At 36.1% G+C, this 133,183-nt stretch overlaps 1 protein-coding gene across 1 annotated transcript; it reads left to right on the forward strand.

The window, feature by feature from the left end:
• The first annotated feature begins 6,096 nt into the window (after window positions 1-6,096).
• Window positions 6,097-108,189, forward strand: LOC123561400 (serine/threonine-protein kinase SIK3-like). The gene is made up of 16 exons (XM_045353747.2): window positions 6,097-6,237; window positions 10,908-11,024; window positions 11,437-11,500; window positions 31,289-31,450; window positions 33,641-33,765; window positions 34,918-35,041; window positions 38,697-38,932; window positions 46,070-46,247; window positions 53,165-53,274; window positions 63,160-63,490; window positions 64,707-64,819; window positions 71,217-71,302; window positions 76,546-76,685; window positions 80,348-80,568; window positions 91,676-103,951; window positions 103,983-108,189. Exons 1-15 carry the CDS (start codon window positions 6,166-6,168, stop codon window positions 92,975-92,977), a joined length of 3,381 nt encoding a protein of 1,126 aa, XP_045209682.2. The 5' UTR covers window positions 6,097-6,165; the 3' UTR covers window positions 92,978-103,951; window positions 103,983-108,189.
• The last annotated feature ends 24,994 nt before the right edge of the window (window positions 108,190-133,183 follow it).

The following is a 133,183-nucleotide window of genomic DNA, read 5'->3' on the forward strand; positions in this document are numbered from 1 at the left end:
CATTCAATCAATCAATCAATAATATCAATCAATCAGTCAGTCAGTCAAATGAAAACATTGCAGAATTCTTATGGATCAATGATAAGGTTACCTTTTTCTAATAATAAGTAGTATCCTTATATTCAGTGGAAAATAGATTTACTGAGATGCAAATAGATTTATTGAAGATCTTATACCCCCTTTCATGAAGCACATGTTAGACATAGATGATATCTATTAGGCCCATAGACACTTGTTAACACAAGTAATTGACCAGCATGCCCCTTTAACAGTTAAAAGAAAATCTCTCCCACTTACATGAATTCTTAGTACCGAAAACTAATCTTTAAAACAAGGCAAGCTAAAGATAATTTTTGAATCAGAAAGTGAATCCCTTTGGTTCGATGTAAACCAAATGCAAGTCAATCCTGAAAAATTCCAGTCCATCTGCTTAGGACCCAAAACAACAAAGAGGTCAAATCTTTTCATATTGGAAGTAGTGAAATTATATGCGAAAATGAGGCGTTTTTAGAACGTGACTTACCCTGTTGGATATTCTGTTTCTATGTTTGTCGGAAAATAGCTCATGAGCTAATGTTAACTTGTTATATTTTAGGTATCAACAATCCTGATGAGACAGAAATCAACAACAATTTCTCTGCAAAGAAACTTTATAATTTAATTAAAAATTCTAAACAGGACTCACAGGGAGTTTCTCCATTACAAGATAGCATCACAGGGACTTTTTAATCTGGAAATCTTGACAAAGCAAATATACTAAACAGGTTGTTCAAATCCGTTTCAGTTACCCCATATGTCCTTTAACCTTATCTCAATAATGTTACTCTTTTATCCAAAATCTAGGTACTGATATTCACCGGACACATCTAGAAAATTTCACACTATGCCAGACATAACCATTGACCAGAAGGAGCTGTTGAAACTGATATCAAATCTGAAACCAGACAAAGCTGCGGGACCGGATAAAGTAAACTACTTGTGCTAAATGAACTTCGAAATGAGATCGCTCCAATTATGAAACTATCTCTCAAAAATCTTTAATTTCAGGTATATTGCCGAATGTATGGACATCAGCAAATGTTTTACCCTTTCTATAAAAGTTGATAGGACAATCCCAGGAAATTAACGCCCCATTTCCCTTACTTGTATTTCATGTAAAGTTTTCGAGCTCATTTTAGCATCTCATATCTCTTCAAATTTTACTAAATATAATATTCTTTATGATTTACAGCATGGTTTCAAGTAACCAAAAGCTACAGTTTGTTGGTGTCACTGGGAAAATCACACGAAAGGTCATCAAACTGATTAAGTTCTTTTAGATATCAACATGACGTTTGACAAAGTCAGTCAGTCATCTAAAACTACTAAATATAAGTTAATTTATATCTGAAAATTATATTTTTGTTAAGCATATACTTTATTCCATTCTAGTCCAAACAAAAATCCGCCATTTAGTTTAATCTAACATTAATTTGACAGCCAGGGACGGAACGATTTCTAATGTTGGCAAATATGGCAAAACTTGTGGTCCAACCCTTTTGTATTATCGCACCTTTGCAAAGTCACCGAATATTTCTTAATGTAAAGTAGTATTATATATGTCTTGATGTAATGATAGTTTGCTGTTGTATATATATGTACATATGTATCTGTATATTATTGTTTTAATGTACATTTACCATAATGTCTTGTGTGATAAATACAATAAAATATGATTAAACTAAAGTCGTCAGTTATTATGAACTGAAGTAGCTGTTACATCTGGAATACCACATGGGTCCGTACTTGGGTCATTATACTATTTTTCAGATTATATATAATTGGCCTTCCCGAAACCCTCAAATTTTTGCAGATGACACTGCTGTTTACCTATCTATTTGTAGCCCTCAAGATTCCCACATTCTACAAGAAGACCTAATAAGGTTGGAAAATGGGAAGAAAAGTGGGAATTGGAGTTTAATCTAAATAAATGTACTGCCTTAAACATACTAGAAACAGGTCAGGATGCAAAATATCTGAGTCTTGACATCTCTGATGACCTCTCCTGTAATAAACACATAAATAGAATAACATCTAACTCTATAACAAAGCTATTGGCTTTCTCCGTAGGAACATCATCAAGCAACTTGCCTATAAAACTCTTGTAAGACTACAGTTTGAACAGTCTTCATCTGTCTGGTCCCCTTACACCCAGTAAAAGTCCAACGTAGAGACATCCGCTAGATTAAAAATAATTATCCGTATCAGGACAATGTACCTCTATGAGAAACGAACTTGGTTGGCAGACCTTAAAAGATAGACAAACTGAGACAAGATTAATTACTTTTTTACAAAATTGTTAACCATTTAGTTGAAGTCCCACTGCCGTCATACCTTGAGCGCCCCATGGTAATGACTCGCCATATGCATCCCCTATCGTATAGACAGGTCCATACCTGTATGCCAATAAGTTTTCTTTTCCCCTCATACGGTGGTGATATGGAACAGTCTTCCTTCACGTCGCCTGATAGATTCAAGCAGGTCCTGTACTCCTACCACAAATCCTAGCTAGCTAAAGCAGTGCTTTAATATAACTTCTATCACTTTTGACAAATGTTGTCAGTTATCTTTCAATTTTTTTTTCTCGCACTGGCGCGCAGCTGCTAGTAATTAATACCCGAAAGGGGAGTTGCAGAATCAATATATAGATATATATTGTGTCATGCGTAAAATAAAGCTGCTGGTATCTTGTACCAGTGTAGCCTTGGAATCCAGTCTGACAATATCTAACTTTTTTCTACCAGCAAATGGACAAGTTGATAATATCATAGACTAGCTCCTAGACTATGATATATCTTTTTACATTTTTATGATTAAATGTAGTGATCTGAGCCAGTCTATATCCTATGTCCAATAATTTCAACAGGTTATAACACACTAAATAGTTATTGTTATTTATTCTATATAAAATTGACATATTTTCAATGGCCGCAGCACACACCAGGACCCATTTTAAATGTCTGTAACCTACATTTTCTTGAAGAGTTTTGTCAATGCTAAATAAAAATCAAAAGAAAAGTGGGGGTCATGTTTGATGCAAGAAAAATAATTTCAGTCAAACACACAAACTGCAAAATCAGCTACGGTCAAAACACTTATCCGAAACCGAAGAACAAGTAGTTCCATGTCCTCCATAAATTTTACGTAACTCAAGTCTGTTTAACTTTCAGAAAGCTTCTGAGATTCAACTTTATCAAAAAATGTACTGCTTAAGTACAAATTTGTCTTAATCTATATTTTATAACAAAAACAACGCGTATGAAAATGAGCATGCTTGCTTTGATCACATGACCAAAACTATTCTTCATCATGTGACCAACATAAACTATAAATAACCTACAAAAAAAGTTTAGTACTATATAGTACTTCAGCACCATCCGCGTAGATCTATAATCGGTATTAAAACCAAGTTGCTTCTTTTGTAAACGTTTTAAATTAAAACTCAGTTCCTGCTAGAAAAGTTAATCGAAATTTTATTATAACAAATAAGCTTGTTTAGGTCACATGATCAGAAAACATCTAACTAGCACGGCGTGCGTTCTATATTCGGATAAAATTGCACCCGTGTATCCGTTGAACTTTGTTGCATAGAAATTGATTTATGGAACGATATATTACATGAAATCAACAGAAAAGGTGTAATCCTATTTATTTTTCATAGTGAAAGATACGATCCTTTCATAATATTTACGTAAATAATTTTATTTGCACGACTTAGGAAAATAGCCGTAGCAGAGGGGGCGAAAAATTCGTCCTGTTTCCCGAAAATACGAACGTATGCACATCAATTTGATTTAATATTACATTCCAGTTGTTTTTTGTGAATGACATATCATTAAAGGGTATAATTTAATTCGAAAGAAACATTATTTTTAATAAATTCGCCTTTTAATCGCCGGTAGATTTGCGGTGTTTTCGTCCCCAAATATTCACGTTCTGGCGTACGATTTCTTCTCAGATAATTATACAATAGCAGGATTCGGAAGACTGCAGTGAAATCATTTGAGATCATTCAAACTAAGTTAGAAAAATTTCGATTTTCAATATTTGAATTTGAAAATAAAATTTGTAAAAAGATCCTTTGGAAGCATAGAATGCAACCAAGAAGAATAATAATAGCAGACTCGGTTTGATTGAGTCTGTTCATGAGAGGTAATGAAATGTGCAACACCTCTTACGCCCCCTAGCACCGGCTTAAGCAGAACTCTATTACACATATGTTGAATGGACTCAATGATCCCAAAGGACCAGAAAATATAACAACACTAAAACATGCATATTGTGATGATTATGAGGCATATTATATTAATGTACACCTGAAAAATGATTGAATGCGATCTCATTTGAAAAAAAAAATAAATAAAAAAATCACCTGTCAATGTCACACCCGTTTCTGATCAATAACTTGAGGACCACTTGACCCAGAATGTTGAAACTTCATAGGATGATTGGACATGTAGAGTAGATGACCCCTATTGATTTTTGAATCACTTGATTAAAAGTTAAGGTCACAGGAACCAGAACTTTGAAAACAGTTTCCAACCAATAACTTTAGAATCATTTGACCCAGAACCTTTAATCACGATGATAGGAATTACAAAGCCGATGACCCTTAATGTTCTGGGGTCACTTGACTTAAGGGAAAGGTCACAGAGGCAAGATGGAAAACTCTTTCTGGATCAATAACTTTAGAATCACTTGATCCAAAATGTTGAAACTTTATAGGATAATTGGACATGCAGAGTAGATGACCCCTGTTGATTTTGGACTCACTCGATCAAAGATCAGGGTCACAGGGGCCTGAACATGGAAAACGGTTTACTTGAGGACCATTTGACCCCAAATTTTGTATCTTCATAGGGTGATTGTGCATGCCAAGTAGATGATCTCTATTGCAGCCAAACATAAGAGTCTCTTTGTCTTTCGCTCCTATCCTCTTTTGACTTCTTGCCTATTACGACTATGCATTGGGGGACTAGGGAGACATGGGCATCTTCTAATTTGAAATTTAATTGCCCTCATTGGAAGGAAGAGGGTATATTGTAAATTTTAATGTTTGATGATGGATGTTGGTCGGTCTGTAGACAAATCAGTTTCCAGGTGATAACTGGAGAACGCTTGGGCCTAGGATCATGAGATCGGGAGATTTGTCATGACCAGCAAATGACCCCCAAATGAGTTCAGTAGGTCAAAGGTCAATATCACATTGACAATAGAACTTTTTTGCCAGAAAACTAGATTATGCTTTGGTCTAAGATCACATTTGATACGGAGCTCATTTAAGACTGGTAAATGACCCATGATTATTTATTTAAGGTCAATAAGTTAAATTTCCAGTAGGCAGTGACCAAATAATTTCTGTTCCTTGTCAGTTAATTCATGCAAGTGTTCTACAAGCTCTTGTTATAACTAGAATCTCCAAGCATCATATAATTAACAATTAGTCCACGACCTTTGCTCACATTTACTGTTATTTCCCTTGTTCCAGTAAAAGCAGGGTGTTTCCCATTGATTTGTTAAAAAATGCTATAAATTCAAAAAAGATTTTGAGCAAAATTAACCAAACCTCACAAAATTTTCAAAAAGCGCATGAGCTTTGCTCATATATTATTTTATCCCCTTTGACAGAGTAAAAGCAGAGTTTTACCCCTTGATTTGGTAAAAGAAAGGTTGAAAATGCTTATTAATCAGAAGTAGTTTAACTAGAATCACCAAACTTAAGCTAACTGTTCATGCCCATTACCGGAAGCTGTCAACCGCTGCCCACATCAGTCCTCTCAGTGCTTTGATTATCCTATTCATCATTAATGGCCACAAATGCGCCGAATGCCTATGTTTGTGAGTGGTGGATTCTGTAATAACTTTGATAATTGCCTGATAAACGGCTGATTTGTGATCAGCCGTTTGGTGCACGGTATATCCGGTTATTTGTTACGCACGGTGCAATGTTTGTTTACATTAACGTGACCTGACCTACTTACCTCGACGTCTGACCTAATTTACAAAGGTTAGCAAATGTGTAACTGCGCATGCGTCATTCAGTAGGTAAACAAAATGGCGGCGGAGAAGACTGGAGGCAAGGGTCCTCCTAGTAGTTCGGGCATTGTAAGGGTTGGATATTATGAAATGGAACGAACAATCGGCAAAGGAAATTTTGCGGTTGTTAAGCTAGCTACACACATTGTCACAAAAACAAAGGTGAGTCCGATTTTCCTGAAAATCACATATTTTCAAGGCAACTTTTGTTCCAAATGAAAACGATGCTTGTTAGAAAAAATATTGACGATGTTAAGCCAAGGAATAATTGTCTGTTGCTCTGTGAAGTAGGCCAATAACATAACTTTGATAATAATTACTGGTCTTTTAATTTAGACTTCTTAATCAGAGATAAGTGGAGGTCGTTTATTATTTTCAAAATCATGAGTGCAACTCAAATTGTGCCATAATTTGTCATTGACAAAAGTTTGAGCCAGTTTCTTTCAGCTTGGTGGTGTGTGGGCAAGGCATTCCCTTCCCAGCACTGCCTAGAATTATTCCGCATACCCCTGTGTGTGTCAAACACAGGTAAAAAGAATGTTGTGTACTGTATCTTATTTTATGAAGTGTCTTGTCATTCGGTATACGGACGTCTAGTTCTTGCTAATGTAACATAACTTAACTGACATTATTTTTATATTCTGATGGTCACGACCATCTCACGTCGATTAAGTTGTTATTTAACCCTTTTGTTTAGCTAACCAGGTCGAACCGCAACATTTTCCCACTGACTCTCATTCATAAAGACCTAAAGAAAGTTTAAAGCCTCATTATTTTCCATAAATAATTATTTACCGCTAGATTTGTTTTCCAAATTAAAAGAGTACCTCCATCAAGCAAAAACTGCAATGGTGGCCAAAATATTGCAGATAGCGATACCCATTTAAAACTTTTGTGTATAACCTGTTTTCAGATGGTGTTAGTTACTGTTACATGGTTCATTTTATGTCAGATCAAAAGAAAAATGGATTGAAATTAAGAATATATATCAATGTAAAAGATGAGTCTGTGGCATTTGGCTTGATGAAATTACAGTGTGACAGATTTCTGGCATGATTTAGGTTAAGTTTCAATATGTTTTTTTTTTAAGCTTAGAGATCCAAAGCAGCATAACGCGAACGAAAAAAGAAAAAGACAAAGCAGCATAACATTGAATTGGTTTAGCTACCTGATACCTAGTCTATGTTCTAGTTGTCCAGTGACTGGATGCTTAGCTTATCCTGTAGGGTTTTTCTAGCTGTCCAGTATGACTGTAATCATTTTATTTAAGAATAATATAGTAAATTAATTAGATTGATCATTTTTTGGCCTAAATTGGTTATATTTACCTGTAAATAATTGCTAGGCTGGGTTCAAAACTTATATCGCAACGTAATTTGTCAACGAGAAAAATGGAAATATGACAAATTTGATAATGGAGAAGTTTAAAACTTTTTCTTCAAAGTGACACTACATTTATAAAAAGTTAAACAAACAGTTATAGACACTGCGTGTACACAATTTTTGAATGATATATGTTTTGTTGAAGAATGATGGTTTAAGACATTTTAATTAAATAAAAAGAAACAATCTTTTTTTATGAGGACATTAACTATAAATTTAAGCATGTTAAAAGATTGAATTTCTAACATTTCTTATTACTTCCTGTGCAACATATCCTCTAACGTAACAGTTCATCTTTGAAACTTCTGTTTGTCACAACTACATGTACCACGCACAATAACAAAAGAAATGGAACATTTTAAAACAGCAACAGCATTTTCAACAGAAAAAATGATCAAGTGTAGTTAGGCAAGTTACAATCGAAAGTATAGTAAAATATTTTCATTAAAATATTTAATTGATAGCTAGCACAAGTTATATCCAGTCATAGCTTTTTTGTTCCTGAAGTACATTTTATATATAGTGGTCTCTTCATTTACATTTGCTGCTACTGTAAGTGTCATGGCCAGAAGTATTATTTTTGCACTTTTGTCACAGGATAAATTCAGTGGGGAAAGTCATTGAATAGGACTTGATCATTAAAACGGGAAGAAAATGTATAGGTGGCCAGGTAGTTATGCGGGTAGAGCATCAAAACAGTATTCAAGGGCCTGAGTTTTTGTCCCAGATTAATTACACATTTTCCTATCCTTTGACATTGAGAACTCAGCATGGGACCATGGCTGTATAAAGTTCAAGATCATATTCACCAAGTTCTCTTTATTTTGAAAATATAGGATGAATTTTATGTTAGTAACTTGATTATTGTAAAGGGCAGAATTGGTGACGGCAGCCATTTAACTTGGCTGATAGAGCAGTTGTCCTGTAAATGAGGGTTCCCGCATTGGACGCCAGTTGTGGCAGTTGAGAAAATGTGTACCAGACCAGGATTTGAACCCTGGGCCTTGGAATACTATTCTGTTGCTCTGACTGTGCTGCCTGGTCACCTACACATTTTCTCACAGTTTAAATAATGAAGTGCTATGATACAGTATCTCCGGGGAGCTCATGCTCTGTGTAAGGGTGATCCATGTACATTCTAATTGTGACACTATAATAGGAATTTGTAATACAGGTTACTGTGATTATTTAGTATTTTCATTTTTTTAAAAAGCTTTGAATACATTAATTAAATGTTGTCAAGTCATTTGTTAGCTTTTATGATGTGTCACTTCCTTTGATTATTGTAAGGACGTCCAAATTTGATTTTGTTTTTGCCACGGATATTACTTTGGTATGGTGAGACATTCATTTGTTCAAAGCTGGTGTAAAAAATTTTCTTTCCTCTTATTTTACATGCATGTGTGGGACTAGGTGAAATCAACTGGTTCAGTTATTACCAGTTTGCAAGTTGGGCAACTGTGCTTGGATGAATGTCTGTGTGTAATAACCCAGAGACAAGTTCAAAAATTATTGGAATTGACAACTGAATTGTTCCTGTTAACAAAAGACTGTGTGTCGTTTTGATACTTGTTAAAGACTCATCCACGCCATTTTGTTCCCTACTGGTGAAACACTGGAAGAGACTATAGGAATGCCCTTCCCCCATCTGTCCGCAAATCTGGATCCTGCGATAACATAAAAAGTATTCAAGCTAGGTTGATAAAACTTGGTATGTGTATAGAGGGCAATAAGTCGATTATGCACAATCATGACTTATGCTTTTAGGTCAAAAGCAAGGTCACTATAGAAGGTCAAGTAAAAATTGTTTGTGCTCCATAGCTTTTGTATGCATTGATGGTTTATTTTGGTGTTACACACAAACGGTCTCCATGATGAGACATTCTGTCAATGCATGATCTATGCTTGTTGGTTAAAGGTTAAGGTCACTGTTCAATGTCAATTAAAAATTTGTTTCTGCTCCGTTACTTTTAATTGCATGGAACGATGACCCATGGTTGTAGGTCAGAGGTCAAGGTCACTATTGAAAGTCAAGTAAAATGTTTTTTTACCGGGGACTTCTGTGTTGCCACTCTAATACTCTGTCACTTGTTTTCATTATTTTTGGAATGTCACCAACACCAGTAGCATTGGGAAAATGCTGTTGGAAATTCTCTTAATTGGGAGAATTTGCAAATTACCAAAATCTGTATAAAGATATTTTTTGTATAAGATGATAATGGATTGCATTTCAGTGTAAGTTACTAACTGTTGTTATAATAACCAAAATATACCGGTACATACAAAAATTTTAAAGTAGCAAAACTATTTTAAAACAACACTCATTTGGGAATTTTAAATTCAGAATCAGGGAAAAAACATACATTTTTGCTATGGGATGACCTCCTTTTTACTGAAAGGAGATAGGAGGGAAATCCTGTCATTCAAATGTTCTGCTGACAGTTCTAAGTCATTATCACAGAGATGATGTTATAAAATAACTAAATCTTATTGTAGTAAAATAACTTGTATTCAGAAATTGTATTTTTACTGCTTTCACTTATCATGCCTATTAAATAAAAGATACATGTTTTATACATGTATTTTGACATTTAGTCAAGTAATACTTATACAAAGTCAGAATTAAGGCATATTCTAACACGTTCCGCTTCATTTTCCTATTAAACAAAGAAGGCTGAAAACAGTGAATTATTATACAACAAATCACTGTTCTGACGTCACAATTATTACGTCATAGCGTCAAACGGCATAGCGGCGCGCTGGAAAAGAAACCAATTGAAAACTGGCAAATATTTAATGAATGACAAGGATGTACTTAAAAATCCTTGGTAACGTGTTAGAATCGAAATAATATCTCATTTAGTGATTTGCTCTTGAATAAATCATTGTTTGTCGTTCAGATTCGTATTCTTAAATCACTCGGGCTGCACCCTCGTGATATAATTCCTGCGCATCTGAACTCCAAACAATGATTTATTCAACGACAAATCTCTGGATGAGATATATTATTTCTTAAAGTTTGTGAAAGTTAAACAATAGCATAAACTCTAGAGCTTTTTACATTGACTTACTGGACTTCGCCATAATCATTTTGTTTTATGCAAAAATGCTTCCACTTCAACAGAGGACCTAAAATTTATGCAAGAAAATATATATTCGAAAACATTCTTTGCACTTGCAGTCATGATTCTAAAGATATGTCATGTTTATGTTAAAGCACTGAAAATCCCAAACTTATGGTCTAAAAAAATATCAGTCAGACCTGTTCCTACCAGACATAGTACTGACCATTTTGTATATTTTTAAGTGGTCCACAAATAATGAAACAAGCACTAAACAGTGACACTTCCTCGGAGATTTGGCCATTGACAAGTCAGAGTTTGGGTACTAAAAACTGACCCTACACTTTTCTGAATTTTTCTCTATTTTATTTTTTTGTTTAAATGCAGGTTGCCATAAAGATTATTGACAAGACCCAGCTGGATGAGGAGAATATACAGAAAATATTCAGGGAAATTCAGATTATGAAATTACTTCGGCATCCTCACATTATCCGACTTTACCAGGTCTGTAATGTTATTATACTATTGACTTTCCATCTTGCTTTTTTTGTCACTTCATTTTCTACAAGTTTACTATAATTTAAATTATTCAGATTACATGTAACCAAATATTTAGTATTGTCTTAGCACAAATTGACATTTGTGGGAAATTGACAGACAGTATTAGTTGACACAGATACAAGTAAATAATATTCCTATGATATTTTGGCGTCGTTGAAATACATTGTTATGATATTTTGAAGTTTGTGTCTTTTTGCTTTATGAATATCATTAAGTTTTGTTGTCATTTAATTAAAACATATTTTACAAAATCTTGATCGTTGATGAGCTAGGACTCCTAGTAGGAGGAGCTTTTCTGATTTCAATCCAATACAGTTTCTGAGACACAATCATTGAATGTTTTACATGTTTCTAGGTCATGGAAAGTGAGAGAATGTTATATCTAGTCACAGAATATGCCAGTGGAGGTGAAATATTTGGTAAGTCATAGATTATATCTCAACATCCTGTTGCTCACTAAATTTTGATTTGAAAAGGTATGAGTGAAGGATGAATGCAGCGCAGTATTAGCTCTATCCCCTGTTGCATACTATTCCATGCCTAGCAACAGAAATGCATGGAAGTTTTTCCATTAGACACCTTTTGTCAGGCATTTAACATATAAAGGCTAATTTCCTAAAGAATATGAAAACTAAAATGGCTTGAAAGGCAAAATATGGTGATTGTTTTTAAGATCGCATGTGATTTATCATGGCAAATTCTTAAATGTTTAGCAAGATTGTCCAGTATGTAATTATGCCCCCCTTCGAAGAAGGAGGCATATATTGTTTTGCTGATGTTGGTTGGTCCATAGACCAATCGGTTTCCGGATGATAGCTCAAGAACTCTTGGGCCTAGGATCAAATTTGATATGTAGATTGGTCATGACCAGCAGATGATCCCTATTGATTTTGAGATCAGTGGGTCAAAGGTCAAGGTCACAGTGACCCGGAACAGTTAAACTGTTTCCGGACGATAACTTGAGAACGCTTTGACCTAGGATCACGAAACTTAATAGGAAGGTTGACCTTGACAAGCAGATGATCCCTATTGATTATGACTTCAGCAGGTCAACGTCAAGGTCACATTGACCCAGAAAAGTAGAACTTCTTTTGCCAATTAATTAGAGAATGCTTTGGTCTAAGATCACATTTGATATGGAGGCCACCTATGAAACTGAAACTGCTTTATTTGATTAAACGCCTAATTTTACACATAGTATATTCACCGGCGTTGTACATTAAATTATACCAGATTTATATAGCGCCCAAGGAATGACCTATGACTAGTAAGTGACCCATAATTATTAGCTCATCTGATTTTTTGAAAAAAAATGATGAGTTATTGTCATCACTTGAGCGGTTGTCGGCGTCGGTGTCGGCGTCGGCGTCTGCGTCGGCGTTGCCTGGTTAAGTTTTATGTTTAGGTCACCTTTTCTCCTAAACTATCAAAGCTATTGCTTTGAAACTTGGAATACTTGTTCACCATCATAAGCTGACCCTGTATAGCAAGAAACATAACTCCATCTTGCTTTTTGCAAGATTTATTGCCCCTTTTGGACTTAGAAAATCAGTTTTCTTGGTTAAGTTTTATGTTTAGGTCAGCTTTTATCCTAAACTATCAAAGCTATTGCTTTAAAACTTGCAACACTTGTTCACCATCATAAGTTGACCCTGTACAGCAAGAAACATAACTCCATCCTGCTTTTTGCAAGATTTATGGCCCCTTTTGTACTTAGAAAATATCAGATTTCTTGGTTAAGTTTTATGTTTAGGTCAACTTTTCTCCTAAACTATCAAAGCTATTGCTTTGAAACTTGGAATACTTGTTCACCATCATAAGCAGACCCTGTACATCAAGAAACATAACTCCATCTTGCTTTTTGCAAGATTTATTGCCCCTTTTGGACTTAGAAAATCAGTTTTCTTGGTAAGTTTTATGTTTAGGTCAGCTTTTATCCTAAACTATCAAAGCTATTGCTTTAAAACTTGCAACACTTGTTCACCATCATAAGTTGACCCTGTACAGCAAGAAACATAACTCCATCCTGCTTTTTGCAAGATTTATGGCCCCTTTTGGACTTAGAAAATATCAGATTTCTTGGTTAAGTTTTATGTTTAGGTCAACTCTTTCTCTTAAACTATCAAAGCTATTGCTTTGAAACTTGGAATACTTGTTGACCATCATAAGCTGACCCTGTACAGCAAGCAACATAACTCCATCCTGCTTTTTGCAATAATTATTGCCCCTTTTGGACTTAGAAAATAATTTTCTTGGTTGAGTATTATGTTTAAGTCAACTTTTCTCATAAACTATCAAAGCTATTGCTTTAAAACTTGCAACAGTTTTTCACCATCATAAGTGGACACTGAACATCAAGAAACATAACTCTAACCTGCTTTTTGCAAGAATGATGGCCCTTTTTAGACTTAGAAAATCATGGGTAGGACAATATTTCTATTACACAAAAAAAATCAGATGAGCGTCAGCACCCGCAAGGCGGTGCTCTTGTTGATTAGGCCTTCAAGGCCTAGCCTTGTTGCATTGTGTATTTTGTGCTCGAATTTTAGTCCAATTCTGAACAACTTGGGAAATATACTTTCTTCCCAATGGAGCCAATACAGTTAATACTGAAGTGGTATTTCAGGAAATGTAACTCTTTGATACAAAATCAAGTAAAACTATTCTGTCAGGGTGATAGCTTTTTACTCCATGGTTAAATTTTCTGGAATCAGATCATGCTGTGTACCTCCAAGGGTTTAAGTCTTCCTCGAGGTTGTCAAAGTTTTTCATGTGAAAAAGTTGTCCAGCTCTTTTGCTGAAGAGTGAGAGCACATAGGGTCTTCTCCATCGCTTTGTTGGGGCAAGGCTTCTTATTACGTAGTGAAAAAAACCTCAATTTTTAAGGTTCGTAATGTCAGTGACATGCGATGAACATTGTTAGCATGCTTTCTGTGCATGTCGATAAATACCAGTTAAGCAATAAGGATTTATGATATTTTCAAAAATTACTGCAAATAGATCAAGGATTTTTATGCCCCCAGCATCTACTGATGCGGGAGGCATATAGTGATTGTCCTGCCCTGTCTGTCCGTCCGTCCGTGGTTAACCAAATGGGACCGTTTTGTCTAGCATCCCTACTAGAATGTCTTGATACTAATGCAGATGTAACCTGTGACCATTCCTCATCTTCAGACATCACCTGGCCTCAGTTTGACCTCGACCTTGACCTCATTTTGGACTTAGGTTGCCTATTATGGGCCATCTCTTGGTTAACCAAATGGGACTGTTTTGTCTAGCATCAGTACCCCTTACAAGAATGAATTGATACTAATACAGATGGAAACTTTGACCATTCCTCATCTTCAAACATCACCTGACCTCAGTTTGACCTTGATCTCATTTTGGTGCAAAATCTATCGACAAGGATGCCACTGGGGGCATCAAGCGTTTATTGAACGCAGATCCTTGTTGTTGTATTATTTTAATGTACATTTTTATGGCTCCAATGACATCACTTTTGAATAATCTCTCTTATATAATTTTTTTGCCATGAGAAAGGCTGAAACCTTTCATGAGTATAGATGGAGAGCTGTTATATGGTTTGTGCTAAATTATTACCGCTTCTGGTCAGCATTAATACGTACATATTTTTTAAGCAAAACCATGAAAATAACACATGTAGTCATGTTAGGAATCTTATGTGAGTAAAAGGTAGTGTCTCACTGAAATTTAAGAAAAGGTATTTCTCAAATATTTGTAAGGAATTGTTGTTCCTTTTTCTGTCTGGTACAAATAATATAGCCTTCCAACAAAAGTTGTTATATTTGCATCAATTGGTCATCACTTTTTCAAAGGTTTTGATGCTAGACATGCTAGTTGTGTGAAGTAATTATACAATGTATGGTTTGTTGACAGTTCAATGAGTTGGTGTTTTAGGCTAGAGATAAAAATATATTTTTGTCATCAAGTCCATGGTCAAATAACAAGTCATATCAAAATGAAAGAAAAAACGGAAATGTTCAGCAAAGTTCAAACACTTTTATCCATTTTCTGTTATTCCCTCATTCTCTAGGTTAAAAGTTGTGAATAATTATGCTGTAATGGTGAATCTTGGTCTACTGACTAACTGTTAAGTTCATCATAGTTCAGAGACTATTCCATGAACCGAGAGGTTGTGAGACTTTATTAGACCTGTTTGATTGAGAACTGCATCATTTTGTTTAAAAAAAAAAAGCTATTTTGAAGATATGAATTATCTACTGTTACTCCTGAAATTGATGTAGATCTAATGTGATATTGGTTCCCCTTAAATACGACTTTGCAAGTCTTCCAAAATGCTTCTTTTAAGTTGCCTGTCAGTTTGGTGCAACACATACAGATGCTGTAAAAAATAATTTTGCCCTTTTGTCAGATTGAAAAATAACCTGAACTGAGATGGACTTGTTTTTTCTCTTTGAAGAAGTTGATATGGTTTGACAGATATTAGAATAACATGAATATTAATGAGAATCGATTAAGCTGAAAGTTATTCAGTCTTTTGTATGTTGAGTGTTGAAGTTAACTGATGTGCATATATTAAAAGTTGACATGCATTATAATCTATTGGTTTAAATAACTAATAATAATGTGTTTTATGTTGCTATAATCATTAAGGTCATGTTTAGAGCTGTTTTCGCTTGATATAAATTTGTACTAAATAGCAATTGCCTTAATATTTGGAAGTGCTATTCATGATCTGTCATGCAGGGGTATCTTTCAGGGCTGAGGATGGGAATTTCCCTCTTCTATGTTGGTCTGAACCCTGTCTACTTCTGCTGTAGCAGAGAGTTATAAATAGGAGGACCCCTGAAAAAACCCTTTCTACATGCCATCTTCCACCTTCTACTTCAGTGATTGATAAAACCCCTATCATGTTGTTACAATCAGTATTAAAAAATTTGTCTTCAAACTAGGGATCACAGGTAAATTACCTTATGAATATAAGGAGTCATTGAAAGATAAAGGAGTCTTGTACTGGGTAAATTATTATTAAATAGGTCAAGGACTTGAGCTTGGTATAGGCGTCAAAGACTGGATAGATAAAAAAATGTCTTGATTATTGAAATTAGGGATGCCATCATCATGGCAATGTATATTTGTTCATTACACGAATATACAGTGTACTATTTGAATATTCAGAAAAAATATCAGATCATGAAAAATAAATAAAAGCCAGATGAAAGAACAAAAAATGTGTCCGTTTATCTAATTTGCCAAAATCTGCTTTCATTATAAATTTGCAAAAATGGCTTCTTTGTCAGATGTGTCATATTGCATATTAGCGTACCGAGATTGTATATTGCTAAGGTGATGACAGTGTACCCTGTAGTTAATACCGCTAATTGCTTACCTTTAGAAAATTTTAATGGTCACAAATTGAACCAAATCCATCAGAACTCGCCTTGTTTTTCGGTACGACAGTTAGAACCATGTGTAATTAAAAATGATAGACACCACTTGAACTAATTACTAGGATTTCAATCAAAGCCGATGAAAGAGGTATTACAGTAAAAAAAAGGCGAAAAGTGTAGATAACAAGTCAAATGGGATGCATATCATTTTTTTTTACATAAATAGGATTATCTGAATGAAATGACGAATTTATGATATAAATGCATTTCTCGTTGTTAACTCTTTTTTTTTTAATCAATACTCAGTTTTCAGACAAAGAGACGTAAAGTTAAGCCAAGTATTTCTTTTTCTTTATATTACCCTTTTCCGACCAGCAGTGAATCTTTTGTCAAAATGCAAGCAATGCCCTCCGTTTTGAAGTATTTCACGCGATCATCCGATAAGAAGTCGGTTGCGTGTAATATGTGTGGAGAGGCCTCACTTACGCGAGGGCTTCATTCCTGTAAGAAATAAATAAATTCTGTGTTTAAAAAGGCAAATAACGAATATTTTATACTCCAAAAGATGAACAAGCGATGAGAATGATTTGTTAGTTTTAATTCGTCAATGTCTGAATTACTTTTGGTGTAAATGAAAGTAGAATGCATGTGGCTGAACAGGGTATAAAAGCATGTAGGATTTTGAGTTGATTTGTTGATCAGTTGATGACTAAATATTCGAATATTCGTTCGGATAATTGACAGAACATTCGAATACCAAAAATGCTATTCATTGCTATCCCTAACTGAAATCAAGGATAGTATATTGGAATCGAGGAATTAATTTTTAGCTTGACTATACAAAGTTTAGAGAGCTGTCCTACTCGACTCGGTGTCGGTGGCGTCTCCCGTCCACACCTAATTTGTTTAAGTTTTGATGCACTTTCTCTTTATCTCTGTAATTACTTGATTGATTTGTTTCAAAGTTAAAATAGTTATTCCTCATCATCACCCACATCATATGGTACAAGGGCCATAACTCTCACCAATATTCATGAATTATTCCCCCGTTTTTTCTTAGAACTTCAGGTTAAAGTTTTGATGCACTTTCACTCTATCTTAGTTATTATGTCTCCCACCACACAGTGGTGTGGGAGACATATTGATTTACTCCAGTCTGTGTGTGTGTCTGTCACAAAGCTTGTCCACACTCTAAGTCGAACATTTCTCATCTGATCTTGACCAAACTTGAACAAAATGTGTTTGACCATGAGACCTCAGCCAAGTTCGATAACTAGCCAAATCCGCCCAGGCACTTTTGAATTACGGCCCTTGAATTACTGATTGGATCCATTTATCACAGCCATCGAGAGAAACTAGACATTTTTCAAGCTTGTCCGCACTCTAAGTCGAACATTTCTCATCTGATCTTCACCAAACTTGAACAAAATGTGTTTGACCATGAGACCTCGGCCAAGTTCGATAACTAGCCAAATCCGCCCAGGCACTTTTAAATTATGGCCCTTGAATTACTGATTGGAACCATTCATCACAGCCATTGAGAGAAACTAGACATTTTTCAATAGGGTCCATTCATCAAAGCCATCGAGAGAAACTAGACATTTTTCAATGTTGCAGTTGTGGGAGACATGCGCTTTTCTCAAAAGCATCTCTAGTTACTAAATGGATTTGATTCAAACTTAAAGACTTTATAATGGAGACAATGGTATGGTTCAATGAGATGGAATGGTTTCAAACCATAACCCTTTTAAAAGTAAGATTTGGTATGGTATTTCCATATTATTTGGAGTTATTGATCTTAAGATATTATTCCTTTGATAAATGTATACATGTGGTCTGATAAATTGATTGATTTCATGGGCATGCAATTTTGTGGTTTGGGTTAACAATTTAAGCAGCTATTTTGTGGGTCATGAATTTGAAGTCTTTAACAGTTACTGTTAAACATAAAACTCACTGAAAGGTGATTTTTTCCTTTTTGGTTGTGACAAAATTTCAGGGATCAACTTAGCAACCAAATCAACGGAAATTAGTCCGTCACATATATTAATGATTTCACGAGTATGCACAGTATTACTGAGTTATATTTTTCTGTTTATTACTGTTAACTGAATGAAGGCAGCATTGCTCCTTATTTTTATGGCAAGATGAAAAAATGACTATAGTGCTGCTCTGTAAGGCAAAAAAACCATGAATAGAAAAACAGTAGTTTGTCACGATAAATACTGTGAACATGAATCCCCAGCTGACATTTTCTAACAATTTCTAGGGAAGACACATCACAGTAATTGCTTTGCTAAGAGATCCCCCTCTGAATTCACATATTCATTAAGTCGTTCTTACCCACATATAACCATAGCAACATATTGCAAGGCAATGTAACTTTTTTGGATCTAGTTGAAGGCTTTTCTGCATTTCTTTGCTGCACTGTGTGGGTGTAAAAGAGACTGACAGTATTATGCCAGGTTAGTTAAAGCAGTTTCAGTTCTAGAAGTGAAACAAATTTTTTAGCAGTTTCCTTAAAATGTCCTTGGTGTGTTTCAATATGGGAAAATTTACTCTTAACATGTTACAGTGTTGAAATGTAATTTGGGCTTTTCCAGTACACTGTGTGTTTGATGAACATATTTGTCAGATCAGATATTAGCTGGCTGGCTAGCAAGCTGGAATGTTAAGCTTATGTGAATTTTTGAAATTTTAAATTTGAACATCATGAAATCATAGAAAAGAGGAGTTGTTTTACATCAAAATTGAACAGGCTGTTCCATGAGAAAACCTCTTCAGGATAAAACATTTATATGTCTGTGTAACATCCGTCCCCTTACTCGACTGCTTGATTGAAAACTAAAAAAAAAATATATTAAACTAAAAAGTTATCTTTTCTTTACTAGAATGACAATAAACATAGACATACTAACATATCTGACTGTCCTAAATGACCAGATATCTGAAACTTTATTTTTGACCTCAGATGCTGTTACACAATTGGCTCATTTTCTGTGCAGCAGGCAACAATAACTTAACCTATAAATTCATGATGCATGGGTGCTTTGTAATTTCTGTTGCCATGACAACACAGAGGACATGTTTTTGTAAAATACTGCAGAATTTGATTTCCCTTAGATAACTGTATACTTGTTTCTAGTTTCTATATAAACATTTTCCAGTATATTAAACTACTGGCACTCAGTAATTTTCGCCAATATTTTCGGGCGTTTTCGTTACTTTATGCGATATTCAATTGTTTCCTGAAAATATTTTCATTAATGAAAACAACTGATAAAGTCAACCAGTAAAGGAACCGCCTCGGTAGCCTAGTGGTAGAGCGTCCGCTTCGAGTGCGGGAGATTGTGGGTTCGATCCCCGGCCGCGTCATACCAAAGACATAAAAAATGGTACTAGCAGCTTCCTGGCTTGGGGCTCAGCATTAAGGGGATAGTGCTAGGACTGGTCAGTCCAGTGTCAGTATAATGTGACTGGGTGGGGTATCATGCTACGTGTCTACTGCGTGATATTCCAGTGAGGCAGCACTATAAAGTTGGGCATTGTGCTCACTGCTACAAGTAGACACCGTCGTTTATATGACTAAAAAATTGTTGAAAAAGACGTTAAACCCGAACACACACACACACACATCCAGTAAATGGGGTGTAGTGGTAAGCTCTCCATCTACTATGCACATTACATGGGTTCTAATTAAGTTCAGACCATTTTTAGCTCATCTTATTTTGTTTATTGTCATCACTTGATTGGCGTTGGCATTGGCGTTGGCATTGCCTGGTTAAGTTTTGTGTTAAGGTCAGCTTTTCTCCTAAAGTATCAAAGCTATTTCTTTAAAACTTGCAACACTTGTTCACCATCAGTAGCTGACTGTACAGCAAGAAATATAAATCCATCCTGCTTTTTGCAAGAATTATGGCCCCTTTTGGACTTAGAAAATATCCAATTTCTTGGTTAAGTTTTATGTTTAGGTCAACTTTTCTCCTTAACGATCAAAGCTGTTGCTTTAAAACTTGGGAGCAGTTATTTGCCATTAAAAGTTGACTCTGCACAGCAAGTACTGTAACTCTACATTGCTTTTTGCAAGAATTATGACCCCTTTTGGACTTAGATAATCATGGGTAGGACAATATTTCTATTATACAGAGACAAAAAAAATCAGATGAGCATTTGCACCTGCAAGGTGGTGCTCTTGTTTATTCATTGTGATGTAACTGTGTCAATATTACTTTTATTCTTACTTTATATTGTTACACATATCATTTTTTGTATACAGATGCCAGTATCCTTTATTGTCTGTTAATTGTCCATGTGACAATTTTCCAGTCTATATTACATTCACAGATGACATAAAAAAGACATGGTCAGACAGAGTAATTGAACCCTCGACCCTGAGACTGATAGCTGAATGTTTTGTCTGCACAGCTATATCTGCATAATTATGTGACATAGTGATGTTAGGAAATATATCAATCTGACTAAAGTACTTAATCTTCTAAACGAAGATCTGAGAACGACCCATTCACATTCGTCTTCTGTATATTTTGGATTTCCAATATTGCTATTTTTATTTTCGCAAATCTATTTTTATTGAACCAATCAGACAACTTGTTTGAATGTCAGAGTAAGAAAAATTTGCAGTCACTCCAGGGCTCGAACCCGGGACCTCTCGCTTACAGAGCAAGTGCCCTACCGACTGAGCTAACCGGCTATCTGACATCTTTCAACATAAAAATTGTAGATATCAAAAACCAAGGCTTTTTAAAGCTTGCAGAATGTTCTAAGTTATCATTTGATTGGCCAGCGGAAGGGTCGTCAGAACGAGGCTATCAATAGCTGGTTGTCAGATCCTATGCGTAGCGTAATAGGATATGTACTTTAGTCAGATTGGGAAATATATATTTTTGTAGTTTTTAATACATGTAGTTAATTAGGTTCAGATACCACTTATTAATTTATGGAAACACACAGAATCTTCATGAGTGCCAGGTCAGTACTTACTGACAATATAAACCATTGTTGTTTTGTATTAAAAATGAGTAGTTGACATGATATTTTCGGTCAGTCACCTTAGGTCAGTCACCTTAGGTCAGTGTACACTGTAAATAGATCATGTTTGTCATTGTCCACTGGTCATTGTACACTATAAAAACCAGTTTGACCTGAGGCAAGCTATATATAGCTTGTAATAAATTAAAAAAAGTCATATGTAACATGTAAATATGTATCATGTTGTTTTAATAGTAACAATGTCCTAAGTGAAAATCTTGAGTTGATTACCAAATGAAAGTCAGCGGAATACCTGTAACCATTACAGTGGTTTTCAGTAGTAAATTTCCATTGGATTCCACTGCAATACGAAATTTGCCAGTGGTGTTCTGTATAGTAAACTCAGCAAGAATATTAAGTCTCAAGATTAGGCTAAGTTCAAAACTAGGTCATTGTGAGTTTGAAACTGGGTCACCTGCATTTTCTACATACATCAATTACATGAAAGCATGACGTTCAGAATGGTGGCTTGTATAGAATGTAGGTCATGAGCAGAATCTATTCATTTGTGTCAAAAACAGTTACCAACGAGGTCACATTTTCTAACTAATAAACATGAATTTTTCATTTAAAACTGTTTCATCTTTGGTCTAAAACTAAGTTACCAGGTCAGATGATAGAAAAGTCTTGAGGCTTAGAAGTACGCTTTGAGAAACAAAAATCAAACAACAAGAAATCATAGAAAGAAAGAGTTGTTTAACATGAAAATTGAACAGCATGTAAAACATGTAAATTACTTTATGAAACAAGTGTCAGTATACTGATATAAACATTGAATTTTGGAAAAGGACTGCCTAAAGGGGCCTAAAGGGGCCCCACTTCTGGACAGTAAAATGCATTTAAAAACTCACCATTTTCAAAGAACTATTACACATGTTTGTTTTGATGTATTTGCAATAGCGTGCCAGTGATGAAATTTCACATAACAAGGTGGAAAACAGTTTTCACCAATTGTTTATCTTTATTCTTTTACAAATGGCATTCATTATCAAAGGGAGACAACTTTTTTCAAATATTTTAAGTACAAATGGCATTCATTTTCAAAGGGAGACAACTGTTTCTGAAAATGCCATTTGTACTTAAAATATTTGGAAAAAGTTGTCTCCCTTAGCACTCTGATTACAAAGATATTGTTCACATTTGATTTGAATTGTTAAAAAGTGTAGACTCTAGTGGGTGAGGCTGAATTCTTTAAGTACATGTTACAGCGTTCTTAGGTAATTGTAGATGCATTCCAAATACAGGTTTGTAATTGAGCATTTTACTTTCCACAGATGTTCCTTGTATGCATCTGTATAATAGAAATTGTTATATATATTCCTGAAATATTTTCCTTCCAGGTAATAAAATAATATCATTCCAGGGTTGACTTTGAGGGAAAAGAAAGAATACCTATAGATGCCTACTATGGAATCGGTTTTATTTGTGCGGGGCTTATTTTCATGGATCAATCCACAATATTGTACCCCAGCAAAAAATGTATTTAAGTTACTTTTCGATTATGATGCCGAAGAAATGAAAGATTGTTGTATATGTCACTGACCAGAGTGACCAAGATAGTTCTCTCTTGCACAAGTCTGTTAGTTTAGTGATGACAATGATGATGTTTTTGATGATGAGTCCAATATCCAGTACATATATCTATACTGTAAAAGTCATGCTGCAAGGATTAATATTTTGTGTCTGCCAATGCAAGTGCACTATGTTGGTTTTCTCATGGTGTGGCTCATTAATGTTTTTGGCTATTTAAGCTAGAGCTTTGTTTCCTGGCCAATCACGGAGATGAGCCTCAGACAGATTGGTTATTGACCATCATGTATAGCGTGTTTTATTTGACCTGGTGAGGCAGAGTTAATCTCTGGCCTATGCAAATAATGGTTATCACAAAAAAACAAGCAAAATAGGTAGAGCTGCAGTGGTTAGAATGTAAGGCAGATGGCCAGTGAATAAGAAATCAGGTTGCCGAATATACTACATATCCTGCACAATAATACAGTGGACCGTCGCGAAACCCCGCCCAGCCATGTCGATTAAAATGGACTATATCATGGTAAACTTAAATGTATGGACTAATAATAAATAAAAACATTTAAGTATTGCAGTGTGCGACATTAACGTTTTAACACTGTAGCCAATGGGGCTACGGACTTCCAATTTTGGTGCCCAACAGAATTTTTCATAGACCAATTTTCGCACAAGAGTCAACAAGACTTTCATTCCAATATGTTTTATTTAATTTCTTTTAATATACTGCTGTAGGTTGGTGAATGGTGATATATTTCAGATTATTTGGAATTTTGTATGAGTTTTTCAGAATTGATTTTGTAATTTGAAACAGTGTTCACAAAATTGTGCAGAAAGTGAGACACGAGTCATGAAATGAGATCAAAAGCAGCTTTGTAGACTAGAAATAGCTTGGCAAAAATATATATTGGATTTGATTTTTTAGCTCACCTGAGCACAAAGTGCTCAAGGTGTGCTTTTGTGATCGCCCTGTGTCAGTCGTCAAAGGTGAGCTTTTGTGATCGCCCTATGTCCTTCGTCCGTCGTCAACAATTTGACTGTTAACACTCTAGAGGTCGCAATTTTGGCCCAATCTTAATGAAACTTGGTCAGAATGTTACCCTCATAAAAATCTTGGACGAGTTTGATATTGGGTCATCTGGGGTCAAAAACTAGGTCACCAGGTCAAATCAAAGGAAAAGCTTGTTAACACTCTAGAGGTCACAATTTTTGCTCAATCTTAATGAAACTTGGTCAGAATGTTACCCTCAATAAAATCTTGGATGAATTTGATATTGGGTCATCTAGGGTCAAAAACTAGGTCACCAGGTCAAATCAAAGGAAAAGCTTGTTAACACTCTAGAGGTCACAATTTTGGCCCAGTCTTAATGAAACTTGGTCAGAATGTTACCCTTAATAAAATCTTGGACAAGTTCGATATTGGGTCATCTTGGGTCAAAAACTAGGTCACCAGGTCAAATCAAAGGAAAAGCTTGTTAACACTGTAGAGGCCACATTGATAAATATATCTTCATGAAACTTGGTCAGAATGTTACTCATGATGATCTTAAAGTCCAGTTTGAATCTGGGTCATGTAGGGTCAAAAACTAGATCACCAGGTCAAATCAAAGGAAAAGCTAGTTAACACTCTAGAGGCCACATTTATGACCATATCTTAATGAAAATTTGGGCAGATTGTTAATCTTGGTGATCTATAGGCAGGGGTTCCACTAGACCTGAAAACCCAAGAGTTCCAGGACCCTTGGGCCCAAATTTTGAAGGGTCCTTTTCCAAAATACAGGAGTCCTGTCCCAACACGTCCATATAATTCACTATATTTTTTATTTAGTAATACGTAGATCTTTACCTAAGAAAACAATAAACCCAAGATCATGTTATAGCATAATAAAAATGTCAGTTCCAGGTCACATAGTCTCATATTGTAAACTAATATTTATCAAAATTCATGTTATTTTGATTAGGTTTTTCTTCAATATTTCATTTAATTTTTAATAACAGTACAGTGCTATAACACTCTATAAAAATGTATCCAAAATGTACTATCCGGATACTGGTACACTTTCGAAATGTCATCGGAAAGTAGTTTTTGCTCAGTTTACTTGGTCAACTAAGCTAAATCAGAGATAGTTCCTCAAATAATGATGCTACTTATCATTAAAAACTGCACTGAAAGTCAGTTTTTTTAAGGAATTTTGGAAATATGCATATGCCATCAGGTGTAATTAGACTCGTGAACAGACATTCTAAACTTATTTTTGCTTTCGAAATTGATCAAAATTTGTGAAGTTTCTTGTTGAAATTACGATATGATAACTAAACAATGTTCTAATTTAAAGTTGGCATGAAAAAATCCCGCAGGGCACTTTTCACATGCTCGGTAATCAGCTGCTTACGATAATTTAATAATTGGCGCCTTTTTTGACAGTACACAGGATCCAATACGCTTTATCAATTAATTTCAACACTTCATTGATTCTTGTTACCTATGTGCACTAGCTGTGACGTAACTTGCTGATAAAAAAATCAGCGAGGCATATTTACATGAGAAAGGGCGGGATTTAGCAGAAGATCAAAGGCAGGAGGGCATGACCGTGAGTGCTTATTTTGAATACACGAGTCTATCGTGGAAATAGTTTTACTGAAGGAAATGAATGATAAGAGAAAGGATTATCAAAGGAAAATGCCCCCGGGTCCCGAAGGACGCACAGGCAAGTATCGTGCCGGGTCCTTTGAGCGTCTTTTGAAAATCTCCCGGATCCGGACCCGGGGTCCCGGGTCAAATGGAACCCCTGCTATAGGTCATGTTCAAATCTGGGTCAGGTGGGATCAAAAATTAGGTCACCGGGTCAAATCAAAGGAAAAGCTTGTTAACACTTTAGAGGCCACATTTATGACCATATCTTAATGAAACTATCTTGATGATCTTTAGGTCAATAGGTCAGGTGAGCGATACAGGGCCTTCATGGCCCTCTTTTTTATACACAGTAGACCGGGAAATAAAATGGATTCAATCTGTACAAATTTGCAGAAACAAAAGTTATCTGAATTTGAATTTCGTTTGAGTACTATCGTTTCCGATAAATAGGGCAATGGTGACCGAAAGAAGAACTATTCCCAAAAAACAGACCTCTTTCCCATATTTTTTAGCCGCTCAGGTGAGTTTTTCTGATCGCATCTGTAGTCTGTCGTCTGTCAACATTTAGCTTGTTTATGCAATAGAGGCTGTATTTTTCAACTGATCTTCATGAAATTTGGTCAGAATGATAGCCTTGATGAAATCTAGGCCGAGTTCGAAAATGCGTCATCTGGGGTCAAAAACTAGGTCACTAGGTCAAATCAAAGAAAAACCTTGTGTATGCGATAGAGGCTGTATTTTTCAATTAATCTTTATGAATATTGGTCAGAATGATAGCCTTGATGAATTCTAGGCCGAGTTCGAAAATGGATCATCTCGGGTCAAAAACTAGGTCACTAGGTCAAATCAAAGAAAAACCTTGTGTATGCGATAGAGGCTGTATTTTTCATTTAATCGTCATGAATATTGGCCAGAATGATAACCTTGATGAAATCTAGGCCGAGTTCGAAAATGGATCATCTCGGGTCAAAAAATAGTTCAGTAGGTCAAATCAAAGAAAAACATTGTGTATGCGATAGAGGCTGTATTTTTCAATTAATCTTCATGAATATTGGTCAGAATGATTGCCTTGATAAAATCTAGGCCGAGTTTGAAAATGGGTCATCTTAGATCAGAAACTAGGTCACTAGGTCAAATCAAAGAAAAACCTTGTGTATGCGATAGAGGCTGTATTTTTCAATTGATCTTCATCAATATTGGTCAGAATGATTGCCTTGATGAAATCTAGGCCGAGTTCGAAAATGGGTCATCTGGGGTCAAAAACTAGGTCACTAGGTCAAATCAAAGAAAAACCTTGTGTATGCAATAGAGGCTGTATTTTTCAATTGATCTTCATGAATATTGGTCAGAATGATTGCCTTGATAAAATCTAGGCTGATTGCGAAAATGGGTCATCTGGGTTCAAAAACTAGGTCACTAGGTCAAATCAAAGAAAAACCTTGTGTATGCGATAGAGGCTGTATTTTTCAATTTATCTTCATGACATTTGGTCAGAATGATTGCATTGATGAAATCTAGGTTGAGTTTGAATATGGGTCATCTGGGATCAAAAAGTAGGTCACTAGGTCAAATCTAAGAAAAACTTTGTGTATGTGATAGAGGCTGTATTTTTCAATTGATCTTCCTGAAATTAAGTCAGAATGATTGCCTTGATGAAATCTAGGTTGAAATTGAATATGGGTCATCTGAGGTCAAAAACTAGGTCAAATTAAAGAAAAACCTTATGTATGCGATAGAGGCTGTATTTTTCAATTGATATTCATGAAATTTCCTCAGAATGATTGCCTTGATAAAATCTACGTTGAGTTTGATTATCGGTCATTGGACTCAAAAAGTAGGTCACTAAATCAAATCAAAGAAAACCTTTCTGTATGCGATAGAGACTGTATTTTTCAATTAATCTTCATGAAATTTGGTCAGAATGATTGCCTTGATGTAATCTAGGTCAAGTTCAATTATGGGTCATCTGGGTCAAAAAGTAGGTCACTAGGTTAAATCAAAGAAAAACCTTGTGTATGCGATAGAGGCTGTATTTTTCAACTGATCTTCATGAAATTTTGTCAAAATGATAGCCTTGATGAAATCTAGGTCAAGTTCGAATATGGGTCATCTGGGTTTAAAAACTAGGTCACTAAGTCAAATCAAGGTAAAACCTTGTGTTTGCAATAGGGACTGCATTTTACACTGGATTTCATAAAATTTGGTCAAAATGGTTGGCTTGGTGAAATCTAGGTCAAGTTCGAATATGGGTAGTCTGGGGTCAAAAACCAGGTCACTAGGTCAAATCAAAGAAAATACTTATTTATACTCAAGATTTTTTGCTCCAATTTTAATACCAATTGGTTAGAATATTTTTTTTCCATGAAATCATTAGGTCAAACATGTTTACACTGTTATGGTGTGTTTCTCAGGTGAGCCACCTAGGGCCATCTTGGCCCTCTTGTTTTTCTTTTTTCTGCTGTTAGTATCAATGCTGTTGGCCTTTTGAATGCCCTTCCTGGCTGTGCCCCACCGAAATACTTCAACTGATTCATTCTCGGCGCACATGTCGTCATCTCTTGGGTACCCCAGTTAACTCCATTGCAGCTGAGGTAGATTTTACGAAAGTGTAAAACGCACGGAACCTGTGTAAATGTAAACACGATCTGCCGACGAGGGAACTTAGCAAAATGCATGCATTTGCAATGATCGTTTTCGGTAAATTAATTCCTCAGAATTATTCATAGCCCTACGGTCTGCTGATTTTCTGTCGCCCGAGCCGATTTTTCTTAGCCACGGGTATGGGCTACCATTAATGTTGTACACTGGTATTATCTGTAGTATTTAGACTGAAAATATAAATAATAACTTATATTCTAATACGACCCAGTTTGTTTGCCAATTAAACAAAGAAGGCTGAAAACTGTGTGTTATAATTCAACAATTCATTTGTCTGACATCACAATAATTACCTCATAGCATTAAACATCATAACGGTGTGCTGGAAAAGAAAACAACAGAAATCAGATACAAATTTGATAGATATAGTCAAGGATGTACATAATAATCCTTGATAACATGTTAGAATTGAAATAATTAATCTCAAACAGTGATTTGCTTATGAATAAAATCATTTTTGTCGTTCAGATGAGCATATTGTTATATTGCTCGGGCTGCGCTCTCATGATATAATTCCTTCGCATCTATACTCCAAACAATGATTTTATTCAATGACAAATCACTGTTTGGGATATATTATTTCTTAAATGATAACTGCCTTAACTCACTGAAATATAACTTTAAAGATCAAGTAGTGACAGTTTTCTAGGATTCTATAACCCTTATATCTCACAGAGGGACTCCATCCAGGGTTACCTACCAATTTAAATAAAAAACACAATAATGTCTTTTTTATTTAGAGTAAATAAAAGATAACATATGTAAGGAAAAAGGTTTCAAGGTTATTGTTGTTTATGTTACTTTGTCATATCTGTTTTTTGACATAATTTCCAGTTGTTTTTGACTTTGCTCTGCACCAGCTGATGCAGATATGATACCAGTCAAGTTCACATTACAGGCTGGTGACAAGTGATGGATATCTGTTCATAAGGAAATGTCATTAAATATTAATCCTACCATAATGTTTATGAAACATATTTAGTTTTTATTTTCCAGCTAACAGTTATTGTGATATAAAATCATTAAGTGTGTTTTATTACAAAAAAAATCTTATTAATTTTAGGAAAATGCTACAGGAAATATCATAAAATATTAATAATACGACATAGTCCTGTACTGGAACGCTAGTTTTCTCCGGTTGTTAAATTATATAACTATATTAAATCATTATGGTTTTGAACTGACATTTTTAGTAAATTTTATATTAGCTATCATAATCCAGACTGTCTGGTATTTCTGGAGTACAGTTTGACTTTGCCGTTTGAGAGTCGTTTTATACTGATTAGGGAAATCATTCGAATCAGCATGATTTACCTTGCATTATTTAGGTAAGAACCACTATCCTACTGAATAACACTACCTAAATAATGGACTATTCCATTATAAAAAGTACAAAAACATAGCTGACATTAAAATGGAACTATAAATTAAATGAGTTTATAGTTTGGCAGTAGATATTGGTGGTCACGGCTATACCGGTAGTTCTGACAAAGATTTGTCGGTCAGCATAATATACATGTTTTTGATAAGTGATTGGTTCATGGAAATTAAATAATAAATGTTAATATTAATCTGTTCAGCTGACTCATTGTCCTAAATGATGAGTACTGTCTCATGCATATACATGTAGCATAATTATGTCATCTTATCTCTGGGGGAGACATATTGTTTTTGCCCCATCTGTCTGTCTGTCACACTTCATTTCCAATCAATAACTGTAGAACCATTTTACTTAGAACCTTCAAACTTCATAGGGTGATAATGCTTATGGAGTAGATGACCTTATTGTTTTTGGGGTCACTTGATCAAAGGTCAAGGTCACAGGGGCATGAATATGAAAGAAGCATTTTCTATCAATAACTTGAGAACTATTTGATCCAGAAAATTGAAAATTCATAGAATGAGTGGACATGCAGAGTAGATGACCCTTTCTGATTTTTGGGGTCACTGGATCAAAGGTCAAGGTCACAGGGGAACCACTTGACCCAGAACATTGAAACTTCATGGGATGATTGGACATGTCAAGTCAATGATCCCTATTGCATTTCAGTCACTAAGCTAACCATGATGTCTGTAGGAATTTTGCGCATAATTATCACTTTTTGACTTCTTGCCTATTACTACTATGCTTTTTGGGAGGCCTGTCCTTTTCTACAAAAGCATCTTCTGTATCATGTTGGCAAAACATATCTACTAATAGTATGATTCTTTAGAGCAAGGCTTTCTTAAAAAATACAGTTTTCTTAACTGTTGACTATTCTGTATAATTATACCATTTTGGATGTTAATTCTGCAGATGGTCAAGAAGCACGGAATAATATTATTGCTGGGAAAATGTTAAAAAAGGTCAAAGTGTTTTAAACAGATGTTTAATTGTTTGATTAGGAAGACATTAAATCATAAATAGTAGCAATTACTCTTTTGGAAAGAAAGTACCACTGACTACAATAGTGCACTTTCAGCCAGCCTTCTTAGTAATGGTTACCCAATGCAGATGTACCAAGCAGAAAGTGAGGATTGGCATAACAAGATGATATGTCAAATGCAAGAACCATATTGACAGCTCAAAAGTCATTGTGCAAGGTTGAACTTAAGTACAATGTAAATGATCAGTTGTCAAAGTGCCACACATTTCTATGTCTTATATCACAAAGTGGCAGCATTCATGTCCTTTAGATAAGCCGCGCCGTGAGAAAACCAACATAGTGGCTTTGCGACTAGCATGGATGCAGACCAGCCTGCGCTTCCGTGCAGTCTGGTCAGGAACCATGATGTTCGCTAACAGTTTCTTTAATTGCAATAGGCTTCGAAAGTGAACAGCATGGATCCTGATCAGACTGCGCAAATGTGCAGGCTGGTCTGGATCCATACTGGTCACAAAGCCACTATGTTGGTTTTCTCATGGTGCGGCTCAGATACATTTCCCATTTGATAACTGAATATATTTAATATGTCTTGTGTGTTTTCAGATCACCTTGTGGCTCATGGGAGAATGAATGAAAAAGAGGCTAGAAAAAAATTTAAACAAATAGTAGCTGCGGTATCATATTGCCATAGTCGGCATGTTGTACATAGGGACTTAAAAGCCGAAAATTTGCTTCTAGATGCTGGTCTCAATATAAAAATAGCAGGTATAGTAATGCTATTTAAATTCTACTTTTTAGCCCACCATCTGATGATGGTGGGCTATTCAAATCACTCTGCGTCCGTGGTCCGTCGTCCTTCCGTCCGTCCTTCCGTCAGTCCTTCCGTCCGTTAACAATTTCTCGTTATCGCATCTCCTCAGAAATTACCAGGGGGATTTTGACCAAACTTTGTCAGAATGATGTATTGGTACCCTAGTTGTGTCCCCCTGAAAATCAGACTGGTTCAACAATTTTTTATTGAGTTATGGCCCTTTGTTTATTTCTATAATTTACATAGATTTATATAGGGAAAAACTTTGAAAATCTTCTTGTCCAAAACCACAGAGCCTAGGGCTTTGATATTTGGTATGAAGCATCATCTAGTGGTCCTTTAGCAAGATGACTCAAATTACTTCCCTGGGGTCTAATATGGTCCCGCCCCGGGGGCACTTGGTTTATATAGACTTATATAGGGAAACACTTTGAAAAACCTCTTGTTCAAAACCACAGGGCCTAGGGCTTTGATATTTAGTATGTGACATCATCTAGTGGTCCTCTACTAAGATTGTTCAAATTATCCCCCTAGGGTCAAATATGGCCCCGCCCCGGGGGTCACATGGTTTACATAGACTTATATAGGGAAAAACTTTGAAAATCTTCTTGTCCAAACCACAAAGCACTGAAAAAAACTTTGACCTCGACATTGACCTAGTGACCTACTTTCACATTTTTGAAGTTACAGGCTTCAAATTTGGACCACATGCATAGTTCTGTGTTCCGAAATAAAATTTGCCCTTGATTTTGACCTAGTGACCTACTTTCACATTTCTCGAGCTACAGCTTTCAAATTTGGACCACTTGCATAGTTTTGTGTACCAAAATGAACTTTGACCTTAAGATTGACCTAGTGACCTACTTTCACATTTTTGTAGCTACAGGCTTCAAATTTAGACCACATGCATAGGATTGTGTACCGAAACAAACTTTGACCTTGACATTGACCTACTTTCACATTTTTGAAGGTACAGGCTTTAAATTTGGACCACATGCATAGATTTGTGTTCTGAAGTGTAATTTGACCTTGATTTTGACCTAGTGACCTACTTTCACATTTCTCAAGCTACAGCTTTCAAATTTGGCTCACATGCATAGTTTTGTGTACCGAAATAAACTTTGACCTTAAAATTGACCTAGTGAGCTACTTTCAAATTTCTCAAACTACAGCCTTCAAACTTGATGCACATGCATAGTTTTGTGTACAAAGAACTTTGTCCATGAAATTGATCTAGTGACCTTCTTTCACATTTCTCAAGCTACAGCTTTCGAATTTGGACCACATGCACAGTGTTGTGTACGGAAATGAAATTTGACCTTGAGCTAGTCAATAAGTCTTGAAAATTGGAACACTCAAAAATGGCACATTGGTGGGCGCCAAGATCACTCTGTGATCTCTTGTTAAAGTCTGAATTGGTGTCTCTCTGTCAGCTGAAGTAACAACATGAGAGTAAATGCTGAAGAAAAATATTTGTTATAATATCTTATGTTGCTAAAAAAATGTTTTTAAATCTCTGAAAAAGTTGTATTATGTAATGCGACATAAAAAAGAAGGGAGATGTATTAAATGCTATTATAAATCATTTAATGAAAGATTAATTGGTATGAACGAATGCACTGCAGTAGTTAATGTCAGTTATTTTTATATGATTCACATTAACTCTTCTATAAACTTTAACAAAATTGTTTCTCTTCTTAGATTGAGGTTTGCACACAAGTTGCTCTTTATTGAATTAAAACATTACACAAGTTATTGAGGTGGCTTAAACATGGTGAATAGTGAATATATCCTATAATTTGGCAAAGTTATTCCTCTTTTCAGACTTGGAAAATGCAGGTTTAAGTTTTTCATAGAAACATCTTTCTAGTACTTGGTTGAAACTTCACACAGATGCTCGGTGCAATTGTAAAAGATCACAGCATCGAGTCCCATACTTTTATATAAATTTGGACAATATATGTATACATATTCCTTAATAGAAAATCCATGTTACTGACAAGCCTTTGAAGAGTCAAGTCTGCTATTTTTTTCTATTACTTGAAGCATACACTAGACAAGAAAAAATATCTAGCACAGGTTGCAGTTTTGGATAGAAGATCAGACTTGTCGGTAACTTGATTTTGCTTTCTTTTCCACTTCAGATTTTGGGTTTAGCAATTTATTTGATACAGACACAAAATTGAAGACGTGGTGTGGCAGTCCACCTTACGCAGCTCCTGAATTATTTGAAGGCAAAGAATACGATGCTCCTAAAGTTGATATATGGGTCAGTTTAATATACATATAGCTAAAAAATAAATATTTTACTGAAAGTTATGCCCTTCAGTCATGCAAGCCGTTAAAGGAAAACAAGTGTTTGTACTTGTCAGAGTTGAACTTATATAGGAATTCGACTTGTGCATCTCTTTTACTGTGAAACTGTTTTGTTGGTTTTTAGCTGAAGGTAGACCTATTGCACTCACTTATTTATCGCTTTCTGTGGCCATGTCCAGATTTTGCTAAACTTTTTATGTATAGGTGTGTCTCAGTAGCCACAGGGAACAGATTGAAACTTCACACACATGCTCTTTGTTATAATCTGACGTGCAGTGCATTGGTTCCTTACTTTGTTCTGTGTTTTAACAACGTTATGCCCTATTGGAAAAAAGATAAATTGTTTTACAATTACATTTGTGACTGAAAATGGATTTAATTTGCCTTCATTCTTAAAATTCATCTACAAAAAGAATAAATGATGTTTCCAATCATATAACAAGTGTGTTCTTCTATGGAGTTCAGTATTAATGGGTGGGTTAACCGACTGTCATTATAGCACTTAATTATTGATGAAGAATGGTGTTAAATGCTTCTCAAACAACATAATAAATTATGGATAAATCCTGGGTTGTTTTCTGCTGGAGAAAAGGTTGAGAAAAACAAGGAAGCATTTACCTTGTCAGTTAATAATGATTTAATACTGATAAGTTTGTACCGTCAATTAAATAACACCTTTGATCTTATATTTGAAAATGTGCCTAGCAGTGTAACTTAAGAAGACTATGTATTGAACAGCACTTCCCTTATACACCTTTGTGGTTTAGTGTTAACATGCTTGACAGACAATCCAAAGGTCTGAGGTTTGAATCTCGGACTAGGAATTAGGTTGTCTGTTGTATTTAGGACCTACATCTCTGGTTATGAGGTCAAGTTCAAATTGACCATTTCCACATTAGCATTTTATAACTTTTCTCCAAACCTTGAGCCAGAATATAAATTTGAGACCAGTCTCGAAATTCAACCATTTGATTGGCTGAAATTATGTTCAGTTTTGAGAATGACCAATGGCAGGTTTCATTCTGAGAATAAACATGTTTTATAGATTGTAATTCAATACTCACACATACCCTTACCCTGTTGTTGCTGTTTTTTCTTTTTACAGAGTCTAGGTGTAGTATTATATGTTCTGGTTTGTGGTGCTCTTCCTTTTGATGGCAGTTCATTACAGAGTTTACGGACTCGGGTGCTAAGTGGCAAATTCAGAGTCCCCTTTTTTATGACCACAGGTAAGAAATATTTTCATTACAGACAATAAATTTGTTACTGCAAGATTGCAGTATTTTGTTCAAAGAAAGAATTCATAGATACAGCGTTATAGATAATTGGAATGTTTAGTTTGAATGTATTTCCATTTGTTGCTTGTGTAAAGTCCATAATAAAAGCACCTTAAACAATCAACAAATGTGAGGCATGTGGGCCAAATGGTTAAGATTGCTGATGTCAAATCACAGAGGTAGGTTGGAGCCTTACTGAGGTCATCTTGTGAGGAAGGTACCCGGCAGGCTTTCTAAAGTATGCTGGTTCTTCCTAGATGCCTGCCCATGCTGATACCATGTCCATCAGGGCTCCTATACCTTTCTCCACAATTGTACATGTAAGCAAGAAAGTCACCATAATTATGTCTTGAACTGTGCTAGTGTTACTTGAAAAATCTGTTCTTAAATTCCCTATGTATTCAGTGAACACCCCTCTGATAAACAAGTGGTACCACCCAAAATGAATGATGGACCAATCCATTATAGAAATTTAGCAGGCTTAAGGTTAATAAGAGGAGTCATAACTTTATCTTTCAATATACATTTTAGATGATTGATTAACAATAGAAAACAAAAACAAAGTAACATAAACAATAAGAGGATGATGTATTTTCCTAGCTGTGTGACTGTACATCAAGTCATAATTGATGTAGATAATGCACTTGCAGAGGTAACCTGCATTTGATTAGTGCAAGGTTATGAAAATAAGTGTCTAATTATCTAGTAATGAATTCAAATGCATGATTGTTTGTATGTGCCAAGTTACAGGGCCAGTTAGTGTATGCTGCGAAATCATTTACTTTTGTTGGCACAAACTTTTGGGGTTTTGTTTGTGGGGTCATGAAGAGCTTTTCATTCGGTTTTGGTGTATTGAAATAAAGTTCAGTGTAAAGGTAGCTTATGGTTTGACCAATTTTTGATAGCATGCACGGGCAAGGTAAAGATAACCATACTAAAGTAGAAAGAGTCCACTTGAGTCGGAATAAGCAATTTCAAGGTCCCTATTACTGAAAATTGTGCTCAATTACTCAAGTCAATGTAGAAAGAGTAATGGAGCTACAGCAAAAAACAGCTTATATAATAGGGTGGCATTACATATTTAACCATCTGCAAGTGTCATTTGTTTCTGAATATTGAAAAAAAGGTATTTTCTAAATTCATTTGAAAAGGGCATTTTATGCACAAATTTATTGCTTTAAAATGTTTTTTTTTTTTTTGTTTAGGGTTCTTTTGGTAATTATGTCTCCCCCCCCCCCCCCACCCTCTGGGAGAGACATATTGTTTTTGCCCTGTCCTTCCGTCCGAGCTTCTGTACGACACACTTCATTTCCGATCAATAAATGGAGAACCATTTGACCTAGAACCTTCAAATTTCATAGGACGGCAGGGCTTATGGAGTAGACGATCCCTATAGTTTTTGGGGTCACTCCGTCAAAGGTCAAGGTCACAGGGGCCTGAACATGGAAAAACCATTTCCGATCAATAACTTCAGAACCACCTGACCCAGAATGTTGAAACTTCATAGGATGATTGGACATGCAGAGTAGATGACTCCTATTGTTTTTTGGGTCACTCCGTCAAAGGTCAAGGTCACAGGGGCCTGAACATGAAAAAACATTTCTGATCAATACCTTGTCAATGAGAACCACTTGACTCAGAATGTTGAAACTTCATAAGATGATTGGTCATGCAGAATAGATGACCCCTATTGATTTTTGGGTCACTCTATTAAAGGTCAAGGTCACAGGGGCCTGAACATGGAAAACCATTTCTGATCAATGACTTGAGAACCACTTGACCCAGAATGTAGAAACTTCATAGGATGATTGGACATGCAAAGTAGATGACCCCTATTAATTTTGGGGTCACTCTATTAAAGGTCAAGGTCGCAATAAACAGAACACAGAAATCCATTTCCGGTCAGTAACTAAAGAACCACTTGACCCAGAATATTGAAACTTCATAGGGTGATAAGACTTACAGAGTAGATGACCCCTATTGTTTTTGGGGTTACTCTATAAAAGTTCAAGCTCACAAAGAACAGAACATGGAAATCCATTTCCAGTCAATAACTTGAGAACCATTTGACCTAGAACCTTTAAATTTCATAGGATGATAGGAGTTACAGAGTAAATGAACCTCACAGTTTTTGGGGTCACACCATCAAAATCCAAGGTCACAGGGGGCTGAACATAGAAAACTCTTTTCAATCAATAACTTGAGAACCACTTGACCCAGAATGTTGAAACTATATAGGTTGATTGGACATGCAGAGTAGATGACCCCTACTGACTTTGGGGTCACTTGATCAAAGGTCAAGGTCACAGGGGGCTGAACATGGAAAACAGTTTCCAATTCATAACTTGAGAACCACTAAACTCAGAATGTTGAAACTTTGTGAAATGATTGGACATGCCAAGTAGATGATTCCAATTGCAGCCAACCATCAGTGTTGCTTTGACTTTTGCTTCTGTCTCCTATTGACTTCCTGCCTATATGACTATGCATTGGGGGAGACATGCTCTTTTCTACAAAAGCATCTTCTAGTTTCAACATCTTTTAAAAAAAAAAAGGAATGCATGGCACTCCATTTTTCTTTTGATATTATTTTTATGCCCCCGAAGGGAGGCATATTAGTTTTCAACTGTCCGTCCCTTCGTTCGTTAGTTCGTCACAACGTTAACTTTTTGCATGAAGGCACTTTACTTGCGAACCACTGCACCCAAGACCTTCAAACTTCATATGCTGATAGTACTTATTGATTACACGACCCCTACTGACTTTGGGGTCAAAGGTCAAGGTCAACCAGGTCAAAGGTCAAGGCGCTGCGGGGGCATTTGTCACCATTAGTGACAGCTTTTGTTTGTAAATTATTTTTTGGGTGTGTGTAGGGGGAGGGGGTATATTTGTTATAGATCTGTAACCATTGACTTACATCCAGCCTAACAACTCATCAACCCAGTCACTGAAGCAAAGTAAGAAAAATCAAGTTCCATATTTGTTGTTTTAAAGTAGAGGAAAATGTTAAATTTCTTTGTAATAAGGCAGATCCAGAATATTAGGTTTGTAGAGGTGGGTTTGACTTTTTTACTCTGAATATATGGAGGTACACATGAAATGGTGACTGGATATTTTTACAGCTCAAATGTTTTGTTTCACAACTGCCAAAGTGTTTGCTTGATATCTTGTAATTTTCAAAATACATTGCAATTGAAATTATTTAAGGTAGCAAACCCATAAATACAGTCAGTAAATTATCCATAATGCAATTTCACCATTCTCCGGGTTTTAAACAGAAAACCCTGTTGAGCTATATTAACATCCATAGAATACGGAATTGCCCAAAGAGAACATGATTGAGCTGCGCCTTGAGAAAACCAACATAGTGCATTTGTGACCAGCATTGATCCAGACCAGTTACACATCCGCGCAGTCTGGTCAGGATCTGCAATAGGCTTTTAAAGCGAACAGCATTGATCCTGACCAGACTGATCAGGATGCATGCTGGTCGCAAACACACTGTGTTGGTTTTCTAATGGTGCGGCACATGTAATCACACAGAAATTGCAGAGTGTCATTTTTTTTCCGGATCTGGAAAATTAATATCTCTCTTTTCATTTTTCAGATTGTGAAGATCTAATAAAACAAATGTTAACTGTTGACTGTAAAAAACGTATTACTATGGAACAAATAATAAATCATCGGTGGATGCAGTTAGGCGACGATGATACAGAATTCTTACAAATGATTCGGGAGTTTAATATTAATTGTGACTCGGAATCTGAGACTGAGGATCTTAATGAAAATGTGTTAGAACAAATGGTGAATATTCATAGACTGGATAGAGAAAAGACTTTAGAAGTAAGTAAACTTTTAGGGTCATGTGATTGGTCATGTGATTGGTGACTGGTCAAACAATAGAGTTTTTTTGTTGTAACTGGTTTTGTTGTTAATGCATCATATTGGAATTTGGAGTGAGAGGAACTTCAAGCCCGTTTACTGTTACTGTTGATCATTGTATATTATTATGTCACAATTACTGTGTCTATTACTGGATAATGTTACAGTTCCTCGGCAATCTCAATGTTACTTTTGATAAATAAGTGACAGACATTGGAAACTTTTATGTTACTTTGATAAACGAGGTCATTGTCCTTAAGAAAGATATATGTAGTGGAAGAGACAACATACTTCATATGTCTTTATTTCTATTATATAAGTAGTAAGAAGCCTTACAGTTCAATTTGTATTAGGATGATTTGTGAATTTCAGCTGTATTTATTTCAAAATCTGTCTAAAAACTCTACAGTCTACTAATAATATGTCCCAATTTTTTTGCCTATAAAGAAAGGGCAAAACTAAAGTTTTGCAACAAATGACTGTTGGTATGTCATAGTGTCAAACTTATAGCAGCATGCTGAAAATGAATATGTCACAAAACAGGGAATATTTGGTGGACGTGGTCAAAGATATAGATAGTAATCTTTCATACTGTGTTTGAATTGAAATGATATAAATTGAAACAGTGATTTTCTGGTGAATGAAATCATTGTTTATCATTCAGATGCATATTACGATTCCTTTACATCTGAACTTCAGACAGTGGTTTCATCCTACAACAAAATCACTCTTTGGAATATATTATTTCTTAATTCTAAAGGCCTCAGATCTTATGAATTTCTTAAAATAACTTTAAAAGTCAATTTTGTGGCCAAAAATGTATTATGTCCATTCAAAAAATGGACAAAATTGCAATTTCGAAAGTTTTACAGGTTCAATGTTGCTCTTTTACTACCTAAAATAAGCAGATATTGATCCACAAATAAAATAACATTTCAGAAATATTTTGGTGTCTAAAATGGCTGATACTTACAGTTGAATATATACTATCAGAATTGTTTCTTGACTCTAAATTCAACTCTAATAAAATTATTTTGAAAATTTATAAAATTGCTGTTACCACCCTGAGAGTTCTATAAATTGATATAATGTCAAATATCAATACTTCATATAACAGAATCAGCCACATCTCTGACATTATTTCAGTCATAGCTACTGAATCTTAAATAAGAGGGGCCTCCATGGCCGAGTGGTTAAGGTCGCTGACTTCAAATCACTTGCCCCTCATCAATGTGGGTTCGAGCCTCACTCAGGGCATTGAATTCTTAATGTCAGCTGGTTTCAGAAGGTCGGTGGTTCTACTCAGGTGCCCGCTCAAGATGAAATAATGCACGGAGGAGCACCTGGGGTCTTCATCCACCATCAAAGCTGGAAAGTTGCTGTATGGCCTATAATTGTGTTGGTGCGACATTAAACCCAACAAAATAAATAAATGAACTTAAATAAGATACAGATATGACAAGATTGTAAGTTTTGAAAAGATGAGCATCAAATTACAGTTGAAGTCTTTAGATTACACAGAATTTGACCCATTTTGCAGTATTGCATGCAGCAAAACGCTCGGCAAAAATCTAAAAGTAAGGTTTATAAAGAGCCATCTCAAAAGGCTTTACAGGTTGTGCGGATTAATTAAAAAAAAATTGTATGATATTCACATATTATATACCGGTAAGTTAATTGATTTTCTTGAATCAAACAGTGAGATATCAACATACTAAAAAAGGATTTATATCACATTCACATTCAGATTTATTGGCCTTGTCAAATAAAATAATATGGTGTTTGCCAGAGGCTTGCAACATATCTTTTTTATTTAATGAGGTCAATAGATTCGGTCAGTATATTTGTCAAGCCCGCTTGCGGTGAGCTCGATATAGTCACCACTTCCAGTGTATGTGCGTGTGTGCATCCGTCCGATTTTGTCCGGACCATAACTTTGACATGCATTGACCAATCTTGTTTATATTTAGCATGAATGTTTACCTCAATGAGAAGGCATGTCATGTGCAAACCCCATGTTCCTATCTCAAAGGTCAAGGTCACAGTTGGAGGTCAAAGGTCAAATTGAAGTTTGTCCGGAGCATTTCTTCATGCATGATGGGATTTTGATGTAACTTGGCATGAATGTTCACCATTATGAGATGGAGTGTCATGCGCAAGAACCAGGTCCCTAGGTCCATGGTCAAGGTCACACTTGACAGCTGGCAGGCTCAACATTCTGCCCGTGGGCATACTTGTAAGTGCAAAAACCTATAACTCTTTTGAATATTCCGTTTGTTAAGCAGTGAAATTTGTTGTCAAGGCAAATAAAATTAAGGTATAAACCTTAAAAACAGTTGGTGAAGTTTGTGTTGTACAGTCAAACTTGTATTAAGCAGCCAGCTTGCGGCAAGAGGTTTTCTGTTTGCTAATCAGTCAGTTTTTCTATTCAGTCAGTAAATTTTCATTGCACAACCCTTGAAATGAGAAGTGGTTCTGCCCAAATTGAATGTTGGACCAGTCCATTTTAGAAATTCAGCTCAAATCAATTCAAATATCTTTTTTATCCAATCCAGGGAAAGATTTTCAAGAAAATGACCAACTTATTTTCATATTATTTTTTTCATAACTGGAAAAAATGATTCACTGAATTATTGTCAATATTGAGTAGTACAAAATTAATGGGAATTCATGTTCCACAAATACAGATATCAAGTTACGTTTTTCCTCCTTTTAACGAAATTGTTATATATTTTTCATTTTTTTGCACCTTTGTATTATCTCCACGATTTTAATATTTTCCAGAACAACAGTTTTGTGAAGTCCACTAATGACACTTATTATGCCCCCCTTCGGAGAAGGAGGGGTATATTGTTTTGCAGATGTGTGTCGGTAGGTCGGTAGGTCTATCGGTCGGTCGATATGTAGACCAATCGTGTCTGGATGATAACTCAAGAACGCTTAGGCCTAGGATCATGGAAGTTGATAGGGGGTTGGTCATAACCAGCAGATGACCCCTATTGATTTTGAGATCAGTAGGTCAAAGGTCAAGGTCACAGTGACCCGGAACAGTTAAATGATTTCCAGATGATAACTCAAGAACACTTTGGCCTAGGATCATGAAAGTTGATAGGGAGGTTTATCATGACCAGCAGATGACCCCTAATGATTTTGAGGTCAGTAGGTCAAAGTTCAAGGTCACAGTGACCAGAAACAGTTAAACCGTTTCTTGACAATAACTTCAGAACGCTTGGGCCTAGGATCACAAAACTTGATAGGGAAGTTGATCATGATCAGCAGATGACCCCTATTGATTTTGAGTTCAGTAGGTCAAAGTTCAAGATCACGGTGACCTGGAACAGTTAAATGATTTCCAGAGGATACCTCAAGAACGCTTGGGCCTTGGATCAAGAAAGTTGATAGGGAGGTTGGTCATGACCAGCAAATGATCCCTATTGATTTTGAGACCAGAGGTCAAGGTCACGTTGGCCCAAAACAGTTAAACCGTTTCCGGACGATAGCTTGAAAATGCTTGAGCCTATGATCGTGAAAGTTGATAGGAAGTTAATCATGACTAGCAGATGACCCCTATTGATTTTGAGGTCAATAGGTCAAAGGTCAAGGTCACATTGGCCCAGAACAGTAGAACTTTTGTGTACAGTGACTAAATAATTTCTGTTCCTTGTGTAATTACTGAATGTATCAAGGGGGACATTTTGTGTTCTACAAGCTCTTGTTTTAATGTTGTTATTTATAACCAAATTTGCCTTTAAATATTTGCCTCACTCTCGAGTTTGTTAAAGTTGAATCATCTGTTTCATCAAAATACTGAAAAATGGCATCGACTGCCATTTTTAGCTCACCTGTCACAAAGTGACAAGGTGAGCTTTTGTGATCGCGCGGTGTCCGTCGTCCGTCCGTGCGTCCGTCCGTCCGTAAACTTTTGCTTGTGACCACTCTAGAGGTCACATTTTTCATGGGATCTTTATGAAAGTTGGTCAGAATGTTCATCTTGATGATATCTAGGTCAGGTTCGAAACTGGGTCACGTGCCGTCAAAAACTAGGTCAGTAGGTCTAAAAATAGAAAAACCTTGTGACCTCTCTAGAGGCCATAATTTTCAATGGATCTTCATGAAAATTGGTCAGAATGTTCATTTTGATGATATCTAGGTCAAGTTCGAAACTGGGTCACGTGCGGTCAAAAACTAGGTCAGTAGGTCTAAAAATAGAAAAACCTTGTGACCTCTCTAGAGGCCATATATTTCACAAGATCTTCATGAAAGTTGGTCAGAACGTTCACCTTGATGATATCTAGGTCAAGTTCGAAACTGGGTCACATGCCTTCAAAAACTAGGTCAGTAGGTCAAATAATAGAAAAACCTTGTGACCTCTCTAGAGGCCATATTTTTCATGGGATCTGTATGAAAGTTGGTCTGAATGTTCATCTTGATGATTTCTAGGTCAAGTTCGAAACTGGGTCACGTGCCATCAAAAACTAGGTCAGTAGGTCTAAAAATAGAAAAACCTTGTGACCTTTCTAGAGGCCATATATTTCACAAGATCTTCATGAAAATTGGTCAGAACGTTCACCTTGATGATATCTAGGTCAAGTTCGAAACTGGGTCACGTGCCATCAAAAACTAGGTCAATAGGTCTAAAAATAGAAAAACCTTGTGACCTTTCTAGAGCCATATATTTCAAAAGATCTTCATGAAAATTGGTCAGAACGTTCACCTTGATGATATCTAGGTCAAGTTCGAAACTGGGTCACGTGCCATCAAAAACTAGGTCAGTAGGTCAAATAATAGAAAAACCTTGTGACCTCTCTTAAGGCCATATTTTTCATGGGATCTGTGTGAAAGTTGGTCTGAATGGTCATCTTGATGATATCTAGGTCGAGTTCGAAACTGGGTCACGTGCGGTCAAAAACTAGGTCAGTAGGTCTAAAAATAGAAAAACCTTGTGACCTCTCTAGAGGCCATATATTTCATGAAATCTTCATGAAAATTTGTCATTATGTTCACCTTGATGATATCTAAGTCAAGTTCGAAAGTGGGTCACGTGCCATCAAAAACTAGGTCAGTAGGTCAAATAATAGAGAAACCTTGTGACCTAACTAGAGGCCATATTTTCCATGGGATCTGTATGAAAGTTGGTCTGAATGTTCATCTTGATGATATCTAGGTCAAATTTGAAAGTGGGTCATGTGCCGTCAAAAACTAGGTCAGTAGGTCAAATAATAGAAAAACCTTGTGACCTCTCTAAAGGCCATATTTTTCAATGGATCTTCATGAAAGTTGGTCTGAATGTTCATCTTGATGATATCTAGGTCAGATTCGAAACAGGGTTATGTGCGGTCAAAAACTATGTCAGTAGGTCTAAAAATAGAAAAACCTTGTGACCTCTCTAGAGGCGATACTTGTGAATGGATATTCATAAAAATTGGTCAGAATGTTCACCTTGATGATATCTAAGTCAAGTTCGAAAGTGGGTCACGTGCCTTCAAAAAGTAGGTCAGTAGGTCAAATAATGAAAAAATGTTGTGACCTCTCTGAAGGCCATATTTTTCATGGGATCTGTATGAAAGTTGGTCTGAATGTTTATCTTGATGATATCTAGGTCAAGTTTGAAACTGGGTCAACTGCGATCAAAAACTAGGTCAGTAGGTCTTGAAATAGAAAAACCTTGTGACCTCTCTAGAGGCCATACCCTTGAATGGATCTTCATGAAAATTGGTCAGAATGTTCACCTTGATGATATCTAGGTCAAGTTTGAAACTGGGTCACGTGCCTTAAAAAACTAGGTCAGTAGGTCAAATAATAGAAAAACCTTGTGACCTCTCTAGAGACCATATTTTTCAATGGATCTTCATGAAAATTGGTCAGAATTTTTATCTTTATAATATCTAGGTCAAGTTCAAAACTGGGTCACATGAGCTCAAAAACTAGGTCACTATGTCAAATAATAGAAAAAACGACGTCATACTCAAAACTGGATCATGTGGGAAGAGGTTAGCGATTCAGGACCATCATGGTCCTCTTGTTTTAAACTTTGGCTCTGTAGTGACTTTGAAGCTCCGAATATATATGCACACTCAAAGAACATGAGTGCAGGTAATAGTAGCTGATGAAATGGGAAACACTATCCAAGAAATTAAAGAAGGCATGGTTTAGTTTAACTTGAGACAAAGATGTTGACAATTTAACTGTCTGTAAAATGGGACAGGACGCTGTAACATCAGTCAGAGATCACTTACTGATATGCTAATGAATTAAGTTTTGCCTTCACTACCCTAAACTTGTTTATAGCAAACTTAATTTCATTAAAATGTCAATAAGTGATATATAACCTATACAAAAAGCTCTTACTATTACGCTTTGAGACCTCTGAATGTATGTGCCTATGATGATAAAGTGTTTAGCAACCAAATCCTGACACTTTGTATGCATTGACTAAAATGTGGTGCAAGAAGAAACAAAATATCTAAGAAGAAATAGAATAAACATAGATATTGGGCAGTAAGTTAAAATATGACCATGAAGACATTTAGGAAACTACTGTTTTTGTCAGTGTAAAGGTATGCTGACTTATAACTGATCCTTTCAAATGTCAGTAGATATTCAAGGCAGAAACTTGACATTTTGATAATAATTGCAGTTTCAGTGTACTTAGAGCAAACTAGGTGCTGTTACTGACATACTCTTCTTTATGAAGCTCACTGGAACAAAAGATTCAAGGTGAGCTATGAGTATAGGAGGATGGCAGGCGTCTGTGGTCCATCATCAGTTGTCTACATTTTTATATGCCTGTTTTGAAAAAATGGACGTATTTTGTTATGGCATGTGCATCTGTTTGAATTTGTCATATATCATATCCGGAGCATAACTCAAAGAACCATTCAAGGTTGGCATATAGATATATTACAATAAGATGATGTGCAGAGCACATGAACTTGGTAAATCAAGGTCCAAATGAGTTCAAATGTCAAACCTATCCTTATTTTGTGTCTGGAACACACTTAAAACTGTTCAAGGTATTGACTTTAAACTTGTACAGAGATAATCCACAAAATACGATGCTGATGAAAAGAAACAAGAAATTTTTATCTTATTTTTCAGTCTGTGAAAAATTCTGCTTACGATCATCATAGTGCTATATATCATCTAATGCTGGATAAAATAAAAAAACATCCAAAGACATTATTGAACAAAATCCATCCAGATCTCATCGCTGCTTCTCAAAACTTGCCAATGGTAACACGGACGGAACGAAGATCTAGTATTACAACTGGAGTCGGTAAGCTTTGTTTTGAGTTTCTACTTTGGATGTCCATTGCTTTGATTGGTTTACAGATAGACCAAGACTTCACTAAAATCTATAATGAGATCCTTTGGACATGTAATATACAAGCAAGCGGTATAACAGCACTCAACAGTCACGAAGGACCATCAAGAACACCAAACACATTAAAAAATTCACATTTAGGTTTGACAAGTGTATTATTTCATTATGCTCCCCCCCTTCGAAGAAGGAGGTGGGTATTTTTTTGCAGATGTCGTGTGGTCTTTATGTAGACCAATCCGTTTCCAAATGATAACTCAAGAATGCCTGGGCCTAGGATCATGAAAGTTGATAGGGAGGTTGGACATGAGCAGCAAATGACCCCTATTGATTTTGAGGTCAGTAGATTAAAGATCAAGGTCATAGTGACCCGGAACAGTTAAACGGTTTCTGGATGATAACTCGAGAATGCTTAGGCTTAGGATCATGGAAGTTGATAGGGAGGTTGATCATGACCAGCAGATGACCCCTATTGATTTTGAGATCAGTAGGTCAAAGGTCAAGGGCACAGTGACCCGGAACAGTTAAACCGTTTCCGGATGATAACTCAAGAATGCTTGGGCCTAGGATCATGAAAATTGATAGGGAGGTTGGACATGGGCAGTGGATGATCCCAATTGATTTTGAGGTCAGTAGGTCAAAGGTCAAGGTCATAGTGACCTGGAACAGCTAAACAGTTTCCAGATGATAACTCAAGAATGCTTGGGCCTAGGGTCATGAAAGTTGATAGAATGGCTGATCATGAGCAGCAGATGACCCCTATTGACTTTAAGGTTAGTAGGTCAAAGATCAAGAGCACAGTGACCCAGAACAGTTATACTGGTACGGACAATAACTTGAGAACGCTTGAGCCTAGAATCGTGAGACTTGATAGGGAAGTTGATCATGATCAGCAGATGACCCCTATCGATTTTGAGGTCAGTAGGTCAAAGTTCAAGGTCACAGTGACCTGGAACAGTTAAAAGGTTTCTGGATGATAACTCATGAATGCATGGGCCTAGGATCATGGGAGTTTATAGGGAGGTTAATCATGACCAGCAGATGACCCCTATTGATTCTGAGATTAGTGGACCAAAGGTCAAGGTCACAGTTACCCGAACAGTTAAATCGTTTATGGACAATAACTTGAGAACGCTTGGGTTTAAGATCACAAAACTTATTAGGGAGGTTGATCATGACCAGCAGATGACCTGTATTGATTTTGAGGATAATAGGTCAAACGTAAAGGACACATTGACCCAGAACACTAGAACTTTTGTGTACACCGACCAAAAATTTTTTGTTCCTTGTGCAATTACTGAATGCATCAAGGGGGGGGGGGGAGAGCATTTTGTGTTCTACGAGTTCTTGTTATGTATGATGGTTGGCCTATAACTGGACCCACTGTCCAAGTGTAAGAACTGTCAGTATTTGCTATGTAGTAAGTTGACTGGGAGGCCATTCAGGCAAACTATAAACTAGTGTGCCTGCTTCACCTTTGGTATGTTAAATGTCAAATCAATACCTATCTTTCTAATTATTAACACAGTTAGATAAAGGTGTTGATTTACCAGTAACAACTATACTAAACATGATAATTGTATCTACAGACATACCATAATGAACAGCAAGTCCATATCAAGCTGATAACTTGTTTCAGACTGTTTGGAACTGAATGCTGTAATAGTCATTTTTGCCCCGCTTTGAAGAAGAGTGGTATATTGTTTTGATCAATGCCGGTTGGTCAGTTTGTCAGTTTCTGATCAATATTTAAAGAATGCTTAGTCTCAGAATGGTAAACTTTATATAATGATTACCTGTGGTAAGTATATTGCCACTATTGCTCAATGGTCAAGGTCATAATTACTTCTAGACTGAAAACTGTTTGAGTTGAATAACTGAAGAATACTTCAGTTTACAGTTGTCAGACTGAGCAAGGATGATTGCCTTATGTCAGTAGATGATACTTAATTTGTACATGGCCAGTAGATCCGTCATATTCACTTTGTTCCGCTCAATAATTAAAGAACGCTTTGACCTACAGTCCATAAACTTCACAGAATGATTGCTTGTGGTAATTTGATTGCCCTTATTTTGTTGGGGTCTGTAAGTCAAAGGTCAATTTCATAAGCATTTAGGAACTAAAAATGGTATAGCCTGCAAGCCATCATGAGGGACATTCATGTGAAGAGGTTTGAAGTCTTTACTCAATTTGCACAGATTGATTTAATATGTATCCTTTGTTTGCCAGTAAGTAGCTCATTGTGTTAGAGTATTGAAGGTTGAGGATCTGTCTATAAAATCATGTTTTAGCAAGTTTACTGTATTTAAAATTGGAATTATTTTGCAAGGTTCAGAAGTAGCGATAAATGCTTTTCTAGGGAAACATAGCAGGCTATTTATTTAAAGAACAATGAAAAAATGATCGTAGATATATAAATAGTTCAAGCTAATATATGTTTTAGATATATATGGGGCCTAAATATTTTAAATTTGTAAATCAGTTTAATTCATGTAAAAGCTATCGAATTCAACTGTTGTCCTGCCTCCATGGCTGAGTGGTTAAGATCGCTGACTTCAAATCAAATGCCCCTCATGCATGTGGGTTGGAGCCTCACTCGGGGCGTTGAATTCTTCATATGAGGAAGCTATCCAGCTGGCTTACAGAAGGTCGGTGGTTCTACCCAGATGCCCGCTCATGATGAAATAATGCACGGAGGGGCACCTGGGGTCTTCAAAGCTGGGAAGTCGCCATATTACCTATAATTGTGTCGGTGCGACGTTAAACCCAACAAAATAAATGAATAAATGACCCTCCTCTTCAGCAGTTATAAACACTAATTGTTATCACACTTTGCCAGCAAAGTGAGTGAAAAATTTGTAGAATGACTGATGTCTCAACTTTAGGCTAAAAAAATATATGCCTGCTAGATTTTAGAGGTAGCATGCACCTTGTATTGTAATGTTGTTGAACTAAAATTAGAAGTTAAGGTAATTTGGACCAGTTATAAGACAGTTCAATTTTAATGTGGTTAAGTATTTTTCTTTGCAATTCGTCAACGTGCATATTCCTGAAAACTGGATAATACTGAAATCGCATACAACTGTCATTGCAAGTTTGCTGCTTTAAAAGTAGTTTATAGATTTATGTAAAGGCTTCTACTGTCTTAAATGTTGAAAGGAAGTAATGAAGTAATCAATTATGGTTAGTGGCTGATCGAAATGACCTTTTGCCGAACATGGAAATTACCAGAAAAAAATATAATGTCACAATTAGAATACAATTATCAGGTAGAAATATATCTGTGAAAATGCACAAATAATCACTTCAATTGCTTTTCTGCTGATCCAAAATTGTATTGGTATTTGGTTCTATATTAAAGTTAGAAGATTTTGAAGGGCAAACTCATTAAAAATTAAAAAAGGAAAGCCGTTTCTGCATGAAATAAATCTTTTATTGCCATTTAGTACTGAGTTATTTTAGCTTGATTGTGAAGCAAGCAATAAGCTAAAAATCCATTCTTTAATAAAACACTTAGGGTCCAAGTGTTACAAAACTGATCTTGGAGACTAACTTTAGTGTCAGAATGCAGTGTGACCAATGGTTGCTTGAAAAATGTTACTCTGAAACAACCCATCTGATACCCAGGAGATGGGTCTTGGGCTTTAGTTCTATGCGGGTGTTAAATGACACAGTATGTAGTCATGCCCCTAGTGGAGTTAACAAACCCATTACCTCCCACTTGAGGGAGTGACACACTAACCACTAGCCCACCACTGTCTCCGGAAGAAAATGACTCAGTTATGTATATAGCTGTAGTTAAGTATCTGAAAGGAGTTGTTGTTCCTGAGATAGGCAGTCAGCTTCTAACCTGAGGTTGCAAGCTCGAACCCTGATGAGGTCAGACCATCACCCAACATATTCACAAAACATGCATGCAAATAGAAAATGTAATTTAACAATTTTGTATGAACAAAAAGGGTCCGGTCACAAGTTTTGACAACAGATGGTTGGCCCTTCCCAAGTCACTCCTTATATAAACTGAGTACCTTTTTTTTCTGAGTACCATTCTATTCTGCATGAGCAGTATTATAAACGCTGAATGTTTTTATCATTGAAATTTGTGATGTAGATCAAATATTTCTTTAGAAGTATCAGCTTGAATTATTTAGAAAACCTTGAAATGACAATGAACCAGACAGTTTGGTTCCATTACATATACATTCAAGAAAAGGTCAGGCCTATTGCATTAATAGATTGTCATTGATTATTGTTAGGACATGCATGCATCACTTTCGTATTTGTGACTACAGTTTTCTTGAAGAAAGTAGGCAGCCATGCTGTTCTCTATGTATTTGTCGGTTTGCTGTGAAAGTCTTGTGCAGAGGACTTGTTTTATAACTTTGCCAGATTGGTCAAAACTTTGGCAGAAACTGCCCTGTGATGTGCAGAATTATACATTGAGCTGTATGATGATAAACAAGTTCTGTATGGCAATTAGGAACAGCCATGATAGAAAAGTTCAGTTCGTCAACTTCAGATGGCTTGCCCTTAATCTCTGTGGGTTTGAATCAATTTGTTTGTCTAGTAACGGTGTTACAACTTAAGTGTTACAACTTAAAACGGATATTTGATATTTTTATCTGGTGACGACCACCAGATCTTGTTATATCCGAATAAAACTTACCCAAATAGAGCTTCATGAGCGGTAGTCACGGTTCGTTTAGCACAGACAAATGACTCCCTTGATACCCTTATTTATTATTTATATTTCATAGATATTATCCTTCTTGAATCAAATTTTCTGGATGCATAGATAGGGTGCTTTTAAAGTACTCGAGTGTATGATTATGAATATGATACATTTGTACTTTTACTGTGAAAAGATCTGATGGAAAACACCTCTGTTTAAGTTATGCATAGATGGGGTGTTTTTAAAGTACTTGAGTGTATGACTTTTACTATGAAAAGATCTGATGGACATGGGTGAAAGTTTTCAGTATTAATACTGAATTCAGTATTTTGAAGATTTCTTCTTCTATACAAGTGATAGGAAATTAGTGTTGTCAGTATTGAAAGTCTTGATTTCAGTATTTTGAAGTTTGACAACTTTCACCCATGGATGGAAAACTTCTGTTGAAATTTTCATCAGCAAAGTGTCAGTTTTGGGAAGAAAATAATTTACAACTCAACAAAATTAGGAAGTTCTTTTGCTGTTATGACAGACATTAATCCATTATGTATGTATGCTTTAAGTGCAGAAGAGTAAAATCTTGAGATGAATTTAAAAAAAGGTTGACCAAATGAATCTTAATATTTCATTTTGTTAGACATATCAATGCCTATTATTTTCATATTTCATATGTTACAAAAGCACTTTTTTCTTGGTTTACTCCAGACTATAGAATATACTATACTATATAGATTTTAGTAATTGGTGCTAAAAGCTGTTATTCCTTTTATTTGGTTTAGATTTTATTGAAACTAGACAGCGGCTAGAGGAAACCATATTGGTTTATATAGTTACAAAGTCTTCCTTGCTGTATCATAACTGCAGTTAATAGTCTTGATATTATAGTTAATGTCTGGGATGAAAATATTCCAAATGAAAAACAATATCTAAATAATAGAAGAGTCTTAAAATTATTTCACATTATCTACCTTTTTTCAAAAACTGTAAGAGCTGTAGCTTTGAAACTTTGCACACTTGTTTAGCATTATTAGGTGAAGTGTTATCCAAGAACTATAACTCCCACCAGCATTTTATCAGATTTATGGCCCTTTTGAACTAAAAGAATGTGATTTTATATGCTTTTATCATCAGAAGGTGATAGGCCAAGAAGGATAACTCTTTTTTTTTTTTTACATATTGCCTTACGTCATGCACTTACAGATTAGCAGTGATGTTGATTAAATTTTTGTTGGTATATAATTTGACTTTTTGACAGTTTTTTAACATGATACAGAGGTATCCATGGCTGATTGGTTAAGGCCCCCGGCTTCAAATCAATTGTCCTTCACTGCTATGTGTTCAAAGTGTAGAATTCTTAATGTTTGGAAGCTGTCTAGTTCTCAAAATGTCTGTGGTTCTACCCAGGTGCCTGAAACAACACCTGGAGGGTACCAGGGGTCTTCTCAGCCATCAAAAGATGGAAAAGTCCCCATGTGGCCTAAATTGTGTTAGTGTGTCCAGGGCTATAAACTTAAGCTATTCCTATTCAGGGGCCTTGACTGTCAAAAATAAATGTTTAGCAGGTATATAGGCATTTTCTCCAACAATTTAGGGGCCTAGCTCAAAATCTTGGGGCCATTGGCTTCTGGGTCCCTGCTAATTTATATCCCTGGTGTCTGTAAACCTAACAAAAACAATAAAAGTTGGCATAATACACACATTTTGTTTTCTTTTTATTGGCAATATAAAATATTGTTAGAATTGTGAAAAAAACCTGCCTGTTTAACATTTGGGATGCCAGGGGGAGAATTTGAATGAAGTCAATACTCTATCAGTGTGAACTCTGAATGTGATAAGCCCTTTGATCTCTGGAGTTAATGTAGTTTTCTACCCCTGATTACCTTCTCCACTTTGGAGCAGTTTAGATAATAAAGGTGTGTAACAGACAGTTTACTATTCGTCAGTTTCAAAATTGTGCTTGGAATCAACCAGTCAGATGAAGGAGTGTTGAACTTGATCCCAGAATCTGATTGGTTGGTCTGAGGTCAGTCATGTAATACACAAATTTAGTCTGTTTGCTGGATCAATAGATTAGTCTCATGATGTCACTGTATGACCTATTATTTTATCAATGTGATGTTAAACCAAAAGAAAAAAACAGTGTGCTTTTGGAGCCCGGTCAGTTCATCTGAGTTGCTACAGTCATTATGTTTGTTTCAGTTGAGAGAGTCGAGGTACCAGTCGAAGAAGTTGGACCAAGCACGACACCTCCGTTGTTGAGAACGTCTCATGTACCACCGCAGATGCAGTTCTATAATGAAAATAATCAAGTACGAAACATTTTATTATTATTCAAATATTGATTTGTATTTAGAGAAAGTACTTCCGACTGAAAAGAGTCTTTATGCATGTGTATTATTCACCCCAATGTTTACTTGTAACTTCTTTGATAACTACTTAACAAAATACTAAATGAAGATGAAGTGGTATCGTGTATAAACGGAAAAAGGAAAAATTGTGGAAGCACCTGTTTAACTGTAAAAAATCATCACATAACCTTATAATTGAGCCGCGCCCTGAGAAAACCAACATAGTGGCTTTGCGACCAGCATGGATCCAGACCAGCCTGCGCATCCGTGCATTCTGGTCAGGATCCATGCTGTTCGCTTTCAAAGCCTATTGCAATTAGTGAAACCGTTAGCGAACAGCATGGATCCTGACCAGACTGCGCGGATGCGCAGGCTGGTCTGGATCCATGCTGGTCGCAAAGCCACTATGTTGGTTTTCTCATGTCGCGGCTCATATATCATCACAAAAAACTAAATGGACAGAGCGAGTCACAGCAAATGAATATATGATGAAAAAACAAATACTTTCTAGTGAGAAAATGGATTTTGATTTACATTTTAAAAAATTCCCAACTGATTTTTCAGATGAGCTGGTACCATTACTCAATCTGATTAATTTCGTCTCCTCTAAAACACTGCATGAGGCTTACTTTACAATGCTTTTGTACTACCGCTAGATTGTACCGCTACATTACCCAATGCGGTGAAACAAATACTGAACAGTACCCTTACATTTGATAAGGCAAACATTTAAGTAATAAAAGAAGTGATGATACATAATTGATAAACTAAATGTTGCAGTTAGCTCAGGGTTGACAGACTGGTGTTTAACTGGTTATTTTGAACTCCTAGCATTTTGTATTGGTCTGAATAATTTATAATAAAAGTATGGTTGTTTTACATTTTAAATGGTTTGCTTTGTAAACAAAATAAAAAAAGTCTCTTTTTTGCTATTTTAACTTTAAAGGCAGCTTGGTACCAGTTTTTCTGAGTGTTAAAATGCTTTTAATATGTAACAGCCTTAAAGATATACTATGTCATCTTTCACGAAAATATATTATCATTAGATATTAACCATGTTAACTTTAAATAACAAATCCTCATGTGTTGTTAAATTTAAATCACAAGTTTTTTCTTTGTTGGACAGATGTATCGGGCATATGGTATCTAAACCCCTTCAGGTTTTCAGAGAGTGAAGTGAACTATTGTCACAGTTTTTTATTTCATGCAGGCAATCACCATAAAACATAGTTGTTTGTGCTGTATTTTTTTCTTTGGGGTTGGGGTGGGGGGGGGGGGGGTAGTGCTATTAATCACATTTAGCAATAACTTTACTTTTCATTACAATAGTTTCATGCCATTGTTGTTCCATTTTACTGAGGTAAATGAAAAAGAAAAGAACTGTCCATCAATTTCTTCACTTCATGTTTTGAAGACAGATTTCTATGTATTTAAGAGACTGAATGAGTCTTTATGTGAATAATTACTGCAGACGACTCCCTGAATGACTTTTTACATTATATCTATACAAAATCATACTAAAAAAAGTTTTTAAAAAATCGAAATTTTTGAATTTATCCGGTGGCATGCCCCTTTCAATGGCTGCTTTGTTCCAGATTGTAACCAGGGATCAGATTAGGCTTTTGAAGATCTGTGACATATAAAGGTCATTTTTTAAAAACCTTTTCTATGGCAATAGGTTCCATTGAAGGAAATATTATCGAAACTAAAATTAGCCTAAATGTAATTTAAGCAAATTAAAGTACATAGGCTTAATATTTGTATTGTGTTATTTAATTGAAAACCTAGAAATTTCAATGTTTGTCCCAGGAATTATTCCCTTTGTTAAATGTTTGAATACAGATGACATAGACAATGCAGTGACAGATTGTAAAGTACAACATTAGCTGATAGTAAAAAAAAAATGAATTCCTCATGTAACCACTTCCGCTTTTCAGTAGGGTAGAGTGTGATTTATATGTGTGAGTAAATGCACCTTCCCCACTACCAAATTTCAATTTCACAATAAAGTATTCAGTTTAATATATAAAACAAAAGTCCACTTTCACAAAGCACAACTTCAGAAGTGAGCTTTGACCCCCTGCTTCCCCCACCCAACCATTACAGGGCCCAGCTTCTTTTCAAGATTGTTGCCACCATTTAAAAAACGAAGACCTTTGCACTACTCTCCATCCCCCCCCCCGCCGTACAGGAGTCCATCTTCTTTTCAGTATTGTCACTGTTTCACCCCTGTTTTGAATTATAGTGACCTTTGCCCCACCATCACCCACACCAATCAGGTGCCCACTTCTTTTCAAGATTGTCATTGGTGTCATAACTCTTTTAAAAAGTGAGACAAGTCTGTGAAATAGTAGCTTCACTGCTCAAAGATGGTACAAGATCTTAAGTTTAAGGTTTTAGCAATTCCATTTTCAGTCTACTGATATTAGTAAGGGGTTAACCAGTCCGGCACTTGTCTTGTGTTTGTTTCTTAAAGTGACTTAAGTTCACACAAATACAATGTTAGGTTCAAAATTAAGTACAATTATCACACAGTAATTGTTCTTTTGCTTGTTGACAGAATACCGTAGATACCCATGTATAATGCGCAGTTTTTTTACCCCCGGGACCACCCGCGAATCGTGGGTGCGCATAATATACAGGTATAGACAATTTCCTAACTTCAAAACAAGTTTGTTACCGATGTCCGCCATTTTTGTAAAGGGAAACTACTCCCCGCGCTTACTGTCACCGCTAAAATCTAAGATTGCCGTTATGTTCCGTAAAAGAACGATGGTTTATTTTTCTTTCAAACAAAATTAGTTTCATATAAATTTAAAAGTATTTTGATGAAAGAAATGTTTATAAATCACAAAAATTATGATACTAATTAAAGATTGAGAATTATCTTTAACCGAGATCAAACTGTGAACAACATAATTGACACGAGGTGACACGTTAATTGCCGGTAATTATTGGCTATTTGTTTGTGACAAAAAGACTATCACACCTTTGTTATTGGTTTGAATTGAGAAGCTCATGTCATTTTGAAAAATACCATTATGAAATATTAAATCAGCTGCTGTTTATTTATTCAAAATAGTTAATTAAAAAGGTAAAACAACAAATTAAACAATATTTTAATTGTTTTAATTTTCGAGAAAACAGAAATCGATAGTACCGTGAGACCGATACTGCTCTCCACCGCGGAGATAGAATTATATTACCAGTGTCGATGTAAATCTACTTTCGTTTTTCATCCACCTAAAAATTGACCAAAAATGTTTTATTTCCAGATTTCGGGCCAAAATCGGGGATGCGCATTAACACGGGTGCGCATTATACATGGGTAACGACTGTATTCAATGAGAATTTTCATCATAACAAGATAAGATAAAAATTGTATAATTATATTTCAGTTTTCTTTAGTTAAAGTACATGCGTACTTAAATGTCTTGGTTATTATCATTCTTTTGTTGTTACACAATACTGAATGTTTACTACAATGGGAATTCAAACTACATGTGTGTCTTATAACACCAACATAAGCACCCTCCCAGAATTATGCATACCTACTTTGACTCATAAATATTCAAGACCTTTATTAATTTTAGGCAGCTTCCTTAATCCTTCAATTTTATGAATTTATTAAATGTTGAAGATTTCCCACAAACAATGCATATGTACATGAAATATGTAGTAAAAAGGTAATAGATGTAGTTTAATTAATCTGTACCTTGCAAACTATTTTACTCCTGCTACTGTTTTTATCCAATTCAAAATGAAACGTGCTTCACATCATCCACATTAAACTGACATATCAGGACTTAACTGTTACTGTTTTATGACTTATGCCCCTTTTATGGATCTGCAACTTGTGTACTCATGAATGGCTTACAATTTTCATCATATTCAAAAGAAACTTGGTATACATCATCAAAGTGAATTTGACATAAGCATATTTTTTGGATTTTCATGTCCAATTATTATGCCCCCCTTCGAAAAGAGGGTTAATTGTTTTGCAGATGTCTGTCTGTCGGGTAGTCCCGTCGGTCGGTATGTAGACCAAATCGTATCCGGATGATAACACAAGAACACCTTGGGCCTAGGAATTCATGCAAAGTTGATAGGAGGGAGGTTGGTCATCACCAGCAGATGACCCCTATTGATTTTGAGATATGTATGTCAAAGGGCAGGTCACAGTAGACCCTAGAACAGTAAAATGGTTCCAAATGATTAGTCAAGAACGCTGGGCCTAAGCTCAGAAACTTGATATGAGAGGTTTGGTCATGACCAGCAGATGACCCCTATTGATTTGAGGTCAGTAGTCAAAGGTTCAAGGTCACAGTGACCCTGAACATTTTAACGGTTTCCGGATGATAACTCAAGAACGCTTGGCCTAGGATCCATGAAAGTATAAAGGAGGTTTGTCATGACCAACAGGTGACCCCTATTGATTTTGAGGTCAGTATGTACAAAGATCAAGGTCACAGTGACCCAGAAAAAGTTTAAACGTTTCCGGAATGAAACTTCAAATTGCTTGGGCCTAGGAACGTTGAAAAGTTCATAGGAGGTTGGGCCTTCATCAGCAGATAACCCCCTATTGATTATCGAGATCAGTAGGTCAAAGGGTCAAGTCACAGTGACCAGGAACAGAAAACCGGTTTTCCGGCCGATAACTCAAGAACGCTTGGGCCTAGATCTAGAAAATTGTAAGGAGATTGGTTATGCCCAGCAGATGACCCCTATTGATTTTGGGTCATTAGTCAAAATTCAAGGTCACATTGGCCAGGAACAGTTAAATGGTCCGGAACGATACTTGAGAACACTTGGGCCAAGGTCATGAAAGATGCTAAGAGGTTCATCATGACCAGCAGATGACCCCTATTGATTTTGAGGTCAGTAGGTCAAAGGTCAAGGTTACATTGACCCGGAACATTTAAACCGTTTTTCCCAGACAATTGACTTACGCCAGTGTTGATTGACAGGTTCCCCACTGGACCATCCGATAACAGAAGTCTGATAAGCCTTGTTGTTAGCCGCCATTTGTCCAATTACGTCAAACTTAGTAGCCGGACTCGCCATTCAAAGAATATAACTACCACCGAAAAATCTCCAAAATGGTAAAAAGGTGACGTTATCGACACCTTTACATCAGACACAGAGGGAAGAGAGTATAAGACTAGAGGCTACCCTTTTCCCATCCACTCTCTCAACCTCGGAATATTGTCAACGATGTATACAGGCTCTGTGATCTTCCTCAAGAATTAGTTGATCTTAAAAAACTTTATTTTAAAGAAGTTTAAAAGCAAAGCAAGTCGACTTAGCACTCATTGTGTATAACGTTTTAATAATATTCATTTAAATCAGTGTAAAATTCATGGAAATTAAGTTTCTATTTTAACAAAATGCCTAGTATTCGTTATTCAATAGTAAAAATATTCCATCATAGACCAGAGGTACTGATAAGTACTGATAAAACACAATATTTGATGATCTATATTATTTGAATGGTAACGTGTAAATATTATGCCTTAATATACCGGAAACCTGATTTATGCATTTTTTAAGGTTTACATCATCTCCCACTGTGTATGTTTAAGTCATACCTGGGTGGATAATACAACAAATAATAACCACGATCAAAAAAACTAAGATTAATATAAAATTATTTTAATGAGTCGAATCAACAATTCCCGCTCAAAATTTTGACTTAGCACCGGTGTGGTGGCTTTCGTTCTAAATTTCAATTTTAATAGACAGCGTAAACTTCGTCTAAAATTCCAGAAAAAATAGCATATCGTATAAAGAAGATATTTCTTAACAAAAAATATACATTCATTCTGTATAACTTTATAAAGAAATTTGGTAGGCTCAAACATTTGTTTTAAGCGGCAATGCGCCGGTATATGCTTGAAATATGAGTATGGACTAATCATCGCCTTGGGCTATATCTTATTTATTTATCATTACACGTTTTAATTCTAATAAGAGAACTTTCGTTACTTACACTTAAAACACATCATGTCTAAGTATTAGTCAATAAATGCTATGTATCTGAATAATGATGAACAATGATATGAGCTCTAAATGAGTCCCTGTATTTTCGAAATCGACTTTCTTAAATGACACAAGTGACCATTTTTACATGTAAATTACCTTATTTAATTTATCTAATTATTTTGAAATAGGATTCAGAAATCGCACAGTCTGATTTCAACCTTAATAATAAAAATCAATGTTCTAGTCTGCATAATATAGTCATACCCTACATGAATTTCCGGGAGATCGAAAATTCGACGTTTCCATAATAAAAAGAAACGGACAATTAAAAACCCCCCACAAAAATCAAGCTATAATGGTTTCAGAGATTTTCCGTCTTTTAGCTCACCTGTCACAAAGTGACAAGTGACTTTTGTGATCCGCGCAGCGTCCGTCGTCCGTCTCCTTGCCGAGCGTGCTGCGTGCGTGGCCTCAGTCCCGTAAACTTTTGCTTGTGACCACTCTAGAGGTCACATTTACATGGATCTTTAAGAAAGTTGGTCAGAATGTTTCATCTTGATGATATCTAGCCAAGTTCGAAACTGGTCACGTGCCGTCCAAAAACTAGTCAGTAGGTCTAAAAATAGAAAAAACCTGTGACCTCTCTAGAGGCCATATAATTCACGAGATATCCATGAAATTGGTCAGAACGTTTCACCTTGATGATATAGGTCAAGTTCGAAACTGGGTCACGTGCCATCCAAAACTAGGTCAGAAGATCTAAAAATAGAAAAACCTTGTGACCTCTCTAGAGGCAATATATTTCACAAGATTCTTCATGAAATTTGTTCAGAAATGTTTCACCTTGCCGACTGATATCTAGATCAAGTTTGCGAAGTAGTCAACGTTCCATCAAAAACTAGGTTCAGTAGGTCTAAAAATAGAAAAACCTATGTGACCTCCTAGAGGCCATAATTTACAGATCTCATGAAAATTGGTCAAACGTTCACACTTGATGATATCAAGGCAGTTCGAAAGTGGGGTCACGTGCCATCAAAAACTAGGTCCAGTAGGTCAAATAATAGAAAAAAACCTTGGACCTCTCTAAAGGCCAGATTTTTTTCATGATCTTAATGAAAGTTGGGCTGAATGTTCATCTATGATATCTATTAGGTCAAGTTCGAAACTGGATCAGGTGCGGTCCCAAAAACTAGGTCAGAGGTCCTAACAATAGAAAAAACCTAGTGACCTCTCTAGAAGCCATATTTATTTCATGAGATCCATTCATGAAAATATGGTCAGAATGTTCACCCTTGATGATATCTAGGTCAAGGTTTCGATCAGTGGGTCACTGCCTTCAAAAACTAAGTCATAAGGTCAAATAATAGAAAAACCTTGTGACCTCTCTAGAGACTATATTTTTCCATGATCTGTATGAAAGTGGGGGGGGGGGGGGGGGGTGCTGGAATGTTCGTCTTGAATGATATCTAGGGTCAAGTTAGAAGTGGGAACACGTGCCATCAAAAACTAGGTCAGTAGTCAAATAATGGAAAAACATTTGTGACCTCTCTAAAAGGCCATATTTTTTCATGGATCTGTATGAAAAAATTGTCTGAATTTTCATCTTGATGATATCAGGTCAAGTTCGAAACAGGGTCATGTGCGGTCAAAAAACAGGTCCGTAGGTCATAAAGAAAACCTTGTGACCTCTCTAGAGCTCATACTTGTGAATGGATCGCCATAAAAATTGGTCAGAATTTCACCTGATGATATCTAGGTCAAGTTTGAAACTGGTCACGTGCCATAAAAAACTAGTCAGTAGTCAAATAATAAAAAAACCTTGTACCTCTCTAGAGGCCTACTTTTCATGGGATCTGTATGAAATTGGTCCACCCTGAATGATCAACTTGATGATATCTAGGTCAATTGAAAACTGGTCAAACTGCGTCAAAAACTAGGTCAGTAGGTCTAAAATTTAGTAAAATCTTTTGTGACCTCTCTTGAGGGCCATATTTTCAATGGATCTTCTGAAAATTGATCTGAATGTTCACCTTGATGATACCTAGGTCAGTTTCGAAACTGGGTAAACGTGCCGTCAAAAACTAGCCATAGGTATAAAAATAGAAAAACCTTGTGACCTCTCTAGAGCCATATTTTTCATGAGATCTTCATGAAAATTAGTGAGAATGTTCCCCTTGATGATATCTGGGTAAAGTTCAAAACAGGGTCACGTCCCTTCGAAAACTAGGCCCATAGGTAAAATTTAAAATAAAAAACCTTGTGACCTCTCTAGAGACCATATTTTTCAAGGGATCTTCATGAAAATTGGCCCAGAATTTTTATTTTGAAATATCTAGGTCAAGTTCAAAACTGGGCACATTGAGCTCAAAAACTAGGTCACTATGTCAAATAATAGAAAAAACGACGCCCATACTAAAAACTGGTTCATGTGGGAAGAGGTGAGCGATTCAGGACCATCATGGTCCTCTTGTTTTACTGTTTTTCCGCTCGGCCCCTGCATTTTTTTAGTTTTCCTCATACTCGGGTCAGTTCCCCGGCTTTTAACAACAACGTATCGTTGTTTTTGTAGAATTTATGTTTCGCTACAGAACATCCACTTTTTTAAAACGATTGTTTTTTTGTCTTTTCACTTTAGAAATACGGGGTGATTGAGGAAGCGAAACCCGAAATCAACTAGAATGTCCGGCAAAATTTTCTGCCGTCGCCATTTGATTCCTTTGTTTGTCGGGCCAGCATGAATTGTTCCCCCTGAAAACTGGTAGGCGTGGCTACAGGCTATCTGGCGTAAGGTCAATTATTTGAGAACGCTTGGGCCTAGGATCATGAAACTTGATAGGGAGGTTGGTCATGACCAGTAGATAACCCCTATAGATTTTGAGGTCAGTAGGCCAAAGGTCAAGATCACATTGACCCGGAACAGTTAAACCCTTCCCAGATGATACCTTGAGAATGCTTGGGCCTAGGATCACTAAACTTAATAGGGAGGTTGATCATGACCAGCAGATGATTTTGAGGTCAATAGGACAATGAACCAGAACAATAAAACTTTTGTTTTGTTTACAGTGAGCATATAATTCCTGTTCCTTGTGCAATTACTAAATGCATCATGGGGGGCATTCCATGTTCGACAAGCTGTTGTTATTTTTTGAGTAATGCCTGTTTTTGGACTTAGCATGTTGGAGCACATTTTTTCCCTGACTCAAAAAATTAAGAAAATCAATCCTTGTTTTCACCGCATAACTTTACATTGAAGAGAATTCAAAGGGAGTAACTACCTATGACTTGGGCATAGGTAAAAGCCAGTATCAGGACCTGGCGTCGTAAATGAATTTTGTATAAAATGTGAAATTAAGAGCACCGGCAAAAGCTTTAAAGAAATATGGTTTTTCATTAAAATATATTTTACAACACATTACTATAACTCATCGTTAAGTTTTTAGCAAACCGGTGTAAAACTTTCCCAAGTTGGTGTTTTCATACATTTTGCAAGTACATCAAACCAACCATAATTACAAGTTGCCGCACGTCACACAAGTCAATAATTAGGGTATGTCTGAGAAGGTGATGAGATAGAAAAGGTGTTGAGAAGTTTGAGACAGTTTGGACAAAACTTACCTGTGTGTAGAAATACCTGTGATAGCATCTCGTGCTATAATGAAACTGTCAGTTTAGTAGTATCTCACCTTGCGATTTTAATAAGTCGTTTTCACAACTGTTAAAATACAGGTACTACAACAGTGATGACCGTTACATGGATATAAGCGTTTTTTCGAAAATCTGTAGATATTTTTTCAATGCGTCTTATACACAAATTCAACATATACTTGTACAATTATGGTAATTCTTGTAATTTTGTTTTTACAGCTGGAAGACACAAATTACTCAGACTCAGACGAAGAACCATCTCCCGAGGCTCTAGCTCGGTACCTTGCCATGCGGCGACACACGGTCGGTGTTGGAGACAGTCGCCATGAGGTACCAGAGGATGTTCGGTTCAGATTGGCGCAACATCAGCCACTTATTGCCATGCCGCAACCAAACTGCTTCATGCCCTTTGGGTTCAGTCCTCTTGGAGGTCTGTCTCCCTATGCGAACTTGCCAATGGGTGCTATGCCACCTCTCACGACTCCACATCAGTATAATGTGCCAATGGGCGATCAGCAATATTTACAGTTACCTCCAATGGCGGGAGCAGGTAGCTTTACTTTCTTAAAAGATCAGTGTGATTATTTTTTTGGCTGTGCTGATAATTGTTTTATGTATGCATTAAAAGAAAGATTTATCTTCAGAATTTTTTGCAATTCAGGAATTATGTATATTATTATTAATTCAAATATGTAGGTAAAAAAATAGGGACATTTGTTACAAATGTATATGTTGTTGATATTTTTTTTTTTGCAAGCAGAGGTGGTGTGTTCAGTGCATTATAGATGTAATATCAGTGCCAGTTTAACTAAATTTATCTCTTCTGAAGTCAGTTGTTCTCCACTTTTTATTACATAATTGAAAAGGAACCAAAATGTTAAACAGAAAAATATGTTTACTGTGGGTAGTTACCTGACTGAAGTTTCATGAAAAAACAATTTACAACGGGAGTGGAAAAAATCAAATATTAAATCTGAAGCTGTGTAAGGTTTCCATGATAACATGATTACCGTACTGTTAAATCATTCATATTCATTGGAGGATAGGTGCTTTCCATTTATTTACATGGATGTGTGTGGGTAGGTGCTTTGATTATGTGGATGCATGGGAGGGTGAAGGGGAGGTGCTTTCCAAGGATTTTGTGGTTGTATGGGAGTAGGTGCTTTTCATTGATTTTGGGGAGGTGTAGGTGCTTTCCATTGATTATGTGGGTGCAGAGTGGTAGGTGCTTTCCATTCATTACATGGATGTGTGGGGGTAGGTGCTTTCCATTTATAATGTGGATGCATGGGAGTAGGTGCTTTCCATTGATTTTGGGGAGGTGTAGGTGCTTTCCATTGATTATGTGGATGCTGCATGGTAGGTGCTTTCCATTCATTACATGGATATGTGGGGGTAGGTGCTTTCTGTTGATTATGTAGATACATGGGGGTAGGTGCTTTTCATTGATTACATTGATGGTTGGGGGTAGGTGCTCTCTATTGATTATGTGGATGCATTGGGGGTAGGTGCTTTCCATTAATTATGTGGATGTATCTGTCTACAAAACGAAAGACCAAAGAACAAGAAAAGTTCCCATTACTTTGTCTTGGTAAGTAAAAATCCCCCTATTCATATTTCAAGAAAGGCTGTTATGTGCAAAAACCATGAAGGTTTATAACATAACATTAAATGATTTTAACTGCCTCAGTTTACATCATAATTGAGCTTCGTAGTAAGAAGAATAGTAGTTCATGCTGTAATTTCTGTTACATCATCTCTTGAAGGTGGTAGTGCAAACTTAAGTCGTCGGGCATCAGATGGCGGAGCAAACATTCATAGATTTTGCCGTCAAATGATACCAGGACACAGTCAGGCAGGCAGCATGGAAGCCTTATCGGTAAGAATTTGTGATAGACTTGTTTGGAAACCTCTTTTAATAGACTGGTGTGGAAGCCTCTTTAATCCAGGTTTACTGAAAGAGGAAAAGTTTGCTTTTACTTATTTACATGTTATTACTTTTGTTTTGTTTTATACTCTTCATTGAAAAACTGAAATGTATCTATGAAATTAAATTGATATTTTAATTGCTTCTCAGCAGAGAAAGTATCCATTTTATTTTTGCACTTGTACAGAGCTACTTTTAAATGTGATTGAAAATGAATTATAAATTACCAGAATTTCTTTCCAAAATATTGTCAATTAAAGATATTTATAACTACATACACCAACAATAAGATTTACACTTTGTGGTATTCAAGTTTATAAGGAATCTCATAGAACTTTTCAACAAAGATAGTATAATATTGTTAACATTATGACGTAACATGATGCACATGCCATTTTGTGGGTAAAGTACATAATTATCATTTGGATAAAAAAACATCGGAAATTCTTTTCATTTTACCTTCACATCTGGTGTTCACTTGGTGAAACAAATTTTGACCTTATACAGAAACAAACAAATATCCTCTCTGTCACTAACAGGCAGTAGTTGTCTCTAATAGCATATCTACAAATAGTAAAATGAAACTGATGAAATTGATACGTTTTGCAAAGTTGGTTCCATATCTATTATTCATCATTATGTTTAACGTTAATTGCTACAGGAAATGGTTAGACTTGAAAAAAAAAACAGCCAGACTAACCTAATGTTAATGTTTTGTTGACAGGAAGCTGCCATTTATTATTCATACTTCCTTATTTATGGGGAGAACATCAATCAATTAGCTAATGACAATACATGTGACACTGAGGTTGGGCAAACTTTGTTGCATTTTTGAAAGAGTTTATTTTAGTTACAAGTCCTGTTTTCTATTGCATTTTTCTGTTAAAACCTGATAGCAGTCGGTACAGCAAGCAACTGTCATAGAGTAATATATCATACATTGAAAATAACTCAATAATGGCAAAGTGCAGAGGTAACCATAAATTTTGCAGAAGGGTGAAATTGATATATACTGTGAAAAATCATTATTGGGAAACTAATTTTCATGGAGTTCTTGCTTGAGTATCCACAGAATTAAATCCTTACATGAACAAGTAAATTTTCCATTAATTTTATTTTCAGGATTTGAAATCCACAAAAGTCATGTCCCCATGAAAAAGCCATTTTTATACGCCCGTCTCTGAAAGAGCGTGAGGCGGGACGTTATATGTGAATACCTGTTGTGGCGTGCGGGCGGCTTCCAAAGCATGTGACGTCCCCTCTAAGTCAAACAGTTTTCATTGGATCTTCACCAAACTTGCTGACAATGTTTATGGGCATAATATCTCGGCCAAGTTCGATAACCAGCCAAATTGTCCCAAACTTGGATTATGGCCCTTGAATTACTTGAAAAACGGCGAATTTAGCCTTGTCCGCTCAATAAGTCGAACAGTTTTCATCCAATCTTCACCAAACTTGCTGACAATGTTTGTGGGCATAATATCTCGGCCAAGTTCAAAGGCAGAATCACTTGGCGCAAACAGGCTAAAGGTTAACCCACCTAATTATGTCTCCCCCAGGAGACATATTGTTTTTGCCCTGTCCGTCCGTCCGTACGTCACACTTCATTTCCGAGCAATAACTGGAGAACCATTTGACCTAGAACCTTCAAACTTTATAGGGTTGTAGGGCTGCTGGAGTAGACGACCCCTATTGTTTTTGGGGTCACTCTGTCAAAGGTCAAGGTCACAGGGGCCTGAACATTGAAAACCATTTCCGATCAATAACTAGAGAACCACTTGACCCAGAATGTTGAAACTTCATAGGATGATTGGTCATGAAGAGTAGATGACCCCTATTGATTTTGGGGTCACTCCGTCAAAGGTCAAGGTCACAGGGGCCTGAACATTAAAAACCATTTCCGATCAATAACTAGAGAACCACTTCACCCAGAATGTTGAAACTTCATAGGATGATTGGTCATGAAGAGTAGATGACCCCTATTGATTTTGGGGTCACTCGGTCAAAGGTCAAGGTCACAGGGGCCTGAACATTGAAAACCATTTCCGATCAATAACTAGAGAACCACTTGACCCAGAATGTTGAAACTTCATAGAATGATTGGTCATGAAGAGTAGATGACCCCTATTGATTTTGGGGTCATTCCGTCAAAGGTCAAGGTCACAGGGGCCTGAACATGGAAAACCATTTCCGATCAATAACTGAAGAACCACTCCACCCAGAATGTTGAAACTTCATAGGATGATTGTACATGCAAAGTAGATGACCCCTAACGCTTTTGGGGTCACTACATTAAAGGTCAAGGTCACAGGGGCCTGAACATTGAAAACCGTTTTCGGTCAGTAACTTGAGAACCACTTGACCCAGAATGTTGATACTTAATAGGATGATTGGTCATGCAGAGTAGATGACCCCTAACGATTTTGGGGTCACTCTGTGAAAGGTCAAGGCCACAGGGGCCTGAACATTGAAAACCATTTCCGGTCAGTAACTTGAGAACCACTTGACCCAGAATGATGAAACTTCATAGGATGATTGGTCATGCAGAGTAGATGACCCCTAACGATTTTGGGGTCACTCTGTTAAAGGTCAAGGTCACAGGGGCCTGAACATGGAAAACCATTTCCACTCAATAACTTGAGAACCTCTCGACCCAGAATGTTGAAACTTCATAGGATGATTGTTCATACAGAGTAAATTTTGGGGTAACTCCGTTAAAGGTCAAGGTCACAGGGGCCTGAACATTGATAACCAGTTCCGATCAATAACTTGAGAACCACTTGACCCAGAATGTTGAAACTTCATAGGATGATTGAACATGCAGAGTAGATGACCCCTATTGATTTTGGAGTCAGTCAATTAAAGGTCAAGGTCACAGTGGCCTGGTTCATGTAAAATCATTTTTTTGGAAATAACTTGAGAACCACTTGACCTACAATGTTGAAACTTAATAGGATGATTGGACATGCAGAGTAGATGACCCCTATTTATTTTGAGGTCACTTGATCAAAGGTCAAGGTCACAGGAGCCTGAACAGTGACTTGAGAACCACTAGGCCAAGAGTGTTGAAATTTAGCGGGATGACTGGACATGCCAAGTAGATGATCCCTATTGCAGCCAACCATCAGTGTCTCTTTGACTTTCGCTCCTGACCCCTATTGACTTCTTGCCTATAGGACTTTGCATTTGGGGAGACATGCGCTTTTTTACAGAAGCATTTTCTAGTTTGACTTTGAAATTCAAACACTTCACAGTATAGTTCTAGAGATGTTGCAAATCATATAAGAAAATGTATTTACATATCAGGCAAACTGTTGTCATGCTAGGATAAAAGATTGATTATGGACCTTTCCTGCACTTGTAGCGTTACTGCTTACTTTCCATGTTTGTTGATTTTGGAAAGTTATTGTTTTTAGCTCACCTGAGCCAAAGGCTCATGGTGAGCTTTTGTGACCGCTCAATGTCCGTCGTGCGTCGTGTGTCGTCCGTCCGTCAACATTTTCTAAAAAAACCTTCTTCTTGAAAACCACTGGGCAGAATTACACCAAACTTCACAGGAATGATCCTTGGGTGGTCCCCTTTCAAAATTATTCAAAGAATTTAATTTCATGCAGAACACTGGTTGCCATGGCAACCGAAAGGAAAAACTTTGAAAATCTTCTTGTCCAAAACCGCATTGCTTAGAGCCTTGATATTTGGCATGTGACATCAACTTATGGTCCTCTATCAAGATTGTTCAAATTGTGCCCCTTGGGTGAAAAGAGGCCCCTCCCCGGGGTCCCAAGTTTTACATAGACTTACATAGTAAAAAAAACTTTAAAAATCTTCTGGTCTAAAACAAATACACCTAGGCCTTTGATATTTTGTGTGTAGCATTGCCTTGTGGACCTCTACCAAAATTGTTCAAATTATGCCCCTAGGGTGAAAAGAGGCCCTTCCCGGGGGGTGGGGGGGGGGGGTCTCAAGTTTTACATAGACTTGTATAGGAAAAAAATCATTAAAAATCTTTTGCCTGAAACTGCAAGGCCTAGGCTTTTAATATTAAGTATGTTGCCTTTCCTAGTGTTTCTCTACCAAAATTGTTCAAAATATATTCCTAGGGTGAAAAGAGGCCCTGCACTGGGGGTACCAAATTTAACATAGACTTATATAGGAAAAAAATCAAGATCTTCTTGTCTGAAAGTTCAAGGCCTAGGCCTTTGATATTTGGTATGTAGCATTACCTGGTAGATCTCTAACAAGTTTGTTCAAATTATGCCCCTGGGGTGAAAAGAGGCCCCGCCCTGGGGGTCACTTGTTATAATTATGAGTTACATAGGAAAAATTATCAGATCATCATATTTCCAAGACTGTTTGAATATAATTACTTGATGACCCCAAGCAATTAGGGATCACTTGACTGTGACCTTGACCTACTGACCTACTTTTTTTTTTTTTTAAGATACAGCCTTGAAATTTGGATGACATGTACAGTTTTGCACACCGATCTTAAAACTGACTTTCAGTAAACATGAATGTGACCTACTGACCTACCTTCTTAATATTTAACATCAGTTTGCCATTTAAAAAATATGGCTCATATTACTCAGGTGTGCGATCCAGGGTCATCATGACCCTCATGTTTAAGATACAGCCTTGAAATTTGGATGACATGTACATTTTTGCACACTAAACTTAGAACTGACTTTCAGTGACCATCAATATGACCTACTGACTTTCTTTCTTGTTTTTGAAGCTTTAGCAAAGAAATTTGTTCAAGCAAGCAACTTAACTCAGGTGAGCGATATAGGGCCATCATGGCCCTCTTGTTATAGGTTTCTTTGCAAAGTGTAGGGCCATGCCCCAGTTATTATCTTTTATGTTTGATTAGATTTATGTTAATCCGAGCCTCTAAGCTTGCCATATGCCTTTGATGGTGATTTTTAGCTCACCTGAGCTCATGGTGAGCTTTTGTGACTGTTCAATGTCCGTCGTCCATCCTGTGTCATCAGTCGTCCGTCCGTCCGTCAACATTTTCTAAAAAAAAAAGTCTCCTAGAAAACCACTGGGCAGAATTTCACCAAACTTCACAGGAATGATCCTCGGGTGGTCCCCTTTCAAAATTGTTTAAAGAATTAAATTCCATACCGAACTCTGGTTGCCATGGCAACCGAAAGGAAAAACTTTAAAAATATTCTTGTTCAAAACCACAGTTCATAGGGCTTTTATATTTGGTATGTAGTATCACCTAGTGATCCTCTACCAAGATTGTTCAAATTATCCCCATGGGGTCAAATATGGCCCCGCCCTGGGGGGTCACATGGTTTACATAGACTTATATAGGAAAAAGCTTCGAAAATCTTCTTGTCAAAAACCACAGGGCCTAGGGCTTGATATTTGGTTTGTGACATCATCTAGAGGTCCTCTACCAAGATTTTTCAAATTATGCCCCTGGGTTGAAAAGAGCCCCGCTCCGGGGGTCCCAAGTTTTACATAGACTTGTATAGGAAAAAACTTTAAAAATCTTCTTGTCTTAAACCACAAGACCTAGGCTTTTGATATTTGGTATGTAGCATTGCCTGGTGGTTCTCTACAAAGTTTGTTCAAATTATTACCCTGAGATGGAAAGAGGCTCCACCCAAGTGGTCCCAATTTTACATAGACATATATAGGAAAAAAAATTCAAAAATCTTCCTATCTGAAACCGCAAGACCTAGGCCTTTGATATTTGGTATGTAGCATTGTCTTATGGTCCTCTACCAAGATTGTTCAAATTACTACCCTGGGGTGAAAATTGGCTCCACCCTGGGGGTCCCAAGTTTTACATAGACTTATATAGGAATATTAGGGGTCACTTGACTTTGACCTTTGACTTACTGACCTACTTTTTTGTTTTTTAAGATAGAGCTTGAAATTTGGATGACAAATACAGTTTTGAACACCAATCTTAAAACTGACTCAGCGACCATGAATGTGACCTACTGACCTACTTTCTTAATATTTTAGCATCAGTTTGACATTTGAAACATGTAGCTCATATTACGCAGGTGAGCGATCCAGGGTCATCGTGACCCTCTTGTTTCAGTGTTGTTATATTTTCTGGTCCTTTGGGATCATGGAGTCCAGTCAATATCTATGTAAATTGAAAAAGAGTTCCGCTTAAGCTGGTGCTAGAGGACTTGAGGGGTAGTGTACTTTCCATTACCTCTCATGAACAGACTGGGTCAAATGGAGTCTGCTTATATTTGCTTGGTTCCATTCTGTGTGTCCAAAGGATCTTAGTATAGCTTTTATGATATTTGAGATATTGTTCAGATGTATATATGTAATTAAATCTTTGATGTGTAAGTATAAATGGTTTCTTTTATAGGCCCAGGGTGTGGGGCTACCCCTGACAGTTGAGGAGAAGGAGGACGCATCATCTGACCAAGAACCTGACCAAGATGCAGTGCAAAGGTTTGTTATGCTTGTCTTTCTTTGTTGGACTATATCTTAATAAATGGACTTATTTTTGTGAGTAACAGGTTTGTATCAGTCCTTTAAAGTAGATCCCATTGACCTAAGTACTCTCTATATCCTTATCATTAAAAGTTTCAAGCCAACAGTTTTAGTTTCTCGATACATCAACAGGTCTCTGGACTTAAATTTCTCACATTTTGTTATAAACAGCAAGGGGAATGGTTAAGTTGTCTCTGTATATTGCACATAGCAGCTGGATTTGTGGTCTAGTGGTTAAGGTGTCAAAGTGTCTTACAAACAGCAATGGGGTATGATGTTCTTGTAATTTAAGTTGTCACAGTATATTCCAAACAGCAAGGGGATATGATGGTGTAGTAGTAGAGCATCACAGTATATTCCAAACAGCAAGGCGACATGATGGTGTAGTAGTATAGTGTCACAGTATATTCCAAACAGCAAGGGGATATGATGGTGTAGTAGTATAGCATCACAGTATATTCCAAACAGCAAGGGGATATGATGGTGTATTAGTATTGTGTCACAGTATATTCCAAACAGCAAGGGATATGATGGTGTAGTAGTAAGCATCACAGTATATTCCAAACAGCAAGGGACATGATGGTGTAGTAGTATAGTTCACAGTATATTCCAAACAGCAAGGGGATATGATGGTGTAGTAGTATAGCATCACAGTATATTCCAAACAGCAAGGGGATATGATGGTGTATTAGTATTGTGTCACAGTATATTCCAAACAGCAAGGGGATATGATGGTGAAGTAGTATAGCATCACAGTATATTCCAAACAGCAAGGGGATATGATGGTGTAGTAGTATAGCATCACAGTATATTCCAAACAGCAAGGGGATATGATGGTGTAGTAGTATAGCATCACAGTATATTCCAAACAGCAAGGGGATATGATGGTGTAGTAGTATTGTGTCACAGTATATTCCAAACAGCAAGGGGATATGATGGTGTAGTAGTATAGCGTCACAGTATATTCCAAACAGCAAGGGGATATGATGGTGTAGTAGTAAGATGTCACAGTATATTCCAAACAGCAAGGGGATATGATGGTGTAGTAGTATAGCGTCACAGTATATTCCAAACAGCAAGGGGATATGATGGTGTAGTAGTAAGATGTCACAGTATATTCCAAATAGCAAAGGGATATGATGGTGTAGTAGTATAGCGTCACAGTATATTCCAAACAGCAAGGGGATATGATGGTGTAGTAGTAAGATGTCACAGTATATTCCAAACAGCAAGGGGATATGATGGTGTAGTAGTATAGCATCACAGTATATTCCAAACAGCAAGGGGATATGATGGTGTAGTAGTATAGTGTCACAGTATATTCCAAACAGCAAGGGGATATGATGGTGTAGTAGTATAGCATCACAGTATATTCCAAACAGCAAGGGGATATGATGGTGTAGTAGTATAGCATCACAGTATATTCCAAACAGCAAGGGGATATGATGGTGTAGTAGTATTGTGTCACAGTATATTCCAAACAGCAAGGGGATATGATGGTGTAGTAGTATAGTGTCACAGTATATTCCAAACAGCAAGGGGATATGATGGTATAGTAGTAAGATGTCACAGTATATTCCAAACAGCAAGGGGATATGATGGTGTAGTAGTATAGCGTCACAGTATATTCCAAACAGCAAGGGGATATGATGGTGTAGTAGTATAGCGTCACAGTGTATTCCAAATAGCAAAGGGATATGATGGTGTAGTAGTAAGATGTCACAGTATATTCCAAACAGCAAGGGGATATGATGGTGTAGTAGTATAGCATCATAGTATATTTCAAACAGCAAGGGGATATGATGGTGTAGTAGTATAGCGTCACAGTGTATTCCAAATAGCAAAGGGATATGATGGTGTAGTAGTAAGATGTCACAGTATATTCCAAACAGCAAGGGGATATGATGGTGTAGTAGTATAGCATCACATTATATTCCAAACAGCAAGGGGATATGATGGTGTAGTAGTAAGATGTCACAGTATATTCCAAACAGCAAGGGGATATGATGGTGTAGTAGTAAGATGTCACAGTATATTCCAAACAGCAAGGGGATATGATGGTGTAGTAGTAAGATGTCACAGTATATTACAAACAGCAAGGGGATATGATGGTGTAGTAGTATAGCGTCATAGTATATTCCAAACAGCAAGGGGATATGATGGTGTAGTAGTATAGGGTCATAGTATATTCCAAACAGCAAGGGGATATGATTGTGTAGTAGTATAGCGTCACAGTGTATTCCAAACAGCAAAGGGATATGATGGTGTAGTAGTATAGCATCACAGTATATTCCAAACAGCAAGGGGATATGATGGTGTAGTAGTATAGCATCACAGTATATTCCAAACAGCAAGGGGATATGATGGTGTAGTAGTATAGCATCATAGTATATTCCAAACAGCAAGGGGATATGATGGTGTAGTAGTATAGCGTCACAGTGTATTCCAAATAGCAAAGGGATATGATGGTGTAGTAGTAAGATGTCACAGTATATTCCAAACAGCAAGGGGAAATGATGGTGTAGTAGTATAGCATCACAGTGTATTCCAAATATCAAGGGGATATGATGGTATAGTAGTAAGATGTCACAGTATATTCCAAACAGCAAGGGGATATGATGGTGTAGTAGTATAGTGTCACAGTATATTCCAAACAGCAAGGGGATATGATGGTGTAGTAGTATAGCGTCACAGTGTATTCCAAATAGCAAAGGGATATGATGGTGTAGTAGTAAGATGTCACAGTATATTCCAAACAGCAAGGGGATATGATGGTGTAGTAGTATAGCGTCACAGTATATTCCAAACAGCAAGGGGATATGATGGTGTAGTAGTAAGATGTCACAGTATATTCCAAACAGCAAGGGGATATGATGGTGTAGTAGTAAGATGTCACAGTATATTCCAAACAGCAAGGGGATATGATGGTGTAGTAGTATAGCGTCACAGTATATTCCAAACAGCAAGGGGATATGATGGTGTAGTAGTATAGCATCACAGTGTATTCCAAATAGCAAATGGATATGATGGTGTAGTAGTTAGCGTCACAGTATATTCCAAACAGCAAGGGGATATGATGGTGTAGTAGTAAGATGTCACAGTATATTCCAAACAGCAAGGGGATATGATGGTGTAGTAGTATAGCGTCACAGTATATTACAAACATCAAGGAGATATGATGGTGTAGTAGTATAGCATCACAGTATATTCCAAACATCAAGGAGATATGATGGTGTAGTAGTATAGCATCACAGTATATTCCAAACATCAAGGAGATATGATGGTGTAGTAGTATAGCGTCGCAGTATATTACAAACATCAAGGAGATATGATGGTGTAGTTGTATAGCGTCACAGTATATTCCAAATAGCAAGGGGATATGATTGTGTAGTAGTATTGTGCCACAGTAAATTACAAACAGCAGGGGACTACAATGGTGTAGTAGTATTGTGTCACAGTATATTACAAACAGCAAGGGAATATGATGGTGTAGTAGTATTGTGTCACAGTATATTACAAACATCAAAGGGATATGATGGTGTAGTAGTATTGTGTCACAGTGTATTACAAACAGCAATGGGATATGATGGTATTGTAGCTAGATGTCACATTATATTACAAAGAGCAGTTGGCAGATACTTGCGGAGAACAGGTTTATACTGGTACAGAATCCAGAAACACTGGTAAGGTTAACTGCCCGCCGTTACATGACTGAAATACTGTTGAAAAACGACATTATACCCAAAACAAACAAATACAAACAGCAAGGGGATATGATGGTGTAATAGTAAGGTGTCACAGTATATTACAAACGCAACAAAAATGGTTATCTAGTATCTATTATATTAAGTCAAGATTCTTTTATAGTTTCAGTTGGAAACTTATATTGTCATATCTATCTATCTTCCATTCAGCCAACCCCCTTGCAAGGACATAGACTTTGAGCGCATTATCTGACAAAGAGAAAAAAGTATAAAAGCATAAAAGAAGGAGTATATTACAGATTGTATTGAAAAAAGGTTAAAAACAGAGCAGGTTTCTAGGGGGGACACATGTTCAACCTGGCAGACTGCCTGGCTGAACTGATTTTCTCCAAGAGAGACAATATTCTCAGGGAGGGAAAAATGAATACTGATAGAAGTCGGAGCTTGTTTGGATTTGTCTGTAGGCCATAGAGTGGGATAGACGACTTGCCCTTTTATTTGGAATTAAGAAGTGTTCTTGGAGAATAGCATCTAAGTCATAAAGTAGATTGGTTTACTTGTGTGTAATTTCATTTCCTTGTGCACTTCTAAACATTTTCTTTTGGCTTTGGATTATAGGAAATTGTATAGAACATGTTTCTCAGTTTGTTATGGAATGACGATCTATTGTTAGAGTTGTTGGGAAATATTCTTCAGAGTTTCACTGGTGTTATTGTTGTAGCTTCCATGGCTGAGTTGTTATGTCTCCTACCACACAGTGGTGTGGGAGACATTTTGATTTACTCCTGTCTGTGGGTGTGTCGAACATTTTTCATCTGATCTTCAACAAACTTGAACGAAATTTGTGTTGACCATAAGTCCTCAGCCAAGTTCGATAACTAACCAAATCGGCCAAGGCACTTAGGAATTATGGCCCTTGAATTACTGAAAATTGGCCTTTTTACCCTTGTCCGTGCTCTGTGTCGAACATTTCTCATATGATTTTCACCAAACTTGAACCAAATGTTTTTGACCATAACTCGTTGGCAGAGTTCATTAACTAGCCAAATGGCTTCAGGCACTTCAGAATTATGGCCCTTGAATTACCCAAAATCAACGGTTTAACTCTTCAAAGGTATATTTGTAGAGAGTAAACAGTATATAAAGACTGACTTACTATTTAGTTGATTAGGCAGTTGTGAGACATGCACTTTTCTCAAAAGCAGCTCTAACATAATTATGTCCTTCAGTCCACTACTTGTAGTTTAGAATTCTTTATGTGAAGTTGTCACTTGGATGTCAGTGGTTGATGGCTCTATGCTGGCACCCAACCTTATCTGAAATATTGTCTGATGGGTTACCTGGGGTTTCCCCAACTTTGGCAGCTGGAACTTCCAGAGGGTCACCATGTCTGTCAGTGTTATTTGAAACCAAACAATCTGTTACTGTCATAGTATAATGTTGTTTCTAGTCCCGATCCAGTTATAACAGTCACATCTGTTATTTATATATTTACAGATACCTTGCAAGCAGAGGAAGGGGTAAACGTCATACTCTGGCAGTATCCGACCCTGTACATGAGGTGCCCCTTGACCTCAGTATGGGCCTCCTGCAGCAGCCAATCAGAGCTACACGACGATCATCAGAAAGGGGACTGTGTAAAATATTTTTTGTTTACTTTGATATTATTATAAAAAAAATGGAGTGTTTGTCATCACGGGCCAAGTCAGTTGTCCCTGCTGCCATTGTCAGCACTGAAGTTCTTTCTTTGTGGAAGGTTAAATGTTTTATCCACCATTAAGTCTGGAAGGTCTTAGCTGTAAATTTGACTATAACATAACAAAAATAATAGTATAAAGATGCTAAATACACAATACCACAGAATTGCTCATGTGAAAAACTCTCTTCCAATTTTTACTTTAAATTAAAATATTGCAAGTAACACATAATCCTGTTCGAGTATTGACCATTGTGTTATTTTGTGTGACTAAAACTCAGCTAAAGTAGGCAATATTTAGTTGATTAAAAATAGTGTGCATATTGAATTTAGCAATGAATTATATTATAAAATGGATAAATAATTATAAATAAAACTTAGCTTCATTAGACAATATTTAGTTGATATGCAAGTAAAAAAATGCAATCATACAGTGTTATGACCTTTGACCATTCTTGAAAAAGGTCTAAAATAAACACGTAAAAAATTCACTGCATAACATCTCAGAAAACATAATATTATATCATCACTTGAAAAATACTTTGCTCTTTTAAAGGTTTATTTAAATGCAGATTTACAAGACAGTATAATGTTTCACAGATAATGTGTTTTTAGCTCACCTGTCACAAAGTGACAAGGTGAGCTTTTGTGATTGCGCGGTGTCCGTCGTCTGTCCGTGCGTCCGTAAACTTTTGCTTGTGACCACTCTAGAGGTCACATTTTTTCTGGGATCTTTATGAAAGTTGGTCAGAATGTTCATCTTGATGATATCTAGGTCAAGTTCCAAACTGGGTCACGTGCCATCAAAAACTAGGTCAGTAGGTCTAAAAATAGAAAAACCTTGTGACCTCTCTAGAGGCGATATATTTCATAAGATCTTCATGAAAATTGATCAGAATGTTCATCTTGATGATATCTAGGTCAAGTTCCAAACTGGGTCACGTCTGATCCAAAACTAGGTCAGTAGGTCTAAAAATAGAAAAACCTTTTGACCTCTCTAGAGGCCATATATTTCACAAGATCTTCATGAAAATTGGTCAGAATGTTCATCTTGATGATATCTAGGTCAAGTTTAAAACTGGGTTACGTCCGGTCCAAAACTAGGTCAGTAGGTCTAAAAATAGAAAAACCTTGTGACCTCTCTATAGGCCATATATTTCACAAGATCTTCATTAAAATTGGTCAGAACGTTAACCTTGATGATATCTAGGTCAAGTTCGAAACTGGGTCACGTGCCATCAAAAACTAGGTTAGTAGGTCAGATTATAGAAAACCCTTGTGACCGCTCTAAAGGCCATATTTTTCATGGAATCTGTATGAAAGTTGGTCTGAATGTTCATCTTGATGATATCTAGGTCAAGTTCAAAACTGGGTCACATGCGGTCAAAAACTAGGTCAGTAGGTCTAAAAATAGAAAAACATTATGACCTCTTTAGAGGCCATATATTTCATGAGATCGTCATGAAAGTTGGTCAGAATGTTCGCCTTGATGATATCTAGGTCAAGTTCGAAAGTGGGTCACGTGCAGTCAAAAACTAGGTCAGTAGGTCAAATAATAGAAAAACCTTGTGACCTCTCTAGAGGCCATATTTTTCATGGGATCTTCATGAAAGTATGTCTGAATGTTTATCTTGATGATATCTAGGTCTTGTTCGAAAATGGGTCACGTGCCTTCAAAAACTAGGTCAGTAGGTCAAATAATAGAAAAATCTTGTGACCTCTCTAGAGGCCATATTTTTCATGGGATCTGTATGAAAGTTGGTCTGAATGTTTATCTTGATGATATCTAGGTCAAGTTCGAAACTGGGTCAACTGCAATCGAAAACTAGGTCAGTAGGTCTTGAAATAGAAAAATCTTGTGACCTCTCTAGAGGCCATACCTTTGAATGGATCTTCATGAAAATTTGTCAGAATGTTCACCTTGATGATATCTAGTTCAGTTTTGAAACTGGGTCACGTGCCCTAAAAAACTAGGTCAAATAATAAAAAAAACCTTGTGACCTCTCTAGAGGCCATACTTTTCATGGGATCTGTTTGAAAGTTAGTCTGAATGTTCATCTTGATGGTATCTAGGTCAAGTTTGAAACTGGGTCAACTGCGGTCAAAAACTAGGTCAGTAGGTCTAAAATAAGAAAAATCTTTTGACCTCGCTAGAGGCCATATTTTTCAATGGATCTTCATGAAAATTGATCTGAATGTTCACCTTGATGATATCTAGGTCAAGTTTCAAAACTGGGTCACGTGCGTTCAAAAACTAGGCCAGTAGGTATAAAAATAGAAAAACCTTGTGACCTCTCTAGAGGCCATATTTTTCATGAGATCTTCATGAAAATTGGTGAGAATGTTCACCTTGATGATATCTAGATAAAATTCAAAACAGGGTCACGTATCTTCGAAAACTAGGTCAATAGGTCAAATAATAGAAAAACCTTGTGACCTCTCTAGAGACCATATTTTTCAATGGATCTTCATGAGAATTGGTCAGAATTTTAATCTTGATAATATCTAGGTCAAGTTCAAAACTGGGTCACATGAGCTCAAAAACAAGGTCACTATGTGAAATAATAGAAAAAACGACGTCATACTCAAAACTGGGGTCATGTGGGAAGAGGTGAGCGATTCAGGACCATCATGGTCCTCTTATTACTTATATTGTAAATATATAAATTATTCATATGTACTGTGTTATTTGACATCGTGCCGCAAATAAATTTTTTAATAGACAATTATTTTTGTTTCGAAATCATAGAAATTCTGTTAAAGTACCTTGAGAATAAAATGAAACAATTGTAGGTGTGTAAAGTGCTAATTGAATTTTATCTCGAGTCTTCAAATGACTTTACATAAATCTTTAGTCAGGTATCAAATTTCCTTGATGGAAGATGGGTGACTTTGAGTCAGGGTCTTTGAACTTATTTTGATCATCCTGTAAGGATCAAGTGGAAACAGTTTTTGTCGAGCCCGCTTGCGAAAGCAAAGACATAGTCATCCAAATGACTTTTTAGTGTATGTGCATCCATGCGTCCATCTGGATTTGATTGTCGAGTCCATAACTTTGACATGCATAGAGCAATCTTGTTTATATTTGGCATGAATGTTAACCTCGGTGAGACGGAGTGTCATGCACAAACCCCAGGTTCCTATCTCAAAGGTCAAGGTCACAGTTGGAGGTCAAAGGTCATGTTAGATATTGTTCAGCCCATACCTTTGACATGCTTAGAGGAATCTTGTTTATATTTGGCATGAATGTTTAACTGATTGAGACAGAGTGTCATGTGAAAACCCCAGGTTCCTATTTCACATGTCAAGGTCACAGTTAGAGGTCAAAGGACGGGCTCAACATGTTGCCCATAGGCATCTAATCTACATGAGCTGATCTGTAACTTATGATGTACAGATCAGCTGTACATCTTCTATTGAAATATGTTTTGAAATGAATAAAAAGGTATATAGACTTTCATATTAGTAAAATCACTAGTTACAATCATAAAATATTTCTGCTGTTTGAGTAAATGAAAAAAAAAATCAATTATTTAAATAAAAATGATTTTATAGAATGATTGTGATGACATTATTCATTGAAATAAATCTTTACACTTTCAGCTCCGTATTCCTACAAAGAAGAAAATGTGTTACATTTACCTAACGACAGGTTTTCACTGGTGCGTCGAGCCAGTGATGGGTTATCTGGCGCTGCATTACATAAACACCAGCTGACAAACCTCGAGAAAATCTATAACCAGACTCTGAGCAACCAGCAGTCTGTACGACCAAGTAGTCAGAATAGTCTCAAACAACTGCAGCAAGAATGTCACGAACTGCAGGTGGGTGGGGTACCTTTTTTTCTCTATAAATTGCTTGTACAGTTGACAGGAGCTTAATGCTAAAACGACAATGTTCATTACTGTATAAAGACACTTATGATAATTTACACCAGATTATACATGCACAAACAATAGCTGCAAGAATGGCAGGTGGGTGGGGTAACAGTTATTAATGGCTTTTAGAGTAATTGATATCTAGCTGTTTGATAACAACCTTCATAACTGTGAAATCATAAAAACTTGCACCAAAAAGTCAGAACAGTTACAAACATCTGCAAAGTGTTATTTTGTGACAGTTGATGGGGTAATTTAGTTTTGATTGCATCTATAGTTAATGAGTGCTTATCATTTCTATATTTTCTTATAGCAAACCTTCAGTAACAAACAAAGGCATTAAATTTTATCCTAATTCATAAAAGTGTCCATGTTGTGCAGTTATAGTTACAATAATGTTATAAGGGTGTTGTAATTTTTTTCCTCATCTGAAAACTTACGTTGTGGAGGAAAGCTGTTCACAACACTTCCGCTCATAAACTTGTGGTTGTATGAATAAATATTTTTTTAGAAAAGTTGAATGTAAGTTGAAATATACACTAAAACTAACTGTGAATTTAGAAATTTCAGTGCAATTAAGTTAAACTACTTTTATTTTCTTCAAAGTTTGAAAAGATCTGTATATAAACTGTATATCTCCTGGGAATGGGATCTTTATGAATTTTTAAGATACCTTTTAATAAAATTAGTTTTTTGACCAAAAATGTACTTTTCCCTAGGAAAAGATCTGGAAAAATGAAAATTTTGAAAAGAAAAATGAAATTTTACAAAAAAGTTATAAGGTAGAATCTTAGTATCTTGAAATCCAAAGGATCGAGCGTTTTTCTTTGAGAGAACTGTAATTTGACTTGAAAATGACTTTTATGCCCCCGGCATCTACTGATGTGGGAGGCATATAGTGATTGTCCTGTCCGTCCGTCCGTTCGTCCTTCTGTTCGTCCGTCCGTACGAGGTTAACCAAATGGGACCGTTTCGTCTAGCATCAATACCCCTAACTAGAATGACTTGATACTAATGCAGATGTAACCTGTGACCATTCCTCATCTACAGACATCACCTGACCTCAGTTTGACCTTGACCTTGAACTTGACCTCGTTTTGGACTTAGGTTGCTTTGTATCGACAAGGATGCCACGGGGGGCATCAAGCGTTTATTGAACGCAGCTCCTTGTTTGTGCATGTCTTCAAGAGAGTTGGAATTTTGAGATAAGCTAGTCGGAGATGTTGAGTTTCAACTGTACATGGAAAAGTTTCTTTTATGCTACCGTAGATATCCTGAAAGTTATATAACATTCAATTCACAAATAGTCAAAATGGAAAATAAAAGAAAAAATGGTATCCAGAATGGCAGAAATACAATGAATAATACCCCCTCAAAAAAGTTTTTGCTGATAAATTTAAAACTAATCAAGGTATTTTAAAAAGTTCTTTTACCACCCTTAAGGGTTTGTTAGACTGATGTTTGATAAAAAATGTATCGGTTTACATTTAAGAACAAACAAGGAAAAACTTTGCTTTAGAAAAAAGTGGATTAAACAATTACTGATTGCAGCTATGAGTTTCATATTCTTATAAACATAATTATGGTAATTTAACATTCAGGTTATGAAATAAAATTCTACAAAAATAACCAATTCTCTTGTGAGGCATTAGATGACACCAGACAGAATATTGTTACTTACAGAAACAAAATTTCATAGATCATTTGTGAGAGTGCAGTGACTTAGGATACCTTCATGTTAAAAAGTAGTTTATTAGCTCGACTATACGAAGTATAAGGAGAGCTATCCTACTCGACCCGGTGTCAGCGTCGGCATCTTTCCGGGGCCCCACCTTGGTTAAAGTTTTTTTTACACTTTCTCTTTTTAGCTCACCTGAGCCAAAGGCTCATGGTGAGCTTTTGTGACTGCTCGATGTCCGCCGTCCGTAGACCGTTGTGCGTTGTGTGTCGTGTGTCTTCCGTCATGTGTCCGTCAACATTTTCTAAAAAATCTTCTTCTTGAAAATATAGGGCAGAATTACACCAAACTTCACAGGAATGATCCTTGGGTGGACCCCTTACAAAATTGTTAAAAAAATTGAATTCCATGCAGAACTTTGGTTGCCATGGCAACTGAAAGGAAAAACTTTAAAAATCTTCTTGTCCAAAACCACAGGGCCTAGGGCTTTGATATCTGATGTGTAGCATTATCTAGTGGTCCTCTACCAAGAATGTTAAAATTATCCCCCTGGGGTCAAATATGGCCCCGCCCCTGGGGTCACATTGCTTATTAAGACTTATATAGGGAAAACTTTGAAAATCTTCTTGTACAAAACCATATGGCCTAGGGCTTTGATATTTGGTTTGTAGCATCATCTAGTGGTCCTCTACCAAGATTATTCAAATTATCCCCCTAGGGTCAAATATGGCCCCGCCTGGGGGTCCCAAGTTTTACATAGACTTATATTGAAAAAAAATGTTTAAAAAAATCTTCTTGTCTGAAACCACAAGACATAAGCCTTTGATATTTGGTTTGAAGCATTGTCTTCTGGTTCTCAACCAAAATTGTTCAAAATGTACCCCAGGGGTGAAAAGAGGCCCTGCCCTGGGGGTCCAAAGTATTATATAGGCTTATATTGGAAAAAAAACTTTAAAAATCTTCTTGTCTAAAACCACACAACCTAGGCTTTTGATATTTGGTATGATGCATTGCCTAGTAGTCCTCTACCAAAATTGTTCAAATTATGCCCCTGGTGTTAAAAGAGGTCCCGCCCCGGGGTCATTTAGTTATTATATGAGTTATATAGGAGAAATACTTAAATAATTATCTGATCCTATTTCCAAGACTGTTTAATTATAATTACCTGATGATCCGAAGTAATATGATGTCACTTGACTGAGGCCTTGACCTGCTGACCTACTTTCTTGTTTTTTAAGATAAAGCATCTAAATTTGGATGACATACACAGTTTTGCACACCGATCGTGAAACTGAATTCCATTGACCATGAATGTAACCTACTGACTTTCTTAATATTTTAACATGAGTTTGTAATTTGAAACATGTAGCTCATATTACTCAGGTAAGCGATCCAGGGTCATCATGACCCTCTTGTTTCTTTTTATCTCTGTAATATCTTGATGGATTTGATTCAAACTTTAAATAGTTATTCCTCATCATCACCCCCATCAACTGACATATGGGCCATAACTCTGGCACACATTTTTCATGATTTATCCCCCCTTTTCACTTAGATATTCAGGTTAAAGTTTTGATGCACTTTCACTCTATCTCTGTTATTACAGAATGGATTTGATTCAAACTTAAAATAATTTTTCAACATCATCACCCACATCATATGACACAAGGTGCATAACTCTGGCACAATTTTTTCATGAATTATTCCCCCTTTTCACTTAGAACTTCAGGTTAAAGTTTTGATGCACATTCACTCTATCTCTGTTGTTACTGAATTGATTTGATTCAAACTTAAAATAGTTGTTCAACATCATCACCCACATCATATGACACAAGGTGCATAACTCTGGCACACATTTTTCATGAATTATTCCCCCTTTTTACTTAGAATTTCAGGTTAAAGTTTTGATGCACTTTCACTCTATCTCTGTTGTTACTGAATTGATTTGATTCAAACTTAAAATAGTTGTTCAACATCATCATCCACATCATATGACACAAGGTGCATAACTCTGGCACACATTTTTCATGAATTATTCCCCCTTTTTACTTAGAGTTTCAGGTTAAAGTTTTGATGCACTTTCACTCTATCTCTGTTGTTACTGAATTGATTTGATTCAAACTTAAAATAGTTGTTCAACATCATCACCCACATCATATGACACAAGGTGCATAACTCTGGCACACATTTTTCATGAATTATTCCCCCTTTTTACTTAGAATTTCAGGTTAAAGTTTTGATGCACTTTCACTCTATCTCTGTTGTTACTGAATTGATTTGATTCAAACTTAAAATAGTTGTTCAACATCATCTTCCACATCATATGACACAAAGTGCATAACTCTGACACAATGTTTTCATGAATTAATCCCTCTTTTACTTAGAATTTAAGGTTAATTTTGATGCATTTTCACTATATCTCAGTTATTATGAAATGCATATTTGATTCAAACTTGAAGTAGTTGTTCCACATTGTCATCCACATCATATGACACAAGATGCATAACTCTTGCACCAATATTTAATGAATTATGCCCCCTTTTTGCTTAGAATATACTTATATAGTGTTTTGATACAAAGTTTATCTTTACCTCTCTTATTACTTAATATTTTTTACACAGACTCAGGCTATTGTGCAATATCTTCATCCACCATTGGAGTCACTCCACTGACAGCTCCAGTTTCCTCAGATGTGCCCAGTTTCACTATCCAGCGTCGAAATAGTCGAGCGTGCTGTCTCCTGTGAAGCTCTTGTGTAGAAACCCTATAGCATATAGTCTGCTTGTTTTTGTTCTTTGTGCTTTGTTCTGAATAGGGTTTCCACACTTTGAAGAAAGACAACTTTGACAAGTTGGTCAAAAAAAGGCTTCCTCAATATTTTAAGAGCTACATGATTTTTTTTTTTTGCATGAACTTCTTAAAACGGCTGTTGAGATAAGGAGCAGTTTGGAGATTTGGGATTTTTAGCTCACCTGAGCAGAATGGATGACCCCCTGCTTGATTTCTTCAGATTACTCTGTTTCATGGAAAACCACGACTACCAGGGAGAGGGCTTTTTTCCAATATGGCTGATTAGAAAATTTGAAAATCTCCTCTAAAACTGTTGGCCAAATTTCAAAATAATTTCACAGCAATGTTTCTTAAGTGACTCTAACAAATTCTTTCAAATTAGTCTGTTTCTTTAAAAAACATGGTCAACAAGTGTAGGGCTAGTTTTCACTAAATGGGATATAGAAACTCTTCTAAAACTGCTGGCCCAAATTATTTCAAACTCTTGATGTTATTGCAAGCCCGCAACACACATACATGTACATACAGAAACAATGTTTTACTTCAGTTTCTTGTTTTCTTGAATATGGCCTCTTAGTATCCACATCATTTCCCTACCTCCTTTCCCCCCCCCCCCCCCCCCCCCCTACCCCGCCTGTAATTAGTGGGAACCTGTCAGAAAACACTGGCCATATTTCAAAATAATTTCACATGTAATAATTTCCTTGCATGACCAAAACTGTTCAGGCAAACTGTGATACTCAGGTGAGTGATCTAGAATCATCATGGCTCTCTTGTTTTAAGTAATCTTGAAGGATACAAGCTACTTCATTTTCATAAAATTTACAACAATTTGATTATAGCACATTTTGTGGAGGCTAAAATCCAGATTTTAGATTTAGAAATTTTTAAAGAGGCTCAAAAAAAGCAGGCACTTTAATTGAACAACATTTTCATGGAAGCTTGAAATAATTTAGGAAATCTTATGAGAATGCAACTTTCTTTACTCATATTAAAGAAGATCTTATTCCTAGAAAAGCTTGCAAAAATGCAGGCATCTACATTTTACTCAAAGAAAATTTGTATAACCTTGAATGAATAAAAGCTTTTTCACATTTTGATTACAGTATATATGAGTGAAGCTGAAAATTTAGGCTTCTTCACTTTGATTACAGAAAATATGTCATACCTTTCAAAAAATTATGTTGATGCATTCAAGTATTTAGCTTGTAGTGTATCCACTTAATTGAGCCGTGCCATGAGAACACCAACATAATGCGTTTGCGACCAGCATGGATCCAGACCTGCCTGCACATCCACGCAGTCTGGTCAGGATCTATGCTGTTTGCTTTGAAGTTTCAAAGCCAATTGCAATTAGAGAAACTGTTAGCGAACAGCAAGGATCCTGACCAGACTGCGCAGATGCATGCTGGTCACAAATGCTCTATGTTGGTTTTCTTATGGCGCAGCTCATATTGTTTAATTCTGTTAGGATTTTAGAGTCCTCTGATCAGAAATGATTTATATAAATGACAAGCTAGGCTTGGAAAGTTTTTGGATTATAGAAGTGTTGAAACCCTGCAAATATTTCCTTAGTCTGTAAAGCATAGAAAATTGTGTGAGACAAGCTTTGCAATTTTTGTTTTATTACAGGAGAAGTTGTCAAAGTATAGTAGCACTTTTATTTTCTTAGAAATAGTACTCCAGGTGACTTTTGCTGCATGCTTGCTTTGAGTTTTCTAGTAATGGGTTTCTCTACGACATCCATCAAACTTGTAACTGAAATAGAAATAACATAGTAAAAAAATGTAGCATTAAATTCAAATATGGTTTAGCATAAAATGTTGCATTATGATAATGTATTATTTTATACATTTTGAAAAGGATTGGAAAAGGGTGAAAAAGTAATATGGTTGTTGTAAGAAAGTATTTTTTGTTTGGAACAGGGTTTGCACAATCCTTGAGAAGTCCTTGAATACACTGCTGCTTTGTGAAAACTCCTTTGAAATGATAAAATCTCTAAAAACCCTGAAAATATGCTTGAATTTGAAAAGTGCTTGAATTTTACTCAAAACTCCATGAAAAATGAGAACTTGTTTTCTAAGAAGAATTGATTAAAACAAAAAAGAAATAGAAAAGAATGAAGATTCTTTGAAAGAATATAATTTATTTGTAAAAACATAATTGAGCCGCTCCACGAGAAAACCAACATAGTGGCTTTGCGACCAGCATGGATCCAGACCAGCCTGCACATCCACACAGTCTGGTCAGGATCCATACTGTTTTCTAACAGTTTCTCTAATTGCAGTAGGCTTTGAAAGCGAACAACATGGATCCTGATCTGACTGTGCAGATGCGCAGGCTGGTCTGGATCCATGCTGGTTGCAAAACCACTATGTTGGTTTTCTCATGGCGCGGCTCAATTATATTTTGTATGCACCAATAGTGGTAAAAAATAGACAGAATTTGGTCATAATTTACACAAACTGCAATTTCTAGTATGACAGTGTTTTGGAAGTAGTTGATCACAGTGGAACTGAGGTTTCTGCTTGTGGTTCAAGAAAAGTTGTCCTTGAAAATATAAAGAAAATTCCTTGAAAAGTACTTGCATTTTGTCTTGGATTTATGAATCATGAGGAAGTTATAATTATGTTGCTGGCAGCAAGTGATTCTGCCTTTGTGACCAGTGCAGACCAAGATCAGCCTGAACACCCCTGCAAGTAATAAATGGCACTGGACAGATGGAATGATGGACCAGACCATTTTAGAAATTTAGCAGGGTAAAGGTGAAAGGTAGTTAATCAGATTAGGGGGCAGTGAAAGCATTTGTTTGAAGCGTTAACATCTGATCATTTATTCACTTATTTGTGTTCACTTAAGATAGTTCTGCATCTTTTGTACAATGTAGAATTGATTAAAACCTGATTTTTCAAAACTTTAGAATATACTTAGAAAATTTGGCAAAGAAAAGAGATGGGGTCATGTGCTTGATTTTTTGCTTGGCTTATTTAAAAAATGTTGACCTAACACAAGTTTTCACAGTAGGAGTCTTTGGGAAAATAACAGTATTGATAACATTTTGATGATTTTTTTTTTTCTGAAATGTAGATTTAAATGAAACTTCCCACAGGCTTAAAGGTGTATGCTAGAATTCTGAGATTGGCGAAATTTTTCCCAGTTAAAGAATTCCTTCAAACTTTGGATATTGAAGGACAATCATCTATGTGGAATTTTCCCCAAAAAATGTTGTTTTCAAGGGCAGATAAATTTTTCAATACTGGTGACCTATGACTTTAATTGCATATTTTTGTTTTTTTGATGATTTCACACATCTCTTATGTATACAGGAATTCTAGCACACACCTTTAAATAAACATATTATCAGTAGTATGGTGATTTTTGATGTAATTCCCCATGACTAAAGAGATCTGCACATTTCAAGCTGATTTTAAGACATTTTTGGAATAATTTAACATGTCAAATAATTTAATACCATATTGCAGTATTAACAAATTTACACACAGGTTGCCATTTAAAAATACATAAAATGATTTTCATTTCTATATGCTGAGTCTAGACTTTATTTAACGTTATCTGAATATTAAATGATGTTGTGCCATTATTTTTGGTTTTTCATATGTGCAGAACTACCTTAACTGAACATAAAAGTTAGATTTTCACTGGAATTTATAAATTTTAGACCTACTACTCGGGGCATTGAATTCTTCATGTGAGGAAGCCATCCAGTTTGCTAACGGAAGGTCGGTGGTTCTACCCAGGTGCCCGCTCTTGATGAAATAATGCACAGAGCGGCACCCGGGGTCTTCCTCCACCATTAAAGCTGGAAAGTCGCCATATGACCTATCATGTGTCGGTGCAATGTTAAATCCAACAGAAAAAAAAAAAAACAACCTATATTATATTTATGAAAGACTTGCGTTAACATCCATGCATTTAACAGAAATTCATTAGAAATACAGGTTTGAAACATTGTTATTACCGCCCTTTGCCAGTGAAGATGGATTGACAATAAATGAATACAGAAGCTACGCACTTGCCTATTTGTTCAGATTGTTGAAATAATATGATTTCTGTCAAATGCAAATGTATATCTAGAACGTATATTGAAATAAAAAGAAATTCAACTATTTGAATATTTTCATATTGGAGGTGGGTAGTAATAAAATTTCAGAAAAATCAATAACCAAACAATTATAACAGGATCTAACTCGTATGAAATTGGTCTAAATCTCCTACAGAATATACAAAAAGCGAAAAATGCTGTGTATATTTTTGCTTAAATATGTGAATTTGATTAGACGTATACTGTATTACATTTTGGCAGTATATTTTGTCCTTACTAGCATTTTCTTGTGATTTTGGCATTCGTAAAGGAATAGGTTAAAGGTCAGGCTCTCTACTTAGATCTTTGACTACTTTAATTCCAGTTCGCAAGTTGATAATTTTGTAGAATAATGAAGTACATGTTAAAAGAATGCAACATTCATGATATGAAATGCTGTGTTAAGATATGTTTTATTCATGTATGGATTTTGGATATACAATATATAGAAAATAATAGTATTTATATAAGTGCTTGCATGTGATAGAATACTGTCAGACCTGTATTAAACAGCATGCCTAGGAAGCAACACGATGAGGCTGTTTAAGGCAGGTAGAAATTAGAGCAAAAAATAAAATGCAGAAATCACCTGACTGGCAGTTTAAGGCAAGTGACTGTTTAATACAGGTAGCCACTGAGGCAGGTTTAACTGTAGTAGCATGGCAGTAGTATTCATACTTACAAGAGGACTTTTCCATATTCTCTGTAACTGTAAAGTTGGGATCAGAGACTTCATTAATAATTTTAGCTGATGAATTAATTTTCAAGCTTGAAAATTATCATTTAGAGATTTGAACTAAATTTCTAGGTAGAGGACAGGAGACTGCTGTAACTTCTTCCTTTTCAGAGTCTGTTTGTAAAAAATAAATTCGCAAGACTGTAAATGATGTCTGTAGAATTTCTTAGATGTCTTTAACCTTTAAACGACATTTTCTCTCATTCTTCAGTATTCAATAAAACTGCCATCTCTTTTTTACTGGCTGTGTAGTGTCAGGAGCTTTTGCTACTGTTTCAATTCATAATGGCTGCCATTAAAAACTGAAACATGGAATGTGGTTGGAGAATTTTTGAAGTTGCATCTAAGATGTAATTATTTTCTCAATAACTTAAGTTGAAATTGAGTTACTTTGTGCTGAGAGAAAGAAGTATTTCTATTCCTATTTTAGGAATCTTCTTTTCTTGATATTTTCTCAAAGCGTTTTACTTTATACCTTTCCTGAAGAATTCTGTCTTAGAAATAATGTAGGGTTATTAACCTGCACAGTGTGATATAATGTTACACCTGGGAAATGCTCATAATTGTTTACAGCAAAATGTTTCTTTGTTCTATTTTGTTGACACAGTATTTGCACTTATATCATCACTAGCTCTAGGTGCCTCCATGGCAGAGCGGTTAAGGTCACTGACTTTGAATCACTTGCCCCCCAGTAATGTGTGTTCGAATCTTTGTCTGGAATGTAGGCTTCTTCATTTAAGGGATCCAGCAAGCTTATGAAAGATCAGTATTTCTACATAGGTCCCTGCCCATGCCTGAAACAGTGTTCAACGGGGCACCTAGGGTCTTCCCCCACCACTATTAAAAAGCTGGAAAAGTTACCACATCACTTATTAATTTGTCAGTGTGACTCTAAAACCGAAAGAAACAAAGCAATAATGTTGGTTTATTGACAAAAATACCTAATAAGACAATTTCAATGAAATATTTTGCTGTAGACAAGTGTAGAGTATGTATTTGTTGTGTTTTGGAGAATGGTAATTATTTTAATGATAGAAGAACAAAAGATTGATCCATTATGGTCCAATGAGTCATGAGTTAACTGTTCATTTATTTGTTACTGTTGACAGGCAACATCAAACTAAGGATTTCCCTTTTTGTACACCTTTGGGAAAGAGTAAATTTAAATCTTAAACTTGTGTGAAGGATTAATTTATTTGTATCATCTGCTCTTGGCTAAAGTTGTCTCCATGCAAGCAGTAGTCTGTTTGAGATGAGCATTTCCCAGGCATACAGTATCTTTCATTTTACTGTAAAATCTTATCAGCAAAGTTGCAATTTGCAGCTTGATGTAAACCATTGCCATTTTAAAGTTTTTCTCTTCAAATGTTTTTTAAAACTGTTTTAAATTGATTTAAAAAAAAATTCTGTCAGAATATTTCTGAAAAGTCATTCTTTAGTTTATCAGACTATCTCAGTATATAATGGCTAAATTAAAACTGTAGTGATAAGAATTTTGCAATGAATGACATCAGTTCTATGCTATATTATTTCAAGTTTGAGCTGGAGACAGTGGCTTACATGTCAGTTTTTTTCCTTTTTAGTGTAGAGAATGAATTATACATTTATTTTGCAGGCATTGGGAATTTTAAGAAGTTGAATATTATCAAAATCTAAAGTTAATTTTTTCATGAAAAAAAAGAGAAAAGGCACCAAAACATTTATAAATGTACTAAATCTTGCAATTGTTTTTTTCTTTATTTTCCAGAAGCAAGTAATTAGTGGAACTGAACACCATTTGTTGCATCGTCGTCCAGCAAGCATGTCAGCTTCACGTATTCCGTCCCCGCCGGTCACACCAGCATCTCCCGTCTTTCAGCATCGTAGTCCATCTAGCCCTGACTCACAAAGTAGTGCCAACCTATATCAGCATTTACAGAGACTCCATCTGACTCAACAGATCAGGGGTGCTGGTTCGCCAACATTCCGCAGGAGTAGTCCCCCAAATTTAGCTAGTCTAGGCCAACAAGGGTCTGAAAGTCCGCCTCAGTCTTTTCCAAATCTGTTACAGAATATCCCACAGGGACATCATCGGAGTAGTCCTCCTCCAAATTTTCAGAATTTACAAATAATTAAAGAGGATTCTCTAGATTTGGACAAGAGTTCACAATCGGAAAGTGAAGAAGACATGTTAGTGCAAGAAAATGGTGACAATGCAGATTCCACTGCTACGAATCAGAAGGCTTACAAAAGTAAACCTCAGATAAGTATAACAGACACACAAGGTCACGTTACTGCTGTCACCTCAGATGGTGACTCCGAATCGGAAAAAGGAGACAATTCTGACAGTGCAACAGTGTCACCAAGTTCACCATCGAATGTACCCACAAGTTTACCCTTCAATTACAACTACAGGTTACCATACGGTAGCCCTGTTCACTCAAACCTTGCAGACATTCCACCGGAGACAAAAGTTTCTGGAATTACTCAAGATCTTTATTATACCTCCTCAAATGTGAACTGGCTGACTCATCAACAGCAACTGTATTTACAAAGACTTCAGAGTATTCAAAACGCGGCTAATTTACCTAATGTAGGCAGTTTCAGCAATTATACAGGAAAGTTTAGTGCTCGACATTCGCAACCTACATCTCCAAAAAGCTGGGAGATAAGTAGTGAGGGAATGTATGAAAAAGCAGCCAGTGATTGGCTGATAACTTCAGGCAATAGCCAATCACCTGGAAGAACAGATTTTAATGGCTCTGCTCCATCTTTACAATTGGGTGGGGAGTGTGAATTGACAAAAGTTGGTTCATATGTGAATGTCTCATCAAAACGGTCAGTAGAGGATATTTTGAATGATATCAGGAAAATATTAGAACAAAGTGGCCCCCAGATAGCATATAAGTGCTCAGAAAACAGGTTTCAGCTGGCAAATTCAGACGTTTCAATGGAAGTGGAAGTATGTGAAGGGGTAGATGCAAGTAGACTACAAGTGCGACGAATCTCGGGAGACAGAGGTTGTTATCAGCAACTATGTCAAGAACTCCTTGCAGGCATTAATATATGAGGTGTTTTCTGATGTATATTTAAATTATTATCTATCTCTTTTTATTAGGTGTATAAAGCTTTTTCTTCATAGATTTTTATAATGCATATCTTTTCTTCAGTTAAGCATTTCCTCTTTTGCATTGCACACATTTTTGTTTCTTAAATCATGTTTAAACACAAGATCTTAATTTTGAGCTGGTATTTTTAGGTATAGACTTGACGAGTTGAATGTAATTTCAGTACACTCGAGGAATGTTCAGAAAAAATTCTGTGAACATTTAGTGATATCTATAGTGCATTAATATTTAGAAGAAAAACTTTAAAAACAAATTTTTGCTGTTATGTATGTTTTCATTATAGCATTTCCATAGATACAAGATCTGTCAAGGCAACAGTCAATAGATTCATTACATGACCCTGTTAAATGAAACACAACAATTAGATAATCTTACTTGCATGGATGAAATCAAAGAGTCATGCTAGTCATTCATCACAGGTTATCTGACTAAATATTACAGTTATATTAACATTTAACACAAAGAAAAATTAAACAACCTTAGAATTGACAGAATTGATATGATGTTAATTAACTTGTGTTTTCATATTGGCACTATAATAGATCCAAAATCAGTAGTATGACCAAAGTCGGCAGGCCAAGGGTCAATGTTATAGGGCCTATTTATTATAAACATGCAATTTAAGCCTGTATCTTCCAATGTACATGCTAGAAAAATAATGCATTGGCATTAAAGACACTGCTAGGGGCAAAAAAGACACTGCTGGGGCTAAATCACCGGAATCATTTAATAAATGAGCCGCTTCATGAGAAAATCAACATAGTGCATTTGCAACCAGCATGGATCCAGACCAGCCTGCACAGACTGGTCAGGATCCATGCTGTTGGCTTTTAACACCTATTGTAATTAGAGAAACCATTAGCCAACAGCATGGATCCTGACCAGACTGCGCAGATGTGCAGGCTGGTCTGGATCCATGCTGGTCGCAAATGCACCGTTTTGGCTTTCTCATGACGCGGCTCAAATATTTCATCATCGCCGTTTGTCACTGTTAATAGATAAAGAATTGTTGCAATAGTATGACAGGAAGGAGATATAGATTTGAAGATTTGATTGCTTAATGTCACGTTTAAATGAATATCATCAGATTTATTTTAGTTTCATCAAAATTTGATAAAAATTTTCTATAAGTAAGCACAAAAGTTGTATGTAAAACGTAAAGAAACAAATAAACAAGAAGGTTAAGCACATTTTGGGCAGTATATAGAAATACATATAATATAATAAAGTATGTGGAAAACCTATAAAATGTGTTAATCATGAAATTTATTAACATCATGTGATAAAGAAGGAATTTAGCTGTATGTTATAGTATGCACATACAATATCAGCTTTATGCATGTGTGATCTTTGGTGTTATATAGACATATCTAAAAGTTTTTAAAAATTTGAGATTTTGATGTGCACTTGGAGCCATGCCTGTCTGCTTCTATTTGTAGACTTATTAGTTTTTAAGCTCGACTTTCTAAAGAAAAAGTAGAGCTGTTGCATTCGCCCTGGCATCGTATCGCCATTGGTTAGAGTTTTTGATAAAGTCAAATATCTCTGTTACTATAAAAGCTTTTGATTTGAAACTTAAAATAGTTATTTACTATCGAAATCTACACCAGGGGCCGTATTCATAAAGCATCTTAAGTATAAGTTTTGACTTAAGTTTAAGATTTTACTTAAATTTGTGGTTATTTCAACTTAAGTCTAAGTAAAAACTTAAGTTCTAGTCATAAAACAGCTAAAACTTAAGATACGTAAGAAATGACTTAAGTCAGAAAATAAAATAGCGTGGTGAGTACGATTAAAGTGTTGTTTTCAGATAAAAGCACTTTAAACATAATTGTGCATGTTGTATCTGTCTGAAATTAATGTTGTTTTTAGCTCACCTGTCACATAGTGACAAGGTGAGCTTTTGTGATCACGCAGCGTCCGTCGTCCGTCCGTCCGTGCGTTAGTCCGTCCGTCCGTAAACTTTTGCTTGTGACCACTCTAGAGGTCACATTTTTTGTGGGATCTTTATGAAAGTTGGTCAGAATGTTCATCTTGATGATATCTAGGTCAAGTTCGAAAGTGGGTCACATGCCATCAAAAACTAGGTCAGTAGGTCTAAAAATAGAAAAACCTTGTGACCTCTCTAGAGGCCATATATTTCACAAAATCTTCATGAAAATTGGTCAGAAAGTTCATCTTGATGATATCTAGGTCAAGTTCGAAACTGGGTCACATGCCATCAAAAACTCGGTCAATAGGTCTAAAAATAGAAAAACCTTGTGACCTCTCTAGAGGCCATATATTACACAAGATCTTCATGAAAATTGGTCAGAACGTTCACCTTGATGATATCTAGATCAAGTTCGAAACTGGGTCACGTGCCTTCAAAAACTAGGTCAGTAGATCTAAAAATAGAAAATCCTTGTGACCTCTCTAGAGGCCATATATTTCATGAGATCTTCATGAAAATTGGTCAGAATGTTCACCTTGATGATATTAAGGTCAAGTTTGAAAGTGGGTCACGTGCCGTCAAAAACTAGGTCAGTAGGTCAAATAATAGAAAAACCTTGTGACCTCTCTAGAGGCCATATTTTTCATGGGATCTGTATGAAAATTGGTCAGAATGTTCATCTTGATGATATCTAGGTCAGTTTCGAAAGTGGGTCACGTGCCATCAAAAACTAGGTCAGTAGGTCAAATAATAGAAAAACATTGTGACCTCTCCAAAGGCCATATTTTTCATGGGATCTGTATGAAAGTTGGTCTGAATGTTCATCTTGATGATATCTAGGTCAAGTTCGAAACAGGGTCATGTGCGGTCAAAAACTAGGTCAGTAGGTCTAAAATAAGAAAAACCTTGTGACCTCTCTAGAGGCCATACTGATGAATGGATCTCCATAAAAATTGGTCAGAATGTTCATCTTGATGATATGTAGGTCAAGTTCGAAAGTGGGTCACGTGCCTTCAAAAAGTAGGTCAGTAGGTCAAATAATGAAAAAACGTTGTGACCTCTCTGGAGGCCATATTTTTCATGGGATCTGTATGAAAGTTGGTCTGAATGTTAATCTTGATGATATATAGGTCAAGTTTGAAACTGGGTCAACTGCGATCAAAAACTAGGTCAGTAGGTCAAATAATAGAAAAACCTTGTGACCTCTCTAGAGGCCATACCCTTGAATCGATCTTCATGAAAATTGGTCAGAGTGTTCACCTTGATGATATCTAGGTCAAGTTTGAAACTGGGTCATGTGCCTTAAAAAACTAGGTCAGTAGGTCAAATAATAAAAAAACCTTGTGACCTCTCTAGAGGCCATACTTTTCATGGGATCTGTATGAAAGTTGATCTGAATGTTCATCTTGATGATATCTTGGTCAAGTTTGAAACTGGGTCAACTGCGGTCAAAAACTAGGTCAGTAGGTCTAAAATTATTGAAATCTTTTGACCTCTCTAGAGGCCATATTTTTCAATGGATCTTCATGAAAATTGATCTGAATGTTCACCTTGATGATATCTAGGTCAGTTTCAAAACTGGGTCACGTGCGATCAAAAACTAGGCCAGTAGATATAAAAATAGAAAAACCTTGTGACCTCTCTAAAGGCTATATTTTTCACGAGATCTTCATGAAAATTTGTGAGAATGTTCACCTTGATGATATCTAGGTAAAGTATCTTCGAAAACTAGGTCAATAGGTCAAATAATAGAAAAACCTTGTGACCTCTCTAGAGACCATATTTTTCAATGGATCTTCATGAAAATTGGTCAGAATTTGTATCTTGATAATATCTAGGTCAAGTTCAAAACTGGGTCACATGAGCTCAAAAACTAGGTCACTATGTCAAATAATAGAAAAAACGAAGTCATACTCAAAACTGGGTCATGTGGGAAGAGGTGAGCGATTCAGGACCATCGTGGTCCTCTTGTTTTAATGTTTTCGTCCACAATAAAAAACAAGAATTACTTATTAAGTTGTTTTATGAATAACAAATATCCTTAAGTAAAATAAATTTCTAACCTAAGTAATACTTAAGTAAATAATCAATTTCTTATACTTATACTTAAGATGCTTTATGAATACGGCCCCAGGAGAAATAATATATATATCCATAACTGAGAAAAGTTGAGCGTGCTGTTTTACGGACAGCTCTAGTTGACATTGGTACTATTTATAGCCTTATTTTAAGGGGTATGCTGTGTAGGTTTAAACAGTTTGTAATAAGTTTTACTTGATTATGAAGAATAACTGTAAAATTGAGATATTTCTGGCATAATCTTTTTCCTCAAAATGAAATCATATTATTCAGAGTGCTACATCAGTAATTATAACTTGGTGGGGAAAATATACCATAATTATAATGTCTTTGTCAGTTTCAATATTGATACAGATGTCTTGGATTTTTGTGTTTGTTTGTTTGTTTGTTTTCAGAAATAGGGCATTTTATCAGTGATATCTAAATGCATGAAATGCAGTTTGTAGTTTAGGACATTACAGTAAATATTATGAAAACAAAGTATTTAAAAAGATGGGTGCTTCAACAAAATCTATTTTAATTTAAAATTTTTTAGTGTTATTCTTTATTCAATGGCTGCTTGTTATCAAGTAATACATCCTGCTGAACCATACTCATTAGATCAATCTGAAAGGCTGCACTTTTAGATATTTACAAGAAAGCAATCTAGTGATGATACTGATCCAAAATATCTGATTCATTTTCTCACTTTTAATAATATCATGTGTGGTCAATATATAGTCTTGTTGACCATCTTTGATCAGTATTACTTTCAGGTAGGTATAAAAAAGTATTGAACCCAACAGAAGTCTGCAATTGAATAATTTTGTTTGAATTTTCAAGAATTAAAAGAAATACTGATAAGATATCGTGGGCCAAGATGCAAGTTCATGTAAACATTCCTTTATTGAGGTCCTTCATCGATCTACGATACAGAGTTGTCCTTCTTCTACATCAGAAGCATTCACCTCTATCAATAGGATAAAAATACACATCTTAAACACGTCACTGAATAAGATACTTTTCTTATTATAAGTCATTGCTTTGGTTATAATGATCTTTATTTTGACAATTATTTGCTTTGAATTTCTTCCAAATTATATAGTGTGCTAAAGGCTTTTCCGAGAAATAATATCTTAAGTGTCGACCACAAAGTTGTTGAATTTCCAGTATTTGATATGAGTTTAGACAGTTTTGCATTCAACCATCAAAATCTAGGAGAACTAGAATACTGTATATTCCCTAATCTATGTCTTGCCTCTAATAAATACCCCCCCCCCCACCCCCCACCCACCACTTCCATATTTAATTTTAAAAAAGTCTATGTTAATGTTAGTTATAAGTGAATACTAGCACATTGATCATGCTGTAATTGTTAAATTTATAATTTGTATTTAACAAAAAACTGTTGGGGAAACATTTTTTACGGCCTTTATTAATGCCCCATTTGCAAAATGTAATGTCTTGTGGGACTGCTAATAATGAAATATATATATATTAACTTTGAAGTTAAAGTTTGGAAATTCCTTAAAAGAAGTAAAAACAAATGAATTATGGATAAACATGTTATTTGTAACAAGTAGATAATCTATCTTTTAAGAGTAGTCTGGTGAAAGAGCATGTACTCGGGTTCTTTTTTTTAGCTCACCTGTCACAAAGTGACAAGGTGAGCTTTTGTGATCGCGCGGTGTCCGTCGTCCGTCCGTGCGTCCGTTAACTTTTGCTTGTGACCACTCTAGAGGTCACATTTTTCATGGGATCTTTATGAAAGTTGGTCAGAATGTTCACCTTGATGATATCTAGGTCAAGTTCGAAACTGGGTCACGTGCCATCAAAAACTAGGTCAGTAGGTCTAAAAATAGAAAAACCTTGTGACCTCTCTAGAGGCCATATATTTCACAAGATCTTCATGAAAATTGGTCAGAACGTTCACCGTGATAATAACTAGGTCAAGTTCGAAACTGGGTCACGTGCCTTCAAAAACTAGGTCAGTAGGTCAAATAATAGAAAATCATTGTGACCTCTCTGAAGGCCATATTTTTCATGGGATCTGTATGAAAGTTGGTCTGAATGTTAATCTTGATGATATCTAGGTCAAGTTCGAAACTGGGTCACGTGCAGTCAAAAACTAGGTCAGTAGGTCTAAAAATAGAAAAACCTTGTGACCTTTCTAGAGGCCATATATTTCACAAGATCTTAATGAAAATTGGTCAGAACGTTCACCTTGATGATACCTAGGTTAAGTTCGAAACTGGGTCATGTGCCGTCAAAATCTAGGTCAGTAGGTCAAATAATAGAAAAACCTTGTGACCTCTCTAAAGGCCATATTTTTCATGGGATCTGTATGAAAGTTGGTCTGAATGTTCATCTTGATGATATCTAGGTCGAGTTCGAAACTGGGTCACGTGCTGTCAAAAACTAGGTCAGTAGGTCAAATAATAGAAAAACCTTGTGACCTCTCTAGAGGCCATATTTTCCATGGGATCTGTATGAAAGTTGGTCTGAATGTTCATCTTGATGATATCTAGGTCAAGTTCGAAAGTGGGTCACATGCGGTCAAAAACTAGGTCAGTAGGTCAAATAATAGAAAAACCTTGGACCTCTCTAAAGGCCATATTTTTCAACGGATCTTCATGAAAGTTGGTCTGAATGTTCATCTTGATGAAATCTAGGTCAAGTTCGAAACAGGGTCATGTGCGGTCAAAAACTAGGTCAGTAGGTCTAAAAATAGAAAAACCTTGTGACCTCTCTAGAGGCCATACTTGTGAATGGATCTCCATAAAAATTAGTCAGAATGTTCATCTTGATGATATCTAGATCAAGTTCGAAAGTGGGTCACGTGCCTTCAAAAAATAGGTCAGTAGGTCAAATAATGAAAAAACGTTGTGACCTCTCTAGAGGCTATATTTTTCATGGGATCTGTATGAAAGTTGGTCTGAATGTTTATCTTGATGATATCTAGGTCAAGTTTGAAACTGGGTCAACTGCGATCAAAAACTAGGTCAGTAGGTCTTGAAATAGAAAAACCTTGTGACCTCTCTAGAGGCCATACCATTGAATGGATCTTCATGAAAATTGGTCAGAATGTTCACCTTGATGATATCTAGGTCAAGTTTGAAACTGGGTCACGTGCCTTAAAAAACTAGGTCAATAAAAATAATAGAAAAACCTTGTAACCTCTCTAGAGACCATATTTTTCAATGGATCTTCATGAAAATTGGTCATAATTTTTATCTTGATAATATCTAGGTCAAGTTCAAAACTGGGTCACATGAGCTCAAAAACTAGGTCACTATGTCAAATAATAGAAAAAACGACGTCATACTCAAAACTGGATCATGTGGGAAGAGGTGAGCGATTCAGGACCATCATGGTCCTCTTGTTCTTTTTCCACATTATACACCATTTTGATATTTTTGAAATGTGTTTTGAAATATGTTTAATCTTTACTGAAATAAGTTTTTCTTACAATAAAAAAAAAGTAATAAAGAGAATTTAACACAGTAGTACCTTTTAATATGTCTACTCACAAATGATTCAACTAAAGAGATCTGGTGGTAGTTTAGCAAGTCTAGTATTTAGTAGCCCTGCCTGCTGTGATTTTTTTACAGGTAAAAATGGTTTGTGTATTGTAGATGTGCAACCATGGCACACATCAGACTGTTGGTGTGTTGTTGTTGGTTTGCATCAGTGGTGACAGTTACAATCCAGTATCTATCCTTGGTTAGTAAGGCCCTTTTAAAAAGTTGGCATTACAAATTAGCAACATATACGAAAATTGGACCCTGCATGCAGAATCAAAAAACATTCTACAAAATATTGACAGTTTGTGAATTTATTGAAATGGCAACATCACTACCATTCTAAAGATGAAATGTGTTAGTAAAATGTTTACATGTGATATTGGTTCTAACTAATGTTTTAAAATCAGGTAAAAATTTCAAAGATTATTTGCAAATATCTCAAAAGTAAGCTCACAGACCTATTCATTTTTTTTTTACCATGTAATAGATGATATATTAATTTACAGCTGTGAGAAGTTTCTTTAAATCTACCTTGTAGGCAATGTTCTTTTTGCAAAAATGTTACCAATATCGTGATTTTTCCATAGACCTATAAAAATTTGCTTGAAGTCAAATTTTTCAAATCAGCCTAGCAAAAAATCAAACACATAACCCTGTCTCAAAGTTTTAAAAATCAAGATTTGATTGAATTCTACATCATAGAAAAACATTGCGCTCGATGTACACATGTACCTTAAGAGTGATACTGTAACCAAATCAGATGCTGACATTTATATGCAATATGATTGTAAAAGATGCTGTATTCATTGTCATTGTTAATGATAACTGTTTTACATTTTAATACTAATTTGTACTGGTAAATATATATATGAGCCGTGCCATGGGAAAACCAACATAGTGGGTATGCGACCAGCATGGATCCAGACCAGCCTGTGCATCCGCGCAGTCTGGTCAGGATCCATGCTGTTCGCTAATAGTTTCTCCAATTCCAATAGGCTTTAAAAGCGAACAGCATGGAGCCTGACCAGACTGCGCGGATGCGCAGGCTGGTCTGGATCCATGCTGGTCGCATACCCACTATGTTGGTTTTCTCATGGCAAGGCTCATATGACTGAAGTCGACCAGTTTCTTGTGATCCAATCACTTGTTATATACCTCTCACCTTGGCAAATCTTTTTAAGAGCTGTTAGTAAGCCATTTCTACCAAAATGCCAGCTGTCTTGAACAATGCTCACAGAGTTAATGATTTCTAGGAGTTTTTCTATACTGTGAAAGTAGGGAAATTTACATACATTTGTATAACTTCAGCTTTTTATACCAATTCAACTAAATATATTGACACAAACTATCTTTACATGTGACTGGAATCTTTTTACTGTGCAACTGAAGATGTAGTTTTTGTGAAATTCAGTTCTCACCTAAGAATCTAAGAATGTATAATAATAATAATGCAATATGCAAGTCAAGTATTATTTGACAGATTTTCTCCACATTTTCATGTATGTGTGATTAGTGATTAAGGTAAATTTTGTATTTGTTTGACTTAGATATTCCAACTTGGGCATTGCCCTAATTTAGACAACAAGCAGCCAGACAGGGAAATTCATTATTTTGTTATAAAGCAAATATTGGAGTTTTTGTCACACTGAGAATAAATTTTAGATACTGTTTAATCACTTGTAGTAACAAGGTTTTATTACGTCTCCCACCACACAGTGGTGTGGGAGACATATTGATTTACTCCAGTCTGTCTGTGTGTCTGTCTGTCACAAAGCTTGTCCGCACTCTAAGTCGAACATTTCTCATGGGATCTTCACCAAACTTGAACAAAATGTGTTTGACCATAAGAACTTGGCCACGTTCGATAATTAGCCAAATCTGCTTAGGGCCTTTTGAATTATGGCCCTTGAATTACTGATTGGATCCATTCGTCTAGACCATCCAGAGAAACTAGTCATTTTTCATTGGGCAGTTGTGGGAGATATGTGCTTTTCTCAAAAGCATCTCTAGTTTTTTTTTATTTTGCTTTAAATATAAGACAATACCAGTGGTGATGTGCATTAGTCTATGGAACTCTGAGGGTGATAATGGCAACTTGCAAAATTTCAAAATATTTTGATTAGTTTTGAGTCTATTGTAAAAAGAAACATATTTTATGAGATATTTTCCATTGTAAATATAAGCCATTTTTGAAACTTTTGTTTTAAGATTAAATATAAGCCATTTTTGAAACTTTTGTTTTAAGATTAAATATAAGCCATTTTTGAAACTTTTGTTTTAAGATTAAATATAAGTCATTTTTGAAACTTTTGTTTTAAGATTAAATATAAGCCATTTTTGAAACTTTTGTTTTAAGATTCAACTTTGACTCTTGTTTGTTAATAGATTGTTATAAAAAAATCTGAATATCTTGGTAAGCAGAAAAGCAACATTTTCATATGAATTAAATTTTGATTTTCTTGAAAAATATTGTAACATTTCACAAGAAAACCTATAAGTTACAAATTAATTGGCTCAAACTGTAGGCTTATGTGAAGTTGATGACTACGGACAGGTAGCATTTCATTCTAAGATAATTTAGGGAGCATGAAGAAAGAGGGATAACTTTATGTCAAAATGTTAATGGGATTTATGTTTTAATTGACTTCTGCAACTAAAATGGTAAAATTCAAAAGGAACAAAGACAGATTAATATGAAACTTACGAATCAATACTAAAGTATTTTATTTTATGGATTTATAGCCAGTAAAGTATAAATGGTTTATAGTTGTAAAGCCTGGGCAACAGACAAGGGGACAATTCATAGCACAATGATGAATATTTGAATGTTTGTCGGTCAGCTTGCCATTAATGGAGAGGATTCATTTTAACTGAAGTGGAGGGTTACAGTTACATATCTCTAGCATCTGAGAACATATTGGAAATTGACCAATAGCAAGGCTTCATTTTGATATTGGTCTCTACACACACTATTATAGCTGTTGACCGAGGCTTAGTTAAACATACTACTCTTGCTTAGTAAGGCTGCTCCCAACACAAGAATATGTCTGTGTACTCATTTATACATAGTGCTTGACCATTCTTTACAATATGCTATTGTATAAGTGGTCACCTGTATATACCATCACAATGCTTAGTAAAGTCAACTTATGGTCCACACATTAGAATTTCCTGTAAAATTACTGTACATCTAGAATCTGAATATCACGGTCAACTGTCTATAGTGGTCATTTTTAGGCTATCTATTGAGCATTGCAAACAGCCAGTACTATTAAGTCTTTTGATCTAGGAAAATGTATAGCATTCACCTATGCAAGCTAAACTGATGAATATAATAAATTATAATTCCTCCAGGGAATTAAAGATATTTTATGTCCAAATTTCATATTTAAAAATACATTGTCAAGTACTTTACAGTATTTCTACATCAAGTACTTTACAGTATTTCTGTAGACATAAAATAAATGTTTGCATATATAAACACTGTATGTAAGGTTTGAAATAATACATGCTAATAAATGTGTTGGTTCACATACTTTTAATAAAAATACTGGAAGTTTTTGTAAGAAATAGCTGTTACTATAATTATGTAACCTTAATTATGATTGCAGCTCTACATACACAGTTTCTGTATGTTTTCTATATTTAAGCCAATAATGATGCAATATTTTAGTGAAAGGTGAGGATAGTACATTCTGTAAGTGTTCTAGCTAGTTGTCTCCAAATTCTTATTTTGTTATTTTTTGATAGCCTTACACCACGAGGAAATCTTTTAGCAATGCACCCTTTTAAATGTGTAATATTCTGTCAAAGCTATTGGCATTTTAAAGATATTCAGGAAAGTGTTTTAGTTTAAAAATAATGTATAGCAGAAGCTTGTTTAAATCACAGACAGGTTTTGTTACACTTCCCATGGAACAATTTTCCTATTCCATGTGATACTGCATTTAAATTTATTAAAACACCGTGTTTATGTTACATTATATCATATTTGAGCCGTATCATGAGAAAACCAACATAGTGGCTTTGTGACCAGCATGGATCCATGCTGTTCGCTTTCAGAGCCTATTGCAATTAGAGAAACTATTAGCGAACAGCATGGATCCTGAACAGACTACGCGGATATGCAGGCTGGTCTGGTTCCATGCTGGCCGCAAAGCCACTGTGTTGGTTTTCTGATGGCGCGGCTCATTTAATATGTGTTACATGTAAAATAGCATATCAAATGATTATTGTAGCACTGTTTTTTTTTCCCTGTAAGTAGATGAGCATTACATCAGCCTTTGTTTTTGTTATTCAAAATAAACATGCATATTATCATACAATATAGCATTGTCCAGGATGCACAAAAGTATAAAAAATAAATAAATCAGAATACAGTAGAACCTCCTTCAGCAACCACTTGAATTAAGCAGCCACTTACCTTAGGCAGTCAGTCAGATTACTACCAGAATGCTCTAATGTTCTTATTTTAGCTTGTCATAAGCAGCCACTAGCCATTAAGGAGCTTGATTATGTTGCTACCTTGGCTGGATGCTGAATACAGGTTGTACTGTATACACACAAATAAGCTGTTGGTAAAAGGGGTTGGTTGGGGCCAACTTTGGGGTGTAGATGGTAAATCTTCTAAATGCAAAGTGATAAATTCCTTGCATAAACTATGTACCTGTGATTTTAACCTTTAGCCTGATTCTGCCTCTGCGAGCAGCACAGACCAGGATCATACGTGCAGACTGATCATGATCTACACTGTTTGCTATTTAATCAGTAACTTTTCAGTGAGCATCCCTTCGAATAGTAAATGGTATTGCCCAAATTGAATGATGGTAAAGTCCATTTTAAAAATTTAGTAGGCTAAAGGTTAAGTGCTTGTGTGACAGTAATTCTTCTAATAACTTGATCTGCCAACATTTTTATCACTAATTATTTTTTCTAATGGTGCTTTTGTATTATATGTTGACTTATTTGTGATAATTCTTAATGATTTGGATTTTTTAAAGTATAAATCTAATATATTATCTCTTATATAGATATTATATATATTGCTGAAAGTGTGAATGTTATTTATGTGTGTTGTAATGAGAGCTTTCAAATTTACCATTTCTAATGAATTTTGTTTATTTTTCTAAAATTAACTTGAATGATTAGGAAAAGTGAAACTGGGCTAAATGATATATAAGGCGCGCCATGAGAAAACCAACATAGTGGGTTTGCGACCAGCATGGTCAGGATCCATGCTGTTCGCTAACAGTTTCTCTAATTGCAATAGGCTTTGAAAGCGAACAGCATGGATCCTGACCATACTGCGCTGATGCGCAGGCTGGTCTGAATCCATGCTGGTCGCAAACCCACTGTTGATTTCTCATGGCGCAGCTCATATGTGAACTGGAGTACATTGTAAACATATTTTAGCTAAACTGGATTACTTGAGGTTTTAAAATAGGTCACTAGGTCAAAACAGAGCAAAAGTATGTTAGAAGAGAGGTCACATTTATTAAACTTAATGGTCAAAAACTAGGTCTCTAGGTCAGATTGCAGAAAAACTTTGTAAATACTCTGAGGAGGCCAATATTTGTAAGTGGTCTTTCTAAAACTTTGTCAGAATGTTTGTCTCTTTAAGATCTTGGATAAATTTATAACTTGGTTACTTACAAAAAAAAAAAAGTTAACTGCATGAAATCATTGGAAAAAACTTGGTTAATAACCTGCTTATTTACATACAACATGGTTGGAATGTTTATTTCAATGAAATCTAAGGCCAGTATGATATTAGGTTATGTGAGTTAAGAACTAGGTCTAACTATACATGTCAGGCCTTCAGGACAGTCTTGTTTGACATCTTGACTAATTTGTATATCCACCATACACTGAGTAGGATCTTGATGGTTGTATTTTCGTTAATGGTCACAGATTTCAAAACATGTATTACTACTTTAAATGCTTGATTATTTCCAGGAGAATAAACAGCTCAGAAAAGTGAATTTCTGTCTGCTTACTATCAAATTGCAAAATAAAAATGATTCAGAAATTACCCAGTCTCCGGTATATTCTCCGGTATTCAGTAAATGTCAAGTTGGAAGTTTGTCTGGTCATGTGATATACATTTTTAACGTAAGAACAACTGTATGAACAGGCTATGAACATCTGTATGGTAAAGATGAAATACATATTTGTTGTTTTACTTTCGGAATATAAAAAATTGGAATCGGGTCAAAGACAAATGTTTTTTTAAAAATATATTTTACATGTACAAATCCTTCCTTCTCACATTGTTATGTATTAGTGTCTGCTGTTGGTTCCTGTGTTATTTTTTGTCTTTCAGTAAATTCAGTCTGTTGGAGACAGTCTGTGGGATAGTATGGATATTTCCTTTTGAGGTTCTCCATACATGCTGAGGAAGGAAAGAATGTTGTTGATAAATTATGTAGTGTCTGAGAAATTGACTTTATTTATCTCAGTTGCTTTATATTTTCTGATGCCATATTGTCCCAAGTACATATATTCAGGTTTCCCATATTTTCAGGTTTTCTGTATTAATATAGAGAAGTTGCAATTTCATACTAATATAAAGGTATACGTGTAGTGTTTCATTCTGTTAAGTTGAACCTGCCCTAGTGGCCATCTGTATTAAGCTGCCTTTTGTCAGCTAACTTCACAGATTGTCTTTTTGTTCTGATTTCAACTTGTCTTATGCAGTCCTATGCTGGAAGCAGCTAGATTGTGACATTTCTTTGGCTGGTATTTTAACACCATTTAATTTCAATACTATGGAAAAGTAATTTATCTGTATTACTCGCAATGCAGGATAACACAATCATGCATATACTAGTCTGCAGTATATTCTTTGGTTCAAAATATTCTATGGTTTCAATTATGAAAAAACTGTCTGTTTGGAGATAAATTTCACTACAGAATATGTTACAATGTCAAAGATATTTCTTGAGTTGATCTTTACATATTTTTCTTTTCAAATTACTGATCACTGACAAATTTAATGCTTTGCTCAATCGACACTGCAGCAGTCAACATGCTTCTGATATGCCTAGATGTAAAAAGTGCATAGTTTGATTTACCTGTAGTAAATGACTCCAAAATATTTATCAGTCATTATTATGTATACAGAGATTCACTACACATATACATACACATAAATGTATGAAATCACAAGCTCTAATTTAAATGGTATTAAATTACCATAATTTATTTAGTGTTAGATGCTCCAGCGTTATGAAAATTTTATTAAAAATGCATTGGGAAGAAGGCAAATTGTCTTAAATTTAAGATGGATACACCAGAATGTTAGTGAAGTTTTGTTTAGAATTTTTAAGTACTTTTATGTATATCGTATGTGATACATAAGTAATATTAGAGCATTTATTTGAAGTAGCAAACATTTTCATATTGGCATCTGTATATAATAGATAAAGCAACAAATACTGTAGTTTTTGCAATGAGATGGAAGTATGTTGAAGATTTTGTTGTCTCATATTCTGTGTGTGACCCAAGACCAAAGTGTGAATTTTGTGACTTTGTTACCAAGGTAACGTATTGTTGCCTGGTGATGCATTAATGTGTGATAGATGTTTTTGTTTTAATGAATTTTTGACTGGCTCAAAAAATAAAAGAATTTAAAAAATCACTGTTTCTTTTTATTGTACTATATATCATACTGTGACCATTTGTTACATTAGTGTCATATTATATCAAGGACGGGGGCTTCATGGCTCAGAGGTATAGGCTTCTGACATCCATTTACCTGCCCCTCATCGCAGTGGGTTCAAAATACCTCGTGCGTTTATTATCTCTCCCACCACACAGTAATACATGACAGTCAGATTCTACTACATTTGAATTATAGGTTTCTCATACTCTTTTTGATTCATCGGAAGACATTCTATAACAACGGAACAAAAGACTTCGGCATTTGTGAGGTATGGTTCCAGCAAACGACGCTTTAGGCATACAGACACTAAAAAGAAAAATGGCGCGAAAAAATGGTAGTCGCATAATGGCGGATACAAATAGTCCTCAGTTTTTTTGCTCTGTAGAGCTATTTTCCTTATTTTCTTTGCAATTATTTTGCTAAAATCACATGACAGATCTATGCTTGACATGCAGGTAGCATTTTCATAATGAAACAACAACATTACAAAATTTTTCATGGAAACGTAGATCATACACCACCAGTATAATTTGGGGTCTCATTGTTTGGCTGATTTTGCAGTTTGTGTGTTTGACTGAAATTATTTTTCTTGCATCAAACATGACCCCACTTTTCTTTTGATTTTTAGTTAGTACTGACAATATTCAAGAAAATGTAGGTTACAGAAATTTAAAATGGGGCCTGATGTGTGCTGCGGTCGTTGGAATTAGGTCAATTTTATATAGAATAAAGAACAACAGCTATTTAGTGTGTTATAACCTAAATAAGTCTTGCATAATACACTAATTTTGGCATATATGCTCTGCTACCATGCAATTCTTTTTTCTTTTCAACGGTAGGAAAATAGTTTTTATCCTACCCTCAGACAAAATATACTAGTAGCATAAAATCGGCCTGCCTAATAAACCTTGCTTTATCTAGTCAGTGTCATATAAGTAAGTAATGAATAGTACCCGGTCGTTTCCAAACAGCAACATATCAATCAAATGTTGATCAAGAGTGTTTTTTGTTTTCTATCAGTAAATTTGTGGACTTATGATCAGATATGTGAAGCGTTGCTGTATCTGTTTGATAACATTATTATGTCTCCCCCAGGAGACATATTGTTTTTGCCCTGTCCGTCCGTCCGTCCGTCCGTCAAGGTCACAGGGGCCTGAACATTGAAAACCATTTCCGGTCAGTAACTTGAGAACCACTTGACCCAGAATGATGAAACTTCATAGGATGATTGGTCATGCAGAGTAGATGACCCCTAACGATTTTGGGGTCACTCTGTTAAAGGTCAAGGCCACAGGGGCCTGAACATGGAAAACCATTTCCAATCAATAACTTGAGAACCTCTCGACCCAGAATGTTGAAACTTCATAGGATGATTGTTCATGCAGAGTAAATGACCCCTATTGTTTTTGGGGTCACTCCGTTAAAGGTCAAGGTCACAGGGGCCTGAACATTGATAACCAGTTCCGATCAATAACTTGAGAACCACTTGACCCAGAATGTTAAAACTTCATAGGATGATTGAACATGCAGAGTAGATGACCCCTATTGATTTTGGGGTCAGTAAATTAAAGGTCAAGATCACAGTGGCCTGTTCATGTAAAATCATTTTTTGGAAATAACTTGAGAACCACTTGACCTACAATGTTGAAACTTAATAGGATGATTGGACATGCAAAGTAGATGACCCCTATTTATTTTGAGGTCACTTGATCAAAGGTCAAGGTCACAGGAGCCTGAACAGTGACTTGAGAACCACTAGGCCAAGAGTGTTGAAATTTAGCGGGATGACTGGACATGCCAAGTAGATGATCCCTATTGCAGCCAACCATCAGTGTCTCTTTGACTTTCGCTCCTGACCCCTATTGACTTCTTGCCTATAGGACTTTGCATTGGGGGAGACATGCGCTTTTTTACAAAAGCATTTTCTAGTTTATTCATTAATTTTGGCGCTATATATATACACACACAAGTAATTGGTATTCAAATGGGGACTAAATTTTCCAGTTTAAATTTAATAAGTATTGGTAGATGTTGTTAGAACATGCCGTTAGGCTACGACCACTTAAGTATGTTTTTTATGAGTATGCTTCTTGGAAAACATGGTTTTAAAGAAATACCATATTTGAACTTCCAATTTTTTAAATGAAACGATTAATATCACTGTTTGTTTTACGAGTAACCAACAGTAAAAATATTTGTATGTCCAGGTTCTGTTTAGATGTTAATATTGCGGTACGCAGACGATTTCACTGTTTAGATGTTAATACTGCGGTACGCAGACGATTCCAGTGTTTACAAGTTCTGTAACTTCATCCACTCCGGTATGCCACATTGGTCTTTTAAGCTATACAAATAAAACGGTATACTAAGGGCTTACCAGATTTTCATAAGACTTAAATGTTAGATATCATGTCAAAATCAACTTCACGTAAAGCTTTTTTTAAAAATTATTTCTTGCAAAATAAGAATTCCCTTCTTCACATTTTCATTAGTGTCAAGATCTTTATCAATTCGAATGTAAGGGACAGCATTCTTTCGCAACCACGTATTCTACAGTAATGGAGTTCGCTGCCTTGGTGATATGATGAGCCAGAGGAATAGAGTATCCTCACAGGCATTTCATTTAACCGTTTAACCAAAGAGCCTTTAATGACAAAGGTAACAGCAAATGCCGGTTGCCTTGGTGATATGATGAGCCAGATGGATAGTATCCTCACATACAAATACAAATACAAAAACATGGCATTTATATAGCGCAAAAATTATAAAATATTCTATTGGCTTTACAATTACATAACACACATTTCGAGGGTTCAACGCAATAAGGGCATATCTACATATCATTATTATATGTAGATAGGCCCTTATTGCGTTGAACCCTCGATTTAACATATATACATACAAAATATGAACAGGATTCTAGAACTTAGATTTAAAGATTTGGACATGTATAAATACTATTCTACACCACTTCTGATATTTTGTATTTTAACAAGACTACACTCATTGTTCATGAAACTGCCTAAATAAATGTGTTTTCAGTTTTGATCTAAAGCTTGCTTCAAACTTAATGTTTTCAGATAGCTAGGCAGATCATTCCACCATTTGGGACCAACGACTGCCATAGATCTGTCTGCTAATTTTGTTCGCCGTTTAGGGATGTTAAAGTTAGTGTCACTTTGTGAGCGAAGTCTGTATCGTTGTCGAGTAGGTACAAACATTTCCCTCAGATATAATGGAGCTGTACCATTGATGACACGGAAGACTATTACTAAAACTTTGAACATGACTCTAGCCTTAACTGGAAGCCAGTGTAATTCTTTCAGAATCGGTACTTGGTTTTTCATAGGAAGCATTCTTGACTACTCTAGCGGCATGATTTTGGACTCGCTGTAGTTTATTGATTTGGTAGGCTGGAATTTCTGTAAATAAACTGTTGCAGAAGTCAATGTGAGAATGAACCAATCCATGCACTAATGATTCAGTTGACTTTGTGTGAGATGTTTCCGTATAGCCCTAAGGTTTCGTAACTGCACATGAGCTATCTGACACTTTTTCTGGATGTGATGGTCAAAGTTGAGTGTATTGGTCATAGTTAAACCTAGGTCTCTGACATGATCGATGCATTTTACGTCACACTGACCAACGTTTACACTTGTGATGTTCAATTTCGCTAACTGTTGTCTTGTTCCACACATAATAATATCAGTTTTAGACTGATTCATTTTCAGTTTGAAGGTTGTCATCCATTTTATGATTTCATTGAGACAACTGTCGAGTTGTTGAAGAACAGTTGTCTCATTTTGAGAATTTCCCGCTTGAATTTTTAACACAATGTTATGGTCGTCCGCGTATCCATAGAAATCAGCTGGATATTTCTGCACCACTCGGTTGAGAGCCGATATATACAGGGTAAAGATCACTGGTCCGGCACAAGAACTCTGCGGAACACCAAACCTCAGTGGCTCCGTCTCAGATGCAGACTGTTCGACTAAAACTTTCATTGTTCTGTCCGTGAGATAAGATTCTATCCATTTCAAGGGAGTGCTATGTATACCAAAGTCATCTTGAAGGATTTGAATCAGTATCGGGATATCGAAAGAGTTCTGCAGTGCATTCAGCAAACATTTCATTTAACCGTTTAACCAAAGAGCCTTTAATGACAAAGGTAACAGCAAATGCCGGTTGCTATGATATTTTCACAATATAGAATGAGTAAAATGGTCGCATAACTCCGGTTTTGCTTGAGCGAGGGATAATGGGGACGTAACCGCGCACCATAATCCGGAATATCCCTTACCATAAGTCAGAAAACTATGTTGGAATTTTTCTTCAATTTAAGTTATAAGTTGTCTAATTAATGGTATTATTTTGTTAAATTTCTCGACTTTACTATGAAATATGACAATACAGTTAGATATTTGGAATTCACACCACTGCATGCAAGCTGCAGGAATTAAAAATATTCATTTCCTCAGAACTTTGTTTACAGTATGGTGCTGATATTTTTGCAATTGCTTTTGCTATAGAAATCTCACTTAAGAAATCGGGCAAACTGTGTGGTAGGCTAATTCATATCGGAGTCGTAGACTGAAGCACACCGAATGGTCTTGCTATACTGATGGTTCTCTATAACATTTGAAATAAATGGCAAATACAGTTAAACCTGTATTAAACATCCTCTTGCCTTAAGAAGTCACATTGTGTCGCTCTCTTAGCTGGATTCTTAATACAGGTTCCACTCTAGATTGAAACAGGAGAGAAAAATGAGTTTTTCAACAGTAACAGATTCACAGGAAAGATGTTCTCCTATTTTTTTAATCAATTGCAACTATAACTTTTTTTTAGTGCATATGACCCGTTGAGTTATGAACTTTCCTCAGACGGTAGCGTTTTTCTTTCAAACCATCTAACGCCCCTTGCCCGTAGGAATAGAAAGAAAATGCAGGCTGTATTTCCACATTGAGGGGTACGACTCCCCCGCCCCCCCCCCTCACACACACCCCCAACCCCCCAAAATGGAGCCGCCTGTTTATCGTGGGTGGCGGCAAGTAAATCGGAGAGGAGATCATCTAAGTTTATTCGAGATGGGTCTGATATCCTTAAGATTTCTATCACTTTCATCATAAACATATATTAGTATATTTATTCCGAAAATGTTCCAGTTAATAAACTGTTACTGATCCAACTCAGCTTATCAATATAAATAAAGTCTCACCTAGTGATAGAGCGTCCGCTTTGAGTGCGGGACGTCGTGGGTTCGATCCCCGGCCGCTTCATACCAAAGACGTAAAAATGGCACTAGTAGCTTCCTCGCTTGGCGCTCAGCATTAAGAGGATAGTGCTAGGACTGGTCAGCCCGGTGTCAGTATAATGTGACTGGGTGGGGTATCATGCCACGTGTCTACGGCGTGATATTCCAGTGAGACAGCACTATAAAGTTGGGCATTGTGCTCACTGCTACAAGTAGACACCGTCGTTTATATGACTGAAAAATTGTTGAAAAAGACGTTAAACCAGAACGCACACACACACACACACACACACACACACACACACAACCTGCTGAGGTCACATGTGCAGTCCCTCAGGGAAGTATCCTGGGGCCTTTACTCTTTCTTTGTTACGTCAACGATATATCAAAGCGTGTAGATTCAGACTGCAAGCTTATATTTCATGCCGATGGCAGTACGATTTTTTTGCCAATAAGGATCCTCAATAAGTAGGAAGAGTTACGGTAAATTGTGCAACATGGCTAATTGACAAATTAAACGGAATGCGTGTTGTTTGGTTCTGTTAGGAAGCTCAATCAAATTCCTTCTTTTAAAGTTATTTGTAACGGTAATAAATGTCTTCTTTAAGTAATGTTATATTTCTTGATTTACGTATTGATAAGATTTTAAATGGTCAGCAGATAGTAGACTAAATTGTTAGTAAGGTCAATGCACGTAAATGTTTTATAAAGACACTGTAGTAATTTCAGTGTTCGAACAAAGGAAACGTGTACAACGGGATAAATACAGCGTCATTTCACTACGTTTGTTCGGCGTAGTATGCTGGTCTCACTAAGTCTCTACAACACCGATTAAAGTAACAAAGACACACAGTAATCCGATTTATACTTAATATACCACCCAGGAATAGCATTACGTGTGATATGTTGGAAGTAGTCAAAAGTTTTAGGGTCGCAAGTACGGTTATACAATTACGGCTGAAACGTTTGCGATATTTTCCATGGCATTGCTCCACAATATCTTAATTAAACTTTTGGGAAGTGTCATCCATCCACAACTGTAACAGATTAAGTAAATTTAATTTTGTTGTTATAATGGTCAAAAGTTTTGGTGCTGATACTTAATATTTTAATGCAATTAAGACTGGAATAATCTTGCCAAGTTCATTAAGACAATATCAAATAAACATGGCTTTAAACGAGAAGTGAAGAAACATTTACTAATGTGTGCTCGTTTAACAGAAACCACTGATACTATATTTTACAGATACATTCGTGAAAATGAATGTCTGCTTTATTTAAGAAATAATTTATAGCAAAAGAGTGTTTTAACACTATTTATGCCCGATGGGCGGTTATACGTTGGGCGTAATAATATCACGAGGGCGCAGCCAAAGTGAAGTTATTTGTGCGACGTATTACCGCCCGAGTGTATAAATAGTGTAAAAATACGGTTTTGCTGTAAGTTATTTCGATTCCAATATGCTCCTAATCTAAAACAGTAGATAAAATATAGTAGCCTCTTTCCTGGTCGCAAACAAAACCTCTGACGTCACTGACGTTAACGTGACGTCATTCTAGCGTAAGAGCGTTTTAACAGAAACAAGCGTATTAAAATATTTGTTGTTCTAGTTTTAAAGGCACTGACCTCCAGATTTGCCTAAAAATTTTTTTTTTTTCAAATTGAAGTTTGGTCATATTATGAACATTAGAAGTGTGGCATTGGTCTGCTGATGCGTCAAGTGTGGTGTGCTGTGTGTTGTGTGCTTGTCACCTTCCGCTTTCAGCCTCCACCGCTGGCTAGCCTTCTGGTGAAAAAGGAGCCGAGTGCGTAAGTCTTCCCTGCCAGTACATAGCCTCTCTGCAGACAAGCCTTTTTGCAGTGCCTCCCAGTTGCGGCCTCAGGCAGTGTGTGGACACGCCCTGATGCCTATGAACAGACCCCCAGCTATGGGACAAATAGCTCCTGTGTTCCCAGGATAGGGTTTTAACTCGGAACTAAGGGTGAGGTAACCCCAAAAGAAACCTAGAGAGTTGAAGACATAGGTGCTGGGCCATTGGCACTCTCTTAACGAACCACAGCATCATGCAATATCGCTATGACTACACAGCCATCCGGTATTCAACAATGTGGTGCTGAATCTCTGAGCTCCAGGGGGATTCAGTGCCGGGCTCTGAGCCTCGACAGAGTCCACCCGCAGCTACTGGGGATCTCTCCTTCAATCCACAACATGCAAAGAGAAGAATGAGGAACATACCAAGGAGAAGAACCAATGCGCACCAACCTTTCAGGCTGATGCATTGGAATGCGGAGGGTGTCTTCAACAAGAAAGCTGAACTTGAGCATATCCTCCATGAGAAAGACATCAATGTCTGTTGCATTCAGGAAACTCACCTACAGCCAGAGAAATCCTTCAAAGTCAGAGGATACCAGTGTTTTCGCTGTGACAGAATTGGCAGACGAAAAGGAGGCATCATGACATTGGTCAGGAACAACATCAGCGCTGTCCAGACCGACACGCATATGGATGACTCCGAGTTTCAAGTTCTGAGCCTCAGAAAGAACGAGTTCAACTTGACACTTGTGAATATATACTCTCCAAGTGACAAAGCTCTGTCCCTTGACAAAGTTACAACTGATGAAACCAGGTTTATCATTGTAGGAGACTTTAACAGTCACTCACAAAGCTGGGGATATGACCACCTGGATAAACGTGGAGGGAAAGTGGAGACCTGGCAAGATGATAACAAGCTAAACCTCATCAACAAACCAGATGATTCCCCAACTTTTACTCCAGAAGCTGGCGAACAACATCAACCCCTGATCTTCTTGCTTTATGTACCGATGACATACATATACATGTCAAGCGGAAAGTCAATGAACAACTAGGATTTAGCGACCATCGCCCAGTCCAATTTACTATGGACCGTATAGCCTCTACTTCATCTAACATCCCCAGACGGAACTACAAGAAGGCCGGGTGGACCTTTTACCAAAGTCTGAGTGATAAGCTCTGTAAAGACATCAGAGTGGAAGGTAGAGACATCAACCGGGTTTTCAAAGACTTCAAAGCCAGTATACTTAAGGCTGCTTACAGCGCCATTCCAAAGAGAGCAAAAAAGGACTATAAGCCCTACTGGAGAGATGAGTTGGAGAATCTACAGGCAAAGTTATCAGAAGCCAGGGAGGAAGCAGAAAACGATCCATCACAAGAAAGTAACCTCTCTCTACAGCCAGCCAAGGCCAAATTCCTCAAACGGGAAGCACAGAGGAAGAGCTGGAGAAACAAAACAGCCTCGCTCAACCTAGAGCGAGATGGCCAAAAGCTGTGGCGATTGACGAGACAGCTGAACGATGAAGAAACAGGAAGAGGCTCAGTAACTATGGAAGAGAATGGTGAACTGTTGACGGGTAAACAAGCGGCAAACACTTTTGCCTCTAACTACAAAGATGTTTGCAACATCCCTATCAACAGGCAAAGGTGTAATGTAATTTCAAAAAAGGGTGCTAGACTATTGTTTTAAAAGACTAGATTATTCAATGTCTTGGAGAAAATATATTCATACTCTTTACCTTTTAAAAATGTTGAAATATAAAACTGACAAGTTATCGTAGCTCTAGGCAGGTTAAGACATAACACCAGGAAAACTACATCTTAATTTGGTAATCAACAGTCTGGCCGGTGCATGTAAAAGATTTACGTACTAGACATTCGAGGGGGTGAGGCGGCAGAGCCACCAACCGTGGTTCTGCCAACGTAAGTCAAAAATACTATTATGCCTCGTTAGGTTACCTTCCAGATATGTAGATTTCATGAAAGACAACTCAAACATAATTAGTTCTTAACATTTTACAGTAGCTAAGTATTATTTGAAAGATGGACACTGAGACAATAAAACTACTTGTATTAAAAGACTTTCTTTAACTACCTGAAATTAAATAAACATCAAAAATGAACTATTGTGTCTTCGATCTTATATATGTGTGTGAAAGTTCTACCACAGGTTTTACAAGTCTGGTAACACTGGTGCCATGTGGATTTTAGAGGCCATTATGCTACAAAGGGAAGCCCGAAGAGAAAAAAAGGGAAAGGCAGACAAGCCAAGTGACACCAGAATGCATGAAGCAGAGTCTTAAAATGCATGAGCTACAGACAGCTCTTAGGCAGTTGAAGACAAAGAAGTCTCCTGGACCAGATGGAGTCACAAATGAAATGCTGACCCATGTAGACACTGCAGCAATTTGCAAACTCCTGGAAATTTACAACTACAGCTGGACACAAAGACTGCTTCCACAGATATGGAAAAAGGCAGTCATGATCCCCTTCCATAAGGGAGGGAAGGATCCAAAGAAGGCTGCAAGCTAACGCCCAATCAGCCTAACCAGCTGTGTTGGAAAGACCATGGAGAGGATTGTGAATGCACGCCTAAAGTGGTACATGGAGACTAACAACCTATTCGCAACGCAACAAGCTGGCTTCAGACAATTCCGCTCCACTGAGGACCAGACCGCTTATCTATCGCAAGAGATAGAGGACGCTTTCCAAGAGCAGAAAGTCGTGCTTACAGCATGGATTGATCTGCAGAGGGCGTTTGTCAAAGTCTGGACTGATGGACTCCTCGTCAAGCTGATGAGGACTGGAGTAGTAGGTCACATGCTGAGGTGGATTAATTCATACCTCCACGACAGGAGAGCAAGAGTCAGTTTAGAACATGCCAGCAGTAGGAAGTTCCTGTTGCGTCATGGTGTCCCACAAGGCGGAGTCTTATCCCCTACACTCTTCTTCCTTTTCATCAATGATCTGGTGTCTGGACTACCGAAAGGAGTTAAGCCATCAACAAGCTTTCAGCTTGGGCTGAAGATTGGTGTGTATCGATCAATACAGAGAAATCGTCCACCACACTATTCTCCCTGTCCTCAAAGCAGAGGGCGTGTAAAATCAAGATAGGAAATACTTCGCTGATTGAAGCAGACGAGGCAAAATACCTCGGAGTGACCTTTGACAAACGGCTAACTTGGAAGCCCCACATAAGTCAAGCAGAAGGGAAGGCCCGTAGGAAGCTTGCCATGATGCGCAAACTTGCTGGAACAACGTGGGGAGCAAATGAGCAAATACTCAAGACAGTATATCAGGGAAAAGTGAGACCCCATTTAGAGTATAGCTCAACTGCCTGGTCCACTACTGCCAAAACTAACCAACAGGCTTTAGACAAGGTTCAGAACCAAGTATTGCGGATCATGACAGGTGCTACAAAGTCTACACCAATCTTCGTGGGGAAGCTCACAGGCATATAGTCATTACAAGACAGAAGACATGCAAAGGTTCTGCTTCAAGCAGAGAAGTTCAGGTCTTTTCAAGACCATCCCATGAAAGCCAAGCTAGATGGCTACAAAAAAATCGGCTCAAACGTAGCAGCTTCGTACATGAGGCAAAGAAACTCAACCGAGAGTACAAAACTGAGTTGAGCATACCAACGACTCCCCTAAGTAGTGAAGACATTATAAACCCACTAGCGAATGATCTGTCCTCAGTGACTGTGAGACTTGCTGTTTCTCGTCTTGACCGCGGGAAGCAAGAAAATGAAGGCATTCGGAAGAGCCTCGCACTTGCTCTGATCAATAAAGACTATCCTCCGGAATCATGGACTCATGTCTATACAGACGGATCAGCCACATGCGCCGTCAAAGATGGAGGAGCAAGAGTTTTCATTCAATACCCATCTGGCAAGAGAGAAACACTACATGCAGCCACAGGAAAACACTGCAACAATTACAAGGCAGAGACTGAAGCACTCATGAGGCCGTCTCAATGGTTGAAGACTCGGCAGAAGAAAGCTCCTCAGTCGTCTTTCTCACAGATTCACTGTCTGTCATGGAAGCTCTGATCAAAAATAAAGCTCCGCAGCTAGCCAGGAGAATACTGAGCCTGAGTATAACCTGCAAAGTAGCACTTCTTAGGATTCCATCCCATTGTGGACTTGCAGGCAATGAAGAGGCAGACAAACTGGCTAAGCTAGGAGCTCAGTCAGAACAATCAACAGAACCTGTGAGTTACAAGGAGAAAGTCACCATGATCAAAGCACTTACAATACTAAGGATTGAGGAAGATGCTTTTCATCTCCTTGATCGGTCTGAACAAGTGATGATGGTCAGGCTCCGCTCAGGGCACAACAAGCGCAATGCTCACATGTACAAGAAATACAGACTGGCATCATCGCCAATTTGTCTATGTGGTGAAGAAGATCAGACTGCGGCGCAAATACTTCAGAGATGTAAAAGGCATGACCAGGCAGGAGCGAGCTGCGACTTGGCCGATAGATACCTCAATCCACCAGAAACTGTATGGAGGCATTGAGGAATCATCGAGGCTACTGGTCTGACAGTGTAGTCGCGAACGACAAGAAGAAGAAGATGAAAATTAGAATATGAGTTCTAAAATATTTTAAAAATTTCAAATCAAGAAAAAATGTTGACCGCGTCGGGAATCGAACCCCGGACCACCGCGGGAATGAAGACACTTTTCCGTCGTCGTAACTAATAGAGCTTTAGCGGAAGTAGTGAATTATGACTTCAAAATATAGATACATGTATGTATAATCGAGATAGTTTACCTAGAGTAAAAGCGTTACAAAAGTTGTTTGATTTTCATCGTAAAAAGTAGTAAAAACAGCTAATTCTCATGTGTTTAAAAAGTACTGCTTAGGTACTATACTTTGTCAAGAGCACACAAATTATATCTACTTAATGGGACCCCACTTGAAATAAGTGATTAGTTTTACTTTAATGGGTCATCTCAGGTGTAAAGATCATTTCACTTTTCTATGGCATAAACATAATGAAATATACATATAATATGGTTTATGATCTTATGCCTGCATAAATTTGAACTGAATTGAGTTGGATAGCGGCGCACGCATAGAATCTTCTTCGCATGGCGCCCTTCTTTGATCAACCATGCAAGTGTTTTTAACATCGTTCTCTGTATTCTTTACGAGGGATAATTGGTTGTCCTGATCTTGCTGGGTATCAGAGAGGGACATTGTGGAAGACCTTACTGTACGGAACATGATGGCTGCCAGACGCCTCAAGTTTAAACGACCAGGGAAAAGAAATCAATACGAACTCCACATTTTCACGATTGGCTTTTTGTTTCTTCAAACATTCATAAACGTTCGCTATCTGTGACAGAAGTCACTACGTATATACCAAAATCCGCTTCAGTGCTTCAATTGTTTTAAATTCGGACAAAACGAGAAGAACTGTAAGGGAGAGTACATTTGCCCAAAGTGCGGTCAAAATGACCGATGTCATGACCATGGCACCTGTAGTCGTCCATTGCTTTGTGTGAATATCTATTGCTTTTAATAACGTATATACTTTGTTTGTTATGGTAACATTCAGTCGTTTGTATAAAACGCTACATTGCACCGACCAATTAATATCTTTTCAATACTTCTACCTCCTAAATTCAAACTTAATCTTGAAGACTTTGACCGTCTTGTAAAACAACTGCTACAGCCATATTGTCTTATCGAAGGTTTTAATGGTCAACAGTTTTTGGGACTACTAGAGGACAAATCATTGAAACATTCATTGTAAGAAATGCCTTCTGATTGTAAAATGATACATCAAAACATATATTTATCATGCAACAGGTAACTCTTTTTCACTCGATCTGTGGATTTGTCACCAAAACATTTTCTTGATCTTGAATGAAAGGTACTGAATGCCTTGCATGGTAATTACCATTTTGAAATTTCTGTCTCATCTACATCTCATTAATCTTGAGATCACCCTTCTTATTTCAAATTTCAAATTCAGCGGGTGTTAAGTGCTGTGTGGCGGCCGTAATAAGTTGCATGACTTCATCTCAGTGTTGTTATATTTTCTGATTTAATCATATTTTATTGCTAATCTAGAACATGCAATACATAGTGCATACATATTTATAACACATTAAAACAAACAAACGTATGATGAAGATGATTTAGGTATTTTCTGGTCCTTCGGGATCATTGATTGCAACTCATTTAGATTTGAAGATTGAATACTGCTTAAGCCGGTGCTAGGGGCGTGGGCAGTGTTGCATTTTCCGTTACTACTTATGAAAGACTCAATCAAACCGAGTCTACAATTTTCAATGTTTGCCTTTTTCTCGGTGCTTCCGAGGGATCTGCTTTCCAGATTTTATTAATATAACTGATTTTAGGACATTTTATTATTTATGTAAAATTATTAGACTTTGGAGAATTTGTTGATCGGTTTTCTGTTACTGTTTCCTGTATTGCCGACAAGTCTATTCTGTAAACTTCAGGAATTGGCAAACATAAAAATAAACCATGGTATAATAATGATTATAAGACCGTTGCTCGAAAACAGAAGCGGCAATTAAAGTAAAGATCACAGAACTTCGGCCTTTGCATTCAAATACATGTATTCTTGCAATCAATTCCATATGAAATATTTATTGGTTATGTGCTAGAAAACAGACACCCTTAATTTGATTATTGGAATTATGAAATCATTTACCGATGGTTAAACTTTCCATAACATTTTCATAAAATTTTCCATGCTACTAAGTACTAACAGTATTTGTCTGTCCGTTTAGCTTGACAAGTATAACACAAAACTGTGGAGCTAAATGTCGTGAATTTGATCTACATGTGGGATGATTGCTACACATGCCGATATGGCAGAAGAAAATACGAGAATTTTGTTTTCATCTCTAGTGCATAAGGGGCAGCTGCCAAATTCTTCCTGAGAACAGGTCATGTTGATCCTATATATACAGGAAAATTCTGAAGGCAAACAGCTAGTTACATTCAGAGCATTCCAAACTGGCCCAATCGTTCAGATAATTCTACAAGCAAATGACTTTGCATTATTATAGTTTAAAAGCTTACCTTTAATTTTTGATCGAGACAAAAACGTTAAAATCAATATGGCTGCCAAAATTCAAGATGGTCGCCGCATGGCTACCAAGCTTTATTGCACCATGTTTGTAGTGCGTTAGAGTGTGGAAAGTGAGGTTATATCTTGTTTTAATAATCATTAATATTGCAAACGTGTTCGACTACATACCCAAATAAGGTTTTTGCAGGAAATATCAACTTTACAAGTGCTTTTATAATGGTAAAATGGGGGTCGGGGTGGGGTGCGGAAGTTTTATGATTTTATCTTCTCAACACATTGAATCGACTTTTTCTAGACGATTGAGCTTCCAAGTAATACCCAAACTTTTTTTACAATCTACATGTAGTTTGACTCAATGTTATTGGTTTTACATGTAATGCAGATAACTTTTGGCAATATTACGGAATGTCAAGGAAAAGTGGTTGGGGTAAATTAAAAATCAAAAGTCACTTAACATGTACATTACATGGATATTATCAAACACATAATTTGAATGAATTTATGATAATGAAGAAAGAATCAATATGAAAGATACTTTACTCATGTTACATAACCATTTCACTACATTTGTATTATCATTTCGGATTACTTAGAAAGATTTAAAATCTAAACTGATTTTCAATACCAATTGCTATGAATTTTGCTATAAAACATTACCAAAACTTTTTAAAAGCATAGTTATATATGTTTGTTATTGATTTAGCTTGATGAAAGGTTCTTTACGCAATTTATTTTACACATGTTACGTTCCCATTTCACTACAATTATTCTACGGTATCAATATATTTATTAAATATATCAAAAATAAGTTACTATGCATTTACTTTATACATAAAAACGTACTTTTCAAGCAGCTCTTTTAAATAAGTTGCCTTTGTGTTTTTTATTTGAAAAATAAGTAGGAAAAACATTGAATTACTGATATCAATATATTAACGAACAGCAAAGCGAAATTTAAAAGCTGCCATCCAAAGCAAACATATTTAATCGTTATATAAGTATGGTCAACGGGCGATCCAGAATCAGTTGGACTTTTTTTCATAGAATTTTATTTAGCAATATACCACAAAATGTACAGTACATACTTTCACATATTATCTATTCTGCAAATAGAATTTAGCAGTTCCGTCAAATTACTTTTTCTTTTAATAGGAAAAAGTAAACGCTGAGGTGGGGCAACCCAAAATATATTTAGTTCCTTCAAATGTATATATATATATCAGATATATGCTAGGGCACATTTGTGTAACGTAGTCACTGAATAGCTGATGTCAACATGTAATACATAAAAACATTTGACATATGTTTTTCTTCACAGAATTTATAAAAAAAATACATATTTTTGTACCTTGCTTATCAAACGTTAGAAAATAAAACGCCGACTTTCTTATAAAATACCTTGCAGGTACTTTGAATTAAAGACAGAAATTACAACGTCACTACGACACTTTTCAACACTTACCTATTTCTGATTTGAATAGCGCTGTCAATATTTGATGTACACATTCAAATTTCGTAAAAACATGCAGTAAATTTTGCATATTCTAGAAGTGAGGTTTTATTTCAACATATTTCTCGTTTCTAGGTTATAATAAACGTCTACGTATTTATTTTTTTGTAAAAATACGAGTATCAGTAAACATACATTACTACCATTCGTTCAGTCATGATATAAGTTATAGAAAATATTACAAGAGTGTCTCTTCATGTTGGAATTACACTAATGTATTACCTTTTTCTTGCTGAAACATCGAACTAAAATTTCTTCTTGCTTCACCTTTTACAGACCAAGTAAATTTGACCAAATTTCCAAAGCCCATCTATATGTTAAGTGCTTAGTCTCTCTGTCAAAACACTCAGTTACAACTTTTGACAATTTTACACACAAATCTTAAGCATGATCATACAGAGCTCTCCTTTTTGGCAAAATTGTGTCCCCCATTATGAGTTGTGTCGACCATTTTGAATAAAGACTTTCAATTTGTTTTTTAATAGAAATAATATTTAAATAGTAAAATCCTTTTTGCTTTACTTCCAACATAAAATTAAAATTATATAATCACTAATAATAGAGTCTTAGAAAAATGGCAGTCATCTTGGCGGCCATTTTGAATTTCAGACGACATGTTGATTTTGACGCTTGGGTCTCTATCAAAAAATTTATGTATGGTTCCAAACAATAAACATGCAAAGTGGTTTGCTTGTAGAATTATGTGAACAATTTCTTGTTTGTTAGATCACTCTGACTATTAACGATTATGATAATTTATCAGTAGTAATGATTAAAGTTCAAAAGGAATTTGAAATAACATAAATGCTCTTTTATACTGATAAACGATTAAAAATACTATTTCGATAAAAATATATTGCTTATACTGGAACTATCTACCAGTTTGTATTATCTATTATGTTCATCCATCCGCTCAGTGTTAAAAAGATAGTAACATGTTGCCAATATATATTAACTTTGACACTTACACGTGCTTAGTTTAATCAGATCAGAATACTGGAAAGGAATGATGAAAAGCAGAATACATATCAAAAGAAAGCAACCAGAAAAAATGTAATCAAAATAGTTTCTGAGACTGCAATTAGAACGTGCGACAGACGCACCTTTGATCTTTATCGATAAAGGATAACAAAACGCATGGCTTTTTACGCAAATGCCAAAAAGGCGTCAGTTAATAATGACGTTGTGTTTAGCTGAACAAAAGGTCAAAATGTTACGATTTAACCTAAATGAATTGATGCAAGGAATTCTAAATGAATTAACCCTAATGTGATTGTTGACATACAATTGTGTTGTTCCAATCAATGCGACAGTTGTGGACTAAATGATGTTTATTAAAAGTAATGTATTTTATAAAAGAAGTATTTTCGTCAGTCCACTCAGGGTTCAACAAAAACGCTAAAGTAAACAAGTTGTTGGCAATTTATGTAAACAGTGACGCTAACACATGTTCACTTTAATCAAAATAAATGTAAAGGAAGGATTATAGTAGAAAATAACAAGAAAAAAGGTAATCAAAATAATTTCATAGACCGCAATTAAAACATGTAGCAGAAGTACCTTTGTTATTCATATAAAACGGAAAATATTAAACGCATGACTTCTTTTGCTGATGCAAATGCCAATAAAGCGTAAGTTAATTATACGTCTGTATAATTTCGCTTTCGCCTTGATAAAGGGCCAAAATGTTACCGTTTAACCTAAATTAACTGATGCAAGGAACTCTAAATAGGAAATTCCAGATAAGATCGTTGACTTATGGTTCAGTTGTTCCGATTTGTTTAACCAATTTGATACGACAGCTGTGGACACTCTCAATGACTTACTTAAAAGTACAAGCAAGCGTAGGCCAAAAGCAAAGGATTTTACCAAACACCAAAGTCTGCTAAGCCTAACAAAACCATCTAATCCTTTGTTCCAATTGCATGAAATACCATCTTGACCCAGCAATTGAAAATTTTGTAGAGTAGTGACCGACGGTTATGCCTATTGTTTCTAAATTTCTAAACTCCAACCAACATTGTGCATGGGCTTTACCTGAGGAAAAATGACACATTGAAACTGTCGTATATTGTGAACCGAATAATGTTGGTGTCGACTGTATTTTGTGTTATTGAAAGAAATATTTGTGTGTTCAAAAAAAAAAAAAAAAACAAAGAGAAATATCAAACAGGGAATGCCACGTACCAAAAACGCCGCCTCCCCAAAACGAAACCCACAGCACGCAGACGCGCAAAGTTACTTTACATTTAGATATAAGAGGCTTCACTCTGTTCTCAAAAGTAAAAACTTCGCAGATAGTACCTAACCTGCAGGTCAGACGATACCAATGAATTTTCTATAAAACTGTGTTATAATTTAACGGGGTGCCATGCTTTATCATCATCTCGTTGTACGTAAAATTCGACTAAGGATAGATAGCAGGAATGTATTTTTTATGTAACAAATGGCTGTCTGGGACAGATTGCTAACCTGTCAATATGTCATTATTGTATTATCGTTAATATACAAGAACTTTTTAAAAAATTGGTTTATGAAAGATGAAATTAATTATTCAAATTTTAAGTATCTGTCAATAACCAGTCAATATTTCTTGATTATATTATTTCCATGTAATAAGGTATATGTCACAATCTACTTAGAATAATAGAAATGTATTTCTAATGTGACAGGTATCTGTCCGTGGTTCTTTCAACGTTGAACATTTCTCTAAGTATGACACCTTAGGGTATTTAGTTCATTCTGACCTATAATACTTTATATTTACAGTTTTGTGTACCCTAAAATTTTCAGGTGGACTCTTGATTTGCCCTTGTCCGTACGTCTGGTCTGACGGTCTGTCCGTTCCAATTTACGTGGTGCATACCTCTAAAAGTATTTGACATGGTGTCATCAAACTTCAAAGGATTGTTATTCGGCATAAGAAGTCGTAAATCTGGTGTTTTAATGAAATTTCATGCAGCTAGAACAGAACATGAACAACCTCAGCCAAAGCGAGTCTGCTATTATTTTGCTAGGTTGCATTTTGTGCTTCCAAATGGTCTATTTATAGATTTTATTACTTATAAATATGCATAAGAAGGCCCAAAAACTTTGTGTCGCATGTTTCTTAAAAAGTATTTGACCTAGAATTATGAAACATTACATGAATATTATTCACCATGTGAAGCTCTGTTTTTAGAGTTTTGGTAGAGATTTCATTCAGCAAGACCAGAATTATGGCCACCGACTTAGTCAAAATATGCATTAAAGGAAATAAAAGGTTGTGCCTATCGTATCTTAAAATGTACTGGACCTAGGGTTATAAAACATAGAAGGAATTTATTCAGCGTGTAAAGGTGTGTACATTGGGTTTTGTTCGGGATTTTTATCGGTCAGACCAGAGTAATGGACTTGATTAAGTCAAAATATGCATTTAGGGCATACATATTTTGTGTCCAGTATTTCAAAAAGTGTTTGACTGAGTCGTAAAACAGTAGAGGCTAGTTATATAGCATACAAAGTTGTGCACCTGGTCCTCTGTTTCGGATTCCACGCTGCAAGTACAGAGTTATGGTCCTTGAAATCATATTATTTATAAAATGGAAAGCAAGTGACAAAAGAAGATCATAGCCTATTCAAAAATCACTTTATTCTTTTATGAATGACATTTGATTACATTTTTATTCTAAAGCATTTTGTACGACTTTATTATCAAGCCTCTTACTACAGTTTGGACTTTTCTTTTGACAAAGAGAGGTCATGCCTTCTTCATAGCCATTAATACCTAATTCAATTGATATTCAAACTTTATTTATGATTGATGCATAGTTTCACTTAGTGTTTCTCGTTAAGTTCCAGTATATCCAGGAATATTCCACCACATAGTTTCTTTTCTAAATAACTGATGCAATGAAACAAGGTTGTCGGAATGGTAACGTAACATGTGTAAATTATGTAATATACTGATTCCTTCTTCAGTTAAGGGATCACTCTATGTCAGCAAACAATATACGTCACATAATTGTTATTTCATTGACAAAAAATAATCATATCATTTTTTTCAGTTTTAGTTGTCTCGGTGTTGTGGCACCGGTTCATTTTATGCAAATTAACTAAGCATACCTTGTTTAGAGTAAAAATATTACCTCCAGAATAACAAGATAGTATTTAAGGAAAAACAGAGAGAATTCAAGACCAGATCAAAACTGTTTGGTACATTACAATTGATTTAAAACTTGGAAACATTACTACGTTTGGTTGATACACATTTATTTCGTTACGCTTTTTCCATACATAATTCTACGAATGAATATATAAAATATTTACATAGTAAAAATATAACGTTCTGTATATGTAATGTTTTTGCATGAGTATAGAAAATAACAGACGTCACACCTTGTAAGTTTCGCTTTCGAGCAAGACGTGACTATGTCGTGCTATAAGACTAATTGAGTACGTATACGCAATATCACTACGCTTGGTAGATACACATTTATTTATGTTTTTTTTTTTAGTTCAATAAATTAACATATTAAATATTTATATTGAAAATATAACGTTCTGTGCATCTAATGCATTTATTTGTCTGATATTCGTCTATTGGCGACACATAAAGATATAAAATTCCAAAGGCCACACCTTGTTACTTTCGCTTTCGACAAAGACGTGAGTCGATCTGGAATCTGGAAGCTTAGGAGAGGACAGAAATATTGAAACACTTTACTGGAAAATATTCGTTGATATATTTGTAAAATAATAATAGTAACATTATGAGAATTTTACATATGTCATTAGGATATATACCTCTTTTACATGTCTGCCATATTTATATGCATTTTTGTATTGCCACATGGGTCTCAGACATTCTGGATGGAAATAGATAAACTATTATCATTAATTTTCATGAATATACAAATTAGTCAATTAATATACAAATACTTATATTAAAAGGCCAATCTTTCAGCTCCATTTTGATACAATTTTTACTGTTTTATTATAAGAACTGACCAAGATATCACTGATAATCAGCTATATGGTTGTTCTTTCCAAAAATGAACAGTTGCCATGGAAACAGTGAAATCATTTTTTATTTGAAAGAAGTAGTCCTGCCAAACAATTTGGTAGTCAAGGGGGTAGGGGGGATGGTTGACGTTTCTGTCCCCGGTACTATGACATTCATTCCGAGGACATCTGTTGAACGACCGACCATTTAGGTCAAGGCCCCCTCAAACTGTTAAGAACGCTCGCCCGTAACACCAATGATAGGTGAAGGTCAGTCGACCGCTAACATTAGAATCTAGTGACCTACTAAGGAAATCAGCTCGGAAGTCATGCGGACTTTAGACTGAGAAATCAAAACTTTACTACATTTAAAATAATTAAATTTAAATATAAAGTAAAGTAAATTCACTCTAAACTACTTTATCATTTTACGTAGTTTTTGTAGTTAGGTTTACTTTCACACCGATACAATTTATGTCATATGTAGACATTTTTTTAGCTTTTTGTGGTGGAGGAACATCTCATGTGCCCCTCCAGGCATTGTTTAAGGCATGGGCCTGAACATAACCACTGACCTTCCGCAAACCAGATGGATTGCTTCCTCAAAGGAAGAATTTTACACCCGACGCGAGGTTTTGAACCCGCATCGGGGAGGACTTTGTATTTATATTTATTTACATTGATCCTTGTATTTGTGCATGGTTATTGATACTGTTTATACCATTTACTTATTAATATTATGTTAATGTAAATGTGTTACATATATTATACTCATGCGTGTTCAGTTTAATTACAAGAAATACTACTGATTACATTAGTTTTAGTCTACTTAACATACACGACAGAAGTCACGTTGATCTTTATTTATGACGGAAGATATAAAACGCATGAATTTCCATCTAGGAACATGTTAAAAAGCCGTAGGTTAATAACATTTTTGTAAGAATTCATGAAATACAGAAATAAAGGGACAACTGCTACCAGACACGTAACTTAATTGACAGGGGTCGTTATACTATGGTTTGACATATACTGTCCTTTGAATGTTTGTCATATTGGTCAAACAAATAATATACTAGTATAGCTTTCGACTGGTTGACAAATTTATTTTTGTCAGCAACCGTTCCCACTTATCTTTGAAAACACAGAGTGTTGTTTCATTTGTTTTACAAATGTGTTAAATTTGATGAAATGATTTATGCAACAAATGTGGAAATATTCAAAATCTTCATCTCTAAAAATACCACGTTCATCAAAGTAGCTTACAACACTAAACATATATCTCCAGCAACATAACAAAAGTATTGAGGTGCATATTTTGGTAACAGTTGGTTCGTTTCAAATGGTGTCTATATATTTTGCCTGCTAGTTTTCCCCTTTAAAACTTGCAAACATGTCACTTAAATTTTAGATTTAATTCAATTTAGTAAATTTTCTGCTGCTGAATCTTGTGAATTTCTGATTTACCAAAAAATGAAATTCGAATTAAACATATAAGTTTCATGAAGGAAATTTCATATTAATAAATCTTGAAAAAAAAATGTTTACACAGACAGAAAGAAAAAATACCATATTTTATCAATAAACTATCTGTTATAGACTTATTTAAATGTGTGATGGTCGTCGGCGGTTCTGAAAAGTTCCAATTACAATATTTTTCTTTAAATTAAAGTGTATTATAGGGTTATTATAGGAGTAGCTCGAAATGGGATGCTGTATTCGGCTCGAGGGGACTTTTGCCAGATCGGAGTTTTGTACGTTAAAATGGAACTTAGTGAAGTTTTTATGTGTGCTATTTATAGAACTGTGTCCGGTCGTGATTATTATTGAATGTAGTCCGATAACATACAATACAAAATGGATTTTCTGCCTGTTCATATTCACTTGTGAAATAAAAGCCGATTTTTCAACAGAATTTAAGTCTATCTTAGTATCTATCTTCCGTAACCGTCGAACCCCTTGCGGGGACGTAGACGTTTTGCGCGTCAAAATCATTAAGAGAAAGAATTTAGTGATAAAAATTTAGGGTGGAAGAAACTAAAATATAACTTTGGTGAAATAAAAAGGTTAAAACTTGAGTTAGCAGGATAACTAGGGCGAGACATGTACAAGGCTGCAAACTGCGGCACTGAACTGCTCTAGGGTAGGGAGATGGGCGACACTCGGGGGGGGGGGGGGGGGGGGGGGTGTAGTTGGTTCCAATGGTACACAGTTCTCGGAAAATAAGAGAACTTGTAATAGCACGTGGTTTAAGTGGTTTGCTTTCCATGAGTACCAGAAAATACAAATACTTGTAAATGTATGATTATCGAATTTTTTAACATTTTGAATGTTTTTCACCACACAGAAAGGGCTATCCTTGATATTATTACGTCAATGTTGTATAGACGAAAATAAACCCCCTTTCCTTTCCATTCATATACACTTTAAGTGGTGCTGTACTATATTTCATGGTCTATAATAATGTTACCTAATGTTACATTATGTTACTTGATGTTAAGCATGTAATAAATTCAAAGTATGTCAAGAAATTGCGCCAATTTTGTGCTCTAGGTGGAGATAGGGCATAAAGTTATTTTTTAAATAGGTGCACTGTGCATATTTTTGTAACTGAATGTCACATATTTTGTTACTTGATGTTAGCTTGTAACAAATGCAAAGTATGAAACTGAAACTGAATCATTTGATTAAACAAAGAAGTATAAAATACATTTATTTTTATAGCTCTTTGGATTAAACGCCTATTTTTATATAATGACATATTCAATGGCGTTGTACATAATATTCTAACACGACCAGCGAATAACCTACATACACGTAGAGCAAAATATATCTCGGGTTATTCTGCAAAAAGTAGTTGCCATTTTTTTGAACACTGTTGATACTATGTCGTGTTAGAATCGGAAGGATAAGTTCCAAAGTGTGGTTTATCGTAGAATAACCCGAGTCTTTCGTTCTTATGCGAAACACTATATCACTCAGGCCTACGGCCTTCGTGATATATTCTTACGCATAAAAGCTCAAAACTCGGGTTATTCTACGATAAACCACGTTTGGGAACTTATTATTTCTTAAATAATAATAATAATAATAATAATAATAACAATATCAATAATTACAATAATAATAATAACAATAATAACAGCCTTATTTAAACAAACAGTCATGGCTGCACCCCTCCCCTTGAGGTCATTTTTACCCTTTTGCGAATACCAGTGCTTAAAGCATCACATGGTACGCCCAGACGGGCTGCATATAGATGTTCAAACCCCGGTTAATGGTACCATCATATACTATTTAAAAAAAGAAATACTACACACTACCCTACCCATATATCCTGTACCAACAAGTGCGTTTAATTAAACAAACCTTGGAAATATAAAAGTTGAAATGTAAAACCTTTTACAAAAATTTAAGGACTATCAGATGCTGTTTTTGCATAATAAATAGTTATAAAAAATTGAAACAATGCCACGAAATCTCTGAAATACAGTGTCTGAAGCTTCTTTATGAATGTATCAAGTGATTTACTTTTGTGTAGTTCCAACAACAGTTCATTCCACAATTTTGGATCAATAGTACAGACACAACTGTCATTGAATGTTTTGCACTTGTTGTATGGAACAACATAACGACATTCAGAATTTTCTGACGATCTTAAATCTTGTCTACCAGGAATATACCCTGTAAGCAATTCTGTAAAATACATCGGTGCTCTGTCAGTGTGACAGCTATACTTGGAAGACAGTATCTTGAACTCGATTCTTCCTTTCACCGCAACCAATGTAAGTGATAAATGCTTGTTTAGAATTGTCGAATTTCCTCCTGTTAAGGACAAGTTTTGCGCACATGTTTTGAATACGTTGCATCTTACGCACCTCACAGTTAGCTACACCATGCAGTATGACATTGCGATAATCCAGATGTTAAATAACTAGAGACAAAACTAAAATTTCAGTGACTGCTTTTGTTAAATACTTTCGGATGTTCTTAATTCGTAGGTAATTCAACATGGCTGTACGACATTTGCGTTTTACATGATCTTTAAAGTTCAAGGTTTCGTCAGGAAATTCACCGAGATATCTAATTGTGCTTTTACGTTTGGCATCATCACCAGCAATGTTAATGGAATTTGTAAAACATTTGTTCAATTGAGGCCTGCTACCAAACATAAATAAATTCAGTTTTGGAAGTGTTCATTTTCAGTTTGTTTCTATTCATCCAGTCATTGATTATAAGACATTGTCGGCTTAAGCTGATGTGGACAATGAACTGTGAATAAGCTGTAAATCCTGGGGGTCTTCTCAAAACCTACTTTTATTTCGTTCAC

Source organism: Mercenaria mercenaria, chromosome 10 (genome assembly GCF_021730395.1).
Source record: "Mercenaria mercenaria strain notata chromosome 10, MADL_Memer_1, whole genome shotgun sequence".
Lineage (NCBI taxonomy): Eukaryota > Metazoa > Mollusca > Bivalvia > Venerida > Veneridae > Mercenaria > Mercenaria mercenaria.

What these genes read in the sequence shown, in the direction of transcription:
- LOC123561400 (XM_045353747.2), top strand. Translation starts at nt 6,166, where the DNA reads ATGGAACGAACAATCGGCAAAGGAAATTTTGCGGTTGTTAAGCTAGCT. An exon ending in TCTATAATGAAAATAATCAA is followed by an intron (nt 53,275 to 63,159) that starts GTACGAAACATT and finishes TTGTTTTTACAG; the next exon opens with CTGGAAGACACAAATTACTC. An exon ending in ATCATCAGAAAGGGGACTGT is followed by an intron (nt 76,686 to 80,347) that starts GTAAAATATTTT and finishes TTACACTTTCAG; the next exon opens with CTCCGTATTCCTACAAAGAA.